Source organism: Delphinapterus leucas, chromosome 17 (assembly GCF_059928025.1).
Source record: "Delphinapterus leucas isolate spDelLeu-1000000601 "Yukka" chromosome 17, BTC_Dleu_Yukka2, whole genome shotgun sequence".
NCBI classification, from domain to species: Eukaryota; Metazoa; Chordata; class Mammalia; order Artiodactyla; family Monodontidae; genus Delphinapterus; species Delphinapterus leucas.
This window is the reverse complement of record NC_143145.1, coordinates 39,565,567-39,709,745: the sequence shown is the minus strand read 5'-3', so window position 1 is coordinate 39,709,745 and position 144,179 is coordinate 39,565,567. Positions and strand designations below refer to the sequence as shown.

Here is a 144,179-nt window from a genome sequence, read left to right as displayed (position 1 = left end):
AAACCTACAACCAAGATTACTCTACCCAGCAAGGATCTCATTCAGATTTGATGGAGAAATTAAAACCTTTACAGACAAGCAAAAGCTGAGAGAGTTCAGCACCACCAAACCAACTCTACAACAACTGCTAAAGGCACTTCTCTAGGCAAGAAACACAAGAGAAGGAAAAGACCTACAATAACGAACCCAAAACAATTAAGAAAATGGGAATAGGAACATACATATCAATAATTACCTTAAACGTAAATGGACTAAATGCTCCCACCAAAAGACACAGATTGGCTGAATGGATACAAAAACAAGACCCGTATATTTGCTGTCTACAAGAGACCCACTTCAGACCTAGAGACACATACAGACTGAAAGGGGATGGAAAAAGATATTTCATGCAAATGGAAACCAAAAGAAAGCTGGAGTAGCAATTCTCATATCAGACAAAATAGACGTTAAAATGAACACTATTACAAGAGACAAAGAAGGACACTACATAATGATCAAGGGATCAATCCAAGAAGAAGATATAACAATTGTAAATATTTATGCACCCAACAGAGGAGCACCTCAATACATAAGGCAAATACTAACAGCCATAAAAGGGGAAATCGACACTAACACATTCATAGTAGGGGACTTTAACACCCAACTTTCACCAATGGACAGATCATCCAAAATGAAAATAAATAAGGAAACACAAGCTTTAAATGATGCATTAAACACGATGGACTTAATTGATATTTATAGGAATTCCATCCAAAAACAACAGAATACACATTTTTCTCAAATGCTCATGGAACATTCTCCAGGATAGATCACATCTTGGTTCACAAATCAAGCCTTGGTAAATTTAAGAAAATTGAAATTGTATCAAGTATCTTTTCCAACCACAACGCTATGAGACTAGATATCAATTACAGGAAAAGATCTGTAAAAAATAGAAACACATGGAGGCTAAACCATACACTACTTAATAACGAAGTGATCACTGAAGAAATCAAAGAGGAAATAAAAAACTACGTAGAAACAAATGACAATGGAGACACGACAACCCAAAATCTATGGGACGCAGCAAAAGCAGTTCTAAGAGGGAAGTTTATAGCAATACAATCCTACCTTAAGAAACAGGAAGCATCTCGAATAAACAACCTAACCTTGCACCTAAGGCAATTAGAGAAAGAAGAACAAAAAAACCCCAAAGTTAGCAGAAGGAAAGAAATCATAAAAATCAGATCAGAAATAAATTAAAAAGAAATGAAGGAAACGATAGCAAAGATCAATAAAACTAAAAGCTGGTTCTTTGAGAAGATAAACAAAATTGATAAACCATTAGCCAGACTCATCAAGAAAAAAAGGGAGAAGACTCAAATCAATAGAATTAGAAATGAAAAAGGAGAAGTAACAACTGACACTGCAGAAATGCAAAAGTTCATGAGAGATTACTACAAGCAACTCTATGCCAATAAAATAGACAACCTGGAAGAAATGGACAAATTCTTAGAAATGCACAACCTTCCAAGACTGAATTAGGAAGAAAGAGAAAATAGGAACAGACCAATCACAAGCACTGAAATTGAAACTGTGATTAAAAATCTTCCAACAAACAAAAGCCCAGGACCAGATGGCTTCACAGGCGAATTCTATCAAACATTTAGAGAAGAGCTAACACCTATCCTTCTCAAACTCTTCCAAAATATAGCAGAGGAAGGAACACTCCCAAACTCATTCTACGAGGCCACCATCACCCTGATACCAAAACCAGACAAGGATGTCACAAAGAAAGAAAACTACAAGCCAATATCACTGATGAACATAGATGCAAAAATCCTCAACAAAATACTAGCAAACAGAATCCAACAGCACATTAAACGGATCATACATCATGATCAAGTGGGGTTTATTCCAGGAATGCAAGGATTCTTCAATATACGCAAATCAATCAATGTGATACACCATATTAACAAATTGAAGGAGAAAAACCATACGATCATCTCAATAGATGCAGAGAAAACTTCCGACAAAATTCAACACCGATTTATGATAAAAACCCTGCAGAAAGTAGGCATAGAGGGAACTTTCCTCAACATAATAAAGGCCGTATATGACAAACCCACAGCCAACATCATCCTCAATGGTGAAAAACTGAAAGCATTTCCACTATTATCAGGAACAAGACAAGGTTGCCCACTCTCACCACTATTATTCAACATAGTTTTGGAAGTTTTAGCTACAGCAATCATAGAAGAAAAGGAAATAAAAGGAATCCAAATCGGAAAAGAAGAAGTAAAGCTGTTGCTGTTTGCAGATGACATGATACTATACATAGAGAATCCTAAAGATGCTACCAGAAAACTACTAGAGCTAATCAATGAATTTGGTAAAGTAGCAGGATACAAAATTAATGCACAGAAATCTGTGGCATTCCTATTCACTAATGATGAATAATCTGAAAGTGAAATCAAGAAAACACTCCCATTTACCATTGCAACAAAAGAATAAAATATCTAGGAATAAACCTACCTAAGGAGACGAAAGACCTGTATGCAGAAAATTATAAGACACTGATGAAAGAAATTAAAGATGATACAAATAGATGGAGAGATATACCATGTTCTTGGATTGGAAGAATCAACATTGTGACAATGACTCTACTACCCAAAGCAATCTACAGATTCAATGCAATCCCTATCAAACTACCACTGGCATTTTTTACAGAACTAGAACAAAAAATTTCGCAATTTCTATGGAAACACAAAAGACCCCGAATAGCCAAAGCAATCTTGAGAATGAAAAATGGAGCTGGAGGAATCAGGCTCCCTGACTTCAGACTATACTACAAAGCTACAGTAATCAAGACAGTATGGTACTGGCACAAAAACAGAAATATAGATGAGTGGAACAGAATAGAAAGCCCAGAGATAAACCCACGCACATATGGTCACCTTATCTTTGATAAAGGAGTCAGGAATGTACAGTGGAGAAAGGACAGCGTCTTCAATAAGTGGTGCTGGGAAAATTGGACAGGTACATGTAAAAGTATGAGATTAGAACACTCCCTAACACCATACACAAAAATAAGCTCAAAATGGATTAAAGACCTAAATGTAAGGCCAGACACTATCAAACTCTTAGAGGAAAACATAGGCAGAACACTCTATGACATAAATCACAGCAAGATCCTTTTTGACCCACCTCCTAGGGAAATGGAAATAAAAACAAAAACAAACAAATGGGACCTAATGAAACTTCATAGCTTTTGCACAGCAAAGGAAACCATAAACAAGACCAAAAGACAACCCTCAGAATGGGAGAAAATATTTGCAAATGAAGCAACTGACACAGGATTAATCTCCAAAATTTATAAGCAGCTCACACAGCTCAATAACAAAAGAACAAACAACCCAATCCAAAAATGGGCAGAAGACCTAAATAGACATTTCTCCAAAGAAGATATACAGACTGCCAACAAACACATGAAAGAATGCTCAACGTCATTAATCATTAGAGAAATGCAAATCAAAACTACAATGAGATATCATCTCACACCAGTCTGAATGGCCATCATCAAAAAATCTAGAAACAATAAATGTTGGAGAGGGTGTGGAGTAAAGGGAACCCTCTTGCACTGTTGGTGGGAATGTAAATTGATACAGCCACTGTGGAGAACAGTATGGAGGTTCCTTAAGAAACTACAAATAGAACTACCATTTGACCCAGCAATCCCACTACTGGGCATATACCCTGAGAAAACCATAATTCAAAAAGCGTCATGTACCACAATGTTCATTGCAGCTCTATTTACAATAACCAGGACATGGAAGCAACCTAATTGTCCATCGACAGATGAATGGATAAAGAAGGTGTGGCACATATATACAATGGAATATTACTCAGCCATAAAAAGAAATGAAATTGAGCTATTTGTAATGAGGTGGATAGACCTAGAGTCTGTCATACAGAGTGAAGTAAGTCAGAAAAAGAAAGACAAATACCGTATGCTAATACATATATATGGAATTTAAGAAAAAAAAATGTCATGAAGAACCTAGGGATAAGACAGGAATAAAGACACAGACCTACTAGAGAATGGACTTGAGGATATGGGGAGGGGGAAGGTTAAGCTGTGACAAAGCGAGAGAGAGGCATGGACATATATACACTACCAAATGTAAGGTAGATGGCTAGTGGGAAGCAGCCGCATAGCACAGGGAGATCAGCTCGGTGCTTTGTGACCACCTAGAGGGGTGGGATAGGGAGGGTGGGAGGGAGGGAGACGCAAGAGGGAAGAGATATGGAAACATATGTATATGTGTAACTGATTCGCTTTGTTATAAAGCAGAAACTAACACACCACTGTAAAGCAATTATATTCCAATAAAGATGTTAGAAAATAATAATAATAATAAAAAGATTTTTTAAAAAGGCCAACACCTTTTTAATTGTCTCCGTCTCAAAACTGTTCTCATTCACTGTTTTCAAAGCCTGAACCAAGTAATGAATTTTGAAGTTTGAGGGAGAGGGATTCATGAGAGCTTTGGCACCGTTTTACCCTCTACCTCGCCTACTGCTTCTTGCCTCCCAACCCCTGTTGACTCTCTTTCCTCCTTATTCTTTTATTTTTTTTTAAATAAATGTATTTATTTATTTATTTTTGGCTGTGTTGGGTCTTCGTTGCTGCGTGCGGGCTTTCTCTAGTTGCGGCGAGTGGGAGCTACTCTTCATTGCGGTGTGCAGGCTTCTCATTGCGGTGGCTTCTCTTGTTGCCGAGCACGGGCTCTAGGCATGCTGGCTTCAGTGACTGTGGCATGCAGGCTCGGTAGTTGTAGCTCACGGGCCCTAGAGCGCAGGCTCAGTAGTTGTGGTGCACGGGCTTAGTTGCTCTGCGACGTGTGGAGTCTTCCTGGACCAGGGATCGAACCCATGTCCTCTGCATTGGCAGGCAGATTCTTAACCACTGCACCACCAGGGAAGTCCCTCTTTCCTCCTTATTCTTAACTGGCTGATATCCTAGGATTACCAACTCATGACAGTTTTCCCTGAACTTTTGTGAGTTTAGCACTGAAAATCAGGCCCAGGTCCAGGTGAACCGGGACAGTTTGTCATCCTTCTGATGACAAAGAAGATGAAGAGCTTCTTTTTAGGCTGGAGACATTCTGAAGACAATAGACCACTTCAGTCATTTCAGTGGCAGGGAATCATTAGCATGGGAGAATTTCCGAAGCTTGATCTGAATCCAGAAAGAGGAGCATGAATTTGCCAGGTGAACAAGGTAGGAAAGAGCATTCTAAGAAGGACCAGCATCTGCAGAGGCATGGGGGTTACTCCATCTGAGTGAAACAGAGGTCCAAAGAGCAGCAGGAGGGCAGAAGGGAGGAAATGGAGAGGTTTCTAATTCTGGAGCCAGATTTTTTAGTAACAAAACAGCAGGTAACACACATATTCATATGCAAGTCACAGTTGCCAAAAAGAAACCCTTCTGACTGCCAATTTAGATTAGCTGTGCTCTTGCTTTCATCCGTTGCTGTGAATAATCAAGAATGTGCAGAACTTCCCACTATTCCCAAGTGTGGTCTGGATCCAGTCCCACCTATTACACTCGTCCTGTTAGTTCCTACTGTTAACGTGAATAAATAAGAAATCTGATGTGACTAAGCACCGCCCCAGGCTGCATGATGTAACGGAAGGCTAATTTATTTTTGACCTACTACTTATGTGCAAACAGCTGACTCAGCATCTTGCCTCCTCTCCAGGTACTCAAGCAGCTAAGCTGATGAAACACCTGAATATTAGGCAGCAGAACTGGGATTCATTTCTCCTCTCTTCTAACTCTGCTCTAAACATCTGTTTTCCCCTGCAGAGGCCTGGATTCATCAGCGGAACAGCAACGTTGCAATTTTATATATAACCATATTCTTGACTATGAAACTTCAGTGCCTATGGAGCGTTCTCCTACTCACTGTGGCTTCCTTAACTATCCTGATAATCAAGTCACTAACACTAGTGTTTCCTTGTAGTACCACAGTCCACCGAAATAACTACCTATCACCTGCATCACATTGAATTGTGCTGGCTTTGTCGGAGTGGGCACCTCTATTGCCTACCAAACACCCATTCTTTTTTTCTTCCTTCCTAACAGAACCATGATTTTGCTCAGGTGTAACAGCCAAGTGCCTCAGGGGAAGGTGACTCCCACCAAAGTCAGCCCCACCAAGGTTAATGCCACTGTTTCGGAGTGATTGGCTCAGGCACGGGCTAATGACCCAGTGATGGCCAATGAGGTGCAAGAAGAAGTCTGCTAAGGGCCCTCGCTCATTCTCCATAAGGAGCCACTGGCAGGTTCTGTGGGTTGTTCTTTTTAGATGGCTGCCTGATATTGTTGTAGCCGTTTTGCTGCCAGCCTGAAGATGCAACCAACACTGAGGACGGCAGAACAGAGACACAAAGAACCAGACAGACACCAGATCACGAGTGTCTGACCAGTGCTCTTATCCTAAAATACCTTACTCCTAGACACCTTCTGAAGGATGATTTTTGAGGTGTTGGAGGTATGAATTAAAGGTCCTAGACTTATTTTTTGGAACTAATTCCATTCAGCTAATTCAGTACTAATGTAAAAATCATTTTCATTAATTCACAATAGCTAAAATCATGGTTAACTCTAACATTCTCAGGCAATATTCATCATTGGTAGCAATAGGTTATTCAAACTGAAAAACGTGAAAGGAAATGATAATTGATAAAAACAAAATGAAAATAGGAGCTTAACGTGAAAAGGTAAAGGCCTCTGAGAGCTCTTCTCTCCCATTAATAGAAAGCATTCTGTCATCTGAGACGTAATATACTACAACTGAAAAACTCCTGAGATGAAAGCAGAAGTTAACTTGCACAGGAAAGATGGATAACAGATAGAATAGAACTCACTAGGATCCTGATAGTGACATTTGACCAAATGGCAGAATTGTTGAATTAAGGAAGCTGGACCAAAATTACTATAAATTGACCATGGATATTAAAAGCCATGAGATTGTAAATCAACTATACTTCAATTTTAGAAAAATGAAAGGTAAAAAAATAATAAAGGAAAAGATTTAAAAATTAAAGCCATGGGGCTTCCCTGGTGGCACAGTGGTTAAGAATCTGCCTGCCAATGCAAGGGACACAGGTTCGAGCCCTGGCCCGGGAAGATCCCACATGCTGCAGAGCAACTAAATCTGTGTGCCACAACTTCTGAGCCTGTGCTCAAGAGCCTGCAAGCCACAACTACTGAGCCCACGTGCCACAACTACTGAAGAGTGCATGCCTAGAGCCCGTGCTTCGCAACAAGAGAAGCCCAACAATGAGAAGCCCACATACTGCAACGAAGAGTAGCCCCCTCTTGCCGCAACTAGAGAAAGCCTGTGCGCAGCAACGAAGACCCAATGCAGCCAAAAATAAAAACAAATAAATAAAATTTAAAAAAAATTAAAGCCATGAAATATCCTTTGTGTATGAGATGATATTATTAGTTCATGATCAATAAGACAATTCCCTCATTTTGGTGAAGGATTAGCACTGAGCCAGCCACACCCAATTATCCAATGCCTCTTTGAAGACAGTTGGCCAAGGTGAGATGTGCAAGTTCCTGAATATCTCTAAGCCTTGGTTTCCCTACCTGTAATTACAGTAATACATAATCCAAAGGTCTGTGGAGAGGATGAAGTTAGGTGGTACATGTGAAGCCCAGAGCAAGTGTTTTGTACACTGTAAAGTCCCAATTTTTGAGTTCCTTTTCCTTTCTCCTTCCACTCCTGACATGACTGAAAGGGTCATTGTTCCCTTGCAGTATTAGGTGAGTAATTAGAGCCATAATTACAGAGACTGGTTTGATTGGGGGCAGCCATTTCCCACAGAAGGCTGCAGGCAGAACTGAAAGTCAGCTCAAGTTTCCTCAGCTCCTCGGAATCAAATTCTCCCCCAAAGGACCCCCAATATATGGCCTAAGAAAGTACTTATCACTAGAGTGTAATCATTTGTTTTTCTGAATTTCTTTGCCATTAAATTGGACGTTGCTAGAAAGAACCCAGAGACTAGAACAGAACCTGAACATAAAAGATGCTCAGTAAAGAAAGGGAGGCATGGAAGGAAGGGAGGAGGGAGGAAGGGAAAGAAGGAAGGTGGAAGCAACAACCAACTGAATGGGTGATGTTTAACTTCTAGACCAGGGCTGTCTGCTGTAAATATAATGCCAACCCTAAAGGTGAGCTACATATGTAACTTGATATATTCTAGTAGCCACATTAAAAATGTAAAAAAGAAACTGATGAGATAATTTTTAATAATACATTTTACTTAGCACAATATATCCAAAATACTATCACGTCAATATGTAATCAATATGAAAAATGATTATAGGATTCTCAATTTTTTGTATTATCTTCAAAATCTATTGTGTATTTTACAATCACTGAACATCTCAATCCAGACTGGACACATTTCAAGGTGCCCAGCTACTCCCCACCCCACACCGTAATATCACTCCAGGTCAAGAACATTCCTAATTCACTCTGACTTATGAAATGTATTCATCTCAAATTCCAGATTCCTGTCCTAAAATTTTTATTTAATCTGTTGTTGTTGGTTAATAATTAAAGTGGCCAACACTGCCAAGTAACAGCCTGAAAGTTAATAGATGGTGGGAAGGAAGACTCTTTCTTCCCACTAAAGGATTTATATGGATCCTACAGTGAGAAAAAAATGGGAAGAGGAACTTTAGCTAACCCCCTCTATGTAGGCACCTAATCAGATCTCACTGTACACAAGAAGGTGTGGGTGAAATAGAGTATTTTGGTGCAAGATTCAAAGAGCACAGACACTATCATTTGTCTTCATGTCCCCCAGTACCGAGCACTGTGTCTGGCATATAAAGAGTGCAATAAATACTGGCATTAAATGTGATTGAAATTAGTCGTGAATCACAAGTGAGAGTCCAATCAGAGCTACTTAGGGAATTCATGGGGTATGACTAACAGACTTCTTGGGTTTTTAAGTGAAAGAGTCAGTCTCTTATTAGAAAGTGGGAGATATAAAATGACATAGTGGGAAAGAAATAAGATGGCAGAAATCCCTTAAAGTACATGAACAAGAGAGTAGAGGGTATATGATTAATATTCCGGGATTGTGGAAAAGAACATTTATACATTCATTCAACAAATATTTCTTTTTTTTTTTTTTTTTTTTGTGGTACGTGGGCCTCTCACTGTTGTGGCCTCTCCCATTGCGGAGCACAGGCTCTGGACGCACAGGCTCAGCGGCCATGGCTCACGGGCCCAGCCGCTCCACAGCATGTGGGATCTTCCCGGACCGGGGCACGAACCCGTGTCCCCTGCATCGGCAGGCAGACTCTCAACCACTGCACCACCAGGGAAGCCCCCATTCAACAAATATTTCTTAAGCTACACCAGGCTCTGTGCTTGGCATGGCCACATAAATGTGAGTAAAGACATTGGTCCTGCCCTAAGGGAGTTCTAGACTAGAGAAGAGACAGATATAGAAATAAATAACTTCCTACCCTGTGATGTGTTGAAAAGTATGCTGTAATGGAGATATTTACAAATTAGAGTGGGGTCAAAGAGGAAGGAGTGACTATTTAGGGAGTTCTGGGATGTCTTCATAAAGGAAGGGAAAATAAGGCCTTGAAGGATGGGTAGTTGTCTGCCAGGCACATTTAACAACATGTACAAAGGCACAGAGGCAAGAAAGTACATAGAATGTTCTAGAAATGAGAGCAATTCAGTGTAACTGGAGCAGAGCATTGGGTGAAAAGTAGAGAGTAGGAGGAGTTGATGTTGAGAACATAGACTGCGCCCAAATCACAAAGGACCTTGCATACTCTGCAAAGGGATTTGGACTTTAGTCTAAAAGCAATGTGGACTCACAGACATAGAGAACAGACTTGTGGTTGCCAAGGGTGGGGGTCGGGGGGGAGGTAAAGATTGGAAGTTTGGGATTAGCAGATGCAAACTAGTATATATAGGATGGATAAACAACAAGGACCTACTGTACAGCACAGGGAACTATATTCAATATCCTGTGATAAATCATAATGGAAAAGAGTATATATATATATATATATATGTATAACTGAGTCACTTTGCTGTACAGCAGAAATTAACACAACATTATAAATCAACTATACTTCTAAGAAAATAAATAAACAAAAGCAGTGTGGGACCAGTCAAAGTTTTAAGCAGGTACATGATGGGATAGAATTTCCCCGCCCACCTGAAGTTAGAAGTGATCATATGACTTGTTTTGGCCAATGACATGTGAATAGAAGTGACGGGGGTCACCTACGCATGGACGTTTAAGAGCCAGTGCATGCTTTGCCACCTTCTCTTTTACCTCCAGCCAGTGACCAGCAATCTTAAGATACTGGCTTTTCTGTAAGCCTCAGTTCCTAAGTGATTACAATGAACGACAGTGGACTTGCAGCAGGAGTAAAAAATAAACCTTTGTGGTCTCAGCCACTTGGATTTGGAGATTATTACTGCAACAAAACTTCAGGCTATCCTGACTGATATAGGATATAGGAGTGGAATAACATTATCAGATTGATATTTTTAAAAGGTAACTGATGGGGCTTCCCTGGTGGTGCAGTGGTTGAGAGTCCGCCTGCCGATGCAGGGGACACGGGTTCGTGGCCCGGTCCGGGAAGATCCCACATGCCGCAGGGCGGCTGGGTCCCTGAGCCATGGCCGCTGAGCCTGCGCGTCCGGAGCCTGTGCTCCGCAACGGGAGAGGCCACAACAGTGAGAGGCCCGCGTACCGCAAAAAAAAAAAGAATTCAGTGATTAAGAAAATGTGGTTTATAAATATTTTAGTCATCTGTTTCTTTATATCAAATTTCTCCAAGTGTATCAGCTTAAAATAATGATAATTTTTTTATCAATTATTTTACCAATTTTCTGTGGGTCAGGAAGTTCGAGAACAGCTTAGCTGTTCTGGCTCAGGATCTCTCTCAGGTTGCAGTCAGTAGATCGTCCAGGGCTACACCATCTGAAGGTTTGACTGGGGTTAGGGGATCCACGACCAAGATGGTTCACTCATATGGCTGACAAGTTGATGCTAACTGTTGGCAAGAGGATGCAGTTCCTTCCCCTATGGACCTCCCCATAGGGCCGCTTGAGTGTCTTTATGATATGGCAGCTGGCTTCCCCCAGAGCAAGTGCCCTAAAAGAGAATAAGGTGAAGTGGCACTTTCTCTTATAACCTAACCTGAGAAGCCACACACCATCACTTCTAGTATATTCTTTGGCCACACAAAGCAATCATGATACATTGTTGAAGGGGACCATAAAAAGATTCAAACAGCAGGAGGTGAGGATAATTGGGGGCCATCTTGGAGCCTGACTACGGCAACGAACAAGATGGAAGTTAAAAGGCTGACTCTAAGACTTCTGGCTTGAATGATTCGATAATGGGATTAAGCAAGATACAGAACACAAGAGAACAAAAATCAGTTTGGGAGAAGAGGGAGGAGATAATTACTTCGATTTTAGATCTGCCATGTGGAAGACACACAAACAAAGATGGCTAATCATCATTTGAAAATAGGAAGCTCCTAAGAGAGGTCAGAGTTGAGGATTTAGGAATCAATGTTATCCAAGTGGTGGAGGAAGTCGAGGCAGAAAATAATAATATGGTCCAGGAAGGATGTGCAGAAAGAAAAGGGAAGAAACACAAAACCAGGAACAGGACCTTATGGAGAGAGTCCATTATTCAAGGTATGGGGAGGAAGAGGAAAGGTCAGCAAATGACAATGACACAGGAAAGAAAGGATCAGGGAAGTAAGCAGAGAATGAGGGTTATCTGGATCTAGAAGGCAATGAAGGAAGAGTTCAATGAGAGCTTCAGCAGCAATGCCAAGTGACGTACATAAAGCAGTCAACTAATACGAAACTGAGGCAAGCCCACTGGAGTTCACAGTTAAGGTGGGGGCCATGTAGTAAATGTTAGAGGTGGGATGTGGTGTTCGTCTAAATGCATTTTTTCACTCTTGAGATTAAACCTTTCCTCCCATGCAATGGAGGTGCCTTCCCTCATAACAGGTCCACAGTGTAACATCTTAAGTACAGAACAACCACAACTCACCCATTATGTAAGAACGAGAAGGTACATTAACTAAAAATTCTCTTTATCATGGATTTCATCATGCTCCAACTATTGGTGATGGAGAATGAATGAATGGGTCAAAGCACTGTCTCCTTTGCCCAGACAAGCATGCCTTCAGGAAAAGCTTAGGACATTGATAGCCTTCTTAGGGCAACGGGGAAGCTACTCTACAAGGGCCTAGAGTTATATGGTAGAAATACCACAAGCCGGAATCACAGGATTTGAAAATAGTAGAAAGAGATCATCTTTTTTTTTTTTTTGCGGTACGCGGGCCTCTCACTATCATGGCCTCTCCCGTTGTGGAGCACAGGCTCCAGACGCGCAGGCTCAGCGGCCATGGCTCACGGGCCCAGCCGCTCCACGGCATGTGGGATCTTCCTGGACTGGGGCACAAACCCGTGTCCCCTGCATCGGCAGGCGGACTCTCAGCCACTGTGCCACCAGGGAAGCCCCGAAAGAGATCATCTTAATGAACTTTTTCATTTTAAAGATAAAATCAGACCCAAGAAGTTAATTAAGTTATATGCTTACCGTCACATAGCTTTTTTATTCTTTTTCCTACAGCTGGGTCCAGGCTTCTGGACATCGTGTCCAGTGCTCTTTTAATTCCATCCCATTTCTTCATATTATTTTACACACATGCACACACCCACACACACATCTATAACTTATCAGAAGAACATGATATTCAGAAGTCTAATAGGCACCTCCAACTTAACATAGCTGAAACAGATCTTGACTTTGTTCCTCAAAATGTGTCTCTCCCTGTCTCCCCCATAACTGTAAAGCATACACCCACCCACACCTTAGAAATCTTCCTTGACATCTCTCTCATGCCTTCACATCCCACACTTCATTCGTTAGCAAGTCCCACTGCCTCTACCTTCAGAACATGCCCAGAAACAGACCACATTGCACCACCCTGGTCTGAGCACCTTGATTTCTTCCCTGAACTGCTGCAGTGGCCACCTGGCTAAGCTCCATGCTTCAAATCTTCTCTGTTACAGTCACAGCAGCCTGAGGGATTTTTATTTTTCAAAATATAAACCAGATCATGTCATGCCTCTTCTCAAAACCCTCCAGTGGCTCCCAATCACACTCAGAATAAAATCTAAACTCTTTTCTACGCTCTATAGGCCCCCACGTATGCTGCAACCTCATCTCCTTAAACTCTCAGACCTATTCATTTCACTCTAGCCACACTGCTCCTCAAACACCTCGAGTTCATTCCTAGCTCAGAGTCTTCTCACATGCCATTCCCTCTGCCTGAATGTTCTTCCCAAAGATTTTCCCACAATTCACTCTCTCACTTCATTTAAGTCTCTGCTGAAGTGTTACCTCTTCAGAGAAGCCTTCCCTGGCCACCTTGTCTAAAATAGAGACCCCTGCACAGACACAGAAAACAAACTTACAGCTACCAAAGGAGAAAGGGGACGGGGGAGAGATAAATTAGGAGTTTGGAATTAGCAGATATAAACTACTATGTATAAAACAGATAAATAACAAGGTCCTACTGTATAGCACGGGAAACTATATTCAACATCTTATAATAAACGATAATGGAAAAGAGTATGAAAAAAATACATATGTGTATAACTGAATCACTTTGCTGTACGCCAGAAACTAACACAACATTGAAAATCAACTCTACTTCAATTTAAAAAATGAAATAAAATAGAGATCCCTGCCTCGCCAACATTCTCCATCCTCTTATTTTGCTGTTCTGATTCATAGTATGACCAACACCTGACATTGTTTTACACTTTTATTTCTTATTACTCTTTCCCTGCTGGAATTTCAGCTCCATGGAGGCATTTTGTTCACTAAAAAATCTTCAGTGCCTTAAAAGCACCTGGCCCATAGTAGGTATCCAAAAAATGTTTGTTGAATAAATCAATTAGGATTGATCCTAAGGTCAGGAAATACTCAAATGGCAATATTATTTTTAGCCAATAGAAACTTAATCCAGTGACGTACCAGAAACTGAAAGCAGAAATGTCATGGGCATTGCTAACGTTCAATGTAGTTGCCTTTGGGTGTTTGTTTGGCTGCGTTGGGTCTTCATTGCTGCGCACAGGCTTTCTCTAGTTGCGGCGAGTGGGGGCTACTCTTCATTGCGGTGCACGGGCTTCTCATTGTGGTGGCTTCTCTTGTTGTGGAGCACGGGCTCTAGGCACGTGGGCTTCAGTAGCTGTGGCTCGCGGGTTTAGTTGCTCTGCAGCATGTGGGATCTTCCCAAACCAGGGCTCAAACCCGTGTCCCCTGCATTTGCAGGTGGATTCTTAACCACTGCACCACCAGGGAAGTCCCTTGCCTTTGGTTTTGTAGACAGTGCATCACAGCAGCCCTGAAATCTTTGTCTAGGATCAAATCCCAGCCCTAATATGCTCAGGAGCCAGTGACCCTGAAAAGACAGGAGATGATATAGAAAAACCAAAACTCATTACTGCTCAAAATTAACAGCTCTGGCCATGTATTGTCAGTATCTACTGAGCCTCCCTCACTCCCAGACGTCGAGGTAGGAAATTACAGAAATAAACTCAGTCGCAAAGCAATAAAGGGCACTGCTATAAGGGATTCAATTCCTCTAATTCATCCATTCATGTTTTCCTTTCATCCAGCACTTTCATTGAGTGGATACTATGTGCCAGACACTGCTAGGTTAAAATCCTTTCTGGAATAAATAGTGTTTGCTATTGTTTTTGTTCCAGTGATGACACATTGTTATCCCTGTCACCATCATCTTCATCATTACTCCTGCCATTTTGGCAGCATGTGAAGGTTACCATGGGAACCCAAGGAAAGTCATCTAGATGTCTGCTGACGTATGTTTCCTACTACGGGGAGAGATGATGATATATACCAAGCAGTCTCACCTATACCTCCCAGCAAGTCGTTTTATTCTAAGAATTGATCTACCTATCTTGGACCATAAAATCTAAGTTACCTGAGTCGTGGGGGTGAGGGGGAACAATTGGGCTTATTTCAGAGAGGAAACTCCATTCCCCTACTTTGGCAATATTTTCCCAGTTATAATTTAATCCTCAGAATCCATAAGAACCTTAATTAGGATGATAACAGATAAATGAATGGCTGCAGTACATGAAAATCCATACTTCCCTTCTAAGAGTTTGAGCTAGGTGGGTACCATATTTTAGCTTTTCACATCATCCTTTCAAATATATTGTGATACAACAGAAACTACTTAGGAGATAAGAAGATGCCAATACCATTACATGCATTTAGAAATACTCCGTTGATGACACGGAGGAAATCAGATGGTTCACTTTTGCCATGTTTTTCAAAGACCTTCAGTCAGGCCGAATGCCTTCAAAAATAAATGAAGGGGGGGAAAAATAAAATAAAATAAATGAAGGCAAAAGACGGAGTGCCTGTGCTAAAATTTTGGCAAAGAAACAACTGAAACCTACCTTTGAACCCATTAAAAACCCACTTCTGTCTGATTCTCACCAAGAACTCCTTATATCTCCTTGGAATTCTGACTTCCATCCAAATATCCATGGAACTTCCCTTCACTCCTGGGGGGCCTGTTGTCACTAAGAGTTCTGAACATGGTGCATTTGTTTCCTTGGGCTGCTGTCACAAATTACCACAAACTGGGCGGATTAAAACAACGGAAATTTATTCTCTCACAGTTCTAAAGGCTACAAGTCTGAAATGAAGGTGTCAGCAGGGTCGTGCTCTCTTTGAAGACTCCAGGGAAGAATCCTTCTTTGCCTCTTCCACCTTCTGGTGGTAGCCGGCAATCCCTGCCTTGTAGATGCATCACAGCAAGTTCTGCCTGGTCATCACAGGGTCATCCGCCCCTCTCTGTGGGCCTCTGTGACCATATATCCTTTTCCTTAGAGTCATTGGGTCTAGGGCCCATTCTAATCCAGTGTGGCCTCATCTTAACTTGATTACATCTACAAAGACCCCATTTCCAAATAAGGTCATATTCACAGGTATCAGGGTATTAGGACTTCAACATATCATTTTGGAGGACACAATTCAACTCCGAATCTTCTACTCTGAGAAAAATTCCACCAAATGGCATTATAAATGGCATTCCATCTTTCCTTCCTTCCTCCTTTTTACAAATATTTATGAATATTTACTATGTGATAACCCTATGTTCTGCTATGGAGGGTAGAAAGATGAAGTTGATATTCCCACATTCAAAAGATTTAGACCTACCTAGTAGGAAGATTCAACTGTACATAAAAATCATAATACAAGGCAAAAGATGGTAATTGCCATGAGAGTCATAAACAGAGTGACACAAAAAATACAGAGAAAACAAATCGATTCCAGCTGGGGAGAATCAAGCAAGACATTTGAGCCTGACTTTAAAAACTATCCTGGATTTGGATTTTCAGAGATTAGTAAAGGCGTCTCCAGTTCAGCTGGGTGAGCAAAGGCACAGAGGCAAGAAAGCACGGCATGTTTAAACATTTATCAGTGTGTCTAGGACCCCTCGTGCGTTACTGCTGCAAATACATTTCAGAAGCGTTCATAGAAAAGAGATTAGAAGAAAAAGCTCCAAAAAGCAAACCAACAGGGATCATCTCTGGGAGGTGAAATTTTCCTTCCCTTTGTGCCTTTATATTTTTTTCTGATTTTCCTCAATGCTTATGCTTTATTTTTAATTAGGAAAAATAATACTTTTATTTTTCAAGAAAGATTTTCACATCACCTCAACGTAGTTGTCTCCCAAAAGGAGAAGAAATCAAATCTTTCCTGATACAGAATTATAACTGCGTGAGACGACTTTAATCGTGTCACTTGTGACAGGGATCAAGAAAACGACCAGGGATTCCCTGGTGGCGCAGTGGTTGAGAGTCCGCCTGCCGATGCAGGGGACACGGGTTCGTGCCCCGGTCCGGGAAGATCCCACATGCCGCGGAGCGGCTGGGCCCGTGAGCCATAGCCGCTGGGCCTGCTTGTCCGGAGCCTGTGCTCCGCGACGGGAGAGGCCACAACAGTGAGGGGCCCGCGTACAGCAAAAAAGAAAATAGAAAGAAAGAAAACGACCAGGAGATGGAGTTGATCCAGCAGCGGGTTCCTGCGGATACTGGCATTTCAGTCTGTACTTGAACGCAGACGGGCAACTCCGGGTTTCCTTTAGGTGAGCAATGCCTGCCCTCTGCTGGTGATTCAAAAGTTAGTTACCAAGGGCAAGAGTTTTTCTTTCCCGGCTTCCTAAAACAAAGTGATGAAGAAACAAGAAATATAAATTCATCATTCTGATTATAAAGCCATTCTTTTTGTTACTTTGGGTTTTGAATTACTTTAAGTGTAGGAGAGAAAAGTCTGTTGGTTCACTTTCCTTCTTGGGCCAGTAGCACAGCCGGTCCTCGGGCTGGGACTTCAAAATATCTTGTTCCCAAGTCAGGAGTTCGTTCAGTTGGCGGGAAGGAGGATGGTTCGGTTTGTAGGGTGTAAGAAAGCAGGGGTGGCCGGCGCCTGTGGCGAGCTTAGTGAGGTCTGGCCGGACTTCGAGGCCGGCGCGTGGCCGCAGCCAGGGAGCCTGAGGCCCAGGCCTCGCGCGCATGCGCTACCCGGCTGGGCCGTGAGCCGGGAGTGGCCTCGGCGGCGAGGCCTCCCCGGTTCCGCTTGGGTGTCTGCGGAGCAGAGCTGAGGCTGCGCCCGGGCCCGGGCCACGGGTGGGGTACAAGGCCCGCGGGCAGCTCGCCCGCGCCCGGTGGATGAGACAGTGGCGGCGGCGATGGACGCCCTAGAGGAAGAGAGCTTCGCACTTTCTCTTCTACCTCTGATGCAGAATTTGATGCTGTGGTTGGATATTTAGAGGACATTATCATGGATGATGAGTTCCGTTTATTACAGAGGAATTTCACGGACAAGTGTTTACTACCAGGAGTTTGAAGACACGGAAGAGAAGAAGCTCACCTACACGCCTGTTTTTAACGAATGTACTTCTTTGCTAGAAAAGTATATAGAAGAGCTGTTGGAGCGGATTCCTGGATTTAACATGGCGGCTTTCACTACAACTTTACAGCACCATAAAGATGAAGTGGCCAGTGACATCTTTGACATGCTGCTCACGTTTACGGATTTTCTGGCTTTTAAGGAACTGTTCCTGGACTCTCGAGCAGAAAAAGAAGGCCGAGGACTGGACTTAAGCTGCGGTTTAGTGGTTACTTCATTGTGCAAATCATCTTCATTGCCAGGTTCCCAGAACAATATGCGGCCCCAAGTCCCACCTCCAGGTATTGGGATCTTTCTGGACATCACCAGCCGAATAGACTGGGAGAGGCTTTGGCTAATGACGTCAGAAGAATACATCTCGGAAAGACTGACTGTTCTGCAACCCTTCATTAATGTTAAGTATTGATGGGTCAGAAGAAAATTACCTGACCTTCCAGGGACACGTTCTTGTCTTCAGTAACCCTAGTACTCCTCCCGGAGTAGACACCTCTCTCAGGGGCTTCTGAGTGGCTCCTGCAGCAAGCCCAAGCCCAGCATTCCACCTGGGGGGCCCTTTCCCAGCATACATGTTAGCGTGTCCATATTGGGAGAACCCACCATCACCAGCCCTCTTGCCCAGCGGGCCTTGCATGTCCCACCAGGCTTTTTGTGCACTCACAGCTTATATGGGTCAGAGTTTCAGTCCTGCAGCCTCTATGGGGTTTTTGACTGGGAGTGTTTATCTAGAGTTTAACTCAAGCTAGCTGCCCATCTCAAGATTTCTGAAAATGCTACTATCACAGCTAGTCTTGGCTGTAGAAATCAACTTAGAGAGATGTCCTTTACCTAAAAGCTACGTGTGAAAATCAATGTCTGGGCTTCCCTGGTGGCGCAGTGGTTAAGAATCCACCTGTCAATGAAGGGGACTATGGGTTCGAGCCCTGGTCTGCAAAGATCCCGCATGCTGCAGAGCAACTAAGCCTGTGCGCCACAACTACTGAGCCTGCACTCTAGGGCCTATGAGCCACAACTACTGAAGCCTGCACACCTAGAGCCTATGTTCCGCAACAAGAGAAGCCACCACAGTAAGCCTGTGCACTGCAACAAAGACCCAACGCAGCCAAAAATAAATAAACTTATTTTTTAAAAAAATCAATTTCTAGTCTTATATGTGTAGTCCTTGTATCACTGTCTTCTGCTGGTCCTGATGTGGTCCCATTTTTTCTATAACTCATTTATGTGTTTTTGAAAAAATATTTTTATAGATGAATACTCCGGCTAACCCAGTGGATATAATCTTGGAACTTCTGTGATTACCCACTTCAAGATCAAAGTATTATATGCTGTGCTTTTTAGCTGTTAGTGCTATGAAAGCAAAAATGCTTTCTATGTTGGTATTCCTATTTTACTGGGCAACAATGAGTATATGCTGGAAGTAGTCTAAAAGGTTTCCTTTCTTAGAGCATGCTAGTGTTTGTGCAGGTTTGCTTAAAACCCTTTCTGTGCAAATCAGCTCCTTAGGTTTTCTGTTGGGATAGGGGCTCTGCACTTCCTTCTCGCTGTCAAAATAATCCCACCAAGACAGTGTTCTTCTGGTCTAGCTCAGTACAAGTAGGAGATAGCAAACAGCTTCACTGGTCATCTATCTGCCTGGATTGGTTTGGTTTAGTACAATGTTTGATAGAACATTACTGACCAGAAAACATGGGTGTCACATCCCTCGAAAGAAAAACCATAGTTGTTCAATTCCCAGTGTGCACCTTAGTTTTTTTGTGGTTGTTGTTGTTATTTTTATTTTTCAAGTAAAAATAAGAATCTCTACTGACTTTTCACTTGGCTATTCTGGTTTTAAAGGATGCGCTCTAGGCTATGTGTTTTTCTGTACCAATGTGGTGCTTATTAAATACTTTCCTACCATTAGTAACATTTGAGGTGTTTTACAAAAACAAAACAAAAAAAAGAAAGAAGGGGTGGGCGAGTTCCTGCCTGGTGCCTCAGGGCAGGTAAGGGGTTTGCACAAAGTAATGGAGAGGCTTTGACACCAACAGGAATCGGATGCTCTCCTAATTCAAGAGGTTTGATTAGGGCTTTTTCTGAATTAAGCTTGATTGGGTGATACCTTTAGAAACTTTAGGTTTCTCAACCTCAGCACTATTAACTTTCAGGACTGTGCGTTTTAGGCTGTTTAGCAGCATCCCTCACCTCTACCCACCGGACGCCAGTAGCACTCCCGGCAAGTTGTGACAACCAAAAACACCTCCAGACATTGCTAAATCCTCCCCCACCCAGCCCCCAGGAGCGGAGACAGAATCGCCCCCTGCCGAGAACCACGGCTTCAGACCCAGCTTCTTTTCCTTTTAAAACCTGGGTGTATTTACAACCCATCAGGCCCATTGTGTGCAAACCAGCAGGGATGTGAGGACAAAGCACAAGGGGTTCAAGACGCCAGTCACCCTAGGCCCAGCCCCTCAACCTCCTGGGGCTTGGTTTTATCAGCCGTAAAATACTGTTATCATAACTTTTATCTTGCAAGACTGTTGTTTGTTTAGTTAACAAAAACTAGCTAAGCACCTATTATGTGTTAGGCTGTGTGGTGAGGATGGGCATGTGGAATAAACATGTCAGAACGTGAAATTACTGTGAAGAGCTTGAAGCGCTACATGTATGTGCTTCTGCAGTAAAATGAATAATGAACCTTTGGAAGGTGGCACTTTTAGAAAGACCGAACACAGGCCCACAACCTTATTCACATTTCTGAAATGCAAAAAACTCTGAAAACTTTTTCTTTTCTCTTTTCTTTTTTTTTTGTCATCAAAATCTATTTGCTGGCAAAACCTGACCTGACATGGATGAGGCTCTGTACATTTTTTATCGATCCTGCTGAGTATGAATGGTCATATTTTTCTGCACAAATATTAATGTGTTAGGTCAAGGGGTATTTCCCCAGACTGTGCTAAGGGCTTTAAATTATATATAACATGTGCACTGCTTTACTTTTCTAAAACCCACAGCAGCTGAAGGCCAAAACAGAGGCAGACGCAGGGGTTTTGAATACGGGACTATGGACCTGGTCTGTGTAAATTAGCAGGGAAAGAGCAACACAGGATCTACACCCTCACCCCAGAAGGAGCCATTGGATCTCAGCTGCACCTTGTACCCAGCCAGGCAAACTGTGAGCTTATCATATGAGATCAATGGGAAAAGACAGGTGTGTGAGTTTGTGTGTAGAGCGTGTGAACTTTGTCCCTGGCTCAGCAGAGGAGCCCCTGTCCAAAGACCACTGGTCACTCTTTTCATCCATCACCCTGAGAGACAAGAAGCAAAACCTTTCCTCCAAAGGGCTCCTGGTCACAGATGTGGCCCAGTCTCCTTCCGTAGCCACCAGCTACAGGAGCCACTCAAAACAGTCCCTTCCCCCATCTTGTTATTAATATATTTGTTCATTTCTCAAATATTTGTTGAGTCTCTACCGTGTGCCAGACACTGAGCTTGCCACGGAAACTTTCCCCTTTTCTTTCTTTCCTTCTTTCTTTCTTTCCTTTTTTTGATATGTCTGTATTCTTTTTTGTTATTTCAGAAAATGGCAGAATAGAAGGAAATGTTAAGGTATGATCTGAACCAATGAATTATTCCATGATTAACAGATGTGAGTTATTTTTCCTTTATGTGATATATATGTATAATTGTTACCAGGTGGTATATGTCTTTAGACAGTATGTCCAAATTCTATGGGTTAAAAGTGGTTCTGTATTGTGGTTAACGTTAAGGGAATTTGTCCTATAAAAGCACTCATTCACAGTAGCTATTTGCTGATGTTTCTCCTCACTAGACTATCTACTCTTTAAGAACTTCTTTGTGTTTGCTAACTGCATGTGTTTAATAAATGTTTGCGGAGGGGATGAAAGAATGATCTTCCATCCTTCTGGCTGAGGATTCTCTGCCTTTACAATTGAGCTCGGTGACTGTTTTCTAGTCTATTTATTTATTTGTTTGTTTATGTATTTTTGGCTGTATTGGGTCTTTGTTGCTGTATGCAGGCTTTCTCTAGTTGTGGAGGGCGGGGGGCTACTCTGTTGTGGTGCGCGGACTTCTCATTACAGTGGTTTCTCTTTGTCGCAGAGCACGGGCTCTAGGCATGCGGGCTTCAGTAGTCGTGGCACATGGGCATCAGTAGTTGTGGCTCACGGGCTCTAGGGCGCAGGCTCAGTAGTTGTGGCGCACGGGCTTAGTTGCTCCGCGGCATGTGGGATCTTACCAGACCAGGGTTCGAACCCATGTCCCCTGAATTGGCAGGTGGATTCTTAACCACTGTGCCACCAGGGAAGTCCTGTTTCCTAGCCTCTTGAGACAGACGACAGAGATGCAGATAAGACTTACGTATGTGCAGAACTTGACAGTTTTCCAAGTACTCTCACATACATTGAAAATCATTTTTAGATTAAATTAACCCAGAAAATAAAACTTGACCACAGGAATGGTAACAAGTTTTCCTTTTACACTGACTGCAGGTAGGAGAAGTTGTTTCCTTCCTTCCATTTGGTCCACTAAATTGGTCTTTAAATGCAGAATTTGAAAGTGTGCTTTTCAGGGACTTGGCGAAGCATCAGTACATTCTTCAACTGAAGAAAAACCAAGTAGAGAATTGAAACAGCATCAAAGGCAATCCAGGTTGAGACTTAGCAAAATTTTGTTGAACATAAAATATCTGAAGCAGTGGAATGCTTTCCTAAAAGAGGTACAGAATCACCACAAAAACGGTGGTTCCAAAATTACTCTCATCATACAGTTTTGTTTTAGTTTTCCTGTGGAAAAACCTGCAGGAAAATATTTGGCCACCAGAGGGTACTCTACCAAAATCCAAAGGCACTCCCTCAGGGAGTTCCCTATAAAACGCTCAGATATTGAAGACCTACTAAGGGCTAGTCTCAAAGCTTTCATGGTTGTTTTCCAAACCAATTGTCCATAAGCTGTACTCCATGGGAAAGCACTGTATCTTCAGCTCTAGCTTTCCAGATCACGACACCATTTCTTAGCGGCAGAGAGTCACATGGGATCAACAGTGCCCCGAACTGGAGTTCTATGTCAGCTGTAGCCCTTTTGCACTAGTGGGACCTGTCTTATTGCATCTGCTCATGAATATAGAAATTTACGTAAGGTTAATTTATGTTTTCCACTTCTCTTAAGTACATTGATGAATAAATCAGAATATGAGAACATATGAGGCTGTTGCATTTAATTTGGCAATTAATAATTAAGAGAACTATTTGTCATTTAGAAATACCACACTTAATCCTTTTAGTTACCATCTGGATCTCTTGTAAATTATTCGATTTACTTAATCCTTGTTTACTTTCATTCAAAAGCCCTCAAATTTCACTAATTTGGCACACCAGATATTCAGCTGATCGCCTTAGTAGAAAACAAAACAAAATATAAAGGAACTTAGCACTGGAACCACTCTGTTGGTGGGAAAAGGATGGGTGTGGGAGAGACCTACCTTCCAATCCCCATTAGCCACCTGTGGGATCCTGGGCAAGTCAATTCCTGCCCCTAAACTTCATTCTCTTCCCTCATAAAATGAGAGAGGGCTAGACTGGAACAGAAGATTTTACTTTTTCTTTTTAAGTGAACCTGTTCTTCTGTAATGGAAGGGGAAAGTCTATCAATGTCCTGGCTCTGGGGAGATGGCAAATGGGTTCCATTTGGATTCACCCAAGTTCAGGGGTTTTCCCTTCCACACCGTACCACTTCTCCAGGTCTCCAGAACCACGACCCCCATCAGTCACGGGATGGGGCTCATGCATGTGGCACGGGTGTTCCCACTGGAGCTGTCCACATGAAGTCAGAGTCATGGGGCCCAAGTGTGCTCAGTTACCTGTTTCAGGAGCTAAACAGTAGATTAAGTGAGGGATTTATTTCTCTCATGTAACAAGGAAACTGAGTAGCAGGTGCCCAGCTCAAATGTAGCTGCTCAAGGACCAGGCTCCTTCTACATCTCTGTTCTGCCATCCTCAGCAAGAGGTCACAAAGTGTCTGTAGCCTCTCTGGGCATCATGTCTCCATGTCTGGCAGGAAACGAAGGGACAGGAGAGGGCAAAGAGCCCATGCCAGCTGCGTCTGTCCATTTTTATTAGGAAAGCTATAGCTTTCCTGGAAGCCTCATCCAGTGGAATATGGAAGGCTTCATTCACATCTCATTGGCCACAACTATCCGCATGACATTGAAGGAAGCCTGGGAATTTTTTTTTTTTTTTGCGGTACGCGGGCCTCTCACTGCCGCGGCCTCTCCCGTTGTGGAGCACAGGCTCTGGACGCGCAGGCTCAGCGGCCATGGCTCACGGGCCCAGCCGCTCCGCGGCATGTGGGATCTTCCCGGATTGGGGCACGAACCCGTGTCCCCTGCATCGGCAGGCGGACTCTCAACCACTGTGCCACCAGGGAAGGCCTGGGAATTTTTTGGTGGGCACATTGCCCCCCAAACCAAACTGGAGATAGAGCAGCGAGGAAAAAGAGGTGCATGGAAATGGAATAGGCTGCTAGCCGCATATGCCACAGGGATGAGAAAGTATTGGGACATAGATGGAGGTCCTCGAGCTCGTCATTGGATGATATGCACATGTTTGTCTAAAAGGGAGACCTCGCCAGACACCAAGAAATCCATTATAGAAGCTCCTCCTTATGGGGGACACAGTGCTCACTCCAGTGGAGACTTGGTTCCTTTGATACCTAACACAGGTGAGCCATTCATCAATGGCTTATGTGCCAGGGGAGCCTGGCAGTCACTAGATGCTGACTGACTCTGCACCTATCAGAGTCTGGTCCCTCACCCAGGGACCTCCCACAATTCGCTACACCCCTCTTCCCCCTCTCCCAGCTCTGAGTCCTTCCTCAGGCAGGAGTCTTTGCCTTTCCTCATTTCCCAAATCTCTGTTCTACACACAGAAATCTGCCCTTTCGGAAGCCCAGGCTTTTGAAATTTACAACTAAAGAATGCTTTCCATTCTTTGTCCCTCTGTTTTCTCTGAATCATCTTCTCCTAAGGCAATGAACACAGAAAGTCAAGCTCACTGAATGGGTCAAGGACCCAGGGATATAAAGAAACACTAGAAATGAAAAACAACTTAGATTTTAAAATATTATCCCTCTGCTCTTCATGTGAAATCTTACTCAGAAATCCAAAATGTAAGAGAAATAAAAACTAACCAGTATGGTTAAGGGGTGGATGGGAGATGGGAGGAACCCAGGGCCCTCCCCATGGGGCCTGAGAGAAGTCAGCCATGGAAAGTTTGAAAATTCACCAAATTGGAAAATCTCTACGGTCTCTTCCAGCCTGAAAGTTCTATGATTCAATATTAAAGAGCAAACTTTTAGTCTGTTTTCCCAAAACTTGAAAATAGTCCCACACAATAAGCATGACAGATGAAATAAAGGATGATTAACATGGGTGTGTTCCTAGCCTTTCCTTAATCCTGACCTTACTCTTTGGCCTGTTGTGGGATTTTCAGCTTCCCCACACTCCATGTAGGGTTTTGTGATGAGGAATCAGCATGGAAAAATGAGAAACAAGAAGAGACACTTGGTCAAAAAGCTAAGCATAGAAATAACATATGACCCAGCAATTGTACTCCTAGGTATAGACCCAAAAAAACTGAAAACAGATACTCAAACAAACCGTGTACATTCATGCTCATAGCAGCACTATTCACAACAGCTGAAGGTTAAAAACAACCTAAAATGTCCATCAACAGATGAATGGATAAATAGATTGCAGTACATACATACAATGGGATGTTATTCAGCCATCAAAAAGGATAAGTGTGGATACATGCTGGGTGAACCTCGAAAACATTATGCCAGTAGAAAGAAACCAGACACAAAAGGCCACATATTTTAAGATTCCATTTATATGAAATGTCCAGAATAGGTGAATCCATAGAGATAGAAAGAAGATTGGTGAGTGCCAGGACCAGGGTGAGGGGAGAGTGGGGAGTGGCCACCTCTTGGGTACCAGGTTTGGGGAGGATGAAAATGTTTCAGAACCAGATAGAGGTAGTGGTTGCATAATATTGTAAATTTATTAAATACCACTGAATTCACTTTAAAATGCTTAATTTTATGTTTTGTGAATTTCATCTCATTTTTTATTCTTTAAATCTGTTGAAGAAAAAGAAAAGAAGAGGTAGCTCCAGGAGGCATTTGGAGGGAGAGTGTTTGAGGGCAGCCACTCAGGAAGGAACATCTGTGACTATGAGGGTAGTGGGCAGTGGAATGCTGCTGGTGATTTTATGTCCCTTCCCCCGTCCCTGAAGTCCAGGTAAAGGACTCCAGCACTGCCACAGTCAAGAGCATAAGCTCCAGAACCAGACGGCTTGGTTTTAAATCCCAGTCCTGTTACTTATGAACTGTGACCTTGGGCAAATTACTTAGTCTCTCCATACCTCAGTTTCCTCATCTGTAACACAGAGATAATAATAATACCTAGTTCATAGGAGTTGTTAAAAAGGTAAATTAATTAATCTGTATATAGCACTTAGAAGAGTGTGGGCATCACAAGCCTTCAGTGAATGTTACCTTGTGTTCTTTGTCATTTTGGTCTCATGGATCTTCCTCTTTGACCAAACCATTGTAGAAATGAGTATGTCAGTTGTGCTTTATAAATCTTATATCAATGTTTACCTATTCTATGATTTTTTTAATGCAAACTTTGAGGCAATTATAAATAACATCACCTCAAAAAAAAGCTGTTTAGTTTCCTAGGGCTGATGTAAAAAGGTACCACAATCTGGGTGGCTTAGGACAACAGAAATGTAGTCTTTCACAGTTCTGAAGCCTAGACGTCAGAAATCAAGGTGTCAGCAGGGTCATGTTCCCTCCAAAGCCTCTGGGAGCGGACCCTACCTGGCTTCTTTCAGCTTCTGTTAGCCCCAGGCATTCCTTGGCTCGTGGCCACATAGCTCCAACCAACGCCTCCATCTTCACAGGTTGTCTCCCTATGTGCCTTTGTATCATCTTCCCTCTATGCATGTCTGTGTCCAAATTTTTCTCTTCTTATAAGGACACCAGTCATGTTAGATTAGGGGCCCACGCTACTGCAGTACGACCTCATCTTAATTTAACTAATTACATCTGTAAAGAACCTATTTCCAAATAAGGTCATTCTGAGGTCCTGGGGGTTAGAACTTCAACATATGTCTTGCGGGTACACAACTCAACCCATAATACCCCTCAATTGCTAGAGCTGTCCTAATACATTCATAAACTCCACTGCCACCCTTCTGTGGTCCAGGCCACCTGCTGGAACAACTTGAGGAAGTAAAAAGCCTTCCTTCTGCAGACACATCTCTCATGTGAGGCAGGTACTTTGTACACATACTGTAACAGTTGGTCACATTGGGTTCCTCAGCTTGTCTATGAACTCCCTGAGGGTAGGGACTATATCATATTCAACTTTGAAGAGTAGAAAAGTACGAGAAGAGTACCTAGTACATGCAATGGAGACTTCAACAGGAAGAAGGTAAAGGAGGAAAGTAAAACTCAGATGTCTACTAGCTCAGTAGCCCCACTTGTGAGTAATACCAGGCCCTCAGCTCTCCTTTTGTTTGTTCCACCTCTTATTTCTCTCACATGGGCCCCCATCTTTGCCTCCACAAGGCTTTGCTCTGGACTGCCAATAGCCACTCTGACCACAGGCTGGAGCTGACAGTTCCCTGAAACTCCTAAATGACATGAACTCCTTCTGACTGCTACAACCAAATCTGTGATGGCCTTAGGGTCACAGTTCTCTCCCTTATAAGGCCAGGACATAGAGGACACAAGCCCTGATTACCTGCAGCTCAGCCTCGTGCCCATATAAATAATAGTAGCTAAGCCTTATTGAGCACTTACTATATTCTATTCTATTCTATTCTATTCTATTCTATTCTATTCTATTCTATTCTATTGTCCTCAAACAGATCAGCTCATTGACACCTCACAATAACCTAATGTGGTAGAAACTATTGTTATCCCTACTTTACGGATGAGGAAACTTGAGACTTAGAGAAGTTAAATAACTTGGACAAGGTCACAGCTAGTGGAAATGGGAACTAGGATTGGAATCCAGGCAACCTAACTAACTGTGAAGACAAAAATATCCAAAACTTGGAAACACACAAAGGATGGCTGCCCATCTTTTCAATGTCATGCTGGACCATTACAGAGCCACTCCAGAATTATCCTAGTCTCTAGGGGGTTTACCCTAATGACTCACTCTTTACTATTGATTAGGATAGTCTACAACTTTGTAAGAGTAAATATTAACTTGTAGAAAGCTGAGGGTGATTCAAATGATTCTTGACCTATAGCAGCACAAGTGAGCTTCTCTCTAGTGAAAAAGATAACTCCAGAGGTTACAGCTGTATTGTTCTCTAGGAGATTAGCTCGTTTTGCATCTGATACAGCAGTCTCATTCCAGCATTCTTTCTTTCAATGACTGTAAATACTTCTGTCCCAGCTGTAATCCTTTGAACCAGGTTTACCATCTGCTACTTCCCTCATTAATGAGTTAATTAAATGTGTGGCACATGTTCATTCTATACTTGTATGAGAGTTAGATTTTCAATGTTCTGGAAATTGTGCTTGGCACACCAAAGCCCACATGCTTAACTACTACACTAGAATGAATGAATGAAACTGAATATATGTTGATTATGTTTAAGAAGGGAGGGCCTTCCCTGGTGGCACAGTGATTAAGAATCCTCCTGCCCCATCACCAAAAAATCTACAAACAATAAATGCTGGAGAGGGTGTGGAGAAAAGGGAGCCCTCTTGCACTGTTGGTGGGAATGTAAAGTGATACAGCCACTATGGAGGACAGTATGGAGGTTCCTTAAGAAACTAAAAATAGAATTACTCCTGGGCATATACCCTGAGAAAACCATAATTCAAAAAGAGTCATGGACCACAATGTTCATTGCAGCTCTATTTACAATAGCCAGGACATGGAAGCAACCTAAGTGTCCATTGACAGATGAATGGGTAAAGAAGATGTGGCACATATATACAATGGAATATTACTCAGCCATAAAAAGAAACAAAACTGAGTTATCTGTAGCGAGATGGATGGACCTAGAGTCTGTCATACAGAGTGAAGTAAGTCAGAAAGAGAAAAACAAATACTGTATGCTGACATATATATATGGAATCTAAAAAAAATAAAAAATAAAATAAAGTGGTTCTGAAGAACCTAGGGCCAGGACAGGAATAAAGACACAGACATAGTGAGTGGACTTGAGGACACGGGTAGGGGGAAGGGTAAGCTGGGACGAAGTGAGAGAGTGGCATGGACATATATACACTACCAAATGTAAAATAGATAGCTAGTGGGAAGCAGGTACATAGCACAGGGAGATCAGCTCGGTGCTTTGTGTCCACCTAGAGGGGTGGGATATGGAGGGTGGGAGGGAGATGCAAGAGGGAGGAGATATGGGGATGTATGTATACGTATAGCTGATTCACTTTTATACAGCAGAAACTAACACACCATTGTAAAGCAATTACACTCCAATAAAGCTGTTAAAAAAAAAAAATCCGCCTGTCAATGCAGGGGACACAGGTTCGATCCCTGGCCCAGGAAGATCCCACATGCCACGGAGCAACTAAGCCCTTGCACCACAACTACTGAAGCCCGTGTGCCTAGAGCCCGTGCTCCACAGCAAGAGAAGCCACCACAATGAGAAGCCCGCGCACCACAACAAAGAGTAGCTCCGCTCGTCGCAGCTAGAGAAAACCCGAGTGCAGCAACGAAGACCCAATGCAGCCAAAATAAATAAATAAATAAAATTTTTAAATAAAAGATGGGAGTGCAGGGGGTGTGGGAGGGATGGATTGATAGCTTGGGATTAGCAGATGTAAACTATTATATACAGGATGGATAAACAACAATGTCCTTCTGTATAGCAGAGGGAACTATATTCAATATCCTGTGATAAATCATAATGGAAAATATATGAAAAAGAATGTGTATATATATGTATAACTGAATCACTTTGCTGTACAGTAGAAATTAACACAACATTGCAAATCAACTATATTTCAATAAAATAAATTAAAAAGAAGGGAGTGCAAATCACAGTTGGAACCCATCAGTCCCTGAAAGAGCAATGAGTAAACTGGTGCAAAAGAGAATTTTATATATACATATTATATATATATATATATATATATATATATATATATATATACATACATATATATATATATATATATATAATATGTATATCCCCACAAAAGACTGCGTATAAACACAGAACAGCAGAAGCTGCTCTGGGGAAATCCTATCTGTTGGTTTCTTTGGGAATTTGGTGGAAGCAAGACAGACCTTTGAGACCAAGACTGGGACTTACCAAAAAGCTAGACCTTCCCCAGGAGAATGAACTGTGTCTCTCAAAGGGTGTGTTAAAAAACAAAATTCAACTAAGTAAATTTTAAAGATTTTATTCAACAATTCATGAATCAGACAGCAACCCATCTAGCAGATAGAAAGGAGCTCCTAGGAGCTGTACAAAATGATTTTTATAGTCAGAATGGAGCAGGAATAAGAAAATTATACTAGGCCAAAAAGCGGGTTGGTTATTGTAAGGTCACTTTCCTTTAGGGAAATGGCAGGGAACATCAGGCAGATTACCTAACTCGTGCTGATCAGGCCTTTCCTGATTGACTGGTTTAAGATTCCATTTCTGGGGACTACCCTGGTGGCGCAGTGGTTAAGAATCCGCCTGCCAATGCAGGGGACACGGGTTCGATCCCTGTCCAGGAAGATCCCACATGCTGCAGAGCAGCTAAGCCTATGTGCCACAGTTACTGAGCCTGCACTCTAGAGCTCGTGAGCCACAACTACTGAGCCCACACGCCACAACTACTGAGCCCACAAGCTGCAACTACTGAAGCCCGTGCGCTCTAGGGCCTGTATGCTGCAACTACTGAGCCTGCGTGCTGCTACTACTGAAGCCCACATGCCTACAGCCCATGCTCCGCAACAAGAGAAGCCACTGCAATGATAAGCCCGTGCACCACAATGAAGAGTAGCCCCCGCTTGCTGCAACTAGAGAAAGCCCGCATGCAGCAACGAAGACCCAATGCAGACAAAAATTTTTTAATTTAAAAAAAGAAAGATTCCATTTCTGGGAAAGCTAAAACTGTAATTAAGTCAAGTCTCAGTTTGATGATGTGGGGCTTAGCATAAGCAGCTCCATTTTGGGCCTGTTGTCTTGTTTTTAACAGGTGTAACCTCCTGGGGATTCTTAAAAGGGAAAATAATTAACACCTTTACCAAGGGCCTGGCTCAGCAGAAACCAAATACCCCAATGCAAGACTGCTAATAGAAGTTAATAAATGAAATAACTACAACACAGTGCATGATATTGTTGCTTGGAATAGAAGGTGCTTAATAAATATTGAATGAGTTGAAAAATTGATCCCTGATACAGAGAAATCACTTCTGCAAAAAATAAAGCCAAGTTGAACAAATTCAGTCAAAGACATCTTTCAGAGCTATTAAAATTGTACCCTTTATTTGGGGAAAGATTATGACACACATACTTACTTCCAACTCACTGCCAATAACTTGCTAATGGTGCTAATAGAGTTCTTAACTATAGGGGAAAGACTATGAATGACCTATTTTCCAAGTGTTCAGAAACATAGACATATGTTAACAATCCATTGTGCTTCTGTGTTTCTTCTGTGTCTCTTTTCTGGGATGGTTATGGGCATTTGTGGTTTCTATTTGTGGAAGGATACCACCGGCACACCAAGAGAAGGGAGATTCCAGGCAGTGTTAAGGGATGACCTTATAAAATGTCAGTAGGCTTCCTGAAACATGTCACTAGTTAGGCAACATACTTACCAATTCATTCAAGGCTCTCTTCTAAGCGGTAGGGACACGGCAATAAACAAAATACACAAACTGTTTTGTCTTCTTGGAGTTTATATGCTGGTGGGGAGAAACAGGCATGAAAAAATAAAAAAGAAATGCACGTAGCGATAGCTGGTGACAAGTGCTGTGGAGAAAAGGAACACAGGGACAGCAAAGAGGGACTTCCAGGTGAGGGTTGGAGGAGGCGCTTGCAATTTAAGAATAGAATGGTCAAGGATGGCCTCGGTGAGTAAAGACTTTAAGGGTGCGAGACAGCAAACAATATGATTCAGTTATACATATACATGTATCTATTCTTTTTCAAATTCTAGGCTCCATATAAAATTAAAAATTTTTAATACATTTACAAAAATAAAAGTATTCATATTCCTTGTGAAAAAAAAATATGAATTTGAGGAAAGGGAATTCTAGGAAGAGGAAATAGCAAGGGCTAAGTCCTCAGGCAGGAGCATTCCTGGTGTGTTTGAGGGACGGTAAGAAAGTCCCAGGGGGAAGCAGAGTGAAGGAGGGAAAACAGCGAAGAGAGGAGGGAATGGGGGGGACAGATGGGGTAGGGTTTGGGGGAGAGGACTCTTACGATCCACTGATGTCTTACCAGGATCACCCTGGCTGCTGGACTGAGAATAGATTGGAGAGGTGTCAGGGCCAGAGCCGGAAGAAGAGTTCAGAGCTGTTGCCCCACTGAATGAATGGAAGACACCCTTCCCGGTAGCCTTCCCCTGCAAAAGCCTGGCCACTCGAAAATGTGTCCAGCCTGCTCTTGCAATGTCATCTTGCAGTGATCAGATTTAATCCCTGCTCTGTAAGAAAATCAAAAAAAAAAGAGAAAAGAGAAAATGGGGCTGGACATGAGGGTTATAGTTTACGAGGAAATAAGAAAAAATAAATAAAATTGTAATTTGCATCTTTGACAGTTAGGGAAATTGAGTGGACTCAAGTCTCCTTAGGAAGAAAAAAAGCTAATGTTAGTAAACTAAAAATAACAATGCAATACAGAGTGCTGGAATAATTAGCCTGGAAAAGGGGTTGCCCCAGTGATCTCATTACATTTCCTCAGATGACTTTCCCAAGCAGTGACAGGTGAGTAATAGGAAACCACTGGATGGTCAGGCACAATGGTCTAGTTTTAAAAACCTATAATTTAATGTTGAAATAAATGGCAGAGCCCCCAAACATCAAGAGTAGATGATAGTTAAAGAAAATGACATGCACTAGTGTCCTATAAATAGCTCTCTTGAGATATACAATCACTCTGTCCTTCACTGCAGGTCAAGACCATGAGCTGCTGTATCCTTGGACACCTGCTAAATGCGTGTGGGTGGAGGTTCCTGAACATTTAAATTGTACAGCACCCATTCAGCTTAGATGCAGAAGGTTTGTAGAGTTTTTTCCTACACTGCACTCATGGAAACCAAGACCCACTGCTTGGAAGGTTAATGCTTTGCTGCAGGTCAGTGCTTTTTTCACCCTGCCTGCTGACTTGTGTGAACTGAAACAAAACCCAATTATTCTCCAAAATCAAAATCTTCAGATGCCTCAGGATCAGTTTTAATTTAGTTTTAGAATTATGGGCTGGCTTTCTCCCTCACCTCTTGGTGTCAGATGTAGCCAAATTAAAAACATTGCCAAGTAATGGAAAGTTACTTAAAATCTTTCTCTCATGACTGTCTTCTCTTTACAACCATTATCTTCATTTTCTGGCCGGTCACAGACACATTTCTTCTAAAATGGAATGCCCCTTGGCTCATTTTGAGCTGTATTTCTCACCCCCTTTATTGACCTCTATCCCTTTATCTCATTCCCTTGGAAGCCTGAACCTCAATTCTATAAATACATTAAAAATAAAAACTGATCCCATTTGGAATGAGGTCATATCATTGCATTTATTCTCAGAGCACATCATGACAAATAATTCTTGTTTGCTCTATAATATGCTTAGAATCCAGGCATGACCAGGCTTCAACCTCTTGGCATCCATAGTGGTCAAAGGGGAGAACTCAAGCTGTACTATTCCTTCCCCATCCCAGCTGATCCCCACTTTGGCCCTGCCTGGGGCCCAGGATTGACTGTCTTGCTATGTCTCAGCAGGTGGGCTGGGTGCTACCCACTTAGCGGCTGCAGGCAGTCACCAAATAGGAGACTGTTCCCTGCCCATAACTCCATCTAACTCAGCATCTCAGAAACTAGCCTCTGCAGAAAGGTGGTCTCCTCACCCAGCACCTCAGTACATTGCCTACTACATGTGTCTACTCGTTAATTCAATTCATTTAATTTCACATACTATGTGCAAGGCATTGGGCCAAACACAGGAGAGTCAATGGTCTACAGACAGCTCCATCTGCTGTTCCTCGCTCTAACCTACACTGTTCTCCTGAAGCCCCACCCCAATACCTTCCTCGTTCCTCTTAGCAGTGATCTAGCCAATTCTAGAGAAGGACTCCCTCAACTCCCTACACCATCCATATATCTACACACCTATCAGCCCCTTACCTATCTTTGCCTCCTTCCTTCCCATCTCAGTGGAAAATGTATGATCTGGGTTTCATCAGTTTCCATTTCCTTAGGGCACTGACTCCACCAACTTTCCTCTCCTCTACCTTCAACCTCATCCCGCTAGTGGTTCTTTTCCAACAATATTTTTACATGTTCGGGTCTGCGTCCAATTAAAAATTCATAAATAAGTAATTTTTTCCTCTATGTCCTTCTCTAGCATTCAAGCTATCTCTGTCTCTCCGTAACCAAGATTTTAGAGGAATCCATACATTCAATCCCCACTTCATCATCTCGGCAACAACATTAATGACTGGTTCCCAAATGAGAGCCTACGTTCTGGGTTCCTCCATATATGATCAAAGACCTACTGGATATAGCACCAGCTAGATGGCCCAAGGCACCTCAAACCACATATGCCTGGAAGTAAGCTCATCGGCTTCCCTAGACGGCAAGAGTCTGGATCCCACCTCCTCCTCATACTGACAGAGTGACTTTGGGCAAGTTCTTGAACCATCTGTCTTTCCATTTCCCCCTTCGTGAACATCAAGAACTGGGAAAGGTCTGAGATGTTGCCCTACTTGCAAACTAGCAAGTTAGCCTGCCATACTTTCATAGATGCCGGCAGAATACACGAAACTCCTGGGTCAGAAACAAATGACAGTCTATTACTGAAGACAACTGCAGTAGCCAGAGAATCAGCATGTATTACACTGGTTCCTTGAGCCCCGGTTCCCACAGGGAGATGCAAAAACCTGCACACGCAGTGTGGTTACAGGAGAGGAACCCTGAGTTCAGGGAAACTGCTCTTTGCTCCAAAGGGAGACAGTATATCTCCCAAGGCTGCTTGCTACATGTTCAATAAAATGTGGGGAATGTTATAGCAGCTAAATTACCAGGTTGTTGTATTAAATGTGTTAAAAAAAAAAAAAGCCTTTAAGATAGTGCTAGGTACATATAAGCCCTAATATTAGTTCATAACCCTAGTCCCTAGGAGCTCACTGGTTGAGGGTGTATGTTATTTATCTCTGCGTAAGCCCGTGTCCAGCACAATGTATTTTGTGTGTATACAGTAGTTGCATCATGTCTGCTACTTAATTGGTTGTCAAATAGCTGAAGCTCTTGAAATATCACATGTACTATTTTACATTCCAGGCTATACTCAATGCTATGATGGCAGAAATCTTAAATACTGACTCACCTTGGGCTTCACAAGTGAATTACCATGTTAATTGTGGGAGCTGTCAAGTTAACGTGAGTTGTGTGAAAAAAAAATCACCTAATATCCTGCTTTTTAGAAAAGATTTCATAACGTCTAAGGGTTTGTTTTAAATATATGTTCCATGGAAAGTATTATTATCCCTTTAAATAAGTTATGGGTTAACAGGGGCAGATTCAGACAAAAAATGCCTTTGCCCTTACAGTTCATTTGACCTATAGCACAGTAAGTTTCCGATGAATCCACAACCAAAAGTCAGTGGCTACTGTACTTTACATGAAACTTATCTAGTAAATAAAGATTTATGGAGTACGTTCTTTGTGCCAAGTACTATCCTAGGCACAGTAGGGATATCCCAGGCAGAGGAAAAGGCCAATATCCTTCCTGCCCTGGAGGACTCACATTCAGAAGGGAAGAAATGCATCAAAAACCCAAATACAAAAACACTGGGGGAGTTGACTGGAACACCAACCAACCCGTTTCCCTGCCAATGTTCTAAAACAACGAAGAAATTAAAGGATCCGCATGTGGAGACCAAAACATCACTTTTAAAACTAGCAGGGACTTCCCTGATGGTCCAGTGGCTAAGACTCCGCGCTGCCTATGCAGGGGGCCCAGGTTCGATCCCTGATCAGGGAGCTAGATCGCACATGCCGCAACTGAAAAAAAAAAATTCCGCATGCTGCAACAAAGATCTCATGTGCCACAGCTAAGACCCGACGCAGCCAAATAAATAAATACTTTTTTTTTTTTTTTTTTTTTTGCGGTACGCGGGCCTCTCACTATTGTGGCCTCTCCCGTTGCGGAGCACAGGCTCCGGACGCGCAGGTTCAGCGGCCATGGCTCACAGGCGCAGCCGCTCCGCGGCATGTGGGATCCTCCCGGACCGGGGCACGAACCCGTGTCCCCTGCATCGGCAGGCGGACTCTCAACCACTGTGCCACCAGGGAAGCCCTAAATAAATACTTTTTTAAAATTTAAAAAAATAAGAAAACTGACAAAGCTAATATAGAGAATCTGGCTCTAGATGTAGGATCCCCAGTCCCCCTGGAGACTCATCCAGTCAAGTCACAGAGGATGCTGGATCCCCTCAGGGAGTGCTCCCCACACCACTGGGCCTTTAAGGCTTACACGTGGCTGAAAACAAGTGGGAATAAATGTTCTCTGCTGGCAGGCAGATCCCAAAAGGGAAGGCAGCAGAAGGGTCTCTGCTACCCACGGTGTACTTCCTCCTCAGATTCGCTCCTCAGTCAACCCACTTCCCATTGGTGGGAATTATTACAACCTATCCCCAACAGCACTTCCCTACTTCATTTTTTATCAGAATTCATCGTCATCATATGCTATATAGTGCACTTTTTAAATTTTGGTTATTGTCTATCCCTTCCCTCCTCTCTACTAGAATGTGAGCTCCGTAAGGGCAAACCCTATGGCCTTTTTTTTCTTTTTTCACTAAAGTATCCTGGCACATACATAAGCGCTCAGTAAATTTTTATTAAGTGACTGAACAGATGATTGAACAAAGGAATGAACTGAATAAATGGGTATCTTCCCAACTAGATCAAATGTCTTATATCACTGGCTGGGTGATTCACGCTCACCAGCTAACGCAGTCCATCCTGAGAATGGCCCAGGGGAAGCAAATACCTACTGGTCTACAGTTCCCTGGCCTGATCCTGGCACAGAAGTGAAGCAGAAAACACTTCCTGACAGCCACATTCACTGGAGGCTTTCAGAGAGAGGGCTCCTGGATGACCCCAAGTCCTGAACCTCCAAGGGTCTTCACATGCTGAAGCCTGTCCAGGAATACTAATGCCGTGAGGAGGGCAGTGCTGGGGCTTGCCTGCCAGCTGTGTATCCTACAGCACCGACAAAAAGCGCATTAAGTGGCAATACCCAAGGGTAGATAGGGCAGAGAAACATTATAATCCCCATTTATTAAAAGAAAGCTGGATTGATTTAGATTCATATAGTCATAGGATGTTAAAAGTGGAAAGAGCCTATAGATTGGGGATTTTTAACCTTTTTTGTGTCCCAGAGCCCTTTAGATGTCTGGCGAACCATATTAACTCCTTCCGAGGTGAATGCTTTTAAGCATATAAAACAAATACAGTCACAAGGAAACCTATTACATTAAAATATAGCTAACAGGGCTTCCCTGGTGGAGCAGTGGTTAAGAATACATCTGTCAATGCAGGAGACACGGGTTCGAGCCCTGGTCTGGGAAGATCCCACATGCTATGGAGCAACTAAGCCCGTGAGCCACAACTACTAAAGCCTGTGTGCCTAGAGCCCGCGAGCCACAACTACTGAAGCCTGCACGCCTAGAGCCCGTGCTCCCAACAAGAGAAGCCACCGCAATGAGAAGCCCGCGCACCACAACGAAGAGTAGCCCCCGCTCACCGCAACCAGAGAAAAGCCCACGTGCAGCAACGAAGACCCCAACGCAGCCAAAAATAAAATAAAATAAATTTATAAAAATACATATATAGCTAACAAAATATTTTTAAAACCTGGTGATAGTTGTACAACAGTGTGAATGTAATTAATGTCATTGAATTGTACATTTAAAAAATGGTTAAAAGAGGGGCTTCCCTGGTGGCGCAGTGCTTAAGAATCCACCTGCCAATGCAAGAGACACATGTTCGAGCCCTGGTCCGGGAAGATCCCACATGCCGTGGAGCAACTGAGCCCGTGCGCCACAACTACTGAGCCTGCACTCTAGAGCCTGCAAGCCATGACTACTGAGCCTGCGCTCTAGAGCCCGTGAGCCACAGCCACTGAGCCCACGTGACACAACTACTGAAGCCCGCGCGCCTAGAGTCCGTGCTCTGCAAGAAGAGAAGCCACCGCAATGAGAAGCCCGCGCACCACAACGAAGAGTAGCCCCGCTCGCCGCAACTAGAGAAAACCCACGCGCAGCAACGAAGATCCAACGCAGCCAAAAATAAATAAATTAATAATTTTAAAATAAATAAATTAATTACATGTATACAAAAAGTTTTTTTTAAGTCTCAGATACTGCTAATAAAATTGTGGTTTGTGAGCTGTATTTGTAATTGAAGGAAATACTGAATTTCTGTTAGAGGCTAATGAGGAAAGAGAGGTAATAATGATCTCCCACTACAGACCATCTTGCTCCACCCGTTCCTTTGGGAGATGGGAAGTCTCATATGGGGGAAATCTGAGAAGTCTAACATGAGAGGTCTAAGAAGTCTTACCCCCAGGGCCCTGACTCCCAGACATAGGGTCAGAGGAAACTCGATGGCCAGAGTAGGACCACCCATAATTTGCAGGGCCCAGTACAAAATGAAAATGTGAGGTCCCTTTTTCAAAAATTATTAAAAATTTTCAGGATGGCCAAAGCAGAACTTAAAGTAAACCAAGCAGGGGTCCTCCTGCGTGCAGTAGGGGCCTGTGTCACAGAGCAGGTCACAGACACACACAGATGGCCCTGCCCCCCCTTTCTCTGCTGGTGCCTCATTCCTCACCCATCTGCCTCTGTCTTCAAGAGGACACTCGCCCCCCCTGAGCCCGCCACACGCAGACATTAGGATCATCAACTCCCACACCCTTCGGGCTGCAAAGGACCCCAGAGGCCAGCCCCTTCATTTTACACCCCAGGTAACCAAGGGGTTGGTTCAGGGGCAACCACGAGGGCATATTGGTTGAACCTCCAGCCCCAGGCTCTCCCCACTCAGTTACCTGGCTGCCCACTTCTCTCTCACAGCAAGTTTTCTAGCTACACTCATCTGGGAGCTCCTTTTGTCTCTCATGCCACCTGACTACTGAAAGCAGTAAGGGAAAAGAAGAGGGGTAGCAGAGTTAAGAATAGCCCGAAATAATCAGCAAATTAAAATATTGAAAATAGGGACTTACCTGGCCATCCAGTGGTTAAGACTTCACCTTCCAATGCAGGGGGTGCGAGTTCAATCCCTGGTCGGGGAGCTAAGATCCCACATGTCTCGCGGCCAAAAAACTAAAACATAAAACAGAAGCAGTATTGTAACAAATTCAGTAAAGACTTTAAAAGTGGTCCACATCAAAAAAAAAAATCTTTATAAAAACATATTGAAACTTTTCCCCTTAAGATGGGATCAAGCATTCCATAGCCTGGGAGACTTAACCTCATAAAAATGGAGAGGAAAAAAGGAAAGAAAAAGACATGCTAATTTCAGCTCTTGCAAAACTTGCTTGGTCAACCAGTATTTGTCAAGCACTGTTGCAGGTGTTACTAATACAACAGTAAATAAGGCAAAGTTCCTGATCTTAAGAGCCCCAGGAGGCAGTCAGATCAGTAAGATATAACCCCTCCCCAAAAAATGAACTTTAAAGAAAAGGCAGGTTATTAAATTGGGACACTTATAACGCTAATTTTGTTTTTTAAAATAGTAAAATAAAATTTACCTAAATGGCCCCTAAAAGGTGGTTTTTCTGGCTGATGAAATTACAGGTCATTTTATTTTTTCTTATAATTCAACATAATTTTTCATTCTTTATTATATTTATAATATGTATTACATTTATAAGACAAAAAATTAATCTATACCTTTGACAAAAGGTATAGACAAAAGGTAATCTATACCTTTTGACAATGTATAGAATGTCTATGACTCTATTCCCTAAGGAAGTGATTTTAAATATGAATAAATTTAATCATTACAGTATTATTTATAATAATGAAAAATTGAGGACATCTTGCTCAAGATCTTCCCTGGAGAGTTCTTGAATGATCACACAATGTTGCTACTAACAATTTAGAGATGGTGCCACTAGGTGGCAACAGGGAGTCTCTGACATGTGAGTACAACTTCAAGGTTAGCTCGCAAAGCCTTCAGAACTCAATGCTGGTGGAATGCTCATAGAAATTCTTTCTCAAAATGAAATCACAGTGTTACCCCCAAAAAAGTATTTAACCTAGAAATCCCACCTTTAGGAATAAATTATTAAAATAATGGAATAAATGAACAGGGATGTATGTATATAACAGCAAAAAAAATGAAACCACCTAAATTGTCCATCAGTGGAGGATTGATACATTATGATGACTTATTAATAATGAAGTTCTGTATTGACAGGAAAGGATGTCCATTATATGTTATTTTTAAGTGAAAAGAAAGCAGATTATCCAATACTGATATGGAAGATAATTTGCTATAAGGATTAAAAGCCTGTAGAGTCAGATGGTCGGTGATCAAGTACCAACTATTAACTGTGTGACTTTGAGCAAGTTTCTTAACCTCTCTGGGCATCATTTACAAAATAGGAATGATATTACTACCTCACCAGGTTGTTGTCAGGATTAAATGCAGTATTACAGGGAAAGCCCTGACAACAGCACTTAGCATCTACTAAGCTCTCAGCAGGCCTTAGCTACCATTATTACATATAGTGTGATACCACTGTTTTTATAAATATCCAATATATCTATATGTGGACATATGCATTTTCCAAAAGGATACATATCAAAATGTTACAATGATTATAATATTGGGGTGGTGAGATCACAGGTGATATTTTAATTAAAACTCTTAGCAATTTGGGGGAAAAAATTCTGATGATGGCTCTGTATGCTCAAATGCATGGAGATCTGTAACTATAATCTTCCATACCACACTTCTAGGAAAAATAATTTTTCAATTTTTTATTTAATAACAAAAAAATCACTGTTTTAAAATAAAGTCTACAGTGTATCTCTCTAATAATTTCCCTTTTTTCTTTCTTTTTAAATTTGATTCCACCTCTCACCTCACCAGAGCTTGTTTTGAACATTTTTATACCCACCCTTAATTCTAGCTTGTTGTCAGGATCCTCCCCCGCCCAGGCTAGTCCAAAGCCCCAGTCAACACTGCTTTCTGCTCTGGCCTGGCTGTGTTAGTTTCCCACCCCTCCCCACCCCTGCCAGCCCTCCAGGTGGACTAAAAAGGGTTCCTTCCATTCAATCCCTACTTCCTCTTCCACAGGCCCCAAACCACTCCTTGTTAGAGAAAACTGAATTCCGCTGTTAGGTTCCCTCCGGTCGCACTGTTTCTGGTGTGCGTGTGTGTGTGTGTGTGTGTGTGTGTGTGTGTATTTAAGCACCATTTTCCTTGTTGTTCCTTTTAGATAAAAAGAAGAGCTCCTCTCCTGTTCCGCCCACCCCTCAAACCCCCGTCCTTTTCCTTTGTCTGTTGCTCTGTATCCTTTGTCCCAGTGACGAAACATGCCTCCCCTTAGGTTTTCTCTTTACAACCTTGCTAGCGCCTTCAGAAACCAAGATTAAAGTGTCAAGATCCTGATATGCATGGGATTGTTTTGTTTAGAGAATTAACAGCAAATTACACTGCTTTCATTACTGTAATTCATGGCATTAGCTTTAACTGCACCCCACTCAATTTGCAACATAAACTTGCTACTGCTTATGGAGTTATCTCAATTAGCTTTTTTATCTATGCCCTCATTCTCGATACTAAGAACAAATAAATGGCCTTCACATAGTAGCCCCTACATTTGCACCTTTGGAACTAGAAGGCAGTGACTTCACAGCAAAACTGAAGTTGGCTCCCTCCGCTGATTCAAAAGGGTCCAAGCATTGCTGACGCTGAGAGTATGACACAACAGATACTGCTTCTGGCATAAGACAATTTTTTGCATTGACTTAGTGATTAAAGCGATTAGAAGCAACTGTTACTACAATTTTTTTTAAAGTGAAGCAAGAAGCAGCTACCAAATTTAATTAATATAAATGTATACTGCAGGTAAGATAATGGTACAACTTTGTAAGGATAAGATACAGTAAATGAAAATAACTTCTACTCACACAAAGAACTCACAACTTGACCCAACTTTTATAAATATGTTTAATAATAGCTGTTCATGTAAGTTCATTGGTAAAAATCTTAGAATGTAAATCATTAATAATGTTAATAATAGTTTCTGATTTTATTCTAAATCAACCTTAGGAATTTAGATTGGTTTTAAAATAGTTTAAATTATTTTTATAGTATTTTATGTTTAACTCAAAGACTTCTCTCTTTAATCAAAAACAAAACTCGGGGCTTCCCTGGTGGCGCAGTGGTTGAGAGTCCGCCTGCCGATGCAGGGGACACGGGTTCGTGCCCTGGTCCGGGAGCATCCCACATGCCGCGGAGAGGCTGGGCCCGTGAGCCATGGCCGCTGGGCCTGCGCGTCCGGAGCCTGTGCTCCGCAATGGGAGAGGCCACAGCAGTGAGACGCCCGCGTACCGCAAAAAAAACAAACAAACAAACCAAAAAAACTCACTTTGAGGATTTATTCATTCATCAAACATTAGCTCAGAACTGATGACTAGCATGGTGTGGAGAGCAAAGTGCAGGAGAGGTGAACTACAAACGCTGAAGACACAGCTTCCACTTTCAAGGAGTTTGTCATCTACTTAGAAAGCAAAACACACACATAAAGTAACTCATGGAAAATCTTGAAAGCAACATAATAATCAAGTGTAACAATATTTGGAGATTATTTGTTTTTTAAGACCTTTAAACTTGAGGCGCCGGATAAAGTGCAAGACCCCTAGTTAAAATTTTAATTCTATAAATAACAAAGAATTTTTAGTATAAGCATGTCCCATGCTAAAAGGAAGAGGAAAAAAGTATTTGCCCTTTATCTGAAATTCAAGTTAACTGGGCATCCTGCATTATTACTTTCTAAATCTGACAACTCTAAATTTGAGGCATGTGGGATACAGAAAGGATCCTAATAGCGTGGATTGGGTCAGATAAGCTTCCTGGAGAACGTGAGTTTTAAGCCAACTGCTGATGAAAGCGGTGGATGGAAACAGAAGACTTTCCAAATGTGGGAAGCGAGTGTCCATGGCACTGAAATCGAGATGAGCAAGTAACTCCTGGTTAGGATGGCAACCAAAGTAGTTTAGCCGGAGGAAGACTTTCGAGAGGGACAAGAAAGCTGAAAACTGATGATGTGAGTGATCACTCTTAACTTGATTTCTTTCTATGGAGTTTGCTTAAAGGGCACTATTCCTACCTCCCAATCAATTAGACATTTTTAAAAAATAATTTTTCTCTCTATAAGCCAAGACCACAGATTTCAATGGTTTAGACACAGGAGTTTTAAATTGTAGAGGTGTTTATCTCTACTGGTTATTTACGTTGGCATTACAATTTGAGTTTTGCTGTTATACATTTTAAAGATCAAAAATGTGTTTAAAATATATAATACATCCAGTTGAAATATATATATGTATTTGTTTGTTTACTTATGGATTTATTTTCCCAGTGGCTTCCAATGGTAGGGTCCTGATATCTGAGTCTTTGCTGGATGGGGGAGTCAGGAGCTTTGGAGGGAGGAGGGAGTGAGCCCTAAAGAGCTCTGCATAATAAAAAGAGCAAGTAGAGACGGGGAGCCTGGAGCCCTAACCCTAACCCTAACCCTAACCTTAGGAATTTAGATCCCAGAGTGCTCCTACCGGAGGTTTTTCTCCTCTCCCAGTACCTTCCTCTGCCCTACTGCTTTCAAATCTATCTTTCCTATATCTAGCGGCCCTGTTTCTAGAAGTCTATCATAAGCTGTGGGATATATTAAGTGAAGAATAGTACGCTAGGCTTATAAGGAAACACAGCATAAAAAATATATTTGCTTATATTTTTTAAACATATATGATTATATTTTAAAACAACAAAAGGATAATCATAAAATAAAAATAATAATACCTCCTTCCTATGAAGGAAGGAGGAAATGAGGTAGAGAACAAACAAACACAAACTAGACTTCTTTAGATGCACTTTGGTAGATTTAACTTTGGGATCATGTAAATATTTAAATAATTGATACTTAAATTGAGAAAAAGCAATCCTTAACAAAAAATGAAAGGAAAAAATGAACATAACTGTATATCCAGATGGTGGCATAACCACCAGAGAGGGACTATTCTAAATGACTTAAAAACACAGTAATTTGACTGACATCCCCTGTGGGATACACCCTAGGGATAGAAGGGACTGTTAAGAACAAAAACTAATAAGAAAATCTTCAAAGTTTTAGAGTATGAACTGTCAGTGTCTGAGGCTGTTGTGTGTATAACTTGGGATAAAGCAAATGAGAGTAAATATGTGATGTTCAAATTCTCTCATATCCAGCATTATTGAGAACTGGGGATCTTAGCATGAACAGAAAATAAATAAATTAAACAGAAGAGATTAAGTAAAAATCCTGTAGTCCTGAATCTAATATGAAGTATCAGTATGAACAAATGATTCATTTTATCTTTAAAACAAAAACTGTATTTCCCAGCTCTGTCTGATGAGAAGTTCTAGAAACAAAGACCAAAAAAAGTAGAAATAAGCACCCTAGTGCCCCAGTTGTGAACTTGAAATACTATTTTCACTGAAAGAAATAAGGGCTCCTTAGAAAGGACTAATTCTAGGGGCAGAGAAATAAAGGATGAGCTTGGAACATCTTGTCAGACAACAGAGAAGTTGTCAAAGACTATAGAGTCATGTCAGGCATCAACTTGACCAAAGATGGAACCACTGAGCATCATTACAAAAAATAATGGAAAAGGGTTTAAATACAACAAATATGTTGACTTCATGAGTTTGTAAAGATATTAAAGCAAAATAAAACATATTGGTCACTACTGGAGGATACTAGTGAACTGGCTTATTATTTTGAACATTGATAAAGACAGACAATCAAGCATTTATCCTGACTTTCCTATGTAAACCGTACCACTGTGTAACCAAACAGTATTCCAGCTAAGAAAGGAAGAATGAATGACAGAATTAGAATACCACCATTCTGCAACTCAAAGTGAATTAATGGATCTAGGCACTAACCATCAATGTCATCCCAAAGAGACAACCAGACATCAGGTACCTCTGGTAAGAGGGACCGTGTGATCTATGAAGTGGTCCTGCTGAAAACTCCAACCTGAATCTGACAAAGCCTCAAAATCTAATTACCACTGAGCCTCCCAGGCTGCACAGACAACCATGCAGGAACCCAGCTCCTCTGTCCAGCAGGCTGGCACCAGCCCAAAGCCCCCTCAGCTCTGCATATAGCCATGCAAGGACACAGGCCTGCCCTCCAACAGGTCAACACTAGCCCCAAGCCCTCCCAGGCCCACAAAGATAGCTGCTCAGGACCCCACCCTGCCCACCAGCAGGCCAGGAGCAGTCCTGTGCCCCACCCTGGAACTACGGCTGTGCTGCCAACCATGCAGGAAGACTACCCTGCCCACCAGTGGGCCTGCAGCCACTGCACAAGGCACAACTTCACAGCCAACCAGGCGGGGGGCCAGCCCCACCTACCAGTGCACCCACAGTAGTTGGTCCCACCACAATAGAAGTGTGCATGCAGCTCACATAGAGGGCACCCCTAGAGCATATAGCTCTGGTGATCACAGGGGAACATGCTTCTGGGCCCCATAGGACTTCTCCTACATAAGGCCACATCTCCATGATTGGGAAATGTAACTAAAAGTAACACATAGAAATAAACACGGGGGGGGGGCTTCCCTGGTGGCACAGTGGTTAAGAATCCGCCTGCCAATGCAGGGGATACAGGTTTGAGCCCTGGTCCAGGAAGATCCCACATGCCACGGAGCAACTAAGCCTCTGCCCCACAATTACTGAGCCTGCTCTCTAGAGCCCATGAGCCACGACTACTGAACCCCGTGTGCCACCACTACTGAAGCCCGCATGCTTAGAGCCTATGCTCCACAACAAGAGAAGCCACTGCAACAAAAAGCCCGTGCAGCACAACGGAGAGTAACCTCCACTCGCCGCAACTAGAGAAAGCCCATGCACAGCAATGAAGACCCAACACAACCATAAATAAATACATAAATTTATAAATAAATAAGAATAATGAGAAACCCTTGTGGTTTCCGTCACATTAAGCATTTTAGAAAAAAAAAAGAGAGAAAGAAACACAGGGAATTGGGCAAAATGAGGAGACAGAGGAGTATGTTCCAAACAAAGAAACAAGACAAAGCCCCAGAAAAACTAAGTTAAGTGGAGAAAAGCAACCTACCCAATAAAGAGTTCAAGGTACTGATCATAAAGATGTTCACTGAACATGGGAGAAGAATGGATGAACACATGAAGACTTTCAACAAAGAGAAAATAAAAAGAAGAAACAGGCATGAAGAGTACAATAACTGAAATTAAAAATATCCTAGAAGGAATCAAAAGTAGATTATATGATACAGAGGAAAGGAGCAACCCATCTGGAAGACAGAGTAGTAGAAATCACCCAAACTGAACAGAAAAAAGAAAAAACAATTTTTAAAAGTGAGGATAGTTTAAGAGACCTCTGAGACAACATCAAGTGTACTAACATTCACATTACAGGGGACCCAGAAGGAAAAGAGAGAAAGAGGCAGAGAACTTATTTGAAGAAATAATAGTTGAAACTTTCCTAACCTGGGGAAGGAAGCAAACATACACACCATGATCAAGTGCGATTTATTCCAGGAATGCAAGGATGGTTCAATACATATAAATCAATCAACAGGATACACCACATTAACAAAATGAAGAATAAAAATCATATGATCATCCCAATAGACACAGAAAAAGCTTTTGACAAAATTCAACATCTATTAATGATAAAACACTCAACAAAGTAGGTAGAGAGGGAACGTGACTCAACACAATAAAGACCATATATGAGAAACCTACAGTCAACATCATATTCAATGGTGAAAAGCTGAAAGCATTTCCTCTAAGATCAGGAACAAAAGGATGCCCACTCTCAACTATTCAACATAGTATCAGAAGTTCTAGCCACAGACATCAGACAAGAAAAAGAAATAAAAGGAGTTCAAATTGGAAAGGAAGAAGTAAAGCTGACACTGTTTGCAGATGACATGATACTATATATAGAAAATCCTAACAACCCCATAAAAAAACTATTAAAGCTAATTAATGAATTCCATAAAGTTGCAGGTTACAAAATCAATATACAGAAATCTGTTGCATTTCTATACACTAACAATGAACTATCAGAAAGAGAAGTTAAGAAAACAATCCCATTTACAATTTCATCAAAAAGAATAAAATACCTACGAATAAATCTAACCAAAAAGGAAAAAGACTTGTACTCTGAAAACTATAAGACAGAGGAATTCCTTGGAAGTCAAGTGGTTAGGACTCTGCACTTCCACTGCAGGGGACCTGGGTTCGATCCCACAAGCTGTGTGATATGGCCAAAAAAATTAAAAATTAACTTAAATTTTTAAAAAACTATAAGACACTGATGAAAGAAATTGAAGATGAGATAAACAAATGGAAAGATCTACCATGCTCATAGACTGGAAGAATTAATATTTTTAAAATGAAGGGACTTCCCTTGTGGTCCAGTGGTTAAGACTCCATGCTCCCAATGCAAGAGGCCTGGGTTCGACCTCTGGTCAGGGAACTAGATCCCACATGCCACAACTAAGAGCATGCATGCCACGGCTAAAAAAAAAAAAACTGATCCCACATGCCACAATGAAGATCTCACATGTGGCAATGAAGATCCCGCATGCTGCAACTAAGACCCGGTACAGCCAAATAAATAAATTAAATAAATAAATATTTAAAAAATAAAAAAAAAAAATGACCATACTACCCAAGTCAATCTACAGATTCAATGTAATCCTTATGAAACTACCAAAGGTATTTTTCACAGAAAACAATAATTCTAAAATTTGTACTAAAACATGAAAAACCCCAAATAGCCAAAGCAATCTTGAGAAAGAAGAACAAAGCTGGAGGTATCATGTGCCCCAATTTCAAACTAAACTACAAAGCTACAGTCATCAAAACAGTGTGGTGCTGGCAGAAAAACAGACACATAGGTCAATGGATCAGAATAGAGAGCCCAAAAATAAACCCACACTTATCTGGTCAATTAATCTATGATAAAAGAGGAAAGAATATACAACAGGGAAAAGACAGCCCCTTCAATAAATCACCTTGGAAAAACTGGACAGCTACATGCAAAAGAATCAAACTGGACTACTTTTTCAAACCACCTACAAAAATAAACTCAAAATGGATTAGGGACTTAAGTGTAAGACCCAAACCATAAAACTCCTAGAAGACAACATAGGCAGTGCACTCTTCAACATCAGTCTTAGCAATATTTTTTTGGCTATGTCTTCCTGGGCAAGGGAAACAACAAAAAATAAAATAAACAAATAACACTACATCAAACTTTTTAGCTTTTTCACAGTGAAGGAAACTATCAACAAAGCAAAAATGTAGCTGGAGTGACTTCCCTGGTGGCGAAGTGGTTAAGAATCCACCTGCCAATGCAGATGACACAGGTTCAATCCCTGGCCAGGGAAGATCCCACATGTCATGGAGCAACTAAGCCCTTGTGCCACAACTACTAAGCCTGCGCTCTAGAGCTCGCGAGCCACAACTACTGAGCCTGCACACCACAACTACTGAAGCCCGTACGCCTAGAGCCCATGCTCTGCAACAAGAGAAGCCACCACAATGAGAAGCCTGTGCACTACAACAAAGAGTAGCCCCCTCTCACCGCAACTAGAGAAAGCCTGTGCGCAGAAACGAAGACCCAACGCAGCCAAAAATAAATTTAAAAAAAAAAATGCAGGGACTTCCCTGGTGGTCCAGTGGCTAAGACTCCATGCTCCCAATGCAGGGGTCCCAGGTTCGATTCCTGGTCAGGGAACTAGATCCCACATGCCACAACGAAGACCCCACACGCCACAACTAAGACATGGCGCAGCCAAATAAATAAATAAATAAAATTTTTAAAATGCAGCTGGAGAAGATATTTGCATATGATATATCCAATAAGGGGTTATTACCCAAAACATACAAAGAACTCATACAACTCAACATCAAATAAAAAAACAACTTGATTTTAAAATGGGCAGAAGACCTGAATAGACATTTTTCCAAAGACACTTTTCCAAAGACATTTTTTCATGGCCAACGGGCACATGAAAAGATGCTCATCATCACTCATCATCAGGAAAATGCAAATCAAAACCACAATGAAATATCACCTCACACCTGTCAGAACAGCTATTATCAAAAAGACAACAAATAACAAGTATTGCCGAGGATGTGGAGAAAATGGAACATTTGTGCACTGTTGTTGGGATTGTAAATTAGTGCAGTTATTATGGAAACCAGTATGGAGTTTCCTCAAAAATTAAAAATAAAACTGCCATGTGATCCAGCAAATTTACTTCTGGGTATTTACTCAAAAAAACCCAAAACACATTCAAAAAGATTTATGCACTCAAATGTTTATTACAATATTGTTTATAATAGCCAAGATACAGAAGCAACCAAAGTATCCATTAATAGATGAACAGATAAAGAAGATATGGTATATATACACAATGCAATATTATTACTCAGTCATTAAAAAAAGAAATCTTGCCATTTGTGACAACATGGATGGATCTAGTGGGTATTATGCTAAGTGAAATAAGTCAGACAGAGAATGACAAATACCATATGATCTCACTTATATGTGGAATCTAAAAAACAAAGATTTGCAGCAACATGCAAGGACCTAGAGATTATCATACTAAGCAAAGTAAGTCAGAAAGAGAAAGACAAATATCACGATATCACTTATGTAAGAAATCTAAAATATAATATGAATGATCTTATTTACAAGGCAGAAACAGACTCATAGACATAGAAAACAAACTTATGGTTACCAAAGGGGAAAGGGGGGAGGGATAAATAGGAGTTTCAGATTAGCAGATACAAACTACTGTATATAAAATAGATAAACAACAAGGTCCCACTGTATAGCACAGGGAACTATATTCGATATCCTGCAATAAACCATAATGGAAAAGAATATGAATATATATATTCATATGTATGTATGTGTGTGTATATATATATATACATACGTATAAAACTGAATCACTTTGCCGTACACCAGAAACTAACAGAACATTGTAAATCAACTATATTTCAATAAGAATTTTTTATTTAAAAAACTGTTATTTTACAAAAAATAAAATAAAATTTAAAAATTTTAAATTAAAAACAAAGAAAATTGGGACTTCCCTGGTGGTCCAGTGTTTAAGAATCCTCCTTCCAATGCAGGGGATGTGGGTTCGATCCCTGGTCAGGGAACTAGGATACCACATGCTGCAAGGCAACTAAGCCCACGCACCATAACTACTGAGCACGCGGGCCACAACTAGAGACCCCCCATGCCACAACTACAGAGCCCACGTGCTCTGGAGCCTGCACGCTCTGGAGCCTGCAGGCCACAACTAGAGAGAAGCCTACCAGAGCAACGAGGAGCCTGAGCACCACAATGGACGATCCCGCCTGCCGCACCTAAGACCAGATGCAGCCAAAAAAATAAAATTAAATAAATAATAAATATTAAAAAAACAAAAACAAAGAAAATAGATACAGAGGACAAACAGGTGGTTGCCAGAGGGGAGGAGGTAGGGGTGGGGTGAAATAGGTAAAGGGGATTACAAGGCACAAGCTCCCAGTTATACAATAAATAAGCCATGGGGATATAATATACAGCATAAGGAATATGGCCAATAATATTGTAATAACATTGTGTGGGGACAGATGGTTACTAGACGTATCGTGGTGATCATTTCATAATGTATGCCAATGTCAAATCACTATGTAGTGCACCTGGAACTAAATAATAAGGTACATCAACTATATTTCAATTCAAAAAAAAGAAAAAAGAAAAAAAGGTTTAACAACCAGTTCACAAGGATCATAAGAGACAAAGGAACATGCTACACACTAGGCGTTAGCAATTAGCAAAATTCAGATGACCAGTTTCTTCAACAGTTAAACTGCAAGGGGAAAAGCAAAGGGAGGATAAGAAAACCATGGATTAAAAAGACTTAGGAGCAGTATCAACAATAACAATGTGTAGACCTTAATTGGATCCAGATACAAACAAATAAACCGATATTTTTTAAATTATGAGTTCAAATTAATAACTTGAACAGTGGATTGATGGTTGATGATATTAAATTTTGTATTAATTTTATTAATTTAATGGAATTTGTTAAAATTTTATAAATTTAATTAATTTTAACCAATATTAATAATGTTATTATGGTTTTATATTAAATAGAAAATAGGTTTTCTATTTATCAATTTTTCCACTGAAGAGAAAGTGTCAATATTTTGTACACAATCAGAGGAATAATAGATGTCGAATTGGTAAAGGAAAAGAACTATAGCTGCAAATCAAGCCCATCATCACTTTATGAGGTTACTGATAATATTTAAAGACATGAGGCTTCTCTTTATATTTTAGAAACATATACTAAAGTATTTAGGGGTAAAAAGATATGAAACCTGAGATCTGCTTCAAATGAATACTGGGGAAAGGAATGGGAAATAAGATGAAATCAGACTGACCACAAAATAATCATCACTGAAACTAGGAAATGAGTACATGTGGGTACACTGTACTTTTCTCTCTATTTTTATACGTTTCAATTATTCTTTAATAAAAAATATTTCTAAACTTTATACTGTCCACTAATAAATAGCCACAATTTATTGAACACTTAACATGAATTTTTAAATTTTATGTTGACAACAACTTTGTGAGTACTATTACCATCATCTCTATTTTAGCGATAAGGAAACTGAGGCTTAGAGAGGGTAATCAACATATTGAAGGTCCCACAGCCAGAATAAAGATTGAATTCACCCTATTAACCACCATCCTATAGTGGGTTTTCTAAAGACCGTATAATGCTGCTGAGTTGTGTGTCTGGGTTTGCATGAAATGAGAACAGAAGTAGTCCTTGGGGAGAGTAAGCATGTGGGTTTCAGTCATTTAAAAAAATTTAAAATCTCCAAAATACATAACAAAAATAACTGGGAAAACAATAGCATGTCCAAGCCATGTCAAGGAAAATGTATCACTACTTCTATTCTCAATAAAAAGCCTATTTAGGCCAACACATTATCCCCCCAAAAGTATTACTGAGCCTTTCAGGGAGTGAAAAAGCAGGCATAATAGTTGTAGACAGGCAAAAGGACATATAGTCCTTAAGGGAATATGAATTTGAATAGAAGAATGTGAACAATGGAGAACAGTCTGCTTCTTAGATCCCCTGATGTATAAAGTTTGGTCCATTTCCAATAGCAACCAGAAGATGCTGGCAGTGGCCCAGCTGGCCGGCCTGTGAGACCATCTGGAAGAAAAAAAAGTGTCGGCCACACATTGATCAGGCTGACACTAGCACTGGATTGTTTGTCCATTTTTATAGTACTTGTGGAACTACTAGTAAGGTTAAAGAGTTAACATCAACTCCAAATCACCCACGACCTCAAGGGAATTAAAGTGTCTTGTCGAGATATTAAGAAAGGCTTTTCAGAAACAGAGTAAATCAAGCTTAGAATGACTTATTACCAAGCTTTTAAAAATTGGTCTGGAGTTTATCCCTTGTCTAATTTAGGGGCAATATTATCTTTTCTCCTGAATGTAACTTGGAAAAGCTATCTTTATGATTCTGCTTGTATTTAACGACCCAGACATTAAGTCTCTGACATAAATATACAGGTTTGAGGTTGAAAACTCTTCTCTCTCCTAAACATTCTGTTTTGGGAGGAAATAGCTTTTTATACAGTAAGAAACCAGCCTAATTCTTTACTCTTTTCTAAGAAACAAAGTTACAATAATCACAAGGACTCCTCAGACACCAGAGGTAAGATATTTGATCATAAAAAGGTGATTATTTATTTATTTATTCATTTTATTGGAGTATAATTGCTTTACAATGGTGTGTTAGTTTCTGCTGTATAACAAAGTGAATCAGCTGTACATATACTTACATATATCCCCATATCCCCTCCCTCCTGCGTCTCCCTTCCACCCTCCCTATCCCACCCCTCTAGGCGGTCACAAAGTATCGATCTGATTTCCCTGTGCTATGCGGCTGCTTCCCACTAGCTAGCTATTTTACATTTGGTAGTGTATATATGTCAATGCCACTCTCTCACTTCGTCCCAGCTTACCCTTCCCCCCAACCCCGTGTCCTCAAGTCTGTTCTCTACATCTGCATCTTCATTCCTGCCCTGCCACTAGGTTCATCAGTACCATTTTTTTTTAATTCCATATATGTGCGTTAGCATACGGTATTTGTTTTTCTCTTTCTGACTTACTTCACTCTGTATGACAGACTCTAGGTCCATCCACCTCATTACAAATAACTCAATTTCATTCCAAAAAGGTGATTTTTAAATCTTGTTAGATTCATGGAGAAAGTGTGTGCGGTATAGATTTTCAATAGCCCTTTCCCCATTGTGAAAGATAAAAAACTAGAGTTGTTTTATCATGGTTTTACTGAATTTCAAGTCTGTCACATGGTAATAAAAGGTAAAAAATTAAAAGAGTAAACTCAGAATCAATCACTGTTTGATTCAAATACTCTTTGTAAAAAGTAAAAACCTTAGGGAATTCCCTGTCGGTCCAGTGGTTAGGACTCAGCGCTTTCACTGCTGAGGGCACAGGTTCAATCCCCGGTCAGGGAACTAAGATCCCATAAGCACCGCATGGTGCTTAATAAAAATAAAAAATAAAAAATAATAAAATAAAAATAAAAAACTTAGAGGGAAAACACCCCACAAAGATGCTCTAATAGTACCCAAAGGGGTTAAAAAATTTTTTAATGAAAACTGAGAAAACATACAGTAGCATAAATGTAGGTAAATTAGAACATCTTAAATTGCTGTAGTAGATCTTCTATTTGATCAGTGTTTTCCACTAAAGAGAATGTGTCAATATTTTGTACGCAATCAGAGGAATAATACACATTGAATTGTTAAAAGAACTATAACAGCAAATCAACTCCACCATCACTCTGTGGGATTACTGATAATATAAGTGCTGTCATCTTTATTTTCAATTTTTAAAAGCACTTATGTATCACTCACTTACATAACTTTCTTCCCTACTATAGGAAATGTAGATTATGTACATTTTCTATAGCAATGTAGATTACATATTTATTCATTCACCTAAAAAATATAGCAGTAAACTTGACAAACCAAAATATTATATGGCAAGCACTGTGCTAGGCACTGGGAATACAACTATGAATAAGACAGATGACCCCTGCCTACATGAAGCTTTGGGAGAGACAAGTTACTAAACAGACAATTAGACCATAATATGATATTAGGAACTAATGTAATGACAATTCTGATAACTCCTAAAAAGGAAAGTATAGGGTGCTATGAGAGAATATAAAAGTGGAAGCTAAATTTGGGTATTTATTTTACCAGAAAACTCACTGAGATATTTAGTATTGATAGAATATCCATGTTGTCTCCCAAATTTTCCACCCGACCTTTCAATTAGACAGGATCATGTGATTGGTTCTGGCCAATGGGCTGAGAGGAGAAATGTGTCACTTCTAGGAGGAAGCATATTAGAGAGAGCGCCGCCTTCCAGCTCTTTCCTCCCCTGCCGTGATGGTCATGGGGGTCATGTGTTGAGATGAAGTTCCACAAGAGAGAGCAGCCTGGAGTGGCAGATCACGACAAGGAGGACAGTACCCTGGAAAATCACCAATTTCATCAAGGTTTCTGTGAGCAAGAGATTAACTTCATTGTGCTAAGCCACTGAGATTTTGAGGTTCATTCATTACTACAACATGCCTATTCTTCCTCGGCCATATCCTCACAGAAATTATGCTTAAAAAACAATCAACAAAACAATAAGTCAGGCTCTGATTTGTAGCACTTGCAGATTTGTAGTCTAAATTTCCACAAGAGCGCCACGCCCAATTTCAAGCTACCAGTGTGACATCCTGGTACACAGAGAACAGAGTTGGGTTGGAGAAAGATGTGCAGTAGTAGCACACTGTTAATCTAATTCTTCACCATAGAGACATAAATAAGCTCAGGAGCATAAATAATAGTATAATGTAGTAAAATAACTAGGGAGCAGGACTTCCCTGGCACTCCAGTGGTTAAAACTTCGCCGTCCAATGCAGGTGGTGCTGGTTGGATCCCTGGTCGGGGAACTAAAATCACACATGCCTCTGGGCTAAAAAACCAAAATATAAATCAGAAGTAATATTGTAATAAATTCAATAAAGACTTAAAAAAATGGTCCACATCCTCTGACAAGTACAGGTTTCGCGTAACGGACTATACTGCTGAACTGAATGAATAAGCATTTTCAGAACTCTAATGGAAAACTGATGAATTCATAAAAGTGCTAACGAAAGATCAAGATAAAAAAAAATTAATCACATGGGACTGAGTGAACTGATGAGGATGATTATAATTTTTGTGACTTTCAGTTTGAGTAAAAAAAAAAATCCCACAAGGACTCAGAGGCAAAAAGTATACAAATCAATTTTCACTGCAAAGTAAAGGAGCTGTTACAGTGGAGGATTCCTGGACTGAATGTCAATATTATGACATAGTATGAGTGTGTTTCGTGTTTGGTAATTGCAAACATTGTTGCTTTTGTTGTGGTCATCCATTTACAATGCTTGGTGTCAGTTTATTTATCTCTTGTAAAAATAAAATACAGTGTGTGTGTGTGGAAAAAAAAAATGGTCCACATCAAAGAAATAAATAAATAAAGGAATGAGGCACTCTGTGCTCTGGGACAAACTTGCAGAACAGGCCTTCAGGTAGCTATATTTTCAATATTTTCAGAAGATTCAAAAAAAAAAAAAACCTAGGGAGCAAGGAACTTTGAATATTTATTATCTTTGTTTTAATATAATTTAATTATACATGAGTATAATTAAGTTTTTAATAATAGCTGTGTTTAACAATTATCTCACAAAACTCTTGAAATATATATTCTTTTCCATTATGGCTTATTACAGTTTGCTGAAGTCCCTTTAGCAGCAGAAAAATCCTTTTATTCAAAAGTTGAAGTTAAAAGACTAAAAGTGTGTTTAAACAACACAGTGACAGAAATGGTACACAGTAGGGATAGGCAAGCAGTCTGTCAATAAACATTAAGAACGACATACGAGATAATTTCCCAGTTGACAACCTGAAGACAACATGAAGGCTACTGAAAGGGAGAAGAAAGTTACCCTCAGAAAGCTAAAATTGGCCGTCTTCACCAACTTACTTGGACAAACATATGTTAATGGTGTACCTTGGTCTCTACTGCTGTTCACGTTAACAATCATGGCTTGAGAACACAACAACGTCTGTATAACCTGGGGCTTTATTTTTTTAACATAACCCATCATAATAAAGGAGCCTCAGAAGATCCGTGAAGCACTAAGAAAGTTACTTGCAGTAGTTTTGACAAATAAATTCCCACCTCACTAAAAACTGATGTGCACAGCTTTTTATTACTTTTTCTCACATTATATTGTAATTATTTGTGTACATGTTTGCTTCACAAGAAAAGGGATTCTATTTTATTTATGTTCCTATATGTGACACATAAGAAGTACCAGCACTCAAAAAGAGGATCAAGTGGGGAAATGTACATTGCATACTTTTGTTTGAGATCCTCAGACCCTCACTCCAGCTTGACTCCTTTCTCTCTGTAGCTCCAAGGATCATTCATTCTCCCATTCCCCTGTTCACAGGAATCTATCTCACCCGGCAAACAACTCAGGACAAATGTACAAGAGGCTTCCCTGCCCTCAATTATTTGATGCTGTGATGTCTGCTATTCACCAGTTTCACTGTTTCCCAATCACAGATTTTTAAAAACAGCTATATTCCATCCAGTCATGTGCTGGTAAATGCGTAACAACCAGCTCTTAGGGCAGGGAAGTTGAGGAAAACCCTGATTTGTAGCATTTACCAATTTCTGTGGTATAAATACACTCACCGTGGCTGATTTCAAGCTACCAATGTGACTTCACTGAACACAGATTTGAGAAGAGATGTGCATGATATGCTCTCACTACCAACTTCCCCTCACCACTGATTTACATCTCATCAGTTGGCTGTGGATAACAGTATGACCTTGGAGTTGGACAGAGCTGAAGTCTAGACCCAACTCTACTACTGGGTGACTTTGGACACATTATTTAACCTCTCTAAGCTTCCAATTCTTTTTCCATAAACGGAGATAATAACAGCAGCTACTTTATAGTTCTTGAGTGTTAAAAATGAGATAATGCATGTAAAACACTTACCACAGTGACTAGCACTTAGTAGGTGCTTAAGAAATATTAGCTACTATCATCATCTTTATTAATCTCCTACCCTTGAAGGGTCACCATTCAGTGTTGTCACAGATCATCAGGACACCACCTTTGCCATCTGCACACCCTGCCAGTTGTCACAGGCAGGTCCCCCCATCTGACTTACTGTACAAATATTTGCCTAAGTATTAGTATATCAAAATTCTGCTCTATTTTTGTTATTCAACTTCAAACTAGTAGGAGATAGGTCTGGAATATTATGAATGGAACTGATTTACTACCGTAACTGGAAGAGAGAGTTGGAGCCTGCGCATTTTGAGTACCTACCTTGGCCCATAAGGCACTGTGCTGGGGATTTTGTTTGTTCCCTCATTTAATCCTCACAAAAACCAGGAGATATTAAATCTCAGTCTCACTTCAATGGATAAGAAGACTTAGACTCAAAGGCATTAGGTAACTTGCCCGAGGTCACATGGCCGCTGATACAGAGCCAGGATTCTTCTGCTAGATGCCGAAGCTACTCTTTGCCCTGGACCATGATATTAACCCCTTCAAGGACACTCAAGTAGTGAGATGACAGGCTAAAGCACCAGCTGCCACAACTAGCGAGTAGCAAATGGATTAGACAAATAAGAGCACATTTAGCCTGCATGTAACGGAAACTCAATTACAGTGTCTTAAAGAAGGACTCTTCTTCTTAAAGAGGTCCAAAAGGACGTAGACCAGGCCTCATGCGTTGACTCAAGGAGATCATCAAGGCTTCCATCTCCTTTAGCTTCCTTGCTCAGTCTTTAGCATGTGGCTTTCTTCCTCATGGTCATACAAGGGCTACCCCATCCCCAGGTATTACATCTACCTTTTGGAAAGGAAGAAGTAAAAAGACACAAATTTTCTAAGTGTGTTCTTTTTTTATAACGGAAATACTCACTTTCCCAGAGCCCTCACCCATGCACTTCTGCTTACATCTCATCGGACAGAATTAGGTCATGAAGCCACCCCTAGTTGCAAAGGATCCAGGGAATTTTTTCTTTTTAACTGGACACAGTAAGGATCTAACACAACTGAGTTTCTGTTACAAAGGGAAAAGGAGAGACTGAATACCAGGGAAGAGAACAGACAGCTTGCTCTCTAGTGGTCCTTAGAGCAGCCTGCAGTTTTTCAGGGTTGATAGGAGAAGGAACAGTAGCACAGAATCTTTGAGATCATTGGTCTAGTCCAATTTCCTGCCTAATGAAGGAGTTACTTCTACAGCTTCTCTAACACATGGTCATCCAGCTTCTGCTGAATTCACACAACGTAGTGGTGTTTGGATGCTTGATATTAGCTGTAAGAGAATAGCACTTTAGGCCCTAGCAATAAATTGACTACAGAATTATGGTCAACAGTCCAACTAGACAGCAAAGGAGAGTATTACAATCTAGATGAGAGAGTTCAGGGGTCGGTGAGTTCTAATCATGCAGCAAAATGATTTCCAACTTCCTAAATCAGCTGATGAAAAGTTGAAAAAAATTAAGGAGGGATGAAAACTGAAAGATGCCTAGGGGACACATGATGAAAGACACAGACTTACCCCCATTGACACAGCAGACAAATCTACTGTGAGAGGAAGCTCAGCCTGTTAACCTGTGGCTTCGGTAGAATTATCCTGGTATGTAGCACCCAAGTCCTGGCCTGATTATTTAACTCATTATTATCTAACTCAGTGGTTCTCAAAGTGTGGTCCAGGGGTGTCTGAGACACTTTCAGGGGGATTTAAGGTCAAAACTGTCTTTATAATAAAACTAATAAGTTCTTGCGTTTGTCTCTCTCATTCTCTTACTAGTACACAGTAAAGTATTCCAGAGGCTACATGACCTGTGATATCACTGCAGAAGCAGATATGAGAATCCAATTTTCTTTAATTAAGGCAGACATTTAAAATATTTATAAAAATGTAAAACAATACCACTTTTCTAATTTTTTAAAGAATTTTTTATGCTTTGAAAAAATAGTTTTCCCCATAATGTATTATTTACACTAACATGTAATGGGATTATTACTGTTATTTTTAAGTGAATCAGTAACATTTAAAATTTTTTCTCACATTTAATTTCTATGATAGTGAATATTGATAGTTATAACCACATAAACAAAATCTCTTTGGGGTTCTCAATAAATTTTAAGAGTATAAAAAGGTCCTGACACCAAAAAGTTTGAGAACCACTGGATCTAATTTATAATCCAGTTGGGGTGTTTTGAGAACCAGTAACCCATGCAAATGAGATGGTAAATATGCTCACTGGATAAGTGATTTGATAATATTATGAAGGGACTGAAATAAGAAGAATGATGTGAAGTAACCAAACCATTATTAATTCTTTTGTGTTAAGTTTAGGAATCAGATTTTAAACATCAAGAAAATCTTGGTGTATTTGCCATTTAATGTGTTTGAAATGTTTAAGAGAATCCAACATATTACAGAAACTGACATATTAGCCCTATGAGTTACTGAAATTTTCCATCTTTTTTTTAAGATTTATTTATTATTTACCTATTTATTTCATTTATTTTTGTCTACATCAGGTCTTGGTAGCAGCATGAGGGATCTTCGTCGTGGTGTGCGGGGTTCTATCTAGCTGTGGCATGCGGGGTTTTCTCTTCTCTAGTTGTGGCGCGTAGGCTCCAGGGCACACGGGCTCTAGTTGAGGCATGCAACGAGCTCAGTAGTTGTGGCACGCAGGCTTCACTGCCCCGGGGCATGTGGGATCTTAGTTCCCTGACCAGGGATCGAACCCGTGTCCCCTCGGCTGTAAGGCGGATTCTTTACCACTGGGCCACCAAGGAAGTCCCTCCATCTGTCTTTTTTTACTTATTTTAGAAAGCATAACAGAATTTGTTTACATTTATAAACAGTATTTAAACACTTACGATATACTACATTTAGAAATCTGTGCTTAGTCTGTTCAAGCTACTATAACAAAAATACCACAGACTGGGTAGCTTATAAACAACAGACATTTATTTCTCACAGTTCTGGAGGTCAGGAAGTCCAAGATCAAGGTGCCAGCAAATTAGGTGTCTGGTGAGAGACTACTTCCTGGTTTGTAAATGGCCAACTTTTTGCTGAGTCCTCACAGGTGGAAGGGGTAAGGGGACTCTTGGGCCCCCTTTACAAGGGCACTAATCCCATTCATGAGGGCTCTGCCTTCATGTCCTAATCACCTCCTAAAAGCCCACCTCCTAATACCATCACCTTGGGGGTTAGGATTTCAACATATGAATATTGTGGGGAGAAGGAGGCAACAAATATTCAGGCCATAGCATGTATATTAATTTAATGTATTTACAAGATTTACGAGAGTTGCTTAAATCCTTAAAAAAAGATTTTGTTTGTTTCAAACCTAACAAGTGAAATGCCCTGCATTTGTACTATTCAAGATATTCAGATATACAATAGTTTATCAATTCCAAGATGCACTTTTTTTCTCATTTTAACAAATCTGCAACCTGAGTGTGACTTACAATCAGTGTGGTAAGATAGCATTGGCAGTACTTTTCCTTTCATGATACTACATGAAATAATGGTGCATCTCACAATTGATGGCATCATAGATCTGATGGTATTAAACTTGTAATAGTAATTTGAAATGTCTCAGGAAGCTCAATACACTAGTTTTATTTAGGGGAATTTAATCTGTTGAATTTGTAATTTAGTGGAACATCTATTTAAAAAGCAAGCGAAAGCGATTTTTCCTAACTTTTATAAACATTCACAAGATTTATTAACAAAATAACAAATTGGATTTAGAAGCTTAAGAAAAATGAATTTTCCCAATTTATAATAAATTGGACATTATTTAAATACAAGCAAATGTGGATAGTACTTTCCATGCATGATAGCACTCAGGTATAAACTGAAAGGATGTCATAGATGGCACACAGAATGAGGGAAAAATTTCCGTTGAGATTTCTTCTCAGTTTCCAAACAGTTGAAAAATATATCATCCCATAGATATGCTTGAAGCATTGTAAGCAATTTTAAAAAGCTGAACTTTTAAAAGCTGAACTTTTAAGTTAATCAATAGGTGAAGTGTGGTCAGCTTTACACAAATTCATGAACTTTTTTTCCATAACAAAATTGTTAAGCACAGGAAGCCCATCTGCACTGGGTAACTTGTCATGGTGCTTTCAGAGACGGTGCTTTTATCCTAAGAGACCTGTCATTGTAAGCACTGCTGAGACAGAGGAAATTCATCTCATCAGAGGAAATGCTCTATAATGGTATTACCTGCAAAAGCAGTAAGTGGGCAAGTGAGAACACATTGTGTTAAAACCCTCAACTTGCTCATGGTTAATGTTACCCGCCTTTCAAGTGATCAAGCTTGATTCCTTCTCTGTTCCCATATCCAATCAGGAACCAAACTTTGGTTCTTCCTTTGATATAGAATGGAGGCTTTCACATGGTATGAGCCTTTGGTTCTTCTTTTCACATGTTATGACTGTATGATAATGGCAGTGAGAATGGAGTGGGGCTCATACCTACCCCCTCCTGCCCCACTCCCTACCCCCCAACGCCAATTCTCACTGCCACTATTATTCAGTCCAGCCTTCCCTCTTTCCCATGAAATATCTTCAAAATATGGAAATATTTAGAAGTTCAAAACTCTATGAGAGGCAGGCATCTCCCTCTTGATTACTGCAGGATTTAATTTAAATAAAAGGTTAGTTTTGCTTTTCGAAGGTAATGTCTTTTGTCTTCAGCAGATTGCTGAAGAACTACTACAGTACCTGTATATGGAAATTCTAACTTACGAATTCTGCAGTTCTTTTTCAGTGCCTAATCTATGGTCTCCTGCTGGAGTACCAGTCCTTCCAACGTCCATCAGATGCCCCTCCTAAAGCCATCAGAGTAGACCCTAGGGCTGTCCACACAGTTTTTCTTAGAATGACCAACTCAGCCTCTAAGGCCAGCTCCAGAAGCTCCCAAGGGGGCCTTCACAGCCAATCAGCTGTTTCTTCTGGCTGTTTCAGTCTCAATCTGTACACTATTTAAAGGGCTGAAATTTAAAACCGAGCCAAAGAAATAGCTAGGAGGTGACAGCAGCTAAGCCCACTTGGCTTTAAATAGAGTGAGACACCACATAAGAAGTTTCCTTGGAGCGTTCCTACACAGTGATCACTCCCTGTGTATCACTCACGATTGCACTGGAGTCAAAGGCTTGGTTGCAGTCCAGATAAGAAAAAAGTGGGGCAGTAGTGCTTCTGTTTGCCAGGAGACAGATTTCTGTCATTATAGAGTAGGGAAAATACCATTTGTTATGCCAGAGAAAAAGATGTTTTACAAAACAAGTGAGAAGAATGTATCTATTGGTCGATTATTATTTTATCTTACTCTAGGAATTACTGAACTTCAGATAAATGATTCTTCACTACAGGAAATTTTAGCTCCTAAAGACTCCTCCAACAGCAGGGCCATGCAGCCCCCTAAATGTGTGAAATAAGAAGGTGGAAAATAAGGGTTGACTGGTAAGTTTGTCCCCTCCTAAAGATATTCAAATCTTAAAATATTTAAAAACACTGAACCACCCTTTACAAAACCAAAGTACCGCTGCGGGCGATTCTGGCACACACATGCCGGCTTGTCTTGCTGGCTCTCAGGTTAAGCAAAGAGATTATAAAAGTCATCAAAGGTTTGGAAACGCTTTTTTAACTACGAGGTTAAATTTTAGATAGCATGACTCTGTGCTGTGAAAGATGAAATGATACACTCCTGTTTTTTCTCCTACCTACACTTTCCCTCTTTCCATTTTTCAATGCTTATGAGACATTTTACTTTGCCAGGTTTAACATTGTGTTCTGTAACAGTGGTACTCCTAGTTATTCAGTCTTTGTTCTTTTTAAAAATGGATCCAGTGCTCATTTCTAGTTCTTGTACCAATTTTAAATTCTTTTTTAAAAAATATTTATTTGGCTGCGTCGGGTCTTAATTGTGGCGCGCAGGCTCTTACTTGCGGTTCAAGGGCTTTTCTCTAGTTGTGGTGCAGGGGATCCAGAGCACGCAGGCTCTGTAGTTGCGGCACGTGGGCTCTCTATTTGTGGCGCATGGTCTCTAGAGCACACAGGCTTAGTTGCCCCGCAGCATGTGGGATCTTAGTTCCCTGACCAGGGATCGAACCCATGTCCCCCTGCATTGGAAGGTGGATTCTTAACCACTGGACCACTAGGGAAGATCCCCCAATTTTAAATTCTTGTTCTTCATTCATTTCTTTGGCTGAATTTCAATGTCAAGTGGTTTTTTTGTTTGTTTGTTTGAGGACTCGCAGGTTTTATATCTCTTACACACTAGATTCTAAACACTATTTTCCCTGTGCTTTTTCATGTTTGAGAAAACCTACTTGCTGACTTTATATCCAGTTGTTCGGCTGGGTCACACTTTCTTTTCTTCAGAAGTTTATAAATATTGTGCCATCGTATTCTGCCCTTGAATATGGCTGAGAAGTCTAAGGCAAGCCTAATTTTCATTATACGTGACTTACTTTGTCTTCCTGAACAGCTAAAAATTTTTCTTATCCTTGAATGTCAATGACTTAACCAAAGTATGTCTTGATGTTTATGATGCTGTACCAATTTTTTCTAGCATACAGTGTGCCCTCAGATCTAAGGAGTCAGTTTGTTAATTTCAGAGAAAGTTTATTTCTTAAGTATCTAGCTACTTTTCCTATTCCATTTGTTGTCTATATTGGAGGGTCTCTGTCCTCCATATTGTCTTTTACATATTTTAATCTTTGTCTTTTTTCTCTGCATTCACTGATTATTGCAAGCATTTCCTCCACGTCACTAATTTTATTTTCATCCACTGTCCATCCTGTTCCTTGCTCTTCCTAAATTATATATTAACTATATTATGGTGCTCTGTAGGGTCTCAGTTTCCTTAGCACAGAAATTTCCATATTTATTTCATTCTGTTTTTTTATTACCTCATTTGGGGGACTTAGTTTTATAAAATAATAGTATTATAAAGTTATTCTCAGGACGTCCCCGGTGGCGCAGTGGTTAAGAATCCACCTGCCAATGCAGGGTACACAGGTTCGAGCCCTGGTCCAGGAAGATCCCACATGCCGCGGAGCAACTAAGCCTGTGCACCACAACTACTGAGCCTGTGCTCTAGAGCCCGCGAGCCACAACTACTGAGGCTGTGTGCCACAACTACTGAAGCCTGCACACCTAGAGCCCGTGCTCCACAGCAAGAGAAGCCACTGCAATGAGAAGCCTGCACACCGCAAGGAAGAGTAGGCCCCGCTCGCTGCAACTAGAGAAAGCCCGTGGGCAGCAACGAAGACCCAACACAGTCAAAAATAAATTTTAAAATGATAAAATAAAAAAAATTTAAAAAAAATGATAAAATAGTATTATAAAGTTATTCTATACCTTAAAGCACTCCCAAGAAATCTGTTTTGTTTGTTTGGAGAGGGTATATTTTTCTATTTAAAAACCCATTCTCCCCCTTAAAACGCCTGTCTTTTTAATACCATGTTCTGTTCTTTTGCTTTTCATTCTTTTCTTCCTTCTTTTTCCTGCTCTAATGAGTTTGCTTACTTGCCATTCCATTTCTTTTCATTTTTCATTAGATAGCTCTGTCCTAATTAGGATCAGTCAGTGTGCCCCATTTGGAGATAATTTAATGTACTGGAGTTGCTCTCAATCCACTTATCTCTAGCCTGAGGTCATGGTGGGTAATATGTGAGGGGTGACCCACACTGGGTCAGGAGGAGCCTCTGATTTCTCCTGTGAAGCCCAGTTAAACATCCTGTACCAGTGCCCACCCCACCCAGCTGTGGGTATATTTCTCTCATTCATCCAGCTCCCCACAGAGACCTGGAAGTTCAGATGCCATGGAGGCCTTTCCTGCCCCTGTCAAGGCCCCAAAGATGTAAGTAGGGTTGGCTACACTTGAAGCGTTTTCCTTTACCTTTCCCAGGGTTCCCTACTCACTCCCTCAGACTGCTTACGTCCATTTGATGGGCATTTATAAAAATTATCAGACTTCTCAATACTACTCCTGTGGAGTGGGTGTGAAGAAAAGAGCTACCCCCAAACCTCTCACACTCTCCTTAGCCATCACTTTTTGAAGCTTAGGATGTAAAATTATTCTCCTTTGTTTGGATGCCATTCATAAATTGTTGGCTTTTTTTTTTTTTCTTTCACTATTTCTGTTCATTTCATTAGACTTGGAGGAAGGGTGTTTAATCTGGATTTATCTTGCCATTGTATTCAGAGGTCAATTTCCCCTATTTTCAAATCTTAGGAACTTATAATAACGTATGAACAGAAAATATCTAGAGAAATATTGCTGGTGCATAATTTGTTAAAAAGTAAAAAGTCTTGGTCAGAATGTTTATTGCTCTTGGGTAGTTAAACATTCCTTAATACCTGCTACTGTATGATAGTTAAGAGGTGAACACTGCAGTCCCCGAGTTCTGGAGTCCCACAGGCCTGTGTTCAAAATCTTGACTCTACCACTCACTAGCTGTGGGACACTGAACAAGTTATGTAAAGCCTGTAAGGTTTCAGCTTCTTTATCTGTAAAAAGGGGATGATAATAATACCTACTTCATAAATTGCAAGGATTAAATGAAACAATGCACATTAAGTGCTTATCACAGTGCCTGACACTGAACCATCTACCTTCTAAGTTCTATGTGGGGCTTCTCCTTTCTATAATGCAGAACATACAATAGGAATTTTTAGAATTGAAAGGAGCCTTAAAGGTTTATCCAAACCTCTAATATTACAAAAAATGAGTTAAGATCACGAGAAACTACATCAGAAATAATATTATGCCTATTCCCAAATACCCTGATTAGGCTCTTGGTCAATAGATATGAATGCTCTGAAGGTGTATTTCTCATTGTAAATTATTAACCATGTAAACAATCCATTAAAAACACAACAAAATCATTTCAGCAACACCTGTGACAACAACCTAGGAACTCGGAATCTAGGTCCAGTGAACTTTCCATTGACTGACAGCTTCGCTTACATTATTAAAGGAACCATCTCTAATCCCATGAAGGTTTATAAAAGTATTTATACATAAATAAATGTAGAGTTTTTTTTAACTTGTTTAGTTTGGATAGAGACATACCATTGAAGCTCTATACTGTTCATAGGTCTCTCATAGAGATACACTAAGCTCATCAAAGGCTTGCTCTTGGCCACCCACACTATAATATAAAAGTCTTACCCAAATTCATAATTATCACAATATATCTTTTTAAAGAATATGGTACCAAAAATGCAGTGACATAACTAGTTAAAAGAAATTACGAATCCTTAGAGGAAAAATATTTAATATATTAAGCCACCATGACTCAGGCTACCATAATAATGTATGTTATTTCCAGCCCAGACATTCTAAGCCTAGAAGAAGCCAGAGCAGGAGCAGCCTTGGAGAGTATGTTTCACTGGATGAAACTTGTGTGACATTCCTACTTTTCTGATGCACAGCCACCAGGTACTCACCTTTATACAACGCAGCACCCAGGCCCTGCCCTCCTTAGCTTAATGCCCTCAAAACAGCCCATGGTCATCAATCAGACTGTATTGTTGCCAACGTACTTACTCAAACTTCTCTTACTCCCAGTGTGCAACCAGTTAATGAGATAAACAGGTCAGTTATAACTGGTTATGAGCTAAAGAAGGCCAGAGGTACAACATCCCGCTTCCTTGCCCTCCCAGAAGATGTAAGAGACTGTGGCTTTCACAGACCACATCTTCACCTCTATGGCTTAACCTGAAGGAATGCCTTCAGTGGTAGAAAACTCATGCCACGGGAGCCAGAAGGAAGTTATGGCATCTCAAACTTTCAGAGGCCCCCAAGGGCTGTCGTAGACACTAAGTGAAATACGTCCAGGTAAAACTTGGAGGAATCCTCAAAGAAGCCCAAGCATATGGCTACTTAGTCCTGGTCTGGTATCAAACCTCTCAAGCCATCGTGACTCTGGTGTTTCAGGAGGTGGCCAACACTGGTCATTCCCTCACCACCTGCTGAGCTTCTGATGCTCTCAAATGGAACCAGAGCAGGGAAGCATCATGTGACTCTTCTCCCTACTGAGGTGGGACCCCTGACCTCTCTAATCATCTTTTTCTCTGGTCTACTTGGGAAGTAGCCCCATGCCTTCCTGGCACTTCACTTGCTCTCAGGCTGCTCTCTTCTCCCTCTTCCCGGACAGGCTCACAGAACCACAGCAGAGCACTGGCCAGGAGACCAGAGAATGCTGCTTTCCTCCAGAGCAGCTGTGGTTAAGGTGGACGCTGACGACGCCTGACGACAGTCTTCCCTGTGCACAAAGTCAAGGCATTTTCTAAGGTTCAACAGAGAAACTCCAGCTAGTGAAACCCACCACACTATACTCTTAACTGAAACTTGGCTACTCAAAGCATTTGGCTTACTCAGTAACACTGATTCAACCATAATATTTCAGAACAAAGGAGAGCCAGAAATTTCCATACACATAGGTTGTTCATTGTTTTCATACAAAGTGTGTTACTCTAAATAAATTCAAAGTCCAAAGATTTGAAAGTCAAACATAGACTTGCAAGTTAGAAGGAGCATTTCCATTGCTGAGACCCACAAGATATATAAAATAGCTACTTAAACTTCATCTTCTAGACTCGGTTTTTGACATATTGTCTACATTTTGCTTATGATATATAATTTTGTTTTTCTTTTTTCCTTCACAGTTGAATCCACAGTCAACCAGCTTAGTCCAATGAGCGCTCATCTGACCGAAGTGTCACAACTTTTGGCATGCCGTATCCATCTTCTCACGTTCCCTTAAGAAGTAAAACCCTGAGTTTTAGCTTGTAAAACTTGTAGCTATGTTTGGCCATATGACTAAGTTCTGGCCAACAGAATACGAGCAGAAGTGACATACACAATTTCTGGTTGCGCCCCTTAAATGGAAGATGTGTCTTTTCATCCTACTCCTTCTTCTCCCATCTTAGTGCCTAAAAGTTAGATGTGTTGACAAGCCATCTAGGACCAAGCAGATGAGGTTAATATTTTAGGGCCACTGGTGGAACTGCAGGATGGAAGGAGCCAACATATCAATATTATGTGAGAAATTAATCAGACTTAAATTCTATATTGTTCTATACTGTATAAACCCCTGTAAGTCTTTGTTAAAGCAGCTCCGTGTATCCTAATTGAAACACTTTACAATTCCACTTGTATTACATTTAGAATTTATGCTTTTGGTTACTAATTGCACTTTCATTTTCTCTAGCTGTTGCAGAGTATTTCAATCAAGGAGCAACAAAACATTCAAAGAACTATACATATTTCTGTACAAAGAGGGATGGTAACTTTGCTAAAATTCATAGATGTTAACATCATATGATAGTTCAAAATGGTCATTTTATCAGCCAATTATAAATTCCAAATTCAGGGAACAAACCCTATTCTCAAGATTATGCACAGTGCTGTCTACTTGCAAAGAACCATTAACATAGTCTGTTAGGGAAAGTGCACCTAAATATTGAACTTCATTCTTGTTGGAACAACTAAGGCACAAACTAGAAGAAAGCATTCCAGTCATTCAAGATAAATGATTTCCTGTTGCTAAATCCTCTTAGGAGGTACAAACAAATTACTCTAAATCTATATTTAACAACCTTTTCAGTTTCGGTTTTAAAGTTAGCTAAGAATAGTTTGTTCAGAAGAGATAATGGACATGTTCAAAAAGTCTCTGATATAAACTGAGATTGTTGTAACTACAAGCAATTTCAGAAAGTAGATTGCTATGAGACACAAATTTGCACTCATAAATAAGTTAGAGAACTAAGTGAGAAAGTTTTGATTATTATAAAGATAAGGAAGCAGTCAGAAAAAGAGAAATAATTTTGAAATAAAGAGCACTAGTGCTAGAAGTTTTATTTCACTTCTATGCCCAATAAGACCATAATTTCTGTTTCTACTATGGCTACCACAAATAAAAGACAGTGAAGATAGAAGTAGTGTTATTAGAAGAGGAGAAGAAATGTGTGTTTCTAGTCTTTCTAATTCTTTTTTGGGCTACCAAAATTGGGTGAGAGAGGTAAGTCAGAAAATAGAAGCCCTAAATGTTGATGGATGAGAAAGAAATCACATAGAGTTCAAAGAAGCCGTAAGGAATATCTGGAAGAAACTACGAGGACTTTCAGTTTTACAAACTATGAATAAGTCTTAAGAGGTATCTCATTGCAAAATGAGGATTCGTGCTAATAAATTAACTTCTCTCAACTTCTCTTTTTTCCACTAATGGAACAGTGATCATCATGTCGTGCAAAAAAAGAATGCCAGTCATCCATGATTCTTCCCTCCCCTTTATCTCACCTTCTTACTGTCACTCACTGTCACACTTTCACTTCATTTCCACTGGGTTTAGGCACTTGGTCCCTCACACCCCAGACCACTGCAACAACCTCCATTCCACCCCACTCTCCAATCACCACATTTGTTAATTCATCAGTTGATCAAATATTAATATTAATAGGCAGTGCAGTAAGTGTTAGGGGTACCACAGTACACAAGTAAGATGCCCTTCCTGCCCCCATGGAGCTTATGTTCTAGCCAGGGATACCAGCAAATCAATTTTATGGTACTCTTGCCCTTAAAGACTCTACCCCAGTGGTCCCCAACCTTTTTGGCACTAGGGACCGGTTTCATGGAAGACAATTTTTCCACGGGAGGGGGGTGGAGGGAGGGGAGGGATGATGGTTCAGGCGGTAACATGAGCAATGGGGAGCAGCAGATGAAGCTTTGCTCACTTGCCCGCTGCTCACCTCCTGCTGTGTGGTCCACTTCCTAACAGGCCGTGGACCGGTACCAGCCCATGGCCCAGGGATTGGGGACCCCTGCTCTATAGAACAATCCCAGGTCTTATCCTGTGTTATAGACCGAATTGTGTCCCCTCTAAAACTCCTAAATTGAAGCCCTAACCCCCAATGTGACTGCATTTGGAGATACTGCCTTTAAGGAGGTAATTGGGGTTAAGTGAGGTCATAAGGGTGGAGCCCTAATCCAATAGGACTAGTGTCCTTATAAGAAGAGGAAGAGACACCAAAGATTTCTCTCTCCCCCTGCACACACACAGATGAAAGGCCATGTGAACACACAGTGAGAAGGAAGCTGTCTACCAGACAAGTAGACAGGAGAAACCAACCCTGAGGGCACCTTGATCTTAGACTTCCAGTCACAAGATCTATGAGAAAATAAATTTCTGTTGATTAAGCCATCCAGTCTGTGGTCTTCTGTTACATAGCAGCCCAAGCTGACTAAGAAATCCTATTACTCTTATTCTCACCAGACAGGCACTATTCTCTAATACTAGCCCTCAGCTCCAGGGAAGCAAAATTCTCCAAAGACACACATCTTCTTTTCTGTTTTAAACCTCTAACCATGTTACTACTCATCATCAATATTCCTGACTGTTTTAATAAAGAATGCCATTATTTCTTTTTTTTTTTTTTTTTTGCGGTACGCAGGCCTCTCACTGCCGTGGCCTCTCCTGCTGCGGAGCACAGGCTCCGGACGCGCAGGCCCAGCAGCCACGGCTCACGGGCCCAGCCACTCCGCGGCATGTGGGATCTTCCGGGACCGGGGCACAAACCCACGTCCCCTGCATCAGCAGGCGGACCCTCAACCACTGCGCCACCAGGGAAGCCCTATAAACCTATTTTTTAAACTTTACATACATGGTATCGCAATGAGTGTCCTTGGACATGTTCATTGCTGCACAGCATTCCACTGAATGAATACACCACAACTTTCATATTTGTTACCATATTCACTGTCTTTTCTGCTTCCCCTGGCCCCTGCCCTCATGCCCCAACCAGTTTTTAGTTCCACCCAGGTTCTTAGCAAATTCTCCAATCTTTTAAAGAGGCTTGGAAGTATCCTGGCCCTTTCAGCAACACACTCATAAACTATCTTTCAGCTTAGCATACATCTGCAGAGAACTTTATTATTTACTAATTCTTACAAAATTTATTCTGAGGGTAACCCTTTCCTGACCATATCTCCAAATTCTTGGCACACTCAACTGTATTCCCTGCTTTACTGTAAAATCCTCCTCCTAGGACTTCCCTGGTGGGGCAGTTGTTAAGAAGCCACCTGCCAATGCAGGGGACACGGGTTCGAGCCCTGGTCTGGGAAGATCCCACATGCTGCAGAGCAACTAAGCCCATGCGCCACAAGTACTGAACCTGCGCACCACAACTACTGAAGCCTATGTGCCTAGAGCCCGTGCGCTCCAATGAAGAGTAGCCCCGGCTCGCCGCAACTAGAGAAAGCCCGCGTGCAGCAAGAAAGACCCAACACAGCCAAAAATAAAATAATTTTTTTTAAAAAAAATCCTCCTCCTAGGTATATAATCCTGTGACCCAGGAGTTCATAATGTCAATAGCCTCCATTTTAAAGACCCAAATCAGCATTTTTCTTTCATCAGCCCTGAAAGATAAGCTACTTGAATGGAAGCTTCCTGCATTGTTATGGACTGAAAGTTTGTCTCCCCCCCCCCCCCCCCCCCGCCTCTAAATTCATATGTTGAAGCCGTAACCCCAACATGATTATATTTGCAGATAGGGTCTTTAAGGAAGCAATTAAGGTTAAATGAAGTCGTAAGGGTGAGGCCCTGATCTGAGAGGATTAGCATCTTTATAAGAGACACTAGAGAGCTCACTGGCTCTCTCTCCACCATGTGAGGACACAGCAAGATAGTGGCCATCTGCAAGCCAGGAAGAGAGCCCTTACCACAACCCAACCATGCTGGCCCCCAATCTTGAACTTCCAGCCTCTAGAACTGTGACAAACTACATTTCAGTTGTTTAAGCTACCTAGTCTATGGAATGTTGTTACAGCAGTCGGAGAAAACAAACACACACTAATCCCAAGAATTGATCACAGAGTATATGAAGAAGAGGAGCAACCAAGGGGTCAAGAACAGGGAAGACTGGGTTCTACTATGAGCTCAGCCACCCTGACACTGTGGTACGAGCCCTAACCCTTTGAAGCTTCCTTTTTCTCTTCTATGAAGTGAGAGGCCTTAGGTAGAACTTCTTCAGGTCTCTTAAAACTTCCCAACTAAGCGTTAAATCACATACCGTGGGCTATGCCTCAGGCAATGACAGTGCCAGGATTTTACCCTCAAGAACTTATCATGAGGACTTCCCTGGCTGTCTGGTGGTTAAGAACCCGGCTTCCAATGCATGGGACACAGGTTCAATCCCTGGTTGGGGAACTAAGATCCTCCATGCCGTGGGGCAACTACTGAACCCATGTGCTCTGGGGTCTGAGCGCCACAACTAGAGAGAAGCCCATGCACTGCAAGGAAAGATCCCACATGCTGCAACTAAGACCCGCACAGCCAAATTAATTAATTAATTATTTAATTCTTTAAAAAATAAAATAAAACTGATTTTAAAAAGTTACTATGGATATTCACAAAGCTATTTAGTTACAAGCATATTCATGACAGAATTGCACTTAATGGCAAAAAAACAAAAAAAACTTGTAAATAACCTAACTATCCAACAATAAAGTATGTTAAATAAATTACAGTAGAACCAGATCATAGAATAAGTGAATATTTATTATGCAAACCTGTAAAAAAGAAAACTTTTTTGATAATTAACATCAAGGATATAGTGCTGAGGACTTCCCTGGTGATGCAGTGGTTAAGAATCCGACTGACAATGCAGGGGACACAGGTTCAAGCCCTGGTCCAGGAAGATCCCACATGCTGCAGAGCAATTAAACCCGTGCTCCACAAATACTGAGCCTGTGTTCTAGAGCCCGCAAGCCACAACTACTGAAGCCCGTGTGCCTAGAGCCTATGCTCCGCAACAAGAGAAGCCACCGCAATGAGAAGCCCACGCACCGCAACAAAGAGTAGCCCCCGCTCGTCGCAACTAGAGAAAGCCCGCACGCAGCAACGAAGACTCAATGCAGCCAAAAATAAATAAATAAATAAATGGATATAGTGCTGAGAAACCTTAAAATCATAGATTGGTAAAAACTTTGTTAAAAATCCTATCAGTGGGAATTCCCCGGCAGTCCAGTTGTTAAGACTCCGTACTTTCATTGCCGAGGGCGAGGGTTCGATCCCTGGTTTCAGGGAACTAAGATCCCACAAGTCGCGAGGTGCGACCAAATAATAAATAAATAAATACGATTACAAAAAATCCTATCTGCGAGCATGGAGCATGCCACCCCTATACACAGCTGTTCCACATGGGTCATTTTTCAAAAAACTTCTGTGAACTATTTTATTGAGGTATATTTGACATAAACTACAATATCTAAAGTATACAATTTGGTAAGTTTTGACATACATAAACCCATAAAACCCACAGACCCATAAAACCATAATAATAAAGATAGCATAGCCATCACTCCCCAAAGTTTCCTTGTGCCCCTTTTAAACCCCTCCCTCCCACTGCTCCTTGGTCCCACTCCCCTCCCCAAGTCACCACTGATTTGCTGTCACTATAAATTAGTTTGCACTTTCTAGTTTTATACAAATGGAGTCATACAGTACATACTCTTTTTTCCCTGGCTTCTTTCACCTTCTTTCACTCAGCGTAATTATGTTGAGATTCACCTATGTTGCTGCATGTATTTATGTCTGAGTGGTATTCCATTGTATGGGTCACTCTGACTCTCAGAATAAGCAGTCTTCATTCCCAACCCAGTTGCCTCCAGGAAAGAGGTTTCAGAAATGACGTTTTATATTTCTCTTAACTTTGCCATGTCCAAGGAATTAGGATTCTGAGTTTACTTAGGCCAGGCCTGATAGTAACTCTTTTAGACACAGCTTGCTTTGTCTTTCAAAGCATTCCTTCCTTTAAATTTTACCTAAACTTCATTCTGCTGCAAGTTAATAAACCTAACTTTGTGGGGCTACTGGTATGTTCCTGGTGAGCTTCATCAGGTGGGCTTTATCAAGTGACATGAATGTTCATGACCACATCAAATGCAAAACAGTAAACAGTGTATAACTCCATTTTTGTTCTTAAAATAAAAACTTAAAAAGATGACTACAAAGTTATATATGAAAAATGATTATACCTGTATTACCAAAATAAACATTTTCTTTTTAAGATCAAAGGAGAGTCACGGAAAAAGAAAGATGACAGGATTTTACATAATCAATACTTGCAGGCTGCCAAAAGAACAGGCAAACCCAGCTACTATTATTGTATAATAGCTTAATTCATAAATCCACAGGTGCTAACCTAGAATGGGCAGTGGAACTTCTTAGGAAAGTCATCATCCTTCATGTCTGTGGAACCAAAACATAAATGTAGAATGATAAATCTACTTTCATAAATATAAGTGGAATTTGGAACCTTTTAGAGATGAAGTAGTTCCAATGACATCTTCTAAGTTTTGGCCTTGTAATTTACACAACCTTCAATTATAAGTCTGTATAAAGCTTCGCAAGAGTAGCAGTTTATTTTTATTATTTACCAATTAAATAATTACCATTTATTATTTACTTTCTATTGTTTGAGAAAGCCTGTTTTTAGTTCACTTAAGACACTTGCTTACATGCTAATTATCATTTAATGATAAAACACCAGTTTCCTTACAGGGAAATGTAACTTGAAAACCCTACGGCAGCCCCGAATACCATCTTTGTAACTGAGATCTGAAAATTCATTTCTTACTAACGCTACCCAGATATGGTCAACACTGCAAAAAAACCCCAGAATTTTGCAAACTCCTTTTGTGATCTTGCCCAAAAGCTTAAAATAAAACGCAACAAGGAATCTACGTCTACATGTAAAACACAATCCAGTATGCCTCTTATTTCTTATTAAAGCTACAAACGAGTAGGAAAAGAATACTGCCCACGGGCTTTCCAACTTTTGTATTCCGGCGACTAATAACAGCGAGAGCAAGAGCGAAGGAGAGAAACCACACAAAAGCGCCCTAGCCAGGCAGGCAAATGGTAGACACGCAATGTGGGTAAGTTGGCCGTGAAGAGACAAACCCAATTTGTGAACTAAACCTATGCGCTCAAAGAAGAGTGACCGGTTTCAGACTCGGCTGAGCCCACCTGGAAGCATCTAGCTTCCGGTGACCCAGGGAGAAAAAGCCGCTTCCACCCCGACACCACTACCAGAAAAAGAATGGAGAAAAGAGACAGCTACTAGGGCAATTTTGACCCAGACCCCGTGACCCGGTTCCTCGCTCTTCGCCCTCTTCCACACCCCGCAACCCCCAGGCTTCGCCGAGAGCCCCTCCCCTGGACTCATTCAAAGCGCCACGTCTCCTAGCTCCGGGCCACCAGCCATCCCACAAAGACTTCCTCCGGTTAACCCCTCCCAGCCACCCGCCCAGAGTCACCGATCCCCAAGGCTCGGCGCCGCCACCAGGCCCGAAAGGGTCACCGCCAACTGCAGCCGCGGCGCGCTAGCTCCAACGGCTCCAGCCCCGCCCGGCCTCGCCCGCGCCCACGTGACACCCCACGCCCCGCCCATCGGCGTCCACGTGACCCGCTGCCCTGCTCCTAGTCTACGCTCGCTGCGTGGATCGCGGCTGGAGCCGCCATTGTTCCGCCGAGGGAGGACAGCGGGGCCTGGCCCTGGCGCGGAGACGCCGCTTAGCGGCCGCCGCTGGAGACACTCCCTCCCGCCGCCCCCCTCCTCCTGGCGGCGGCGGAGTGAAGCTGACGGGGGGCACTGGGAGCCCCCTGTCCTCCTGGCGGCGGCAGCGGCCGATCCCCGGCTCCAGCGCGAGGGGCGGCCGCAATGCGCTCGGCCTGAGGCGGTCCGGCCTGGCCTTACCTTGCTTCCTTTGACTGTTCCACGGCGTCTCTGCGCCCCGGCGTCATTCTGCGAGTGCCCCTGACGGGAGGGAAGATGGCTACACGGAGCTGGCTGGACGAGCTGGCCCAGCAGGCCGAGGAGGGCTCAGCCCGGCTGCAGGAAATGCTCTCGGTCGGCCTAGGCTTTCTGCGCACCGAGTTGGGCCTCGACCTGGGGCTGGAGCCGAAACGGTACCCGGGCTGGGTGATCCTGGTGGGCATGGGCGCGCTCGGGCTCCTGCTGCTCTTCCTGCTCGGCTACGGCTGGGCCGCGGCTTGCGCCGGCGCCCGCAAGAAGCGGAGGAGCCCGCCTCGCAAGCGGGAGGAGGCGGCGGCCGCGCCGGGCCCGGCCGCTGACGACCTAGGCGTGCTGAAGAATCTCAGGAGCGAGGAGCAGAAGAAAAAGAACCGGAAGAAATTGCCGGAGAAGCCCAAAGTGAGTAGGGGAGGAGTGGCGGGAGAGTTGGGGCGAGGGGCCAGCGGGGAGCTCCTCGAGCTTGCGGGAGGCCAAACGCGAGCCGCCCCAGCCGGGAATGGAAAAGGAAAAGAGTGAGGTTAGTCGAGAGCCGGGACGCAGTCTCCCCAGGCGGAGGAGGTGATCGGTGGACACGTTTCTTGGAGAACGGTGGAAACTCAGGAAGCATGGGACCGGTGGGGAAGATGAGTGTAGAGGAAGGAAGTTAGACAGTGTGGGGTATGTTTAAATAGAAGCGCCCGGCGGTCAGGTCATTTTCGGGAACCTTGACCGCCGGAACGACATGCCAACGTCCCCGAGGCCTGCTGGGTCGGCTGCATGTGTGTGCGGAGGCTGATGGGACCTGACGGTGGGGAAGTTGTGGCAAGACTGCGCCGGGGAGGCAGAGCCTGGCTCAGGTCACACTGAGATGAGGAGATACGGCGGCCTGCAGACTCCGGGGCTGACTTGAGGCTTAAAGGTACCCAGGTCTGGACGCGCTTCCATTTTAGTTGGGACTGTTGAAGGGAGACGGTGGCCCCCTCTCATTCCAAGGTGCCTGTGGCAAGTGGAGGCCGGACCTGGAGCAAGGCAAGAGGGGGGTCTGTTTTCTCGGGTACTCGGGGCTCCGGGGCCCCCCGAGAGAGCGCTCAGGCAAGTTCGGCGGAGCGGTGTGGGCGTTTTGAAATAGAGTAAAGGGATGACAGAGCAGAAAGGCGCAGGCTGCGCGAGGCGTTCCGGCACCGATTTACCGGGCCACGTGTGGAAATGCAGAGAGCATCACAGCCGTTTTAGCATGCCTTCGCGTTTCATTTCTGCGGCCTTTATGGCCATTTCCCCACGGTTCTCCCATTGGAACGTTCATGGTTTTATTCATTTAAAAAAAAAGTACCGTGCAGTTGAACAGGGTATGGAGGGTGTGCAAAATGAGAAGCAGCTCCTAACCTATTTTTATAGCCACTGGATTTAGCTCTTCCCCTTTTCAGTACGATAAAGTACAATACTGTGTGACCTGCGCTCTGATTTTTGCTGGATACTGAGAAGTATACACGTGAGAGTTAAAGTCAGGCATGGAAACTAATACAGGAGACAGATTCAAAAATAATTCTAAAATTTTGTAGACTGACAGGTGCTGTAGAGGTGTGAGCAGTATAAATGAGGGTTGGAGAGTGGGAGACTATTTGCATTGGAGGCATTTAGGCAAGTTATTGGAGGAAGTGAGATCTAAGTTGAAGCTAAAGTAATGAGAGTATGGTTGGTAACAGTACAAAGGATAAGGTTGTAGTAGAGATGTGACAGGTCACAGTTACTGCATTATTAGGTCTAGATTAGACTTGCTGATTAAGAGGATGCAAGATACATGCAAGACCTGGAAAAGGATACAACTTTGTCAGTGTGAATACCACCTTAGGTTAGGAAAAGAGAAAATACAAGTGACTTGGAACATAGGTAATTATATTTAAACTTGTAGAGCGTATCAGGGATTACCAGAAAGTAATGTTATGATGGAAATAAAGAACCTGGCTCCAAGACAGGAAAGAAGGTGATCTTGAAAAAAACACATACATTAATAAGCCTAGGACCAGTGTGGATGAAGCAGGATGTGAAAATTTCAAAGCCCTGTTTGGGACGTCTGGAATTTCAGATAGACTTGGGTCAAGAGACAGGTGCTCCAAGAGCCCACACGAAGTGCATCACAACACTTGGATGACCCATCTGAAGAAGGAACACAGACAGGCTCCTGTGGAACTTGCGCTGTGAAATATGCTCATCAAACTTAGTACTTATTCCTTCTCCTTTTCATTTGAGTTAAGGAAAGGGGGATGAATAAATAAATCCAGTATTATCTTTGGGGAGTGGAGAATGGGAAGACTAACGGAGTGGTTGAATGTTAATCACGTGAGAAAACGTATTTGCCTACCTAATGGTAAAGTTGTGTTGGAGAAGTTCATCAGCACAAAACTGGCTTTCAAATGTTTTTGCAACCTACAGTGAAAACATTTTACATTGCAATACCCCCCACACATATATCAAACTATTCTATTTGTTTTTCTTTAATGATATTTGTGACCCACTAAATTGGTTTCATATTTGATTATGAGGCGTGACCCACAGTTAGAAAAACACTGCTTTATAGGGTTAAGAAATATAAGCTTCCATTTATTTAGTTAGTACTCATATGGTTTGCACTGTGCTAAATATTTACTTGGGGAAAAGCAGGATACTGCTTGCAAATTGAAGGCAGTAAAAAGGAAAACAATATTCATATGTCTCACAGTGAAGGAAATACAAAAGTAAAAGCTTAGTTTTTCCCCAGGGAGCTGCTTATTCCAGTTGTGGAAAAAGATATCAGAAAACCCTAGTGTGGGCCCAGGTGGCCAGGAAAAACCTTATCACCGAATTTGACTTTGAAAGTGGGGAGGAGCAGGATAGTGGGAGAGACTGAAGAAACAGCAATGGCTCAGGGGAGGAAGACTTAACTCTGTCAGCCTGGCAGGAATTAGGACCTCTAAATTTGAGTAAGGCATTTAACCATGCTCCGATTAGCTTATCTTGTTTATAAATTGAAGATCTTAGTTGAGTTAAAACACTGCAGGATTCCTCAGCGTGTTAACCCTAACTACTTGCAATAGACTTACTTTGGGGTTTTTTTTTGGTCGTGCCACATGGCCTGTGGGATCCTAGTTCCCTGACCAGGGATCCAACCAGCGTCCCCTGCATTCAAAGCATGGAGGCTTAACCACTGGAGCACCAGGGAAGTCCCTGCAATAGAGTTACTTTGAATGCTTGTTAAATGGTGTAGATTCCTGAGTCCTACTACATATCTTGTAAATTCAGAATCTGTGGAACTGGGTTCAGGGAATCTGCATTTTTAACAAGCTCCCTTGCCTATGAGTTTGAAAATCATTCCCTGCAATAGGGCCGTAAGATCCATAGTATAAGAGAGATTTCTAAATGGAGTCATGTTTAATCTTATGATCCATCTTTTATTACTACATCATTCTGATAAACATTTTAAGATATACTTAATTCTGATTCAAGTGGAATCAGTGATGTCAACTACTGCAGTTTTTTAAAAGGACATTTCATATTTGTTTAAATACTTTATTTTCGTCCTTTCAGTCCATCCTTTTTAGTCTTCTCTTAAATCATTCCAAATTTTACAACTCGAATTTTCAAAATTTGTTTCTAGTTGCCGCCTTTTATTTGTAGAATAGATGTCGTTTAGCTTTTTAAAATCTATTCATAAGCATTTTTTTTTAATTCTTATATCAGTTTGCTTTTTATCCCCTAATTTCTTGCCATAAGTTTTGGGGGGCATGAATTGCAGTTCGTTCCCCTGTTAAAAGTGAAGGGAGTCATGAAGGGGGCAGCACTTTTCACTGGGCTTAGCTCTTGGCATTTTTGGAAATCATTGTTTTCATACATGTATTTTTCATGACATCTAGTTCATTGTGAGTGTTAAATAGGCACTCAGTAAATATTTTTTGCTTGACTTAATCTGTGCAGTGATATGGACGGATGTAAGATCTCAGATAACTGGTCTTTAACAATTGTTGCTTTGAATTTCAGCTGGAAGCAGGTAACCAAGATCATCGTCAAAGAAAACTCATTTTAGTGGACAAGTTTTTTTCATATTAGTTTAGGAATTTTCATAAAGATTTGCCATAGTGCGATTGTTAATATCTATAAGCTCAGTAAATAAAAGAGTAGTGTTTTGTCTTGTTTGCTACTGTATAACCTTGCACGGTGCTGGCAGTCAATAAGTAATTATTGAATGCATAATATAGTAAGATGTCCCACCAAAGTATTTATGCAACATACTCCTATTTTTCATGCCTAGTAAATTCCATGTGAGCCACCTTTTTATTTTTACAGTGGAAAATGGCTGTGTTTGCCTCATCTGGCTAAAATTTTGTAAGGTCCATCTTTCTACAGCCAATAAATCATTCTAATAGTATGCTGTGTCTTTTGTAGTCATTACTTCTTTTCCAGTTTCACTGCCACTGCCCTGCTTTTGGACTTTATTACCTTTTGCTTAGGCTGTCCTAAGCATCCTAACTGGTTTTCCTGTTTCCAGTCCCTTTGTTGCCAATCCTTTCTACGCACTCATACCAGCTAAATCTTTTAAAGCCCAGCTCTGATCAAGTGACTTTCAAGTTCACATCTTTTCAGTAGTTCCTCAGCACCTGTTGAATAAGATCCAGTGACATGGCACTCAAGCCTTTTCATGATCTAACCCCATCTTAGATTTATCTCATACCATTAGCCCTAAGACATTACCATTAGCTAGACGTCAGTGTCTCTTTATACATATTATCTTTTTCTATTCATATTATTTTTTCTAAAAGGCCTATTTTTTCTGTATGTCTACCAATTTCTACCTATCCTTCAAGGCCCAGCTACATTGCTGCCGTTACTATAAAGCCTTCTCTAGCTCTCCAGCTGGAGTTAGTCTCTCTTTTTTTATATTTATTTTATATTTTTTATGAGAGCTGAAACAAGAAGGCAGAGCATTGCCTGGGAATGTGCTTGTAGGATGACTCAGATCTTTTCACAGTTCTGTGCATGCCCAGGAATGACAAGTATTGATTTTGGGGTTAGAAATAAATTTTAGTGAGTAAGCAAATTTCCAATATGGAATCTTCAAATAGTGGTGATCAACTGTTTATTTGCCTGTGACTATTCCTCTCATCTCCAAAACCTCATGTCTAGATGTACACTGAATTTCTTCAATTAGAAACCTGATGTTTGTCTCAAAAACTTTAACATCGCCAAAACAGGGCTTATAATTCCCTGCCCTCTTCCAGTCTTCCCCATTTCTATAAATGGTAAATGACTCTGCCATTCCTTCAGTCATACAAGCCAAAAATCTAAGAATTGTTCTTGGTTCTTCTCTTTTCCTTACCTCCTCATCTTCACCTCATATCCTAATCCTTCAGCAAGTACCATCAGTTTTATCTCCAAAACATATATTTAGTCCAACTATTATCACCTTAACTCACCTGTACAGCAGTAGCTTCTGTTGGCTGCCCCCAGTGCTTCCTCGACACCCTAGTAAGGAGTCTTTTTAAAAACAAGCCACAGGGGCTTCCCTCGTGGCGCAGTGGTTGAGAGTCCGCCTGCCGATGCAGGGGACACGGGTTCGTGCCCCGGTCCGGGAAGAGCCCACATGCTGCGGAGCGGCTGGGCCCGTGAGCCATGGCCTCTGAACCTGCGCATCCAGAGCCTGTTCTCCACAACGGGAGAGGCCACAACAGTGAGAGGCCCGTGTACCGCTAAAAAAAAAAAACCACAATCTTGCCTAAAACGAACATTTCAGTAGCTTTTGCATTTAAAATCTAAACTTCTTTCCTATATGGCCCAACACCTGCTTTTTTTCCTAAGCAGTTTTGAGTTGGTTTCCTCTCATTTGCTACCTTCACCTATAGTAATCTTTTTCAGTTCTTCAAACTCTCACAACCCAGTACCTTTACATGAGCTGTTATTAACACTTCTGGAACCATCTTGACCCCACTGTTCTAATCAGCCTTTAGATCTCACTTTTAAAACTCACCTTCCCAGAAAATGCTTTCCTGATCACCCTATTTGAAATAGGCATCCCCTTTTATTTTCTGTCTTAACCTCTTATATGTGTTTCCTTTATTGTAGTTTGTAAATTGTCTAGTAACTTACTCATTTACTTTTGCTCAGGGTCTTTTCTCTCCACTAGATTATAAGCCTTGATATGGGATAGCAAGCAGTGACTGGCATATAACAGCCTTTGATAATTATTTGTTAAACTAAATGCTAAATGAAGTATCTAAAATGACATCTCACTGTTTAGTTGAATAATCTAAACTGTTACGGGGCTAAATAAATTTGTCTTTTAAGATATTCTCAATAGAATTATATCTTTTATTCATAGGTGGTAGTTTTGCCATGTCATCCCAGGTATTACTAAAGTTACGTGTCATCTACAGGGTTTTCTTTTTCCCTTTAAGTCACTAGTCCCCTTAGTTTCAAGTCTTAGAAGAATACTCATTTGATTTAAAAATCTTCAGTGATAGGTAAAACAAACATTCCTCATTTTACCGAAAGGAATCTTGAGTTTCAGAGAGATTAAGTGACTTATTCAAGGTCGTAGAGCAAAGGCATTTCAAAGACAAAACAATATCCTGATTTCTAGTCTAAGAACTCACTGTTATTTCCATTATACCTCTTTGATTTTTTTTTTAACCTCTCATTTTGATAGCATGTTCCAGGATATTGCATTCAGAGAACAAATCTAATTTTCTCAGTGAATTACAACTTTATTGCTTTTAAATTTTACTTTTAGAATCAGAAGTTTCTGCTGAAAATTATAATGACCTTTACAGAATCTCCAGAATTTTGACTCTATTTGTTTGGTTACATGACAGGACTTTTTTATCCTGTCATTTTCTTCTGCTAGAGGCCTTGCAGAAAAGACCTTCAATAGTTCTGACAGAAAAGACCTTAAATAGTCGTGCTCATCTTAAATACCAAGAGCAGCAATAAACCCTCCGAACACTTGTTTTTGTTGCACTTTGGCTTTATTGAGGAATGTACTACTTCTCAAGGTTGTGAGAGCCTTGAAAACATTTTTAAATGATTATTACTATTATTACCATTCAAACAAAATCATAGGATCTCTGTGAGGAGTTGGTGTTATCTGACCAGTTTTATTTGGCCGCGCTGCACGGCTTGTGGGATCCTAGTTCCCCGACCAGGGATTGAACCCGGCCCTTGGCAGTGAAAGCGCCGAGTCCTAACCACTGGATCACCTGGGAATTCCTCTCCAGTTTTTAAATTTACTCTGTTTTCTCTCCAGCTATGCTAGTGGTTTTCAAACTGTTCCACAGAATGCCAGTATTCCAGAAGGCATCCATCAGGATCTGAGAAAGAATTACATGGATATGTGTCTGCTGTATCACCTGTAATCCTTATCTCAGTACCCATCTGACATAAAGCCTTGAAAACCAAAGCTGTATTTACCGTTTCAGAAATCATCTTTAGAATAATTTGGCCATGTGATAGGTATTGAATGTCATCTCTCTAACCTATAAAAGTAGCCCTGAGCATCCCTGATGCAGTCAACAAAGAGATGTTTTGAAATCCCTGCAGAGGATTTAGTTTTGGCTAGCTGTTGAGAAGGCACAAGGATCTTTACCCTAAAGGAAATAACTCAGGATATATAGGAAGATTTTGCAAATTTGATTTATAGGCCATATTTGTAAGATTATCCTCTTAGTTTTTAGGAGTTTAAAATTGGGGGTGAATTTAAAAATAAGTTGGTAAATTACTGTGACTGAAGCTGTAGTTTCTGTGTATGTTTAGTTTACGTAATTGATATGTGCACAACATTTGGCAGGAAAAAACACACAATTTGTGTTTTCAAATAAATGACAAGAAATTATTCTATCTTGAATATGTATCAGCACTCTTCACAACTAAAACTAAGAAACTGACAAAGACTTAGTCTTGTCCATTAAATGAGATAATGCATGTGCTTAGCACATGGCAAATACTTGGAAATTATTAGATCTATCAGCTAAAGATGATATCTCTTGAATTTCCATGATGCCTTGCCTTTATTTTTTTTTTATCATGGACATAATATGTAGTCTTATGCTTCCTGTATGCTCAGTATAATTTCCAGCTAAGTAAATTAAGACTCCAGTGAAGTAGTAACTTGTCCAGGGTGATAGACATTTGGGATTCGATCGTGGTCTCAGCTTGCCTTCAAAACTCATACTCTTCTCCTTAAAGAGGCTGGGGAATAGGGCCGGGTGGAGGGCGGGGCGGGTGGAGGCAGAGTACATCTTTTGTCTGTTATTTTATGTGGACCTTTTTTTTTTTTTTTTTTTTTTGCCATACGCGGGCCCCTCACTGTTGTGGCCTCTCCCGTTGCTGAGCACAGGCTCCGGACACGCAGGCTCAGCGGCCATGGCTCACGGGCCCAGCCGCTCCGCGGCATGTGGGATCCTCCCGGACTGGGGCACGAACCCGTGTCCCTTGCATCGGCAGGCGGACTGTCAACCGCTGTGCCACCAGGGAAGCCCTGTCTGTTATTTTAGTGTGCGCTATTGTATACCTGTGTTCTTCCTTTGCTTTGGTCGAAGCTTCTCAAGGGCAGGAATTGTGCCTCACTTGTCTTTGTTTCAAGGTTTTAAGGGTTCTGCATATTACTCTACTGAGTTCACTTACTGGATATTGAGTGAATGAACATGAATGATTATTGTGTAATTTTTTTAGAAAACAGTGAAACTGTAAGCAGCTTTTTAAAAAAGAAAGATAGTATGACATGTCTCTAGAGCAAGCCTGGACTATTTTTAGCCTCTGAGAGGATACATTTACTCATCATTTGTATTCTGTTAACTTCCCAAAAGAATTTGTGTCTGGAGCATTGGGCCCATTGGATACATGTACAGTTTGTTAGCTCTCTTGACCACCAGGACTTAACGTTTATTTTGAGCTTGCTAGTATGAAAAATGACTTGAGTGCTGGAACATGGGATGAGGTTATGGGCCATCATAGCTTTGGAGAGGAAAGGATATTGAAGGAAAGAAACTGTTTCTTGAGCAAGTAAAGTATGCTTTCACATGTTTTCTCATTTACTGTCACTTTAACAAGTTACATAAGACAAGTTACGTATTTTCTTCATATTTACAGATGATGAAGTTGAGGGTTAAGTCAAGGAAAATGCTTAAAGTCACAGTGATTAAATATGGAAGTTGGGCCTTAATCCCAGCTTGTCCATTCCAAAGCCCGTAGTCTTTTCATATTTCACTTATTTTTTTGGTAGTTAGTAGACTGCCCTTCTAGTTTCTAAACTTAAGAAGTGGACTTCCCTGGTGGTGCGGTGGTTAAGAATCCACCTGCTAGTGCAGGGAACATGGGTTCGGGAAGATCCCACATTTCGCAGAGCAACTAAGCTCATATGCCACAACTACTGAGCCTGCGCTCTAGAGCTCACAGGCCACAACTGTTGAGCCCACGAGCCACAACTGCTGAGCCCGCAAGCCACAACTGCTGAGCCCGTGAGCCACAAATACTGAGCCCATGTGCCACAACTGCTGAAGCCCAGGCGCCTAGAGCCCATGCTCCGCAACAAGAGAAGCCACTGCAGTGAGAAGCCCACACACTGCAACAAAGAGTAGCCCCCACTTGCTGCAACTAGAGAAAGCCCACGCGCAGCAATGAAGACCCAATACAGCCAAAACTAAATAAAATAATTTTTTTTTTTTTTTTTTGCGGTACGCGGGCCCCTCACCGCTGTGGCCTCTACCATTGCGGAGCACAGGCTCCGGACACGCAGGCTCAGTGGCCATGGCTCACGGGCCCAGCCGCTCCGCAGCATGTGGGATCCTCCCAGACCGGGACACGAACCCGTGTCCCCTGCGTCAGCAGGTGGACTCTCAACCACTGCGCCACCAGGGAAGCCCCTAAAATAAAATTTTTTTTAAAAATTAGAAAATAAATAAATAAACTTAAGACGTTTCCAAGTAATTTGAAGTCATGGTTTTTACATTTCGTGGCTAAAAATAAAATTTATATAACTAAGTGGAAATAGGATTCTAAATGCTTTCATTTTAGAAGTGTCAAATGTTAAACCTTGTATATGCTTACCTTAGCTATAGATTCTTCTGTAATTTAGAATCAGTTTAACAGATATATAAAGGCCACTCAAATGGAGTAGAAGTCTATTATTAAGCATATCTTATTATTCTGAACCTTAAAACTCTCAGAGGGCAGATTCCTTTCATATGTCCTTGTCCCTGAGGTCCCTATGTGGTGCCTTGTACTTAATTAATTAATAAATGTTTATGGAATTAGTAAATTGGAGATTGACTAACGTGAAGAATTTTATTTCCTTGAGTAGTTATCAAATAAGACCCTGTTCCCCTGCTGTGTGGCCCCCTCCTCCATTTTATTTTCCTGATTGTCAGCTAGGTGTCTTCATTCTGCCTTATCACCCTCCCAACACACACACACGTTCTTTTGTGAATGTATTTTTTAAAAGGATCTGGGATGGGAGTTGAGGCAATGTTTAATAACAAGGCTGACATGGCATTATCTACAAGTTTATCCATGTAAGGAATGATTATATCATTTTTCTGTTACTGGTTGATTTTCACCAAATTTGAAGGACATTTTGGGGTGGTCTAATTTAAAATATAGATTGCATGCTATATATAAAATTAACTTTGGTTGGCCCTGGAGGGGAACACCTCAGAATTTTCCAGAGAATTTTAAACCGGGGTACAGCAAGAGGCCCATGTAATTCTAACCTGTAGAAACAGCACCATATATATTATAAAGTCTCTATGATCAGAGAAGATACTTTCATGTAAAACCCAGCATGGAAGTCATATTGGATTTGAAGTGTTAGTTTGCGATTAGTTCTTTTCATGTGAGCAGATCTACGTAATATGCTTCCATTTAGGGATTTGCTAATTTAAATGTGGTTAATGCTTTACCAGGACAAGGCTTCCTTGACCAGCTAGTAGAGATCAGATTAGTGCTGTTGATAGGTAGGAGAGGCACAACCATCAAAGTGTATCCTCTTTTCCTGCTACCTGAGAATGCTGTTGACTTTTCCCTTGGGATAGGGGGCTTATTATTTCATGGTGTCAGGCATTTGTGGGGAGCTGTTGGTGACTTACGGAACCCCAATAGTTATGAGACCTATATAAAGCCCAAAAGTTAGTGGAAAATTGGGAAATCTGCATAGGCCAGAACTGCAGTTCTAGCCGCTACATAAGTTGTTGCAAAGAAGGAAGTAAAATTGGCACAGGTTGGAATGTGGGACCACCTTTGGCTTGCTGATCATTGCAGAGCCTATGAAATGGAGACTGAGTGTTCCTATGCTGGTCATTGATTGAGGACTTCAGACTTTGTATTTGTCCAGAAGGAAAGATTTTTTCATCTTTCATTTGGGAGGCTCTATCAGCATTGTTTGCAGTTGTCTCAAAGGAATTGCATTGAACTTTTTAGCGGTTTTTAAGATAGTTTTTAACCACTTAATTTCACCTTTTTACAGTTAGTATATAAATTAAAATGACCCAATTTAGTCATTTACATGAGTAAAATGGAGGTATCATATAAGTGACTATGATAGTTTGCTGAAGGGATTAGTTAAATGAAGTTTCATAGATGTGAGGCTTGTGAGCTGCCACGTGAAGAGAGGGAAACTGTGGACTTAGAGCTGTAAGATTGGTCAGTTGGAGTAAAGCTTACATGGAAAGGTGAGGACGACCCCAGAAAATCAGAAAAAGTAAGTTTGACTAGCCTGAAATAAGAAATGGCATACGAGAACTGACAAGTAAGATGGTGATACGGGAAAGTAGAATTAAATGAAGTTTTATATTCCTGGTGTGGATATGGCTCTAAGCCCAAATTCCTTTCTGGGGTTTCTGACCTTTCTCAATGCATTGTCTCCTCCACCCCTCCCTGCCCCCGCATATACATAAACACAGAGAAATGAGAAGAGACAGAGTTAAAGTGGTAAAACAGCCCAGAGGAAAGAAAACCAAACCGAGAGTGAGGACGCTTGGTTTCAACATTAGCTGTCTGACTTTAACAAGTTGCTTAAGACTCAGCATATTAAATTTGAGTTAATTAGGAATTTAATCAGCTAAAAGACAGCTTTTGTTTGGATTTTTCTGCCATAAATCTTTGGGAAGCCTACAGATTGGGTTTTGGAATATTAATGGTTTCTCTTTCCAACTGCATATCCCTGATAATTTTGCACAAATGCAGGTAATGTCACATTAGAAAAACTTTGAACATTCATATTGTTTTTGTTACTATAGCTCCGCTGTAATAAGTAATCTGGTGGAAATCTGTTCTGCAAGAAGTAGAAATAAAGCAATTTAAACTAGTGTATTGATTTACTAACTTACTGTGTTGAATATGAGAAGAATGGGCAAGTGAAAAGTAGTAGTAAGATCCAGAAAGAAGAGGTTAGAAATACAGATACCTGGGAGATACCTGGGCCCTTTTCTTCAAAGTTCTGAATCTAAGTATATTTCTGGTGATGGGGCTCAGAAATGCTTCATTTAAAAAAAAAAAAAACCCCAACTGGTGATTCTGATTAAAAGCCAGAATTGGTGTTCAGAGTCTTAATTCTACTCATGAACACCCCTAAGTGCTGTCATTTTATTTTGGGGTTGTTAGGAAAACTGAGGTAGCCTTTTTATGTGGCAGTGGGTTAGTAAAGCTTCTTAATCCTAGAATAGTAGAGCTATTAGATTGTAAGATTACAGGGGACATTAGCGATTATCTAACACAGAGACCAACAAACTGTGGTCCATGGACCAAATCTGGCCCTCCACCTGTGTTTGTAAAGTTTTTTGTAACACAGAGGTACTCATTCCTTTATGCATCATCTATGGCTGCTTTTGTGCTACAGTAGCAGAGTTTTGTAGTTGCGACAGAGACTCCATAGCTCACAAAGCCTAAAATAATTTCTGTCTGGCCCTTTACCAAAAAAAGTCTGTGGACTTTTGAATAGATCAGACCTATCACTTTTATAGATGTAGAAAAAAACTCAAAGATAACGAGTGAAATACTCTGAGATTACACAGCCAGTTGGTGGTCAGAGTGCAAAGACAATTTAGTTCTTTTTCCTGCTTCCATTCCACTATTTTTTGTTGGAGGTACTGATGCCTGGGTGAAATCAGAAAATAAATTTGTGGTACAGTTTTGCTTATAAGTTCATTCTTTATTATATTACAAGATGTAGTTCCTAGGGACAATAGTCTTAGATAACACAGCTGTACAAAAAACGTTTTAATTTGGGTCGGGGGTAGAATTTGATTGTTGTATATTCTGTGTCCTGAGTACAAATCTTTGATTTGCTCTGCCAAGCAGTTTGGTAACAGAATCCATTATTGTTGCTGTGCAGCCAAACGGACGGACCATCGAAGTGGCTGAGGAAGAGGTCGTCCGAACTCCTCGGAGTGCAGCAGCTAAGCAGCCATTAGAGACACACAAGAAAAATGAAAAGGTTAGTTGGGAGCATGTGAAATTATATGCAAGGCTCTTAATAAAGAGAGTGACATATAAAATGTTACATGTACACCCCCATTTAAGGAAAACTAAAAATCTGAATTTATCATAGCGATGGATGGGTGGTGGAGGTTTAAGTAAGTTGGTTTTGTTTGTTTGTTTTTTAAGGAGGGACGTATCACCAAGTATTTTAAACATTGCTGTGACATTATTAAGTTTTCATTTTGCCAGGAACAATTTATTCATGACTTGAGCATCTTTTATATGAGTAAGGTTCCAGATATGTAACATACCTCTTATTGGAAAACAAAATTGTGATACCTTTGTTAATAGTGCACTTTTGGCATGGAAAGCTTGGCAAAATTGTTCTATGGTATTAAGTGTTAATGTAGATTTCTATTGTGACAGCGACATAATCATCTACTTATTAGATACAATTTGAATTTGTTTAACAAAGGAAAAATTCTGTACTCAGGTCATTATTAAAAGGTTTGGATGTGCACTCTTAAGTTTTCAAATAAGACAATCTATTATACCCCGTTAATGGTACATTCCTGGGGTTTTATTCATTTTCCAGTTGCCAGTGTTAGAACCATCCCGTTTTTATTTGACTTAATTTAGTTTGTAAGTAGGAAAAATGTACAAGACTCTGTTAACAGTGGTACCTCCTGCTGTGGGCGAGAGACTTTTTATTTAATTCTTTTTGGTACATTAAAAATTGCAACCTCCCCCCACCCTTTTTTTTCTAACCCTTGCATGCATAGCTCCTTTTCAGGGAAAATGAACAAAAAAACAACCACAGGTAGGTAAGTGGTTTCTAGGAACCAAGGTGCCACAACTCCAGCCCTGTAGAGTAGTGGTGTGAAGTGGTTGGTACAATTTCTTAATGCTCATAATTTCAAAATACCACTGAAGAACTGGTGAGATCAATTCTGCCCTGTAACCCGGTGAAATTGGTCTAGGGCCAAAACAGCTGCAGGTAGGATGGCTTAAAATGAAGGATGGTTGTGGGAAAGAATTAAATATATGTCTGACTTTGCCTTTGGCAGAAAAATAAATAGTAAATTACTTTTATTAACAAATAAGCATACAATTTAGGGATTGTGAATTTACACTGTGAATAGTTTATATGCTTAAAGTAGATGTATACTTCTCCCATCTAGTGTTTCCTTGTTCCTGGGCTTTCTCTCTACTAGTGAGCATTTTATACTTAACTCCTGCTTCCACTCCCTGAAAAATCTGTAGTTGGAATAATTAATCAACTAACATTCATCTCTGATTGATTAATTATATATAGATTGTATGTATCAGGATGTAAAACCATAGTTTAAAGTTTTAAATCATTCTGAAATCTCTTATGCTAGAAAGTAGTTATAATGGTTGACATTTGTTAAGTATCTAAAACATGGCAGGCACTGTGCAAGGTGAGGTCTGTGTATATATCGTACATAATTACTTATTTAATTATAAGTAAATATATTTACTTATAGTAGGGACAACTTATTGAGCACTTACTGGGTGTACTTTTAAGACTTTATAGAATATTTATACATGTTACTTTAATTATCCTTGCAAGAATGCTGAGGAGGTGGTATCATATCTTACAAATAAGAAACGTGAGGCTTAAGTTACCTAAGCTTTTAAAAGTACAGTCAGTTCTAACCTAGACTAACCTGACTCCAAACCTGACTCCTAACCTGACTCCAAAGTCTGTGCTTTTTTACTGCTCTGTATTATTTCTGATCCTTTCAAAAACTCTTCCAGGCAAATAGCATTAGTCCCATTTACAGATAAGGGCTCTGAAGCATAGAGGGATTGTGTGATTTCTCTGAGTTCATACGTAGTTTCTGAACTGGGATTTGAACCCAGCTCATTCTGATGCCAAAGCCCATGCGCTGTTTAATCACTTGACAGAACCACCTCCTTTCAGTTGCCATTGCTTTTTTAGTGCAAGGCTTCTACCTTTGGTTTGTCACCTATTTGATTTGACTTTTTGCATAATAATAAATGCTACCACTGGCGCTTAATGTTTCTTTTCGCAATCCTACATCTTGAATTTATGCTTTTTAACTTGGTTCAGTCCAGGTGACTCTCATTTCAGTTAACTTTTTATGCTATTGTGCTGTATGCTTTTGTGTGTTTTAAATATGTGGTGTTTTTTTTTTAAGACTTCTTACTGTCTTTTTTCGTAAATAAACATCTTACGTCTACTTATGCACCTAAATATATATTATTATGTATTTGTTTTCCTCTCAGAGCCACGTTAGGCACTTTAAGAAATACGGTTTGCCCGTAAAGCAATTGCACTCTATGCAGTGATTTTTTTTTTTTTTTGTGGTACGCAGGCCTCCCACTGTTGTGGCCTCTCCCGTTGCGGAGCACAGGCTCCGGATGCGCAGGCTCAGCGGCCATGGCTCATGGGCCCAGCCGCTCCGTGGCATGTGGGATCCTCCCAGACCGGGGCATGAACCCGTGTCCCCTGCATCGGCAGGCGGACTCTCAACCACTGTGCCACCAGGGAAGCCCATATGCAGTGATATTGAATACCTTGTCCTGTCACTTGAGTAAGCCTTATAGATAAAACTGTCTAAAAACCGTATATGACAAGAGCTATAGATATTGGCTCTGTAAAGCAAGTTAAGCTACCAGGTCCATTTGGGTATGAAGGTTAATGCTTCATTGATGCTAGTGTCTAGTAGAGTATACATTGGATCATTAGCCAGGCTGAATGCATTGTGCTATTTAATGATGAAGAGAATAAGGAGAAATGTAAGATGTACTTACCCTCAGAGAGATTACAGTCTAGTTAAGGAAAGGCAAGCATAGGATAAGATACCAGGTAACATACGGCCTTGACTGCCAGGTATTCAGAGAAGTAAGATTATCCTATTTGGGTAGCCAGAAAAGATTGACTTAATTGGACTCTTGAGGATGGGGATGGTATTTCAGTGAGTAGTAGAAGTGGGGAGGCCAATTTTGGCAGGGGAGAGAAACAAATGAACACAGTCAGTCATTGTTCAGCTGAAACAAAACAACATATTCAGACTCAAGGGAAAGCCCTAGACAGGTTTGACTGGTCAGGGTGGGGTGGGGTATGATAAAAACTTAGATATCCTCAGCTGGCAGCAACATTTGTGATTAACAAATCAGCATTGCATCTGTGATTGTAAAGGTCTGAATTAAGATAGAAGTGTAAAGATGGTTAGTAAGAAAAATAGCAAAAGCAAAAATGTATAAAATTTGGTCACCATCAGGTTGTTGCAGACAAAGTCAGTGGTGTCCTACTGAAATACTCATTCATTATAAATATTAACAAGTTCTTACATTTTCGTGATGCTACACAGAGTACAAAATGTTCTCACATCTCTTAATCCTAATGCACAGGGAGGAAGGTAGTATCATTTTTTTTATACAGCTCATTGAAAAGGGTTTAATGAATTGCCCAGGATCACATAGCTAGTAAGTAATGCTCTCTCAGTTTCTTTGAGGTAGCAGTTCTCAAAGTATGGTCCGTGGACCCCTGTGAAGGCGTTCCAGGGACCTTTTTGTTGGGTCCCAGAAGACAAAACTGTTTTCAGAGTAATTAAGACATTGTTTGTCTTTTCCACTGTGTTAATATTTGCATTAATGGTGCAAAAGCAGTAGTGAGTAAAACTACTGACGCCTTAGTACAAATAAAGGCAGTGACACCAGGCTACTTGTAGTTGAATTCTTTACTGCAATCCACTTACTTGGAAAAAAAAAAGGAAAAAAAAATAAAAAAGCTAATTCCACTTAAGAGTATCCTTGATGAATCTGAAAAAATGATCATTATTCATTTTATTAAATCTTGACTTCTGAATACATGCCGTTTAATTATTCTGTATGATGAAATGGGAAGCATGCATAAAGTATGCTCTATACTGAAAAACAGTGGTTGCCTTGAGGAAAAACACCTGTGCAGTTGAGTTGCAAGCTGGACTAGCCACTTATTTCTTGTTACTCCATTTTTACTTGAGAGAACAACTGATAGACCATGGTTATTTAGAGTTGGGTATTTGTAGACATTTTCTCAAAAATAAGACAGTTCAAGGAAAACAACTGATAGTACTGTTGCAAATGATAAAATGATTTGTTGCCAAGTGAAAATTAGAAATTTGGAAAATTTGTGTCTACCACCATGAGCTTGACAACATCCCAGAACTTAATGAATTTCTGATGAGATCAGCAGTGATGTTAACAAATGTGTTGGGTTTTTTTTTAATATTGTATATAGTGGATTGGGGTTTTTTGTTTCTTTGTTTTTATCTATTTGGTTGCACCAGGTCTTAGTTGCAGCAGGCGGGCTCCTTAGTTGCAGCTCAAGGGCTCCTTAGTGGCAGCTCGCCGGCTCCTTAGTTGTGGCATGAGAAATCTTAGTTGGGGCATGCATGTGGGATCTAGTTCCCTGACCAAGGATCGAACCCAGGCCCCCTGCATTGGGAGCGCACACTCTTAACCACTGGGAGACCACCAGGGAAGTCCCCAGACTGTTTTTTGGGTTTTTTTATAAATTTTATTTATTTATGTATATATGTATGTATGTATGTATTGGCCGCGTCGGATCTTCCTTGCTGCGCGCGGGCTTTCTCTAGTTGTGGCGAGCAGGGGCTACTCTTCGTTGTGGTGCGCAGGCTTCTCATTGAGGTGGCTTCTTTTGTTGCGGAGCACATGCTCTAGGCGCGCAGGCTTCAGTAGTTGTGGCGCAGCAGGCTCAGTAGTTGTGGTTCATGGGCTCTAGAGCGCAGGCTCAGTAGTTGTGGTGCACGGGCTTAGTTGCTCCACGGCATGTGGGATCTTCCCAGACCAGGGCTCGAACCCTTGTCTCCTGCATTGGCAGGCAGATTCTTAACCACTGCGCCATCAGGGAAGCCCCCCAGAATGTTTTTTAACCTTTTGGAAGATGTATGTAACTCAGTGAATCAGTATTTTCCAAATGCTCAATGCTTACATGTTACAAAAGTAGACAAGTATAAAAGATTCATTTAAGGTGCAAGGTAGACCAATGGATTTTAATGTAGTAAAGTATAGAAAGCTCATTGATGTAATTTCAGATTCCACATTGCAACAATTTTTAAGAAACTACCACTTGACAAGTTTTGATGTAATATTTTTTCCTTCCTCAACCTAAAATCCTTCATGATTTCCCGTTGTTATTACTCGACAATCTTGAACATAATCCAATGGCACTGTGGCTCAAGTCTCTTTTCTTACCGCTTACCTTCTCTAAGCTCCAGACATTTTGGTTTTCTTTCTTTTCCTTTTTTTTTAAAATTTAGTTTATTTATTTTATTATTTTTGGCTGCGTTGGGTCTTTTCCTGCAGGTTTTCTCTAGTTGTGGCGCACGGGCTTCTCATTGCGGTGGCTTCTCTTGTTGCGGAGCACAGGCTCTAGGCATGCAGGCTTCAGTAGTTGTGGCACATGGGCTCAGTAGTTGTGGCACATGGGCTCAGTAGTTGTGGCTTGCAGGCTGAGTAGTTATGGTGCACATGCTTAGTTGTTTCGCGGCATGTGGGATCTTAGTTCCCCGACCAGGGATCGAACCTGCGTCCCCTGCATTGGAAGGCAGATTCTTAACCGCTGGACCGCCAGGGAAGTCCCCTCAATACCTTTTAAGAGTAGAAAAGAGTATCCTATGACCAAGAAGTTTGAGTGATTAGTGTTTAGAAGACCAAAGACAAAATTATTCTGAGGCAGCATAGATTTTATACAGGCATAAACTCTAGCAGTTAGCAAAATAGAGAAAAACCTGCATGCTCAGGGAGCTTACGTACATTTGTTTTATGTTCCATAATACATCTTAGAAACTGTAGTTTCAAACCAGGGATTGGCAAGCCATGATCAGGTTCTCTGCCTATTGTTGAAAGTTTTATTGGAACACAGACACACTTATTCGTTTATTGTCTGTGGCTGCTTTTGCAATACAACAGCAAAGTTGAGAGGCCTCATAGTTTACAAAGCCTAAAATATTTACTATCTGGTCCCTTTTTTTGCTGAACCCCTGTTTTAAACTCCTGATACAGTCTTTTGGGTTCATTAAAATGTTTCATTATCTGGAGTGCTTTAATATCATCTGATTCTCTAGGTCTTGGACTCTTGACCTTCCAGGCTCCCTTGTGCCGCAGTCTGTAGCTTTGTGATTTCTTGCGTTTCACCCAAGGAATTAGTTTTCAAGAACTTCTTTAAGGTAAACCAAGTGGTTTTTTAAATAAAAGTGGGAATATCTTACCAGAGAAGCCTCATTTCTGCCCGTAGACTTTTCTGTCTAAACACCTAATGAATAGTGGAACTGAGACCAGAACTAGGACTTCTGCCTTAACGCATCGTTTTTCCATGATACCTGCTTGTATAGTGGCAAGAGGGGATCAAAAGTGAAATGGTGAATTTGTATTTTATAATGCTATGATTGAAGTGAGAATGGAAGTGGAATCTCCAAGTGGAATTAGTTTAGGCTGTTGGAAATGTGAGGACCAAATCTGGGAAAGAGTTCAGGGCTAGATAAAAGAAGTTGTTAAGAAAGGTTTCTTGTAAATTTTTTAAGATTATGAGTTGATAACCATGCTGTTTATGCAGTGTTCCATAACTTATGAGCTCACACCAAACATATTTAAATAATTTAACGGCTTGGATGATGAATCAAGTATACAAATGTAATAGCTCAAAGATTTTATTTGGGGGGACAGTGAGAGTTAGGAAGACAGGGCTATATGTGATGCAGTCTAATTTTAGGCTCTTTCATTGATTAACAAAATATTAATGGAATACCTTCTATATGCAGGATATACTATTCTAAACACAAGGAATATAATGGTTGATAAAACAGGATAAAATGGTTGATAAAATTAACGAAATATTAATGGAATACCTTCTATATGCAGGATATACTATCTAAACACAAAGAATATAATGGTTGATAAAACAGGATAAAATGATTGATTAAAGAGTCACTATTCTCATGAAGTTTAGTGGGGAAAACAACTAAAAACAAGCAAGTATAGTCTCTAAAGTCAGGTGGTGTTAAACGCTGTGAAAGAAAATAACTAACCAAGGTGAGGAGAAAGAGGTAAAGTGCTCATTGTGGGCACTTCCTTGCACCTGCATCTCTACTCCTTACTTCCATTCAAAAAAAATGTATCAGAGTAGTAGTGAGTGGAGAGATGCTGAGTCTAGTTTAAATCATACCTCCTCCCCAAAATGGGGGAAATCAGTTGCAAGCCTGTCTACTTTTTAAAAGGTTTGTAATACTTTTCATAATTAATCTCATCCTGATATTGTGTCACCAAGGTACTAAGATTAAGTAAACTGCTAGTTCAGACAGAGTAGAGAAATGGAATTCGCATGCCTCTTGGACCATTCATCCTTTGCCATTTAACCATGCCCAACTCATCTGTATGAGACAGATGAGAAAAGTGAGAGACAAGTGAGAAAAATAAATAGTGCCAAAATGTGGAGCAGTATAAAATTAGGGACTTGCCACATTTAGGCAGGAAGTGGATGAAATTGATCCTAAAGCAATGGTTTTCAGACTTTTTCAAGTGGCAATTGCTAAAACTTCTCAAAATAAATTTCACTGACAACTTTTAATTTTGTCAAGTACACTTTTATTTTTGTTTATTTTCTTGGCTGCACCTCCTGGCATGTGGGATCTTAGTTCCCTGACCAGGGATCGAACCCACACCCCCTGCAGTGGAAGCGCAGAGTCTTAACCACTGGACTGCCAGGGAAATCCCATCAAGTACATTTTTTTTTAATTTGTTGATTTTTTTTTGCTGATGTTTTTAAAATTAATTTTTATTGGAGTATGGTTGCTTTACAATGTTTTAGTTTCTGCTGTACAACAAAGTGAATCAGTTATACATACATGTATATGTATATGTGTATGTGTACGTATACATGTACACATCCATTCTTTTTTAGATTTTCTTCCCATTTAGGTCACCACAGATCACTGAGTAGGGTTCCCTGTGCTAAACAGTAGGTTCTCATTAGTTATCTATTTTATACAATAGTAGTGTGTATATGTGAATCCCAGTCTCCCAGTTTGTCCCACCCCCACCCCCCTTGGTAACTGTAAGTTTGTTCTCTACATCTGTGACTCTGCTTTACCAATAAGTTCATCTGTACCATTTTTCTAGATTCCACATATAAGCGATATTATACAAGTACATTTTTAAAACCACCATTGCAAAAAAAGAAAGGAATTTTGACACAATGGAAGAAGAACAAAAATCTCGGAAAAAAGATTTTGCCGTGAGTTAATGAAAAACCTTATACACCAGCCACTAGTCAGCAGACCAGAGCACTCTAGTATCCATTTCTAACCTTTAGAAAATACTCAGCATTCCTCTTTTTCATGCTCTGTTTACTTTATCACTCCTGACATTACCAGCAGAGACTTTAGATGATTACAGAGCTGTAAGTATTAGAGAGGTCAGTTCCCCCAAATTTTAAGGACTAGTACTTTCCAGATTAGAGAATTAATAAATTGAATAAGGATTACATTCAGAACCTGGCAACTTACCTTGTGTGTAAATGGCTAATTGCAAAATAAAGTATCATTTAACTAAAAATTTGTACAGTATTCCTCTTCTGATAGTTTTGTTGCAATGCAAATATTAGATTATACTCCCTAAGTTAATCTTTTCAGCATTAATTGGGCACTGTTCTGCCTTTCTGTATACTTTGCAGTTCTTTAAAATAGCAGTATCTGTTAAGAGAGCAGTTAGCCATTTGAATAGATCTGCTTTTGCTGTCAAGGTATACCTTTTGCCACTCTAATAAATGATAGCACTTATTTGGGTATTGTCTAATATTACGGAGTGTTCATTTATGTTAAGATTAAAAGATGAGCTTGATTATGGAAGTTATTTTTGTGTGTTTTCTTTGATAACCAGTTCCTTTTTTTTTTATATTTAAGTTCTGTGAATTTGAGAGCAAATTACTCATAGTCTTAGAACTACTTTAGCATGTGCTTTAAAGACTGTACTCTCCAAATTGGAATACATAAGAAGATCCATTGGGATGAAGGAAGAAAATATTAGGCTTTCTGTTTATACTATTTTTTATCAAAATATTAAGCTTTACTCATGTTTTATATATAGTCATTGGCATCCTTATTTAGGATGTTAAAAGGTATTAATTAATTAATTGGGGAGAGGAAGATGACAGAGATAAAGCAAATGGGGTGGAACTTGAGCTGGGTTAAGAAAAAATAATGCACATCATTTTAGGCATTGGACATCAGTAGAGGGAGGGAGGGGGTACATGGTAAAGGGTACAAGGAAAGTCACCCTAAGCACCCAGGCTACCGTACTTTATTTTGAGAGAAAATTCATGGTCAGTAACGTTTGGGCAAAGACAAGGATATTTAGAGATGACAGTCGTGTTGGAACCAAATGATTGTATATGTGAATAAAAGAATATACAGTTGAGATTAATTTGTGGAAGACCTGTATCATATGAGGAAGTTATTAGACTTTATAGATGGTAGAAAATGATAGGGAGTTTTTAAATGGGAATGTAAATTAATTGGACTGGTATAGATATGTTGGGAGATGAGCAATGGGAGGGAAGCCCTTGAAGATAAGAATTTCTCCTAATGTCTCATTTACATGTCTGTTTCTCCTATTAGATTAGTATAGTACACTTTCCATAAGTAGAAAGTTTTATTTAGTTCTGTATACTGAGCTCCTAAAACAGTGTCTGACACATAGTAGGTATTTAATAAATCTTGATTGTATGAAGACCATTCAAGAGAGGCTAGTTTAATAATCCACCCAGCTCCATAGTGAAGCCTGACAACAATGGGGGGAAGGACTATGGGTAACAGGAAGGCAGAACTTACGTTCTCAGTTTTCTTTCAACTGTTAGCTGTAATGGAGCTGATCAGAAGTAAGACATTCACCTCAGTAGGATGGCTGGGTCAATTAGTAGTGTGTATACATATTTACTTTATATAGCTTTTTTTTTTTTTTTTTTTTGCGGTACACAGGCCTCTCACTGTTGTGGCCTCTCCCGTTGCGGAGCACAGGCTCCAGACGCGCAGGCTCAGCGGCCATGACTCACGGGCCCAGCCGCTCTGTGGCATGTGGGATCTTCCCGGACTGGGGCACGAACCCACATCCCCTGCATCGGCAGGCAGACTCTCAACCACTACGCCAACAGGGAAGCCCACGTTAAAGCTTTTAATAGTATATTATGTTACTAAGTCTCATCTGAGTGAGAGGTTACTTTTAAAGTGAGGTTACTTTTAAAGGTAATAGTATAAAATCAAACAAGATGGAAGCCTAAATCAAGATAATTTCCCTTACTTTTCTGCAGATTTTATTTTAATGACAAATCACAGTATATTTCAGTGTGAATGTAATTCCTGTCCTTTTTCCATAGCTTCCCTCTTTTAAAAAAAAAAAGCTGATTTATGCATGTGGCTTTGTAGTCAGCAGTCTGCTTTCACATCTTATTTAATCCTTAAAAGAACCTTATGTGAAGTTAGTAGGAGTTTTTGTCCCATATGACAGTTGGGGAAAAGGGTTTAGAGTGATTCAACCCTAAATCACATAGCTAATACATGATTGAATTTATATTTGGCATTATATGTAGAGAGTCAGAAAGGAAAGTATTTGTGAGGCAAGGCTCTGGAGTCAGAACTGGATTTTAGTCTTGGTTTCAACACTTAACACTATATCTTAGGCAAGTTATATAATCTCTTTATGGCCTCAGGTTTCCTTATCTGTAAGGCGGGGGTACCTACTTTAGTTAGTTTCTATAGGTGTGACTGTCCAATATAGTAGCTGTTTGCCACATGTGGCTATTTAGCATTCTTTTTCGTACTGTCTTATTAATAGTTTTTAATATTGATTACATTTTGAAATGATAGTATTTTGGATGCGTTGGGTGAAATATAAAAATTAATGTTACATATTTTAACTTTTTAATATCTGCTAGAAAAATTTTAATTACATACGTGGCTTGTGTTATATTTCTGTTGGACAGTACTACTCTAGATCAGGGGTTGGCAAACTCTGACCCCCAAATTCAGCCAGATTCCTATTTTTAGAAATGCAGTTTTACTGGAACACAGTCACACCCATTTAATTATATATGGTATATGGCTACTTTCATGTTACAGCAGCAGAATTATTTGGTTGCTACATATAGAACCATACGGCCTGCAAAGCCTAAAATATTTACTGTTTTATCCTTTATAGAAAAAGTTTGCTGGGAATTCCCTGGCGGTTCAGTAGTTAGGACTCTGCGCTTTCACTGCCAAGGATGTGGGTTCAATCCCTGGTTGGGGAACTGAGATTCCCACAAGCCACACGGCCAAAAAAAAAGAAAGAAAGAAAGAAAAAGGTTGCTGACCCTTGCTCTAGATTGTAACTGATAGATGCTCAGTGTGTTACATCTTTACTTAAGAGTGGATATGAGATACAGAAAGTAGATTAGTGGTGGGTGCCAGTGGGGAAAAGGTAGTAGGGAGTGACTGCTAATGGGTCCCAGGTTTCTTTTTAGGGATGATGAAAATGTTCTGGAATTAGATACCAGTGATAGTTGTGCAACTTCGAAGATACTGAAAACCGCTGAACTACACTGAACTACACTGAAAAAGATATCTCAATTTTTTTTAAGTGGATATGAGCCTGGTTTGGTAGAGGTAATAAACCAGTACCTTAAACATGATACATGTTAATGATAATGAGAACATGCAAAGAAACAGATGCATGTCAACTATGGGGAACGTAAGAAAACATTTTAATAGTTTTTATGTATTCCCATGCCACTTGAGAATATTTGCAAGTAGTTTCTTGATAAGAAGCAATTAGCTATCATTTACTGCTTACTCAAACGGTCAGTTACTGCTTACCCTATTTCTTTTTAGTTGTAAACTTAACTTTAAGATAGTGCACAATAATACATACATAGCCAATCTCGGTAAATAGTTAAATGAGTGAATACGAAGTATAAATAAAATCTATGTTTCTAAATATTAGTTCTCTTCTGGAAACACTTATCTAAATATAGAAATCATGGCTTCATGAAGTTTTTAGTAACCTTTTGAGAGGAGAAAGCAAAGGGAATTGGAAAGCCATTCCAAAAATGTCCATATCTTGTATATGGGTGGGTGTTTTTTCTTTAATGAATTACTACACATCTACCATATACAAATCTTAGGTATTTTCACACTGCTTGGAAACTGACAAAATATTACCTATTTTGTACAGTTGACTCATTAATTTGTTATACGAAGAGTATGCCAACAATCTGCTTTACGAAATCAAGAAACCAATAATCAGTACATCATTTTCCTTCTGACCACTAGCAATAGGTTTTCGTTTTATTGCTCTGAAAACATCATGTTATAGTACCTTATTTATGATGTAAGTTAGGATAGCATGATGTCTAAGGGCACAGACTTTGGAGCCAGATAGACCTATTTCCTAATTTATTAACTTAATGCAACCCAGACAGCCTATTTAATATTTAACATCTCTAAGTCTTTGTTTCCTAATCTCTAAAATGGGAATAATACCTTTCTAGTGAGCTTTTTTTAAGGAATAAAGAATTGAATGTAACGTACTTATATAGTAACCACTGAATAAATGGTAACCTCATACTATTATTGCCATTTAATATGTTAAGTTTTTTAATCAAACATTAAATTTTTTTGGTTGTCAGCATCATACATTTCATTATGTATTTTACTGACTCCTACCTTTTCAAAAACATAATGAAATATTAAGTAACATTCTATTTTACTTTCAGTCAAAGAAAAATAAGAAGAAATCAAAGTCAGATGCTAAAGCAGTGCAAAACAGTTCACGCCATGATGGAAAGGAAGTTGATGAAGGTACTTGAGCAAGTGAAAGGACTGTAGAAAAATTTTTAATCCTTTTTTACCAAGGTGCATTATATAAAAGCTGCATTTGTTTCGCTTAATCTTTTATCTGGCTCTTCTTTTTAATAACTATAGATTTTAGTGTACACATCTGTGACATTGTTAGGAGACACGTTTTTCCCCTAAATTATTTAAGTATCTAATAATGCTTTCCTTGAAGGGAACTGCCTTGAAATTTAAGGTCTAGCCCAATATCTTGAGCAATTTAAAAGCCGTTCGTTTTGTCTTTGTTTCCTAGAAACGTGGTTTGATTTTTTTCCCATTGTTCTTAAATATACCATCCCTAGAAGGCTGGGTACGAAATTCTTAAGTAAGCCATTTATTGTCCTCACCTAATAAACCCATTTATTAGTAAGTGTATATAACACTCCCCTACTAGTACTATCCAACAAGATAAAAAATATGCAAGATAACTTACATCAATTTTTTCTAAACCACAGATGACAGATCTGATAAAAATTACCAGAATAAATAATGGCAGTTAGCTGCCTAGAACAGCGAGATTAGCATAAATTCACAGGATAAATTAGTATAATCAGCACTCTTGGTTTTTAGTTTAATATCTAAATTTATCATACTTCAGATGCCCCACCATGTTTTCCCCCAAAAACTACAACTTTTTTGTCTTCCCCTTACTGAATAACGTTTTTTTTTCTGGGGCTATGTCAGGAGCCTGGGAAACTAAAATTAGTCACAGAGAGAAACGACAGCAGCGTAAACGTGATAAGGTGCAGTCTGATTCTGGTTCATTGGATTCAACTATCCCTGGGATAGAAAATACCATCACAGTTACCACCGAGCAAGTTACAACTGCATCATTTCCTGTTGGTTCCAAGAAGAATAAAGGTATATTAGTGGAACATAAGAGTGATACATCAAATCCAACTCCTTTTAATCAGATGTACAAAATATCATTACGTCAAAATCTGGCTATTTTAAACTGCTTACATCATTGTGCTGATATACCCTTCTTCGTGAGAGTACTGTGGACCACGTGTTGGTTTACCTGATACCAGCAGTGTTACTTGTTACATACTGACTAATGAATGGCCTGTTAAATTAAAATTGCCTTTCTGCCTCGTCACATGAGAGAATGATTGCTGCTTTTTTCTCACGTGTATTGCTTTGCCGCAACTCCCTAACATCTCCATTTTTTATAGTGGACATTCATTAAATGAAATGACTTGTCACCATTCTTTTCATTCCAAGATGAAACAAGCATGTTCTGGATAATGCAGGTTCTATCTGGATTTCTTAGCACCCCAACTTTTTGAGAATGCTGTAGGTGTTTGATAAAGCTAGACTGGAACTGCAAACATTATTGAGCTAATGTTCTTCCCAAGTATTTCACATGTTCATACTATCCAATACTGATGGCTTCTTGATAGTTCTTACATTGCCATCACTTTTACCCTGGAGACATCAGTCTACAGAGTGATGCTGTTCATCTTGCTTCAGGCATTTGACTTTTCTTACTTCACCTTTTCATTAATTGCCAGCACCTCCCACTTGTCTCCAAACCTCTGTCTTAGCCTTGGTGTCTTTTACTTTTTTGCTTGATGATTTGGTGGAATTTATTGCTGTGGTACAGCAGTGACTTCTGCTTATCCATTTTCACTGTCACATGTTAGCCATGCTGTAGTGTTTCTGTTGGTGACTCCTTTTCACTGTCTTGTGCATGCCTTCCTTGCTAGCACAATCCTGTGTCATGCTGGGTTTTTGATACATTGTGATCATTATGCTTTTCAGCGTCAGAGAAATAGTATCTTTGTCATAACATGTAGTCTTACCGCTTGCCATATTTCCTAAGTCCTGCTCCAGATATTGGCAAAATTCTTCTAAGTTGATGTGTTTGCTTCCAGGATTGTTGAAAAGGCACCTAGCTGGTATTGCTGAGAGGTGGCAAAGTTGAATCCAATTACAGAGCCCAGTTCTCCAATTCCTACTTTAAAGAATCTTGATAACCATTATAGAACAGGAGACTCTATATATACTTGGGCAATTTTCCAGGTCCTTTTTTGGCATTTTAGTTGACTAAGAATATGATAACTAAAGAGCTCAATTCCTTAAGAACATGTGAAATATGCTGTGAGTAAAAAGTGGCTCTTTTCTAGTGTAAGACTTTAGTACTTAAAGGAGCAATTTATGATAAATAATTAGTAAAAATTAATTTGTATGTTACTCCTTACTTAATGTGCATAGTGGCCTATTTAGTATTAAATAAATTTTATTTCTATTTCAACCAGGTGATTCTCATCTAAATGTTCAAGTTAGCAACTTTAAGTCTGGAAAAGGAGATTCTACACTTCAGGGTGAGAGAAATTACATGTAACTTAAATTGAAGGCCCATCAAGATAGAAACTTATATGTATGTCTCTTTCCTCACATGAATGACACAGAAAGAAAAAAAAGGCTTAGAAATGATTTTAATTACTAAAGTAACATAATCACAGTTCAGAGATTTTAGAAAATAGATAAACAGAAAAATCACTCCCACTTCTAACAGTCTTTGGTATATTCTAGTTGTTTCTCCCTCTCCCCTATATGTAAAAACATTCTTTAATAGTTATGCAATTAATAGTTAATAGTTTATATGCAATTTTGATTCTTGCTTGCATTGTTTAAGCTAATAGAGAAAAAGATTTTTTTTTTCAGGACTTGGGTTTGATATAGGCATATATGGGATAAAAGACTTTACCCCTGAAATTAGATAAGAAGCCTTAATACCTATAATCTTCTAAACTGCTTCCTGAACAGTATCAAATATTTCATAATAAATGGACTATAGTATAGAGTTATGCAGTACTTCACAAATAGAAAATATATTTTATTTACTAATTTATGATAAAGATTGAATTAAGTAGAGAATGATATACCTTTCCTAAAATCTAAAGTGTAGTAAAACGTAAATTCACAAATGAAGAAGCACCTTCTCGTTTCAGGCTTGTTCTTAACACTGTCAGCTTCCTTCATTCTCATGGTTCTCAATCCTGGCTACACATTACAGCCATCTAGGAAGCTTAGAAAACCACACACGTATATAAAAAGAAACATGTACTTACATACACACACCTATGTGTATTTGTGTGTGTGTGTATATATATATACACAACACAGATAATACATACACATGTGTACATATACCTGCATATAAATGTATACACACAAACATAATGATGCCTGGACTCTATCCCTAGAGATTCTGATTTTGATTGGTTTGGGCTGAGGCTCCAGTGTCTACTTTTAAGAAATTTTTCATTTGTTTCAAGGCTTTTTTTTTTTTTTCATGGGCCTAGCCGCTCAGCAGCATGTGGGATCTTCCCGGACCAGGGCACGAACCCGTGTCCCCTACATCAGCAGGCACTCTCAACCACTGCACCACCAGGGAAGCCCAAGAAATTTTTCATTTGATTTTAATGTGCAGCCAGGTTTTAGAATCACTGCCTTATACCATATATATATATATATATATATATATATATATAAATATTTAAGGAAAGAGCATGTAACTAAGGAGAAGTCTTTATGTTCTTAGTGGGTGAGTATTCTGAGTATACCAGAATATGTGTTTTCTTCTTTGCTCTGTTTTACTTCTTTTGAGCAAGTCAGTCTGCTTTTGAAAACATAATTAGTATATATATTAAGTTCAAACATACTCATAGTTTTTAAATTAGCAGTCATCCATGGTGGTCATGTCACTTTTTAAATTCTTCATTTTATCTTTAAAGGTTGAGCTATATAGAGGATAAATAAAAATATAAATCAAGCAATTACAGAAACTTGAAAATATCCCAGTTTTAACAGGGAGTCGTGTATCCATTTTTAATCTTTATTTTCTTTTCTTTAAGTTTCTTCAGGATTGAATGAAAACCTCACTGTAAATGGAGGAGGCTGGAATGAAAAGTCTGTAAAACTCTCCTCACAGATCAGTGCAGGTGAGGAGAAGTGGAACTCTGTTTCACCTCCTTCTGCAGGCAAGAGGAAAACTGAACCATCTGCTTGGGGTCAAGACGGTGGAGATGCTAATGCAAATGGAAAAGACTGGGGAAGGAGTTGGAGTGACCGATCAATATTTTCTGGCATTGGTAAGAACTGTTAGAAAATTTTAAGTTTGTTTAAAATGCCTATCTGGTACATTTAAAATTTTCCAAGAATGAAAAACAGATCCATTAGTAGAAAAATTAGTCACGCTATACAGAAAGAATATAGATTAACTCATCTCACATCCTTCACATGGAGCAAAATGGGAACTAAATAAGTGAATAATAGCATTTATTATTTACTCTTTAATTATTTCACTTGCTTTTATCACATTTGATTATCAGTCTAGCTAACTGATATAATTGTGTATTTTTAGTGATGTAATAAGAGTAATGTGTAAGCAGACTTTTTGACTGATTTCAACAGTTCCACTATTGAGTTTAAATAAAAATAGTAAATGGAGATACAGTTTATAGCATCAATTTATATACTGTTTTACAGTCTACAAAATGCCTGTTTGTAATTAATTTTTCCCCTGGATTCTAAAGATAAAGACTAGTAGTGAGAAGCTTATTTCTGTTGAGAGCCATCGAGTTAAAAGCAACTTAATTTCAGGTGTGTTTGTGTGTGCATGTGTTATAGAAAAGAAATCCATATTTAATATGGAAAACTGCAAAAAGAGAAGGAAAAACCCACTGTTATACATTACCCAGTGACAACCATATATTTCCTTATGGTCCTTTTTTTTTTTTTTCCCTGTGTACAATTCTGTGGGTTTCATTTTGGTTTTTTTACACAATCCAAATCATACATGCATTTTTGTGTTCCTCCTCCCTCACTTAATATTGTGCCTCAAACATTTTCTTTACTTTCTGTATTTTATTTAATGACCATGTGATACATTGTGTAAACATAGCATAAACTATTTCACTATTCCCGTATTATCGGAGAAATAACTTCTTTTTTTAAAGAAATGTAAATGACGTTGCATTGAATATATTTGTTTGGGGGTTATTTCTTTAGGATAGATTCTTGGAAGTGATATTATTGGATTAAAGGAAATATGAATGTTTACTCTACGACATGTTGTCAAAGTATTTTCTAGGAGAATTCTAATTTATCCTGTCAGCATCAGTATGAGTGCCATTTATCGTATGCTTACCAAGGTTGAGTATTCTTATTTTTTTAATCTTTTCTAATTTGATAAGGAAAAAATACATAAATTGTTTTGGTTAACTTTTTAAAATCACTAATGAGGTTGAGTGTTTTTCACGACTTTGTTGATCATTTCTGTTTCTTTTGTAAATTGTCTGTTCATGTTCTTTGCCCATTTGTGTAATGGCCTCTGTTTTTTGTGCTTTAAGTTGTAATTCCTTGTGCATTAAACATATAATCTTTTCTGTTGTGCTTGTTGCAGATATGTTTTGCTTGGTTTATTTTCGTTTGGGGGAGCAATAGACATTACAGAGTTTTTAGTGTTTAAGTAGAAAGAACTGTTTCTTTGCATGTTACTTGCTTTTCCCATCACTTGTAAGCTTAGAAAAACTCATGTTGACTAACATCCCGAAGAAGCAGACTCTATATCATTTGCTAATATTGTTCTTCAGCTTGTCCTCCCCTCTTCCCCTGCAATGTCCAAAAATTGTGTAGAAATACCAAAATTTTTTTGGAAGAAGAGACAGTCCCTAAATTCCTAGCCTCGTTTTCAGCAGTAATAAAAGCATAAATTTCTATGCTAAGAAAGCATCCTTTCACACTTAATAAAAGAAATGGTTAAATTTTATCAAGTAATCTTAAGAACCATGACCTTTTGAGATATTTGCAATTTACTTTTAAAACCTATGTAGCATTTTCATAATTAGTACATAAATTAGTTGGTAGCACTTGCTTAATGTTGCTGTAGACAAACTTAAGCAGCAGATTAGAGTTCCTGCTTAGATGGATTAGGACCTTTATTGAAATTGAAAGGGAACTATATTAAATGAGGTTTGCAGTGAGTTGCTGAGAAGAGACAGATGTGACTTGTCTCATGGATGTATATATGTTCCTTAAAATACTCATACGTAAGTAGGCAATTGCTTTAAAATGTTGAGAAGATATCATGGTGTAGTGGAATGAGCTTGTTCCTAGTTCAGACAGACCTATTTGGTATGAATCCCTATTTTTCCACATACAAGCTTTTATGGATATTAGGCTAGTTATCTAACCTGTGTGAATCCCATATTCAAGTAGTTGTAAGGATTGGCTATAATGAGTGTGAAGTACCAAGTTACAGTGCCTGATCCAAACTAGTAGCTTAATTGTGGTAGATGATAGGGTAGCTTGCTATAGCAGAGAAGGAACATGGGCTTGGAAAGTAGGTTTAAGTTCCAATCATGGCTTGGGTGTTTTCTGTCAGCAGGTCACGTAACTGCTCTGAAACTTTGCCTAGCAGGGCTGCCCTAAGGACTCGAAGTAGTTGGTGTAAAGAGCCCAGTACATAATAGACATTCAATAAATGGTAGCTATTGCCATATTAGGTGGTTCTGATTTCTAAGGGTATCTTTAAATATTTTTATCATAGTTATAAATCTGTACGTATCTTTCAAGTTTCATTGCAAATTGAAGGTTCCAAGTGACATTCTTTATTTTAACAGCTGCTTGGTCTAGTGTGGATAGGGGAATGAATACCTCTGAACAGAATTCTGCTTCTTTTGCATCTCTCACACTTAACTCTGCTGTTTCTGGTATGTGAAAACAGTCTTTCATTTAGTTAACAAAAAAAATTTCTGTTTAATTTTAGCACTTGCTATTTGAAAAAAATAATCAGAGTCAAGTACTGCTATCCACATAAATTATAGATATACAGTATAAAGTAGCAGAGGCCTTAATAAAGAAAGACCTAAATTCTTAACCTGCAGGTGGCTTAGTTCCTTTTTGTGGTGGAGATTGGAAGATTTTGTGGCCTAACTTAACTGAAAGTGTGTTGGCACACAGACGAATGCAAATAGAAGGCCTTCCCTTCAAGGCCATGACACTCTTCTGTTACTAGTTTACCCCTACCATAATTCTACTTGCAGTTTGGCATTTTATTTCTATCTGCCCTTATTCATCATGAGTTTATAGCTTTCGGGTTATGTGGACCCTCTGAGTATCTGTTGAGTTAGAAAATTCATTATTACTACTAAACTACTATAATTCAGCATTACTTACATGGATATGCCTTTTATTAATAATATAGATGCTATATATACTTAACAAATACTACATAAACATGGGACACATTTAGTTTTGTAATGTTTAGTTCACGTTGGAATTCATGGACCCAGTACTAATCTTGTAGTTCCACAGTGTCTGGAGTCACCTAGTCTAGAATAGAGGTCAGCAAACTTCTTCTGTAAAGGGCCCAATAGCAAATATTTTAGGCTTTGTGGGCCATACCGTCTTCTGTTGCAACTACTTAATTCTGCCATTGTAGCAGTAAAGCAGCTAGAGGCAATACATAAACCAAATGAGTGTGTCTGGTTCTGAAATATTGTTCTTTTGATTTTTTTTTCAACCATTTAAAAATATAAAAACTGTTCTTGGTTCATGGGCCATACAAAAAAGGGATGGTTAGATCTGGCCTATGAGTTGTAGTTTGCCAACCCTTGGTCTCATAGGCTACATTTTAGTTCCAGAGGTACAAGTTAATTTCTTCCTTCATTTGGTGACTTTGTACAACACAGATGCTATTCTATTCATATATTCAGAGAAAGCTGCTAAAGAAATAGCAACAGTGTTACTGTAGTCTTTCTAAGCAGCTAATGTGCTATTTATATATGAATTTTATAGGGTTACTCCATTTCTCAAAATTTATATTTAAAATATATAACTGTTTTGAGTATATTTCAAGCATATTAGTGGAAGGCTAGTGAGATCATCTATAACCTAGTGAAAATTTATAAGTGTGTAAGGACTTTTGTGAGGGGAAGTGTCTTTTATACTAACAGGTATTCTTCTTCACCCTTTCTTTATCAGTGGCTCTAAATGCAAAGTGAATATCACAGTCACCTAAGAAGGATTCCAAAACATGTGCAAATTCTGATTCAGAAGGTCTGGGGTATATAAATCCCTGATGGAAAACCACTGCTTTACATTTCTATTCTAAAACGAATTTATGGCTATAGAGCCAAGGATTTTTGACCTGGCATCCTTTAATTTATATGCAAAACTTTGTGTAAGTCCTAGACAGTAGTCCAACCACAGCTTTCATCATATTGCTAAAGGACTGTGTGACCCCACTCACCCCACCTATTCCCCACCTCCTAAAAAAGTAAAAACAGAAAAAATTTAGAAGATAATATTCTCTTGCTTTTAAGTGCACTTGAACTTACCTTGGTCTCTAAACCACCAGCACAACTGTCTTATTCTCTTTGGCTTCTTTCTGCCTCACCTCTCTAGCTAGTCATCTATTTCTTTTATTTTTTCTTAGGCAGAAGGTTCTAGCAAGCTCAGACATTTTCTAGTTGTGTCCTTCAGGGTTCTAAGGATATAGGCATACTCTGAAATTTCCAGTATTTCTTTTATGCTTTATTATTTTTCATGAAGAAGAAAAATAAAACAATTTTTCTTTGACTTCTTGAAATTTGTAGATACCTGGTTTGAAGTATATATTATAAAAGACAAAATCTAATGGATTGGTACTAGGGAAAAAATATATTTCTGATCAGTGAATTCAATCCAGTGATTATCGTGCTTAATCTAAAATTACCCTCAATTCTGCTTTTCTTTATCTTAACTCTTTTTCTGATGTCTGCAGTTTTCCTTTTAGGAGAAATAAAAAATAATTAAGTCTTCGTGTGCAAAGTATAGAACTATTGTTATGAAACATCATTAGAAAATTCCATTTTTAATTTTATTGCATTCGTTTTCATTTAAGGGTCTACTGCTGAGCCAGTTTCTCAGTCTACCACTTCTGATTATCAGTGGGATGTTAGCCGTAATCAACCATATATCGATGATGAATGGTCTGGGTTAAGTATGTCCTTTTAAAAATTATCAGTTTGTTTTTGTTTTTGTTTTCAGAATTTTCTTTCTAGCACCCTAATTCATGCTTTATGTTTTAATTTTAATCCTAATTTTTCACCTTTTAGGTCATAGTAATATAGTTTAATACCAAATGTGTACTACTTGTAAACTGACTATTGAATACCTGTAGAATTAAAACTAAATTCACTTTTCATGATTGAGGCAATATTTAAACGTGAAGTTTTCTTATAATTGCTCTGTAGTTTGTCTAGTTTTTAAATTGTTTTAAATGAATGTTCTATTTCTTTTCCTAGTTTTAATATAATAGAGTAAATAGAATATACAGGAATGGCTTTGAATTCATGAGGTATGCACGTTTTTATATTGGTAGAAAACCATTTTCTTAGTCTAATTTCCAGTAGAAGCATAGGAAAGTTAAAGGCAAGAGTCACAAAAAAAGAGGAAGGGAAAAAGAAGAATATGGTTTTTATGTTCAGAAAGTTCATACCATCTTCATTAAAAAAAAAAAAAACAAAAAACAGATTTTTTTTCCCCCCCACAACCTTAAATGTTAGAATTTAAAACCCTCTGGAAACAGGACTTTCCTTATCCTCAGTACCTAGTGCAGTGTTTTATACACAGGTGTTCAATAGTACTAATAATAAAAGCAAACACCTGACTGTGCCAGGCACTGATCTAGATGGTTTAAGTCTTATGCATATTATTAGCTTGTTTAGTACAATTCTGTGAGGTAGGTATTATTTTTTTCCCACACTTTCCAGTTGAAGGAACTGAGGTAAAGAAAAGTTATCTAATTTTCCCCAGCCACACAGTTAAGTGGAAGAGCTAGCATCAAACTTTGGTAGTCTGGCCCCCAGAGTTCATGTTCTTAACCACTGCATGGTACAACCTCGATGATGATTGTGATCATGAAGGTATGCTTGCAACACAATCCAAAGATTAGTCTTAGACTAGTCTCTGTTAGATTCGTTGAAGCACAGTTGAGGGAGGTGAGGTTGGAAAGGTATATTAGGAAGGACCATATTGTGAAAAGCCTTGAATTGCTGGCTAAATATTAGGGAGCCAAGGGTCAGAGTACTAGTTTAGAAGGTAGATCCTAGTTCTAGTCCTGACTTTAAAACATAGTACCTCATATGTCTTGGACTTTGTCACTTACCTTGGAATCTAGATTAATTGACCTGTGAAACAGAGCAAATAATCTTTCATATCTACTTCCATAGAGTGTTATGAGGTTTTAATGAGGGAGTGAACATGAAAGCTCTTTGAAAATTATAAAGTATCAGATAAATACAAAGTATTACAAGGATGTGAAAGCACTGTTTTGTGGGGGGGTGGGGGAGGAAACAGTCTGTACTTCGGGAAGAATGATCTGCTATGTGCAAAATAGAATTGAGGAGTGATTGTAAAAGTTACTCTTTAACCTCATTTTCTCTGTGAATTTTATTTTTTGTGTTATCTTCTTTAATGTCGCTAATTTTGGTACTCAGTGAATTTAGTTATTCCTTCTAAATTTATAGAATGCATGAAGTATTTGAGATTACTAATCCACAAAGTATATATATACTATCTTTACATTTAACAATGTGATACGATTAATATATTGACCCTCTGGTTTGAGGCATAAACATCATTATCTAGCAGAAAGGCATTGAATTTACCCAAGCATTTGAATATAAAGTTAAGATGCTGGAACTTCCCTGGCAGTCCAGTGGTAAGACTCTGCGCTCCCACTGGAGGGGGCACAGGTGGCACAGGTTTGATCCCTGGTTGGGGAACTAAGATCCCGAATGCCGCGCATTGAGACCAAAAAAAATTTTTAAATAAAGTTAAAAATGCTAAAGTACAGAAGGTAATGTTTTTTAAAGACAGATGTTAATCATTCAATTATCTTGATCATAAAGGAACAATATCGTCATAACCCCTGTAAAAAGTCAGATGTTGAATAGAATTTTGTTTTTGTTGGCACACCAGAGTGAAAGAGTTAACGGCAGCATAGTGAATGGGTTGAGAGCATGGGCTTTGAGGACAGACTACCTGGGTTCGAATCTTAGCTTCATTGTTCTTCTGTGCTTCAGTTTCATCATCTGTAAATATAATATTTCTTCCCTCACAGACTTGTTGAGAGGATTAAGTGACATAATACTTATAAAGTCCTTAGAACACTGCCTGATACATGGTAAATATTCAGTAAGTGCTGTGATGCTGTTGATGATATTCTTCTAGGAGCATAGTTAGTCTACTCAGTGGGGTTAATTTGTAAATTGTCTGTTTAAACACTAGAGAAATTCTTTCTAACATATTTGTTTTATTTTATTAAAGTTAATGCTGAATTAAGTTCTGACCAGAAACAGCTGACAACCATTTTCTTACTGAGATAAAAAGGAAAATAGCTATGGGATGCTTAAACCTAAAACATCATTTCACAAGCAAATTCAATAGAGAGACAAATTCCTTACCATTTTGAAAAGACAGCTAATATAAAGCTCTTTGGAAAGACTTTGGCAAACTAATGGGAGAATTTTAAGAAATGAGAAATTACTCTATAAATGGAGGGAACTATGCTATGAATGAAACTGTACTACATAGTTTCAAGGAAACTAAGATTATTAGCACCAAGTATATGTATACTTGGTGCTAATAAACTAAGGTTCATTAGGCCCATGAACCTTGAGAATTATGCGTTGTCTCCTGGTGACAATTTTTAGGCTTAGTTGATTGATCTGTTGTTTTAAAGTAGTTTTATTTGAGGAATTCCCTGGTTAGGACTCTGCACTTTCACTGCCGAGGGCCCCAGTTAGATCCCTGGTTGGGGAACTAAAATCCCACAGGTCGGGGGTGAGGGGCAGTGGGAGGGTGGGGGGGAGTAGCTTTATTTGATCCCAGTTAATTTAAAAATTATATAAAAACCAACCTGAAATCAATAAACGTGGAAAAATCACCATAAAGCTTTATAAAGCCTGTAGAGATTTATGCTTCTATTAATGTTCTGATAGAAGTTGAAACATAGGCTACAGTTACTCCTCAAACTTTATGGCTGTCTAAGCCTTTTACAAAAAAAGATAATTTTACCGAGTACTTTACTAGATTTTTATCCCTCACCCCCCACCACCACCGTATTTATTAAGAAAAGAGTTTATATGTTAAATAGTGCCCATTCACTTCCTTAAACTTTTTTTTTTTTTTTGACAAAATAAAGGTTTTTTTCCGACAGGAAGCCCTAAGAGACCAGGCTTATGGACAGCAATTTTCCAAATCTGGGTTTCTTATTTGTGAGGTTTAAGCAAAACAGTTGACAGCTTTGGCATTCAGATCTCCTAATAATATTTTTAATGAATGCTTGGTGTAAGATGAGCAATTGGTTCCAGACACCTACTAGATACTTTTTTTTTTTTTTTGTCTGTGCTGGGTCTTAGTTGCAGCACTCGGGATCTTCCTTGCGGCATGTGGGATCTTTAATTGCAGGATGCGGACTTCTTAATTGTGGCATGTGAACTCTTAGTTGCGGCATGCATGCGGGATCTAGTTCCCCGACCAAGGATCGAACCTCGGCTCCCTGCATTGGGAGCACAGAGTCTTACCCACTGGACCACCAGGGAAGTCCCATACTACTAGTACGGGAGGTCCCATACTACATACATATTTACTTATAAAAATGACTTCTGCATTAAAACATAACCAAGTGTATCTTATTGAGAGATTTATCAGGATTGGGAGAAATAAATTCTTAATTGTGTATGCCTGATAGCTTAGAAACTGTCTTTCTATCGTTAATGTCATCAGTGATACATTAAAAGCAGTAGGTACCATTTATTGAGCACTTACTGCATTGCTATGAACTGCTTTACATGTATCTAATATAATCCTTTCAACAATCCTATGAAGTTGGTACATAGCCAATTAAGATTGAGACATTTGACCAAAATCACATAGTTATTAAATGGTAGAGCAATATTCAGATATAGGTCTGTTTGACTCTGAGGTCCATGCTCTTAACCTCTATGCTGTTACTGTGTAATACTGGCTCTGGATACCTGTTCATGGTAGTAAATTTAGAAATATAGGAAGGAAGTTCCTTTTTTGTAACACATTTCACACTTGTAATCACTTGCTCCATGTTTTTCCTCTACTGGATCATAAATTCTTGCTTATGATGTTTTCAGTCTCTCCCCATCCTCTACTGGTTTAGTCCCTCTTCTCCCTTTTCGCACTTCCCATGACAGAATCTGTCACTCTGTACTTAATTGTTGTACTTACTTATCTTCATCCCTGAGTAGACAGACTGCGAGCTCCATGTGGGGAGGGATTATTTCATACTCATTTTTGTACCTCTGTTATCTGTCTAGCTCAAGTTCTAGTATTTAGTAGTACTTAATAAGATGAAATTCCTGTAACTCCATTGTTAAGATGTATCTATTATTAATGTATTCTTTTCTTTTATCTCTTCTTCTTATAAATTTGGGATCATGTTGCACAGGCAGTTTTGTCTATGATTTTTATTCTATGAGCATTTTCCCAGATCACAATATATTTATCCAAAACATAGATATTTTTTTTAAGTCTTCATGAGGTCATATAATAATACCTCCCCTCTAAACAAAAGTAATAGAATTCATGTGGAAAAATAAGAATAGTGAAGAAGATAAGAGTAATGCAGGCAGATTTGTTGTTCTAGATAATAAAATGTATTACAAGTTATATTTTGTATGACAGGAATAGATGAATGGAACAGAAATTCCAGAAACGGACTGAAGTGTATATTTAAGAATTTAATATTTCATAAAAGTAGCATTTGGCATTAATTGGGGAAAGGTTGGATTTTTTTTCAATAAAGAGCAATGTTAGAATGACTTGTTAACCATTTAGAAATAAAGTTCTGTTATGTTAACATTAAGTAGTTATTATAGATGTATATATGGATGTGTATGATGTCCAGGGAGAGGAGGGAAGAATTAATTTTGAGAGCTACTTATCTAACCAGGGTAAAGCCAAAGATTGTTTTTCTCTTTTAGAATAAGCCAGTGATAGCTTCCCAAAGGAGGTAAAAATTCAGTGCTTCCTAGCGTGAAAGAATTTGGAAGTCTAGATTAGAAATTTATTCTTCAAAAAAAAAAATTTTTTTTTTCTTGATAAGAGGGTGGTAGAAGCCCTGAAAATGACTCATATATTTTGGAAAGATAAAAGTAGCATTGAATAATCTGAAAAAATATAAGAAGGTAAAGTATTTTTTAAAAAAGAGGAGAAAAAGAAGAGGTTGACTATTGTGCATCACTTGGTGAATTTGAAGAAGAACCTAATGTTAAACAGTTCATAAGGAGGGAAGAGCGTGATTTCGGCACTGCTGTTAGAGAGTGACTCATTTTACACCCTGAGGGGACAAATCAGAAAAAATGACCAAGTCCTAGATGAAGTTACACATAAACAGTGACAAGAAAGCAAACTCAGGGGATAAACTTCCTTTGATAATAAAGGAAGTAGCGAGAGTGGAATAAATGGTTAATTCATAAGTTTTCCGGAGTTTCTTAGACATTCCATCTAGTCATATAATGTGCCCAGCAGAAGTTGCGTAAAGGTTTTTACCGTCATGTTATTGGGTATTTTTCCTAGCCCTTAAAATGTACTTGGGAGGAAGAAGAGCAGTAGTTTAAAATTACAGCTTAGTTCAACATAAGGAATTTGGGGTTTAGCATTTAGTTTTTGGCAGAAGTGACAGATACCTAATTGACACTGTTAAATTTTAGATGGTATGTCTTCTGCTGATCCCAGCTCTGATTGGAATGCGCCAGCAGAAGAGTGGGGAAATTGGGTAGATGAAGAAAGAGCTTCACTTCAAAAGTCCCAGGAACCAATTCCTGATGATCAAAAAGTGAGTAAAGGGATTAGTGGGTATGTTTATTTCTCTGTGCAACCAACTGTATTGGAATTATTAAGGGTTACATTCTGTATTACAAATATATCCAGGGGTAGAGTTGCTTCAGAGAGACATTCTAATCATATTTGCTTCAGTCATCTTATGTCCACATGCATTCTCTCCATTACTGTTTCTTCTTTCCACAAATTATTGAGGATTCTACTATGTGGAAAGCACTATTATATACTGATAAGAAAAAAGACGCACAATTCCTGTCCTCATCAGAATTATTATAACAGCCTACCAGCTTTTAGTGTGTTTAGAGAAGAGTAGATTGGTTCTCAATGAAAAATTAAGGAAAGCTTCATAGCAAGATAAGACTGAGAACCTTATGAAAAAGGGACCAAGGCAGGAAAGTGACATGTTTGGTGGAGAGGTATAATACACGTGTGGAATCAGTTGGTGGTAGGATCAATTGTTTGTACGTCAGTCTTCCCTTTCTAGGCTTCATTCCTTAAAGAAAGGGACCGTGAAGTTTTTATTTTTGTAGCTCTATGAACTAGAGCTACAAAACATGATTCACATTCAGTAAATGAATAAATAGATGAAATGAGTGATATATATATCTTGGCACATTTTTATGGAATTCTAGAAGTAATGAGAACCTACTGACAGCTTTTAAACTAGGGATAACCTAATCATTGCTAGGGTTAGAAAAATTAGGCTGGGAGCTTCCCTGGTGGTCCAGTGGGTACAACTCCAAGCTCCCAGTGCCGGAGGCCCGGGTTTGATCCCTGGTTGGGGAACTAGAATCCTGCTTGCTTGCTGCAGCTAAGAGCCCTCATGCTGCAACTAAAAGATCCCGCATGCCGCGACTTCCCTGGTGGTCCAATGGCTAAGACTCCACACTCCCAATGCAAGGGGCCCAGGTTCGATCCCTAGTCAGGGAACTAGATCCCACATGCCGCAACTAAGAGTTCAAATGCCACAACTAAAGATCCCGCATGCCACAACTAAAAAAAGATCCCATGTGCCACAGCGAAGATCCCGCACACAGCAACAAAGATCCCGCGTGCCGCAACTAAGACCCAACACAGCCAGCCAAACAAACAGACAAATAAATAAATAAAAGAATAAAAAGATCACTCATGCCGCAACTAAAAAAGATCCTGCGTGCTGCAACGAAGATCCTGTGTGCCACAACTAAGACCTGGCACAGCCTAAATAAATAAATTTTTTGAAAAAGAAAAATTAGGCTGGATATAGCAAAAATGAGAAGACTGGTTTGGGAGGCTATTTTATACTATTTTGATTTCATGAATCAGGAGGAGATAATGAACTAAGTTGATAGCTTTGAAAAATAAATGGAAGTGGTTATTTACAAGAGACATTAAGCTACTGATCGAACTTTTCTACTGGTTGGTTATAGAAAGAAGGGTGAAAAGTCAAAGAGGCTCTGAAGATACTAGGGCCATTATTATTCAACAGACATTAATTGCATCTGCCATGGGTCAGGTATTGTGCTAGTAGAGAAACAAGACACAATTACTGCCTTCAAGGAGCCTACAGTCTAGTTAGGGAGGAGAGGAGGGAGACAGGCACATTGGAAGATAAAAGTAATGTTATAATGTGTTAGGTATTATGGAAGCACTTCGGCGTTTTAGCAAAGGCATCCCAGAGGTTAAAGCAGAATGTGTAGCAAAGAGTGATCAGAAATGAGACTGGAAAGGGAAGCAGAAACCAGGTTCTACAAGCCCTTGAATGTCACGTTTAAAACCTTGGATTTCCTGCCTGCCAATGCAGGGGACACGGGTTCGAGCCCTGGTCCAGGAAGATCCCACATGCCGCAGAGCAACTAAGCCCATCTGCCACAACTACTGAGCCCGCGCTCTAGAGCCCACATACTGCAACCACTGAGCCCGTGCGCCTAGAGCCCATGCTCCGCAACAAGAGAAGCCACCACAAAGAGAAGACCGCGCACCACAATGAAGAGTAGCCCCCGCTCACCGCAACTAGAGAAAGCCGTGCACAGCAATGAAGACCCAATGCAGCCAAAAAATAAATAATTAATTTTTTAAAAAAATTGTTCTTAAAAAAAACCAAAAAAAATGACTTCCAGAATTGTAGCTTAGGTAACTGGGATGGTGAAAGTGGTGCTCCCAACAGAGAAAGCAAAAGCTAGTTAATTGGGAGAAGATGGTTGGTTCAGTTTGGGATGTGTTAGATGTAAGGTGTTTTGTAGATATGCCTAAGAAAAGTTGGTTGCAACAGGTTAAAGCTTTGGGAAAAGATTTGTATTTGGAAGTAATTAGTATATGGTTGTTAAAACTGAGGGTGAGTGAAATGTGTAGAAAATTTTATAGAGTTGAAAAGAGCAATGTAATGAGCATAGAAATCTGGGGAACTCCCAACTTTTAACCCATGAAAGAAACTGAGGGAGGAGAGTTCTGGGACACAGAGGCTGAGACATTTGCTCTCTGGTAATTTAGAGCAGTTTGATTAGAAACCTTGGACTAGTAGCCAGTCGGAGTAAGTTGAGTAAAATGATGGTTAAAAAATAATACGGTATTTTTTTCTTGGGACTTCCCTGGTGATCCAGTGGGTAAGACTCCGTGCTCCCTATGCAGGGGGCCCGGGTTCAATCTCTGCTTAGGGAACTAGATCCCTCATGCTGCAACTAAGACCTGGTGCAGCCAAATAAATAAATAATTTTTTTTTTTTAAGATTTTTTTTCTTAAGCAAGTTTGGGTATGGATGGAGGAGAAGTAGTGGATAATAGCAAACTGTAGTATGATGAAGGGTTTTGTTGGGGTCGTTTGTATTTTAATGATAGGAGAGATTTTAGTGCAGGGGTCAGCAAACTTTTATTTAAAGGGCCATGCATTAGTGCAAAAGCAGCCATAGACAGTATGGATGGATTATAAATTGGCTGAGAAGCAGACTGACCAGAGTTCTTGTGACCTGAATATCCTTCAGAGGATGCATCTTTTCATATGACATTTTAATCATTGTGAGCCTATGGTAAAAACTTCTGTGGAAGTTTCTCCACAACTAGCAGCCAACTTGGACTGAAAGTCTCTTAGCTAAGTTTAGCAGGATTTGTGCAGGATTTGGTTTGGTTTTGTTTTTCCATCTGCTAGTAATTTCTGTAAACTATTTGATGGTTCATGAGACCTCCAAAATCATCCTAATGACTATGGTGCTGAGCAGAGAAATAGCAAGTTAGCTATATCATCTCTCCCTTTAAGTAGAGTCTAAGAATCTTGGCTGTCATCTGTACAGAATAATCTAAAAGCACTTTTCCATAGAAAACTCAGCTATATGGTATGTGTGAAGAAATATCATTCATACTAATTTAACAATTCTAATTTGCTATTCTTGTCATGCAGAATATTATTTTCAATGACATTCCTTCTCAAATTCAATTTTTTTAATTAAGCCTTTTCTTTTGAGGTAATTATAGAGTCACATGTACTTTTTAAAATATTTTATTTATTTATTTATTTATTTTGGCTGCGCTGGGTCTTCATTGCGGCATGCGGGCTCAGAGTTGCCGCATGCAGGCTTCTTGGTTGCGGCATGCTACCTCTTAGTTGTGGCCTGCATGTGGGATTTAGTTCCCCGACCAGGGATCGAACTCAGGGCCCCTGCATTGGGAGCACGGAGTCTTACCCACTGGACCACCAGGGAAGTCCCAGAGTCACATGTACTTGTAAGAAATAATACAGAAAAATCCCTTGTACCCTTTACCCAGTGTCCCCCAATGGTAACATCTTGCAAAAGTGTAGTACAGTGTCAAAACCAGGACATTGGCATTGACACGGTCAAGATACAGAACATTTCTAATGTCTTTTTGTGAAATATCTGTTGTATCTTTTGCACACTTTCTGATTGGATTGTTTATTTGTTTATTGTTGAATTTTGAGTGTTTTTTTATATAATCTAGATACAAGTCCTTTGTTGGATATGTGGTTTACAAATATTTTCTCCTACTCTGTAGCTTGTCATTCTCTTAACAGGGTCAAGTTCAGTTTTAATGCAAATAGTTCTGTGTTTAAATAAAATGAATTACCTAAGAAACGAGTTTTTAAAAACCAAGGTTTACACAGCTGTCTAATTGATCATGTAGTGAGTGATGAAAGATGTAAGAAAAAGAGGTTTATCGTAATAGAAGAGTGAAGTTCCATGCACTTTTGTTATTTTTTGAGTATGTGATTTCAGATCAGTTTTATTGTTACTAATTCTTATTTAGAATTTGGGAGAAAAAGACTGCACCTAATGAATTATTTCATAATAATTTTCTGAATAATGAAAACTTAACCAGTTGGTTCACTTCAGTATTTTTGCTTTTAACATCAGGTTTCAGATGATGATAAAGAAAAGGGAGAGGGAGCTCTTCCAACAGGGAAATCTAAAAAGAAGAAAAAGAAAAAGAAGAAGCAAGGTGAAGATAACTCTCCTGCACAGGTAAAGTATAAAACAACAGACATCGTTCATTAAGCACCTACTGCTGACTTGTGAAAAGATAATTTGCAGATGCTGAGAAAATGTAGAGCTATAAAGACACCATGTGAGACATCAGATTTACTTGAGAAGCATTTGAAAAGTCATAGAATTTTCAGATGATGATAAAGAAAAGGGAGAGGGAGCTCTTCCAACAGGGAAATCTAAAAAGAAGAAAAAGAAAAAGAAGAAGCAAGGTGAAGATAACTCTCCTGCACAGGTAAAGTATAAAACAACAGACATCGTTCATTAAGCACCTACTGCTGACTTGTGAAAAGATAATTTGCAGATGCTGAGAAAATGTAGAGCTATAAAGACACCATGTGAGACATCAGATTTACTTGAGAAGCATTTGAAAAGTCATAGAATGTTTTAAACATTTTATGTGTCATACTGTAATAAAAATGTTATTGCTCTAAAGAAAATATCAAAGGTATAAACCAAAAGCAAACAACTAAAATTCTAAATTAGATGCGTTTTAGTTTATATTATGATGAAATGGAACAGGGGGTACAGTATTTCACACATACAGAAATTCTTTGAGTAATGGAATTTAGCAAATTAGAATTTTAGCACATTTGGAAAAAGCATGCACATAACAAGTGGAGTCTTTCCCTTGCCTCTGAGTTTGCTGGCTGTTCGACTTGGTATCCTTTCCTGATTTTTTGGCTTCTAACAGAAACTTTCTATTTATATCACTCCTACATTTTCCTTTTCTTTTCTTTGGTTTTTCCTATCTGGGAAAGTATTTTTAGATCATTATATAGATGAAAACAAAGATTTTAATTTCAAATGTACTAGATTACTGGAAATACGCATGGATTTGTTTTTGAAAGCATTATCACTATTACATTACAACTTATGAAAATCTTATTTCTTACTTACAACCATGTGGCTAATTGTTTCCATTCCTTTAAATGTAGGAGATAACCAGAATTTCTAGAGGATAGGCTACATAGTAATTTTCCTATTTACTCTATTTGGAAAAAATTTCAGCGTGACTTTTTAAAGAAGCATGTGTTCAGTCCTTTTTTGTTGTGGGGAGCACAACCCTTCATAAATTATACCAATCCATTATCAATATTAGTTTTTTCTCAGTAATAATAGATGGGCATTAAGGTTAACATAACTAAGATCAATGGGCATAAAAACAAAAACTATATAGTAGGTGTGCTTTTCTTGTTAGCTGAACTAGCTGATGAGAAGTGTTATTGATAGCCATACTTTGTTTAGTAATACTATCTGAAATCCAATAAGCCAAACTTTTTCTGGATTTCTGTGATTCATACTATGGACTTTACTAACACTGCTTTTCTGACTTGTAGATTAGGTGAGTTCCTTTTAAAAGAAATTTTGTGGGGTAGATGTATACCTTAAATTTCAGATTAATTGGCAAAGGTCATTAAATGGTGAAAGTTCCTTTGGTATTCTGATATTCCTTTTTAAAAAATGTTTGATCTGTTTTTTAAATATAGTGAATAAGTATACAGGTTTTAGAGTCAGATCTGTATTCACATTTTAGTTCTGCCATTTACTGAGTTGTTTTTTGTTTGTTTGTTGTATTTTGCACAAGTTCCTTAACTGCATAGATTGTTTTGAGAATTAAATGAGATATCCCTGAAGTTCTGTGTAAAGTACATAGCACAGAGTAGCCTATGCATAAATGATTACGTTTTGGAATTTTTTTTTCTTACCATTCACAATGATAGTCCTATTTAATATATTCTAATTCATACTTATTTCACATACCTAAGCATGTAATGTCTTTTAAAAAGTTTGAAGACCTAAGAATGGAAATGTTTAAACTTGGAAAAGACCATAAAAATTATCTACACAAATTTTATTTTACAGTTGAGGAAACTGCAGTTTGGGGAAATCAAAGATTTGTCCTTGACGTAAGCATTTGTCCTTGGCTTAGCTAGGTTGTGGCATGGCCAAAACTGAAATTCCTATCTGTGTCCTTTCTACTGTGTAAGCTTAATTTGTCTAGAAAATGCACTTATGTATAAATATTTCATTTCTTGAAGAAATCATTAAGTGAAATGCTATTTCTAAAGTCTTAAAGTAGCACCTAATTCCCCATGTACTTTTTATAAAAGGAAAAAAATACTTGTTTGGTTTAATAAATTAAATGGTTCCCATTTGGGGATGTGAGTGTGTTGTTTTTTAATTCACAGTTGATTTAAATCCCTGAGGAAAGCAGGGATGATGAACGTATATTCCAAATGTACCTATGGTTAGAATTCTTTGAATAATTATTTTTTTTATGCTCTTTTAAGCCATTTGGGCAGTTTCTGAAATAAAATTATCTTCTTGGAATATCTTCTGGACAGTAGTACTATAAACCAAATAGATTTTATTTAGTAAAAAAATGAGTGATTTGTATCATCTAATGCACTACTTTTCTCTGTAGGACACAGAAGAATTAGAAAAAGAGATTAGAGAAGAGCTCCCAGTGAATACCTCTAAGGTCCGTCCAAAACAGGAAAAAGCTTTTTCTTTGAAGACCATAAGCACTAGTGATCCAGCTGAAGCGCTCATCAAAAATAGCCAGGTAACTTTCTGATATGTAAGGAATAAAATTTTGATGACTTGAGAATTGTATTAATAGTAATATTTTATGGAGGCCCATGCTAAACATTTTAAATACACCAAATTGCCCTTACAACAACCCCACAAGCAAGGTACAACCCATTATATAAATGAGTTTAGAGAAGTTGAATAAGTTGGCCCAAGTCCCATAACTATCAGATGCAAAACTAGAGGGAGCCACTAGACGGTGTTTTTTCCTTCAATATCTAGGCATACAAGGGATAGATGGCTTACAGAAAATGTAACTGGTTCCACTTTCCCAAAAGCATGCACATAATATAAAGTGACTATGGTCCGACCTCTCAGAATGTAGCATTTGTTTAAAATTTGCTGACAGTGTCTTGAACTGTGTGCCTCTGTGGAAAATTTTGATATGTCAGAAGGGACCATTTTACAAAAGGTCTAGACCAGTGACACAAAGACCATAGCTCTTTAAAAGTCTGATTTCTAATTTGGTAAGTTATATCATATAGAAATATAAGAAATATGAATGACCATGAAATTCTGCATGGTTCGTTTATATACTCATTCAAAAAATGTATTGAGAACCTACCACAGTGCCACACACTAGTTAAGGTTCTGGGGACACATCAAAGAACAAAGACAAAAAAATCTCTGCCTCTATGGAGGCTACATATTTAATGAGACAGCTTTACACAAGAACCTGAATTACTGTTAAGAGAAAGAATTTGTAACAGTCTGGTACTAAAAATCTTAACCATACTTCCTATTTGGACTTGATGCTTTTAATTCCCTGAGAGTATTTTGACATAAAAGAATGCAGTCTCAGTACATACATAGGACTTCCCTGGTGGCGCAGTGGTTAAGAATCCGCCTGCCAATGCAGGGGACACGGGTTTGAGCCCTAGTCCGGGAAGATCCCACATGCCGCAGAGCAACTAAGTCCGTGAGCCACAACTACTGAGCCTATGCCCTAGAGCTCCTGTACCTAGAGCCCGTGCTCCACAACAAGAGAAGCCACTGCAATGAGAAGCCTGCGCACCACAAGGAAGAGTAGCCCCCGCTCACCGCAACTAGAGAAAGCCCACGTGCAGCAACGAAGACCCAACGCGGCCAAAAATATATAAATAAACTAATTTTTAAAAAAATACATAAATTGAATAGTAAGACTGCAAAGGGTCACATGACATTTTGATGTTTTACTTAATAAGTCATTTTCAGAAGCCATCTTGTAAAGGATATTTGAGTCCTTCTGTGATTTAATATAGGTAAGTGAGAGAATAGGGGGGGAAAGAGATTTAAAATGAGTACTGAACTTTTGGGTATGAAATAAATACAGGAAACATTATTAAAGTTGAACCAAGCAACATAAATGCAGTTTCAGAAACCTGAGATAGGAAGAAGGAATTCTAGTAGTTACCTGGGTACACACCTGCCTCTTGTTTCCTTTCCCGTTGTGCTTTCTTGAACCCATGGATCCTGGAAGAACAAGGGGCAAGAGAAGCATGACTTACCCTTGTTTCTGTATTCAAAATAATCATCACAGGTAGAGCTAAAGGGTGAGATGATCTCTTACTCATCTATTACAGCCTCAAGGCACTGTAGGTTTTGGAGTTTCTGTTGTTACCTGTCCTGAACATTCATTAACAGTCAGGCCTCGTTCAGGCAAATCAGTTAGTTTACCTCTCTGCTCGGAGGTTGCAGAGGAGAAGGAAGATTCAAGAGTTCAGGCCCTACGCACTATGATTTCACTACCAGACTCAATAAAACTCTGCCGATTTGGACCTGAGTTTTACTAGTTGCTTTAATAGATAAGACTCTAGTAGCCATAGTCTGCTGTATCTGAGGCCATCTTTTTCCTTGGGGAGGAAACTGAACCTATTGCTGCTGCTGTTTGAGATATCTCTAACTCTTGAGAAGAACAAAAGGGAGTATCACCTACTGGTAGTTCAGAAATTTGCTATTTTCTTTTTGCCTTCACATGAAAATGTTTTGAGGAGGTGAGAGTTAGTGGGAAGTGGGCAGAAGCATTGAATACCAAAACATAAAAAAATCCTGTTACTTGTAATGAAAAAGAAAAATGTAAAAGTTAATGAAAATGGAATTATTCACTCTTATGTGAAATTCAGTAAACATCTTGTGATTTTACACATTTATCCATTTTTATCCCAACCTGTATTTGTGGATATTGTAAATAAAGACTTATTTGGTTATGTGTCACTAGAGGGCAGGCATGAGTTGTAGCGCTTCTGAGAAATTATTTGGCAACCATGTTCATATTACTGCTATACAGCCTCTTGTATTACTATGATTTTTATTTGAAATTTTTAATGAAAATCTAAGATAATTTCATTTCAAAATAGCCTATCAAGACTCTTCCACCTGCTATTTCTACCGAGCCATCTGTTATTTTATCAAAAAGTGATTCTGACAAGAGCTCTTCCCAAGTGCCACCAATGCTACAAGAAACAGATAAATCCAAGTCGAATACTAAGCAAAATAGTGTGCCTCCTTCACAGAGTAAGTAATTCTCATTTTTGGTTCTTTTGGTGTTCTCTGTACTGTCCATAAGTGTTACTATCTTAAAAGTCTAATGGATTACTTATTAGAGCATCCCTTTCCTCCTTTGTGAAGATTCCTTGGACCCTTGTGGACCTCAGTTGGGAGGGCCAGGGAGCTGAAGTCACTTCAGGCAAGAATAGGTGGCCAAGGACATACACAGAGGAGGGCTATGCCTGCCCTTAACTTGCCCAGTCCCTCCCTTTTTCTGTGCACATGTTCTTGAGACTGCAAATTGTTCTGTGCCCTTTTTTTTCCACCTCTTTTTCTCCCTTTAGCTACCTTTAGTGTCCATTTTACCCACTTTCACTTTTATTACTTAGATTGAGTCTTTTAAACAATGGTTTTTCTAGGTCAAAACTGATGAAATATCATCCATATCGTTAAACCAAATAATACAGAGGAAAGGAAAAGAGAAAGGCAGCCAGAGAATATCCTAAAAACATGTAACTAGAACTTGAAAATGTAAACATAAAATGTGAGGCATCGTTAGTGGATTTCAGAGCACGTTTTTATTGATACTACTTTCATATTTTTGAAACAGAACAATGTTTACTGTCCTCCTAACTTCTCTCTCTCTTTTTTTCCCCCCCCTTTTAGCCAAGTCTGAAACTAGTTGGGAATCTCCCAAACAAATAAAAAAGAAGAAAAAAGCCAGACGGGAAACGTGAATATTTTTTTTTCCTGAATTGGACATGTGTTTGCAAACACTGTCTTGAAGATTATGCTGTTTATGCAATAATTTGTGAACATGTACAGAGTTTTATATAAATTTAAACCAATTTTTAAAACAAAACTGTGAACACAAACACCATAAAAATGGAATCAAAGGAAAGTTAATTTATGAAAATAAGAGGTCAGCAGAATTGGAAGACACTTGGGGAAAGTCTTTTCAATCTAACAAGAACGATCTTAATTTAAGAATATTATCCTGGTTTTACAACAGTGCCCTGTTTACAACAGATTGTGCCCTGTCTCATCTGCAGCTGAGGAATAAAGGATTCTGATTAGAGAGAGGGTTGCCTACATATTCGTAGGCATCTTCTTGGATCTTATGCACGGAACTTAAACCATTTGAATCTGTTTTATGCTTAAATCAAAGTGCTTTGATCAAATGCATAATCTGCCATATCTTTACATATTTGTTGGTAGCAATTTGTATTAAAGAAATCACAAGTGCAAATAAAAAGTCATTTATCGTTTGTTTAACTAAACTGTCATGGTTTAGTTTACAATTTTTAAAAAGTTCTTAAAACATTCAAAATGCAGTTGACACTTGTATGGCTTATGAAGTTATTTTTGATAGTCTTACTTTACTTGAATTGTTCAAAGTACAGTATATTTTAAGTTAAGAAAGGTAAACTATATATTTGTTTTATACTTTTAAGGTTCAGACTCACAAATAATGCTCTTGTTGATGATTTGAAAACTTTCAGGCAAAATCCACCTTACATTTTTTCCTTTCCCTAGCAATTACTTTTTTTTCCAGCATCAACTCTTCTTCATTACTAATACTTTTTTTACTTTAAAAATGAAATCTTTCACAAACTAGTTATACAGACAGAACTTTGATTATATGATGGAGAATGAAAAACTAAAGTCAGACAGCTTTAATTGACATTGTCAAGACCTCCAGTTATCAGGAATACATTTTTCTACTGCCTTAACCTGTAGTGCGTAGAATATGCATCAATTTCTTGAAGGGGATTCATGTTTTTATAAGAATTTTCATGTAATTATTGCAATTGTGATCAAATAAGGAACGTTTCCTGCTTGAAACTGTATTGATTTAAATGAAGTGTGAGATGTTTCACCATTTTCAGGCACTGTGTAATTCTATTGTAATAAACTGGCAGGTATCTTTGTAACTATAAATAGTGCATGCTCAGCCATGTACACTGTAAATAGCCTTTACCAAACGTGTTTGACAAGGACCATAATTAACATCACTTAGTGAATTGTGATAAAGAAAAAAAGCCATGATTTATTCGATGTGATTGGCTTAATTGTTTTCCTGTGGCGCCAAGAATGAAACTGTTTAACAGCCGTAACCAATGGTACTGATCTGTCCATCCAATCTTGTCTTTATTATATTTGACTGTGGTTTGATAGTATTGCATTGTCACACTAGGAAAGCTAAAGAAACAAAATGCTTTTAGTTTTGCTGAAGACTGGCCTTATTAATGGACAGCTTTCCTAACAAGTGATTATTAACTTTTATCAGGTGTTAACATCTGTTTCAGGAACATGGCAGTATGTTTACATGTCAGAAGTTTTGTTTAATTCTATATTTCTAAATTGATTTGTTTAAATAAATTCAGCAAATGGATAGCATTGTTTTTATTTGCTTCAATATCGGGGTAAATAAGCTAAAGTGCCAGGAGTGGATTTCTTCAAATGACTGTGCTCTGTTCGCTTTATATAGATGCTGCCTAAAGAGATCCAAGGATTCCTACATTGCAGCACTTTGTAAAGGTATCACAAAGGAGAATTGAATAGGGAGTCTGTGTAATTTTAGAATGTGCCAAAAGATCTATGCTCAACAAATTTAATTGAACTCTCTCAACTCTACCTCACCATTTCTTTATTTTAGAATTGTGTTGGCTATGTCGAATGTCGGACTTTATTTCTCCAGCTTAGTATCTCTTATTCAACCACCAACACCAGGTGTTAGAAACACCATCTTTTGAGGGCAGATTCGGTGTGGAGACGGAGAAGTGCACTGCTAAATTGGGGTGGATCCAGGATGGAGATACCTGTCCCTTCTCTCTGGCTCAAGAACTAGGGCATGGATTTTTATCTTTTAAGAGATGGCAGCTATGAGTGATAAAATTAGTAAGTTCATTCTCTTACACATGAATGAGATGCAAACTCTTGCACAAAGTATCATTGTTCATCGCTCTTCACTTGTTCCATAAAGTTGTTTATGTGACATGAAAGCAGTTTCTGGCGTCTGAACAGAGGAACTGTTTTCCAACATAAACTCAGAAGGCAATAAAATCAAGGTAATGATTCAGGGGAGAGAGGGGAGCCTGTTGTCCTTTGGAGGCTTGGATTAGATGCTCCCCAAACCACTAGTAGGGAGATAAGTGATCCCTTCAGGCTTTGTCAGGGCTGGAGGGGACCCTTGTTCTGATTAGCAAACAAAGCCTCCTAGAGAAACAACTTAAAACTCTCTCTCATCCTGACCTGTCTCCCCGTACTTAACTGAATGAAAATCCTTCCCTGTTCTGGAGCAGGGAGTAGTGGGTTAGGAATTCCCCAGACTGGAATCCTACCTCTCTGTATCCTGAATTGAGCAAAACAATAGTTGAGAGAGTCCAAAAAACAAGTATTGAAATAAAATGTCATTAATGTAATTGACCGTGTTTACTTTGTGCATGCATTTTATTGGGCGGGCAGTGGGAATGACTCATCTGAATCTAATGGTATTTCATAGGCTAATCCAGTTTGTACTTGGGTTAAAGATATTGAAGGGCAATATTTAACTACAGAGTTTAGTTTTTCTTAATTACAAACAGTCCTCTCTATTAATAGAGTGTGAAATATCTTTCAAAATTTAGAATTTAGGATGTCTAACAGATGTCTTAAGACGTTCCTATAAGCTCATTGCACAAACTGGAATTACTTTCCAAAAGACTTAGGGAATGCAAATATGTTATTTGTAAAATGCATTGAGTATTGTAAATAAAACAAACCATTTTTGATTTAAGTTGCTCTTTACAGTTCTCTTATGGGAGGGCACTTCACATCCTAAGCTAGTCTAAAGGCAATGACTTTTTGATGTTCTTGATGTTTCTAAACTATAGATTCTAAATGTTTCAAATGTTCTTGATGCTCTGAAACCATAGGTGTACTTGCAGGCTTTACCACTGGCAAGTCAAGTATTTGGAGTGAAGCATCTCTTGAAATGTCCCTGTTCGTGACACAGTGTTCTCGATGGGAAACAGCTTCCATCTTATATCATCTTAGCAGTAGATGTAACTGCCACCAGGTGTAGTGTATCACTTGTATCAACCTTTTAAATTAAGGAAATTAAACTCAAATTTGGCATTATGTATTAGTATGGCTGTGTCCTAAACAATAGTGACTTAATATAGAAGTTTATTTCTCTTGCATGTAAAAAAAAAAGAGAAAGCAGGCCAGGGCTACTCTGACACTCTGCAGGGCCAGGCATCCAAGGTCCTTCTGTGTTGCCCTTCCACATTCTCAACACGTGGCTTTCGTGTCACGGTTGCAGGCAGCTGCACTAGCTAGAAACCTCCTCTCAGCATTTCTGCTCCCTTCCTTTAAGAACGCTTCTTCAAGTTACTCACACCACACAGGCTTATCCACCCAAACTCAGTCAGTTGATCCTACTAGCTACCGAGGAGGATGGGAAGTCATAGTGTTTCTCCTGGGCTGTCATGGGCCAAAGTAACATTTCAGGATTCATTACTGAGGAAGCAGTAGAGAAGTGGATATCAGGAACAGCTAGTGGTCTTCTGTCACAGGGTTGACTATGTTGTGTGTATCCTGTAGGCAAGAGTCACTTTTGAGGTCAGGTTTTAGCTTTTCCGATTGAGCGGAAATTTTTAAATCTCTTGGATGCTACTCAGAGTTGCAGCTAGTAATGTTTCAACTTATATGTAGTAGATTGTGGAAGAAATTTCTGCCACTCAGTGACTGCTTGAAATCCTAGAGACCCAGAGGCTTCAAAAAACTGAGCAGCCTGCTCTCACAGCTACACTGCAAGTATAGACTATAACAATTTTCAGTAGAAGCTACCCTGGTGCGTAATGTAATCTTTAAAAAATTAAAACGCACTTTTAACTGTTCTAAATACTTTAACAATGATTTCTAATCCTAGCATCAAGAAAGGTATATGAGGTGCATTGTAAGATGTTTGCTACCTACCTAATTAACAATACTGAGGTTCATGAATAGGCTAATCTGAAGAAAATTTTAAGCAGATTCAAGGTCATCCCCCTGATAATGGCATTCTTTTTTGTATGTGTGCTTTCCTTTTTTATGTATTGTATCAAAGCATTCAAAATGAATATATGTAACATGTACATAAATTATAAAGCATAATAAAATGAACACCTCTGAAACCACCATTCTGCTTAAGAAATAGAACATTACCCGTAGGGGGATCTTGGGGGTGAGCTTGCTGTTTGTTGTTGTCAGGTAACAGGACCGAGGCGGGGTGTAGGGGCGGGCTGTGGAGGCATGGATGAAAATAGCTACTCTGAGGCGCCCAGCTGTGCACAGCTCCTTTTCGGGGCCACAACTGAGTAGGGGTCCCAGGTAACACATAACCTGGTCTTGGAAGGCTGTCATGACAGCCTCGCTGCTGCTGCTTCCTCGAGACACTCCACTGACATCTGTTGGGAAATTGTTGTAATAAATATGCATACGCACAGTGAATCTGAACATGAATAGTGCCCTCAGAGTTGTGTAGTGCACGGTTTACATGGCAGCCTTTCCACAGAGGAAGAGGATAGCGAGGCTCTTTTCTAGACAGGAGCTTCCCCCAGGGTTCAGAAGAGCAGCCTGTGTCCTTAGGGCGAGGGTTCCTTGCGGAGTTTGCTGAGGGGGCTGCAGACATTCTGAAAAACACCACCAGGGTGTTTATTGGCAGGACAACCAGAGCTGTTAGCTACTTAAAGACCCTGGAATTATGAATAATTTCTTTCTCTTCTAAACTGTCTTCAATAATTTAAAAAATATATTGCCGGGAAAATTTGGAGCTATTTCCATTTCTCATCAAAACTGAAATGACCACAGTAATGAACAATGGAAGGAAACCTACCTTAGCACTGGAACTAGGAAAGGGGCATCCAAATGCCAGAAACCGGGGGACATTTGTATTTTTAGCAATCAAAATCCAGAAATTTATCGAAAATAAAACAGGTATAATATCAGGAAATCTAACATTTCATTTAATCGCAAGATTAAAGCAGAAAAAGTACATGATCATGACACTAAGCTGAAGAAGTATGATAATCCAACAGCTATTCCAAATTTAGATTTTAAAAACTTGAAGTAGGTGAAATACTAAAGTCACATCCATTAGAGTCAGAGCAAGGCAGGGTTTCTTGCTAGTCAACATTGTCTTAGGTATGAACAGTTAAAAAAATGCTTACATTGGGACTTCCCTGGTGGTCCAGTGGTTACGACTCCGTGCTCCCAATGCAGGGGCCACGGGTTCCATCCCTGGTCAGAGAACTAGATCCTGCAGGCCGCAACAAAAGATCCTGCGTGCCTCAACCAAGACCCGGCGCAGCCAAATAAATATTAAAAAAAAAGAAAACATAGAAACCATCTCTTTTTTAAAAATATTTAAATTGGTACAACATCAAAGAAGAGAGAGATCATTTTTCCCTATTTGCATACCTAGAAAACCCAAGAGATTCTAATAAAAAGCTTATGAGCACTAAGAAAAGAATACACTAAAGTGGCAGATCCACAAAACCAATAGAATTTTATATACTAGAATAAGCACCTAGAAAAGGAAATGGAAAAAATAATCCAATTACATCACAATGAAAACTGATTTTTTTTTTTTTTGCGGTACACGGGCCTCTTACTGTTATGGCCTCTCCCATTGCAGAGCACAGGCTCCGGACGCGCAGGCTCAGCGGCCATGGCTCACGGGCCCAGCCGCTCCGCGGCTTGGATCTTCACGGACCGGGGCACGAACCCGCGTCCCCTGCATCGGCAGGCGGACTCTCAACCACTGCGCCACCAGGGAAGCCCTATGATTTTTTTTTTTTTTTTTTTTTTTTTTTTGCCCACGCCTCACGGCTTGTGGAATCTTCGTTCCCTGACCAGGGATCAAACCCAGGGCGCCAGCAGTGAACGTGCCGAGCCCTGACCACTGGACGACCAGGGAATTTCCATAACTACCATATCTAGAAATAAATGTTTCAAGAAAGATACAAGACCAAAAAAAAAAAAGAAAGATACAAGACCAAATGAAAACTGTAGTCTTTTTGAAGGACAGAATAATCTAACAAATGAAAAACCATCATTCTTTATTTGGAAAACAAAAATATCAATATTTCCCAAATATATAAATTCAGTTCAGTTCCAGTTAGACTGAAACAGATTTTTCAAGTACTTCAAAGACTATGGAAACAAATAATTTGAAAAAACTGATGTAAGAAAAAGTAGCGAGCAGCTGCAAGAGAGGGCAGGGGGACCCACCTCATGAATACCAGTTATAAGAATAAAATTTTAAATGACTTATATCCATCAGGGTTCTTAGTTGTAAAACCCAGAATCCCCTCTGGCTAGTTTATGCTGAAAAGGAAGCACAAGAGATCCAGATTCTCTTAACCTACCAGGAGTAACACCTGGCCTCATAGTCTGCTGGAGCAGAAACAACCCGCCCACCAGCTCCCGTGAGGATGCTCAGACCGCAACTCCTGACTCAGCTGCTGCTGCAGGCCATGCCTCCACAACTGGGTTCTGCCCAGGCCTCCTGTTTCCTCCCTCCTTTCTTAGTGTTGGGCAGGGGCAAGGTCACATCCATGTGTGTCAAGCAGCAAGGGATACCAGACAATGAATTTTGGCTGTGTGAGCAACTCCAAGCATAAAGGATATTCAAAATTTATTGAGCATTACACCAATGCAGTTTAATAAGTTGTCAGCAAAAAGTCAAATAAGTTGGAAGAACAGGATGGGGAATCCAGAGATACATTCCTATATTCATGGGAATTCTGTATACAATTTAGGTGGTGTTTTAGTTTCGTGGCAAAAGGTTGATTTCTTTAATAGATGGTACTGGCACAACTTATCTGACTGGAAGAAAATAAAGCTGGGCCCCATCATACCTTATATGAAAATAAATCCCAGTTGGATTAAAGACTGAAAAAAAAATTTTGTTTAACCTTAAAAGACAATACAGGAAACTACATGTACGACTCAGGAGTGGAGGAGATATTCTTTTCTTCTTTGTTTTTATAAAGGAAAACTTTTTTTCAGTTTCATTGAGAAATAATTGACATATCACTTTATATGCGAAGATGTTCTTAACCAAGAATAGGAAACCTAGAAGCTGTAAAAGAGAAGATAGACATATTTAACTGTATACAATTTTTAAAACTTTCAAAATGCTTTATTTTGGGACCGCCCTTGTGGCACAGTAGTTAAGAATCTGCCTGCCAATGCAGGGGACACGGGTTCAAGCCCTGGTCCGGGAAGATCCCACATGCCGCGGAGCAACTGAGCCTGTGCGCCACAACTACTGAGCCTGCGCTCTAGAGCCCGCGAGCCACAACTACTGAGCCCACGTGCCACAACTACTGAAGCCCGCGTGCCTAGAGCCCGTGCTCGCCAACAAGAGAAGCCACCGCAGTGAGAAGCCCGCGCACCGCATCGAAGAGTAGCCACCGCTCGCCGCAACTAGAGAAAGCCGGCGCACAGCAAAGGAGACCCAATGCAGCCAAAAATAAATACATAAAATAAATAAATTTATTTTTAAAAAAAAGAGTGAATAAGAGTAAAATAAAATAAATGAAATAAAAATAAGACCCTAAGCACAGTTATTTTAAAAACAAAATTTGCTTTAACCCAGGTAAGCTCTGGTCTCCCCATTAGATCCTGCTGCTGCATACTAGACCAGAAAATCCACTTGGGGACGGTTGATTTGGTTTGTTATCACCTAGAGCTTGATCATGTTAGAAATAACTGAAGTGAACGTAAAGTTCTGAACAGTCATCTCCTCTGCACCCTATGGATAGCTGATAAAAAATGTGGTGAGGCTGGTGAGTTCTGGGTTGAGAGTGGTCATTAGGGATATTAGAAAAAGTAACAAGATAATTTTTCCTGGTGAAATGTTAAGCACAGTTCAGTCCAAAAAAAAATTTTTATAAACTTGTAACAGAAGGACAAATACTGCATGATTCCACTCACATGAGAAATCTAAACTAGTCAAACTCAGAGAAACAGAGAGCAGAATGGTGGGTGCCAGGGGCTGAGAGAGGGGGAGATGGGGAGTTGCTGCTCAATGGGTATAAAGTTTCAGTTATGCAAAACGAGTAAGTTCCAGAGATGTGCTGTACAACACTGTGCCTATGGTCAGCAAAACTGTATTGTGCACTTAAAATTTTGTTAAGAGGGTAAATGTCAGGACTTCCCTGGTGGTGTAGTGGTTAAGAATCCACCTGCCAATGCAGGGGACACGGGTTCGAGCCTTGGCCGGGGAAGACCCCACATGCTGCGGAGGACCTAAGCCCGTGCGCCACAACTACTGCCCTCTAGAGCCCGTGCGCCACAACTACTGAAGCTGGTGCTCCTAGAGCCTGTGCTCCGCAACAAGAGAAGCCACCGCAATGAGAAGCCCGCGCACCGCAAAAGGTAGCCCCCGCTCGCCACAACTAGAGAAAGCCCACGTGCAGCAACGAAGACCCAACGCAGCCAAAACACAAATAATAAATTAATCAATTTAAAACAAAACAAAAGTAGAGGGTAGATTTCATGTTGTGTTATTTTTTGCAGGGGGCACACAACATGGCATGTGGGATTTTAGTTCCCCCATCAGGGACAGAACCCCTGGCCCCTGCAGTGGAAGCACGGAGTCTCAACCACTGGACGGCCAGGGAAGTCCTCATGTTGTGTTCTTATCACAGAAATTAATAAGTAAATAAATAATAAAGCTCTTTCTTTGACAGAGTCTTGAAAATCAAGAACACAAGGACTTCCCTGGCAGTCCAGTGGTTAAGACACCGAGCTTTCACTGCAGGGGGCACGGGTTCGTGCCCCGGTCCGGGAAGATCCCACATGCCGCGGAGCGGCTAGGCCCGTGAGCCATGGCCGCTGAGCCTGCGCGTCCGGAGCCTGTGCTCCGCAGCGGGAGAGGCCACAACAGTGAGAGGCCCGCGTAACGCAAAAAAAAAAAAATCAAGAACACGTACTTCTAACAGCAACATCCTTGAGAGACTGAGAATCTCTGAGGCCTGATGTTAGGTGTGTGAAGAGAAAGCACTGACACCCTACCCTTCTATTATTCACGTAAGGACAAAGCGCTGGAGAATATTACAAGTCAGAGAGCTTGAAGTCATCACCAATATAAACAGTGGTCAGTTCCAGGTCAAAGACCTTCTTGGAAAGTGTATACACACTCTGTCTATTATCATCATAAATTTAAATAGTTTATTTGCCAGAAGCTTTCTCTCTGAGAATTTGAACTCTGATGAATAAGTATTGTATAGCTTTCATCAATGCTGTGTAAGGCAGTAAACATCTGGCCATAATGTAGGGATGGAGCCCAAAATATTTCATCACGTAAATCACATAAATCTAAGGTGTTTTTGCAAAAAAACGAAAAACACTATTTTTTTCAGCCAATCTGTACTGTCTTATAAGGCATAAAAGTAAAGATAAAGGGATTTTATCACATCTGGCCAAACCCTGGTCTGAGTAGGTGTTAAATGATCATCACAAGGCAGTTCTTTTTCAACCTCCCCCAGAAGAAGGAAACAATTCGCCTTCACTATCCCCTCTTGCCAAGTGAGAATGGGGCCTGGACAGAGGAGAGAAGCAATCTAACTAGATTTCAGTCCCTCTTATCTCAGGGCTTGTCAGGTCTGGGCTTTCCTTGTTTGTTTGTTCTAGGAAATTGTATTTACTCATTGCACGTTTGTAATAGGAAATTGAGTTTTCTACTATTTAACTCACTCTCTGTGCCTTCACCAATCTCTCTTTTTTTAAAATTAATTAATTTAGTTATTTTTGACTGCGTTGGGTCTTCATTGCTGCACGTGGGCCCTCTCCAGCTGTGGAGAGTGGGGGGTCACTCTTCACCCCGGTGCACGGACCTCTCACTGCAGTGGCCTCTCTCCTAACAAAGCACGGGCTCTAGGCACATGGGCTTCAGCAGTTGTGGCATGCGGGCTCAGTAGTTGTGGCACATGAGCTCAGCTGCTCCATGGCACGTGGGATCCTCCCGGACCAGGGCCCGAACCCATATCCCCTGCACTGGCAGGCGAACTCTTAACCACCGCACCAACAGGGAAGTCCTGCCTTCACCAATCTCTTTAAAGTCGACTTGACCAGTAGAAAAGCTATTCAGATCTTCTTGGAGTTAGGAAAATTGTGCCAGATTTCATCCACGTACCAATTTTGAATCATGGAAAGAAAAATTATAATTAATTATAATTTTATTATGTATTTATTTATTTGGTTGTGCCGGGTCTTACTTGCAGCATGTGGGCTCCTTAGTTGCGGCTCACTGGCTCCTTAGTTGTGGTACGTGAACCCTTAGTTGCGGCATGCATGTGGGATCTAGTTCCCTGACCAGGGATTGAACCCGGGTCCCCTGCCTTGGGAGCACGGAGTCTTAACCACTGCACCACCAGGGAAGTCCCAGTAAAGAATGATTATAGCAGAAAGGTTTTTAAAACACAGTTTAGAATTTGGACTTAATAGCACATCACACATTTGATTGTTCTTACAACAAAAGCACCATCAGTAAAATATACTTACTGATGGTAGGGTGGAGTATGAGTTGATTCCAAGTCCACAAATCTCAGATCTTATCCCTAGTCATAGCTGTCATGTATGTAACATCTATTTCATAGCAGGGGCTTTATGTTTGCTCTCAGATGCTCACAAAAGCTAACTTAAGGAACTTTAAGTAATAGTCTCAAATCCCAGAGAGTCTGTGCAGCTGTGAGGGCTCAGGGACTCGAACCAGCATCTCAGGCATCTTGCTAACTCATTATTTTTCAAGCCAGTGTTGTGTGACCACTGTATGGGAGTTACTAGCTGAGTCTCAAAATTGTGTTCCAGAGTCAAAGTTTAGGAATTCCAGTATACTGTATCCTCCCTTTGTAATCTGCCATTCATATCAGCATATTAGAGTTTCAGAGAAACGTTGCATCTAAAAAAAGTGTTTAACTCTGTTTCACTTAGTTGTCCCCAATTATGTTTGGACTTGGAACTCATTTTTTTTTTTTTTTCAAGGAATTCCTGGTCACATCCTGGAAACTTACTGTAATTGCTGTTGAGTTGACTTCTACTGAGGAATCGACTACTGAGGCCTCCAGCTGAGAACCAAGGGGCATTAAGTACCACGCGTTCTAAAGAGAATGGCCATCACCAGGGCACTGTTCTGGTCTCTGCCCTCCCATCAAGTCGATCCCCAAAGCCCACCCAAGAAGACCAGGGAGGGGAGTTGGGAAGAGTCACAAGAGTAGAAGGCTGTTGGCTCAGAGCAGGCTTCCCCGCCCTCTTTGTGAGGTGGATGGTGGAGGTCCTTCACCACCACCCCAGCCAAAACGAAGAGGGGCTCCCAGAGAAACTCTTCTGAAGATATGGGTCCCTGTACTGCACCAGGAGGCCATTGACACAAACAAGTCAGTGATGGCAGAGAAAGCAGAGAAAAACCCTTGTCAGTGTTCTCTAGAGAAACAGAACCAGCAGAGTGTGTGTGTGTGTGTGTGTGTGTGTAATTGTGTGGGAGGGCCTCATCCAATCGGTTGACGGCCTTTAGGGGAAATATGTATATGAGCTTTCTAAAATAATTTTTTAAATGAGGACTTCATTTTTTAGGGACTTCCCTGGTGGTCCAGTGGGTAAGACTCCGAGCTCCCAATGCAGGGGGCCCCGGTTCCATCCCTGGTTGGGCAACTAGATCCCCCATGCATGCTGCAACTAAGAGAGCCCATGTGCTGCAACTAAGACCTGGCCCAGCCAAAATAAATAATACATAAATAAATAAATATTTTTTTAAAAGACTTCATTTTTTAGAGACATTTTACGTTTACAGCACAATCGAGCAGAAAGTACAGAGATTTCCCATATACTCCCTGTCCCCCACATACAGACTCCCCCATTATCAACATCTCCCACCAGAGTGGCACATTTACTCAGGGGGAGGACAAGGGATACTTAATTATCACCCAAAGTCCACAGTTTCCCTTTGGGTTCACTCTGGTGTTATACATTATACGGGTTTGGAGACACGCATGACATTTCTCCACCATTACAGCATCATACAGAGTATTCTCACTGCCCTAAAAATCCTCTGTGCTCTGCCTAGTCATCCCCCACCCCCAAACCCTGGCAACTACTCATCTTTTTACTGTCCCCATAGTTTTGCCTTTTCCAGATATCATGGAGTTAGAATCATACAGTAGGTAGCCTTTTCTGATTAATTTCTTTCAATTAGTAATATACATTTACGTTCCCCTGTATCTCTTCATGGCTTGATAGCTCATTTCTGAGAGAGAGAGAAATTTATTTTAAGGAGTTGGCTCATGCAGTTGTGGGAGGTGGCAAGTCTGAAATTGGCAGTGCCTGCTGGCAGTCTGGAAATCCTGCAGAAGTCAGTTTGCAGTCTTGCGTCCAAAGGCAGTTGGGAAGCAGAATCCTTCCTCTTGAGGGGACCTCAGTCTTTGCTCTTAAGACCTTCAGATGATTGGATGAAGCCCATCCACATTACAGAGGGTAATCTGCTTTACTCAAAGTGCACTGACTTAAATGTTAATCACAACTAAAAGTTGCCTTCCCAGCAACATCTAGACTTGTGTTTGACCAAATAACTGGCACCATAGCCTAGCCGAGGTGACACATAAAATTAACCATCACAGCCCCCAAGAGAGGATCCGTAGTCAGTTAGAAAAAGACTCAGAACCTGTCTCTCTCCCAGGTGGCTACCCTCACACATTATGGAAATTGGAGTAGGAAGGGCAGGGAATCCCCAGGGTAGATCGCAAGCCAACCCCCGCCCCCCGCCCCCGCCCCCGCTCCACTCCGGGTGGGAGAGGAAAGAAGTGAAAGCACAGAGCAAGCTCCACACCCGCAAGCCATAAGCCTGGTGAGTGCTTGGGGGTGGGGAGAGGAAGTGGAGGGAACAAGGGATAAAGTTTACCATCATCACCAACTTCTTCATCATTATTATTGCCATGCCTCGCCGCATGCAGGATCTTAGTTCCCTGACCAGGGATTGAACCCAGGCCCTCCTCAGTGAAAGGGTGGAGTCCTAACCACTGGACCGCCAGGGAATTCCCAAGTAAAGTTGAAACAGGAGCTATAAATGAGACTGGACTTTTATTTCTGAAAGTGACTGTGAAATGATGGATCTTCCAGGGATGTCTCTAAAGGACAGGAAAGGAAGATTCAACAGGAAATGGATGAAGGGAGTCATGGATGGAACAAAAGAAACCATTCTGTGTTTAGATCCCACTGCTCTGACACTAATGCATAAAAATGGCGGTATCTTGTTTGAGAGACTCAATTTCATGTTTTTTGTTTGTTTGTTTCTTGGTCGCACAGTGCGGCACGCGGGCAACTTAGTTTCCCAACCAGGGATCGAACCCACGACCCCTTTGGTGGAAGCTCGGAGCCCTAACCACTGGACCGCCAGGGAATTCCTTCAAGTTCATGTTTATACTCCATTTGCATTGACACCATTAAACTGGTAATATATTGTCTGAGAGACCCCCAAGTTAGGACATACTGCCTTAATTCACTTCTGTCACCATTACCATAAGAAAGGCAGGTGAGCAGAGAAAAACATTTTTGAAAAATGTATATAAATGATTAAAAATAGAAAAATATTACTTTTATTCCAATAACTAGTTGGAGGTGTACTTATTTTCTCAGGTGTCAGGCTTAGGAAAAATGTCTTTAAAGAATCTGTACAGAGAGGTGATGGTGGCTGGGGGCTTTCATGCCATGCCAGACCTTAAACCTGAGGCTGTGGGACCAGGAGAGAAAATACTGTGTGATGCTGTATGGCTCAACTCACTCTAAAAACCTCTTCTGCATAAATTTCTACAATATCCAAAGTTCAAAGGAAAACAGTACAGAGTGTGACAAAGATACATTCCAGGAAAGAGAATTAGAATTTATATCCAGCTCGGGACTTCCCTGGTGGCGCAGTAGTTAAGAATCCACCTGCCAATGCAGGAGACAAGGGGTCAAGCCCTGGTCCAGGAAGATCCCACATGTCGTGGAGCAGCGAAGCCCGAGCACCACAACTACTGAGCCTGCGCTCTAGAGCGCAAGAGCCACAACTACTGAAGCCCGCACGCCTAAAGCCCGTGCTCCACGACAAAGAGAAGCCACCACAATGAGATGCCCACACACCTCAACGAAGAGTAGCCCCTGCTTGCCGCAACTAGAGAAAGCCTGCGTGCAGCAACGAAGACCCAATGCAGCCAAAAATAAATTAATTTAAAAAAAAGAATTTATATCCAGCCCTTATTATCCAATTGTTCATTTCTTTAGGGCTGTAAAACTTAAAAAGGAAGAATGACCAAGTAACATTTTAAAGAGGAAACTCGGATGATAGGACACTTAAAATCTCCCACTTTATCCTTCTTGTTTCAACCAGCGGCTCGATTGAGATTTATTGAATACTTACTGTAAATGGCATAGCATTAAACTCTGAAGGAAAGAGGAAGGTGAGCCCACCAACGCTCAGATCTGCTGCCAGGAATTTATTCTAAACATAGTACTGAATAAACAGCCGTGTCTGTTTAGCTCAGTGCTGTATCTCTGGCACCTAGAGCTAGTAATCAGCCTGATTCAGGTGCTCAAAATTCTTTTTTCAGTGACTACATATATAAAGGGATCCACGTCACATGTGTTGCCCATGGTATCAAGAAGGTATGCTTAAGCTAACGATGCAGACCTGTGTCGCCTCTGTTCCCAACTTAACAGTCAACAGCTCTACTTTCCTTTTGCAGTACTGAGCACCTCCAATGTTCAAGGCACTATGTTAGGTGCAGGGATACAGCAGTCAACAAGGTACCATCACAAATCAATCCCTCATCTTACCAACTTGCCCTTAAAGAGACATCACAGCAGTAAGCAGGTAATGGTGGGAGAAGAAGATAAATGTGCGCTCAGGCCAGGAGAGCACACGTCCCCATGACAGAGCCTGATTTATTTGGGACAGCACTGCACCCTCCCAGCCTCCTCTGGAGCTAGTTGCGGGGAGCAGACTAGTTGGTACCCTGCAGTGGTATGTAGGCCAGGGAAGGCTGCTTGAAGGGATCTGACTTACTATGTGATTTGTGTCTGGGTCTTAGTTTATAAAGGATACTGAGTGATGACGTGGAGAGGCTAATGCCGTTGGAAGAAGAACTTACTACTCACACCTCCCACGAGGCGGGGGCACAACATGCCACCAGGGCCATGTGGAGAAGTAGCAGGTTCAGTCAGGACGCAGAAGCAGGAGCAAGGGGAAAGCACAGGCCGCAGCCTTTATTGTGTTTTCCGAGGGAAAGGCAAGCTTAATGTTGGCTCCTTGAATAATTCCGGTGGGCTTTGGGGCTTAAGGGCTGTCCTTAATTGTCTGGCACCTGGCCCCGGGTTGATTAGGGCAGAGGAAATGTTGGCTTGGTGTGTGAGAGTGAGATAAAGGAAATGGGTCAGAGTGGGTCACAGGGGAGATGCAAACAACCTCGGCCGTTAGTTTTGTTTTATGATTAATGGATGTCAATTAGACAAATATAAAATCTAAAATGCTTCGCCTGCAATGTGGACACGATGCCTGGAGCAGTCAGCCCGGACCATGAGGTGATCTGTGCTAGCACAGGGGGAACAGAAAAGAGCCTGTGTCCCCGGTGACTGCAAAGCCGCCAAACCGCCCTGGACCGTCTATCTCCACATTCATGTCACACGAGAGAGAAATCGAACTTCTGCCCTCTTAAGCCACAGTAGTCGGGCCTCTGTGATGAGTAGCCAAAAATCATCCT

General features: G+C 40.0%; 1 protein-coding gene and 1 pseudogene across 4 annotated transcripts; both read left to right on the top strand.

The window, feature by feature from the left end:
* The first annotated feature begins 17,430 nt into the window (after positions 1-17,430).
* LOC111180289 (ADP-ribosylation factor-like protein 2-binding protein pseudogene) lies at positions 17,431-18,582 on the top strand (annotated as a pseudogene).
* A 57,764-nt stretch (positions 18,583-76,346) lies between these two features.
* Positions 76,347-129,811, top strand: MTDH (metadherin). Of its 4 annotated transcripts, XM_030760030.2 has the most exons (13): positions 76,352-77,082; positions 90,011-90,112; positions 102,896-102,980; positions 103,698-103,874; positions 105,275-105,340; positions 106,877-107,113; positions 109,646-109,735; positions 111,910-112,008; positions 117,758-117,882; positions 122,227-122,334; positions 124,784-124,924; positions 127,287-127,443; positions 128,083-129,811. In XM_030760030.2, exons 1-13 carry the CDS (start codon positions 76,702-76,704, stop codon positions 128,151-128,153), a joined length of 1,839 nt encoding a protein of 612 aa, XP_030615890.1. In that variant the 5' UTR covers positions 76,352-76,701; the 3' UTR covers positions 128,154-129,811. The 4 variants fall into 4 exon arrangements, 3 of the variants coding, with proteins under 3 accessions (XP_030615890.1, XP_030615896.1, XP_030615894.1); XR_016388370.1 differs by lacking the exons at positions 127,287-127,443; positions 128,083-129,811 and adding an exon at positions 124,222-124,265 and having other exon boundaries at positions 76,347-77,082; positions 122,227-122,590; positions 124,784-124,845; XM_030760034.2 differs by lacking the exon at positions 109,646-109,735 and having other exon boundaries at positions 76,355-77,082.
* Positions 129,812-144,179: the final 14,368 nt, after the last annotated feature.

Bases quoted from the DNA above. Each gene is read 5' to 3' on its own strand.
- MTDH (XM_030760030.2), top strand. From the start codon at position 76,702: ATGGCTACACGGAGCTGGCTGGACGAGCTGGCCCAGCAGGCCGAGGAG. The intron at 90,113-102,895 runs GTTAGTTGGGAG...TTTTACTTTCAG, and splicing joins CACACAAGAAAAATGAAAAG to TCAAAGAAAAATAAGAAGAA. The intron at 103,875-105,274 runs GTATATTAGTGG...TATTTCAACCAG, and splicing joins TGGTTCCAAGAAGAATAAAG to GTGATTCTCATCTAAATGTT.